The 110,882-nt window shown below is 52.6% G+C and overlaps 4 protein-coding genes and 1 long non-coding RNA gene across 13 annotated transcripts; 2 read left to right on the top strand and 3 right to left on the bottom strand.

Annotated features, from left to right (window-relative positions):
- Nucleotides 1–700: 700 nt before the first annotated feature.
- SYCN (syncollin) lies at nt 701–1,159 on the top strand. Its single transcript, XM_081510713.1, has one exon. It carries the CDS (start codon nt 701–703, stop codon nt 1,157–1,159), a length of 459 nt encoding a protein of 152 aa, XP_081366839.1.
- Nucleotides 1,160–3,645: 2,486 nt separating this feature from the next.
- NCCRP1 (NCCRP1, F-box associated domain containing) lies at nt 3,646–7,458 on the bottom strand. The gene is made up of 6 exons (XM_081510714.1): nt 7,167–7,458; nt 6,140–6,202; nt 6,000–6,051; nt 5,091–5,186; nt 4,362–4,500; nt 3,646–4,228 (listed from the first exon to the last, which is right to left on the bottom strand). Exons 1-6 carry the CDS (start codon nt 7,456–7,458, stop codon nt 4,088–4,090), a joined length of 783 nt encoding a protein of 260 aa, XP_081366840.1. The 3' UTR covers nt 3,646–4,087.
- A 14,904-nt stretch (nt 7,459–22,362) lies between these two features.
- PAK4 (p21 (RAC1) activated kinase 4) lies at nt 22,363–71,539 on the bottom strand. 8 transcript variants are annotated; one of them, XM_081517291.1, is made up of 12 exons: nt 71,406–71,539; nt 58,356–58,488; nt 38,584–38,694; nt 33,852–33,925; nt 31,984–32,241; nt 28,871–29,332; nt 28,250–28,687; nt 27,045–27,178; nt 26,727–26,853; nt 25,485–25,610; nt 24,062–24,196; nt 22,363–23,365 (listed from the first exon to the last, which is right to left on the bottom strand). In XM_081517291.1, exons 5-12 carry the CDS (start codon nt 32,185–32,187, stop codon nt 23,210–23,212), a joined length of 1,782 nt encoding a protein of 593 aa, XP_081373417.1. In that variant the 5' UTR covers nt 32,188–32,241; nt 33,852–33,925; nt 38,584–38,694; nt 58,356–58,488; nt 71,406–71,539; the 3' UTR covers nt 22,363–23,209. The 8 variants fall into 8 exon arrangements, with proteins under 8 accessions (XP_081373417.1, XP_081373418.1, XP_081373415.1 ...); XM_081517292.1 differs by lacking the exon at nt 71,406–71,539 and adding an exon at nt 60,814–60,849; XM_081517289.1 differs by lacking the exon at nt 58,356–58,488.
- Nucleotides 71,540–71,746: 207 nt separating this feature from the next.
- On the top strand, nt 71,747–83,352 carry LOC145515870 (uncharacterized). The gene is made up of 4 exons (XR_014061078.1): nt 71,747–72,088; nt 80,467–80,594; nt 81,227–81,391; nt 82,657–83,352. It is a non-coding gene; the product is annotated as an uncharacterized LOC145515870 (long non-coding RNA).
- Nucleotides 83,353–85,006: 1,654 nt separating this feature from the next.
- ACP7 (acid phosphatase 7, tartrate resistant (putative)) lies at nt 85,007–98,423 on the bottom strand. 2 transcript variants are annotated; one of them, XM_081517296.1, is made up of 12 exons: nt 98,303–98,423; nt 94,168–94,368; nt 93,684–93,866; nt 92,431–92,554; nt 92,140–92,202; nt 91,924–92,038; nt 91,721–91,828; nt 91,579–91,636; nt 91,420–91,487; nt 91,226–91,297; nt 86,816–86,953; nt 85,007–85,380 (listed from the first exon to the last, which is right to left on the bottom strand). In XM_081517296.1, the coding sequence occupies exons 1-12, from the start codon at nt 98,421–98,423 to the stop codon at nt 85,315–85,317; spliced, it is 1,317 nt and encodes a 438-aa protein (XP_081373422.1). In that variant the 3' UTR covers nt 85,007–85,314. The 2 variants fall into 2 exon arrangements, with proteins under 2 accessions (XP_081373422.1, XP_081373423.1); XM_081517297.1 differs by lacking the exon at nt 98,303–98,423 and adding an exon at nt 97,826–98,002.
- Nucleotides 98,424–110,882: the final 12,459 nt, after the last annotated feature.

A 110,882-nucleotide genomic window follows, 5' to 3' on the forward strand; every position in this document is an offset into this window, starting at 1 on the left:
CACACCATTGTAGTAATCTGGTTCATTAAGATCTTTTTTATACAGTTCTTCCCTGTATTCTTTCCATCTTTATATATAATAGCTACTAATTCTGTGCTGTCCCAAGTGTTGCAAATTTTTCCCCAAGCCTTTTGTATATTACCTTGAAATGATTTTCGTTCTGCAATTATGTCTAGCTAATTTCTCAATCTTGCCCTGGAAAATCTGCTCCTGGGGAGGTGGGGGCGACTCCCTTCTCATCTCCTCCCTCCCCTCTCTCCCTTCCCCTCCAGGGTCTGTCTCTCCTTATCTCCAGCTTTTCCTTTCCCAAGGACCTGCCTGGGGGGAAGGGTAGTGCCCAGCACGGAGGCCAAGCTCCCCTCCCCCTCTTTGGGCCTCTCCCTATTTGGAAGGGGGGTAGGTTGTCCATTCGATGTCAATTTTTAAGAGCTCCTCCCCCCTATAACTATTAACCCTATGCTACCCTCTGTATTCTAAGCCACAGGTCCTCTCATTTGCTGCATTCCGTCTTAAGCGGCTGAGTTTTATGCAAATGAAGTCCGTCCTGTATGCAGCGGTTGTGGGTTCTGATGTAGGTTGGGAAGTCTCCCTGCTCCCGGGCGCCCTCGCCTTCCCTCCCCAAGTCCTTATCTCGCAGCTTTTCGCTTCCCACGGGTCGGGGGCATAAAAGGGAGTTGGGGCTCGGCCCCGCAGCGTCACTATGTCCCCGCTGTGCCCACTGCTGCTGACCCTGGCCCTGGTGGCCGTCCCCGGCGTCCGAGGCGCCTGCCCGGCGTCCGCCGACCTGAAGAACGCCGACGGGACGCGCACCTGCGCCAAGCTCTACGACAAGAGCGACCCTTACTACGACAACTGCTGCGCCGGCGCCGTGCTCTCCTTGGAGTCGGGCGCCGATCTGCCCTACCTGCCCTCGGACTGGACGAACGTCATCTCCTCGATCGTGGTGGGCCAGCGCTGCGAGCTCACCGTGTGGTCCCGTAGCGGCAAGGAGGGCAAGTCGCGAAAGTTCTCGGCCGGTAGCTACCCGCGCCTGGAGGAGTACCGCCGCGGCCTCTTCGGGGACTGGTCCAACGCCATCTCCTCGGTCTACTGCAGGTGCCCGCCCGCCGGCCCCACCACCCAGACCCCAGAGCCTCTGACCCAAACTGAGCGTCCTTAGAACCAGTTTCCGAGGTCCCCCTTCTCCTCCCCCACGCCCCCTTCCCCAAGCCCATGCCTCTTGGATCTCCCAGACCCAACTCTGAGATTCCCAAGGCAATCCAGTCTTCATTCTGGGAGCTCCCCCTCCCACCTTCCTGAATCGCTCACTTGCCTACCCACCAGGCAGCTGCGCTCTTCTCGGGGAGGGTAGACCATCTCTGGTGTCCTGGAGCCTAGCCTGGTGATGGGAAGCCATCAACCCCCCCACTTTGAAGCCCCCAGAACCAAAGCTAGTCCTTCCCCACCCACCTAGATCATCAGATCCCAGGACTCTCAGACCCAACTCTGGGGCTCCCAGACCCAACTCTGGGGCTCCCAGATTCTAAACCTGACCCAGACCTCAAGACCCCAGATCTAATTCCAGGAATACCCTATCTAGCCCTCACGCTCCACTCTCCTAGGTCCTCTACATCAGCCTTGGCCCCAGAAACTGGTTCCAGTGCCCCCATTAAGGTTCTGAAGCCTCCAGGCCCAGCTTTGGAGGCCCCTGAGCCCACCCTGGACTCACATATCCAAACTCACAGACCCCGCAGCCCTAGATCTAGCCAGGGCACCCTCTAAAACCACCCACCTGCCCCTCTACCCCCAAGAACTCCAAGAACCCCCAGCCCCAAACTCCCAGGCCAGGATGGCTAGACCCTGAACTTGGAGCCCAGCCCCAGCCCCCAACCCCATCTCAGGCTTCTAGAATCCCTCCTACCATAAATCTCGGAGGCCCTGGCACCCCTTGGCAATAATTTTCGATTCTGTTGCAGTTGCAAGTGATACCTTACGAGATCACTCATCTCCAGCCCTCACAAAGTGCTGAGCCCCTCACCTGGCCTTGTCCATGGGGTCTGCTGAAGTCTGTAAGACCCAGGAGAACAGATCTTTCTGCCCGCCCTCATCTTGCCTTCCCTGTAATACAGCCCTTATGAAGCTACCCCTGTCTGCCATTTGCTTGTGTCTGGGCCCCAGGTCCACACAGATGTGGGGTCGGGAATGGAGGAGGGAGCAGGGTGGTAAGGGCTGAGTCAGCCCATACCTGAAACAGTATCTGCTGTGGATGGGGACACATGCATAGATCCTGTGGGGGCACACGCACGGATTTAGGTGTGCACACATATGCACATACCCATAGGGCATCTGCGTGACAAGTAATGGTACTGCTGGCTGATTTTTTTAAAATATTTATTTATTTTGTTTGGCTGTACCAGGTCATGGGCTTTCCAGGTGGTGCAGTAGTAAAGAATCTGCCTGCCAATGCAGGAGATGCAAGAGACTGGTTCAATCCCTGGGTCGGGAAGATCCACTGGAGTAGGAATTGGCAACCCACCCCAGTATTCTTGCCTGGAAAATTCCATGGACAGAGGAACCTGGAGGGCTATAGTTCACAGGGTTGCAAAGAGTTGGACATGATTCAACATGCACGCTGGGTCTTAGGTGTGGCATGTGGGGTCTAGTTCCCTGAACTAGGATGAAACCTGGGCCTCCTACGGTGGGAGCTCAGAGTCTTAGCCACAGGACTACCAGAGAAGTCACACTGCTGGCTGATTGTTAAACATTGAAATGCTTTCCACACTTTTTGGTGGATAGCCATTTTCTGAATCCCCCCCTCCCCATACCAGGTGTTCAGGCCTGCCAGGGACATCAAGACTTTCTCAGGATTCATACGTAGGAGGGTAAGAGGCCTTCAAGGACTCTGCCCCATGTAGGTCCAGGGTCTGTTTTGTGATCTGCCCATAGCCCAGGACTCAGGGGTTATGAAATACTTTTAAGCCCCCAGGCTCCAATACATGGAGAACACTTTCATTCTAATTTGCATATTTCTGAAAATTCAAATTTGCGATTTACTACTCCTAAGGATGGAGAAGGCAATGGCACCCCACTCCAGTACTCTTGCTTGGAATATCCCATGGACGGAGGAGCCTGGTAGGCTACAGTCCATGGGGTCATTAAGAGGCGGACACAACTGAGCGACTTCACTTTCACTTGTCCCTTTCCTGCGCTGGAGAAGGAAATGGCAACCCACTCCAGTATTCTTGCCTGGAGAATCCCAGGGATGATGGAGCCTGGTGGGCTGCCGTCTGTGGGGTCGCACAGAGTCGGACACAACTGAAGCGACTTAGCAGCAGCACTCCTAAGGATAAGGACCCCTGTGAGTACCTGGGTTTGAGGGCTCTGGAGGAGTAAAAGAGCAATGAAGGGTCTTGGGAGGAGGAGAAGTAGAAGGACAGCTCTGGGGGATGATAACATGGGATTGGAGGGAGGAAGGAAATCTGGGGACATTCTGAGAGTTAAGAGACACGGGAGAAGAGGGAGGTAAGTAGAGTTGCTATGAGGCCATAAATTTGGAACATAAGAGATCAGAGGTCAAGGGAGGCGCTAGAGATCAAGGATTAGAGGATGTGCAAGTGGGAAATGAACTCGATGAAGTTCTAAGGAGCAAACACCAGGGAAACAGCATTCCTTGGGCACGTGTATTGTGTATTTATTCATTCAGTCAACAAAGGTTTATTGAGCCCCTATTGTCTTGTCAAGCACTGACTCAGGAAGAAGTGGCCACTGCCCTCATGCAGAGAGTGCAGCAAAGGTGCCAGCGAGACAGACATTCAAAGATGTGTGAAGATGTCAGCTGAGAAGCCAAGGGCCAGGCAGGATTACAGGGCATAGGAGGTAGTATGTAGTCCAGGAGCAGCCAAGGGGACAGGAGGGTATAAAGGGAGAAAGCGGGGTGCTCAGGGAACATGGTGGAGCTTAAGGGTCAGGAGGTTCTAAGGCTTAGGGAGCTGCTAGGGGATCAGAGAGATGCTAAGATATCGGAAGTGATGAGGGAATGAGAAGTCGCTGAGGGCTTGGTATCTTGTATCATCATATAAGAGGTCAGGAGGGGCCCAGGGTCAGCCAGTCACTCCCTGAATTGCACAGACACAGAAGAGTCGGTCACCCTAGTCCGCCGCAGCCCGCCACGCTCCATCCGGTTCTTGGTCTTGTGCAGGAAGTGGACAAAGCGGACGCCGGGGCCGTACTGGCGGAATACGTGGGACACCTGGGGCAGCACCAGGGTCAGGAAGAAGTTCTTATTAGGGACCCATAAACCCTGCTCTCCTCCCTCCTCCCTCTGTGAGGTCTTGGGACACGAAAGCATGTATGGGGGTGGTGGCCAGGGTAGGGCGTCTCACCTGGATCCAGCGGCCGGGAGGGCCTCTCCCGGAGGTGCGGGGGGCCACATGGTGCTGGGCGATGACTGTGCTGCGGTCAGCCGCCAGCAGCCATACGTGCAGCTCATACACACATGCGTCCAGTCGGCTGTCCTCGAACCTGGGATGGGGGACTGGCCTTCAGCTGCCACCACAGCCCCCACTCCTGGTATGGTTGTCATTCCACACACACACCCATTGGCACCCACTATGTGCACCGGGGCTGGGTGCTGCTTGTGACACAGCAGTAACCAAGACAACCCCACGCCCTGCTCTCATGGAATTAATAATGGTCCAGTGGGGAAGGTGGACATGTTATTAGGAAGGGACAGCCAGGCATGGTCAGAGCTGGGATAGGGGACATTCGGGGTACTGGAGCATAATGCATCTGACCCAGCTTGGGAGTGGTCAGGGAAGGCTCCCCGTGGCCTGAGTTCAATCCCTGGTTGAGGAACTGAGATCTCTCAAGCTGTGAGACGCAGCCAAATAAAGGGGGGAATCCATCTCAAGAAAAGAGGGTAACCAACATCCGGTGAAGAAAGAAGAGGCTCTGGGCTGGAACATTTCAAGAACAGAAAGATTCAGAGCAAAAGGGCCAGAGATATGGAAAGGGCTGGGTCGCGCAGTGGCAGGAGGGTCTCAGGGAGCACGAGGTGAGGCATGCGCTTTGGGGAGGCCGGCTGGGCAGGTGGGCGGGGCGGAGGCGCGTACCAGTCCATGACCGTGATACGTGGCTGCTCATCATCCAGTAGCTCCTCCCACAAGCCCTCGGCCAGAAGGTCCACGCACTGCTGCTTCACTGTCCAGCTGTGAGAGAGGGCACGGGGGGGGGAGGGCTGCCATCTGCTGACATTCTCCCAGGTCAGCCAGGCCCCCAGAAGCGGGACACCCTGATCATCGCACCCTCCTAAAGACGTCAAGGGCGCTGGCCTATGGGGGCTGAGCACCCACTCAGCACCTCACAGTCTCGGTTCCTATGAGCTTCTCTGAGGGCGATGCATCCTGAACCCTGTTGCAGATGGGGAAACCGCGATGCACACAGGGAAGTGACTTATCAAGATCGAGCAGCAAAGAAGTGGCAGAGTTGAACCCAAGTGCCTGTGACTCGGAGCCCCTGAGTTGCGGCATCCCACCCACTATGCAGAAAGGGGCCCGGTTTAAAGGCAGACAGCTGGTGGCCTGGGTGGCTCTCCCATTCCCACAGAAAGAGGCTGCTAGGCTTCCCTGGGGGCTCAGGCGGTAAAGAATCCACCCGCAATGCCGGAGACCCGGGTTGGATCCCTGCGTCAGGAAGATCCCCTGGAGAAGGGAATGGCAACCCATTCCAGTATTCCTGCCTGGAGAATTCCATGAACAGAGGAGCCTCATGGGCTACTGTCCGTGTGGTCGCAAAGAGTTGGATGCGAACTGAGTGACTAGGCACGGCATGGAACACCTACTATGTGCAAGCTAGCCAGACACTATGCCATGTGTTTTATGGGCATGCTCGTATGCCTCATCCTGTTTACAGAGCAGGAGACAATTTGGCCCAGATTGGTAAAGACAGCTTTTCCAGGTCCCACAGAGAGGGAGGCCGGAAGAGGGAATCAAATGCAGGCCACGTGTGTCCCAGACACTCACCTGAGGTTCTGCTGGAGTTTCTCAGTCCTGATGTGCCAGCCGCGGAAATTGCCTGGCGGGTGGAGGAGCAAAGGATTAGAACGTGCCAGTTCTCCAGGGCCACACCCTCCTCAGCTTGGGGCTAGCCACCCGGCGCTTACCCAGAGCCTCCAGGGGTTGCTGGGTGGGACCAGTAGGGGGCGCTGGCTCATAAATGTTGATGCCTGAAACGGGCAGGGAAGCGGAGCCTCAGGAGGGCTGAAGCTGCCCCCCTTCCTGCAGGCTCCCCACTCCCTGCCCTCTGGACTCTGCTGGAAGGACGGGAATCAGTGCCCCGCCTGCCAGCCCAGCCCAGCCATGCAGCGGGGAGTGAGTCAGGGCCCTGGGAGAGCTCTGAGAATGTCTTGGGGTTCAGAGGACCAGTGCTCGGAGGGGGAGGGCGTTGTGTCGAGAGGGGAGGAACAGGGAGAAAGAGAGAGAGGAACCAAGAAAAAGAGCGAGAATATGGGAGGACGGAGATAGCTCCGGGAGATAGTGAAGGACAGGGAAGCCTGGCGTGCTGCAGTCCATGGGGTCGCAAAGAGTCGGAATGACTGAGCGACTGAACGGTAACATGGGAGGAGGGAGGGGGAGATACAAGGTGAGACAGACCCTGTGAGAGACAGACGGAGACACAAGATGTAGAAAGAGACAGAGATGCAAGTGAGACAAAGACACGGGAGACAGAGTGGAACGCTGAGAGAGAAAGGGACAGAGAAGGAGGTGCTTGCATGCATGGCTGCTCGGTCGCTCAGGCGTGTCAGATTCTTTGCGACCCCATGGACTGGAGCCCGCTAGGCTCCTCGGTCCATGGGACTCTCCAGGCAAGAATACTGGAGTGGGTTGCCATGCCCTCCTCCAGGGGATCTTCCCGACCCAGGGATCGAACCTGCGTCTCCTGCATTTCCTACAGTGCAGGCGGGTTCTTTACCGCTGTGCCACCCGGGAAGCCACAGAAAAGGATGCAGAGGAATAAAAATACAGAGGGAGACGTCAAGAGACAGAGACGGAGAAACAGAGTGAGAGAGGCAAGGAAACGGACGAAGAGAAGACGAGACCGACGGTCTAGGTGAGCGAGCCCAGGGGAAGGGGACGGAGGCGGGGCGGCCTCCCGGCTGCTCCAGCCTCGCGCGGACCACGACCCCGCACCTTCGGGGTTGGGCGAGCGCAGCAGGTTGCGGTAGAGCGGACGCCGCAGGAAGAGCAGCTTCCAGGTGAGGCGCGGGGGCAGCTCCAGGCTCCCGCCCGGCGGCGCCCACTCGTGCAGCAGCAGCTGCCGCGCGTGGGCCTCGGTTGGCGACTCGGGCGCGGGGAGCCCGGGGGTCTCGGGGGCCGCGGGCGAAGGCGGCGACGGGGGCGGGGGCGGAGACGCCGGCTCCTGGGGGCTCGCGGGTTGCTCCATCCTGCCGCCGAGCTCCGGTCCTTCCCGTACCTCCTCCATCGCTCGGGTCTGGGTGACTGTCCCGGCTCCTCCGCAGGGTTCGGGGTGAACCCGGGGCGGGAGAGGGCGGAGCGCCTCGGCTGGCCTTTAAGTAGAGGGGTGTGTTGGGGGATGGATCCAGGCCCCCAGGCCCTCCTCCCTCGGGCTCAGGAGCCCAGGTCCCAGCCCCTCCTTCTCCCAGCCCGCAGGAGTCCGGGTCCTAGCCCTGCTGTGTTTCCCAAGCCTCCTGCTCCAGATTCCCCAGACATCAGCCCCGGAGAGGGGTGTGATCAAGGCGCTAATGCCAGGGCTCGGCTCTCTAATGAGGCCCATCCACCTCGTTAACATCCCGCGTGGCTGCAGGAGAGCTTAATTAATGAAGCCCCCCTCTCCCCCCTGCAACCTCCCCGTCAGCTGGGCATGCCGTAAGGGGTGGGGGTGGGAGGGGAGGTGGGAGGGGAGCCCCGCCTCTGCTTGTTCCTCCTCTGCCCTCACTTGGGACACAACCTTGGGACCTGATATTTCTTGTCCCGGAAGCATAGTGGGATGGGGTGGGGGACAGAGAGAGACCCAGAGAGACCCGGAGTCACAGAGATGGGGGACCCGAGGGAGACACTGAGATGGTGTCAGAAAGGGAGGTAGTAACCCCTCCTGGCTATCGGGGTGCCTTGCATCTCTTCCTGGGGTTGGGGCAGGCGGTGCAGGCTGGCCAAACCTCCTCCCTGGGAGGTCATAGGGAGTTTGGAGTCAGGGCTGGAGCAATGGCGGGGGCAGGAGGTCGGGGTGCGGAGGAAGTGGGGTGGTGGAGGAACCTGTAGGGCCAGATGCCCATGGCCACATCCTGCCCTTGCCACATCCCACAGCCCGCCCAGGTAAGCACAGGCTCAGTCCCACATAAGTTTCCAGTAACAAGCGCCAAGGTGAGCACTTTCTGCTGGCTAGATGTTGTCCTAAGGTCTTACAAGTTCATTTCATCCGCTAACAATGTAGGTGCTACTATTACGGGCATTTTATATGTAAAGAAAAGATAATAGTGAATGTGTGTGGAGTTGCATGCCAGCCACATGCAACCCAGCATCCAACTTGCACACCAACTCTGAGTAGGGAGCTGTTGTTACCCCAATTCACAGATGAGAAAACAGAGGGCTCCCTCACAGGCCTGGTCCCATACTGCCCCAGATAACCCCATATGCTTCCAGCCCCAGATTCCCGCAAGATGCTGACAGACACATTCTGCAGACATACAGAGTGGAGCTCACACCCAAATGATGCTGCTCATGTAATTAATGCCTATGTGCCAGGCATTGTTCTAAATTCTTTAGGTGGAGTAATTAATTCAATCTCCATATCTTCCATAGGAAATAGGTACTATTGTTATACCCGTTTTGTAGAAGAGGAGACTTCCACAAAAGTAGAAGTCTCCATAACTGAGAGTAGAAGTCTCAGTTACTGAGACTCAGAGAGGTCTAGTAATTCATCCAAGGTTGCACAGCTGGTACGAGGCAAATTGGACACAGAGTCTCATGTGATACACAGGGATACAGATTCAAATTGCCCCCAGAGACAGTGGATCACACAGAAACAGATAGAAGAACATAGTTGCATTTATTGAGTGTCTGCCTTTAACTCATTAAATCTTACAACAACCCTGGGAGGTGGGTCCGGGTAATAGTTCCTTCACTGACTGACTGGAGAAGTGAGAGGCAAGAGAGGTGAAGTGACCTATCCTGGGAAAGCTGGGAATTAGCCAGGGCCCTGGGGGGAGGAAGGACCCACAGAAGGGGACAAACTAACTTATGTGCAGTATCCCTGCTCACCCAGAAGTCCTCAAGAGGTTTCCAAATACTCGCAGAACCCATGATACATGCATAACTGGAGACACTCCCACCACCACTGCAAGCACACAGACCCACACCCATGCCTGGCTCCCTGCCCGCCTGTCTTCATCGGAGGAGGAGGAGGAAAGGACAGAGTCAGGAGGAGGAATGTCTGTCTAGTGGAGTCAGAGCTGTCCCCAGGTCAGAATCCAGGTCAGGGAGTGGCTCAGAGCCAGAAACCAAAAAAAAGGCAGGAAATCTGTAGAATGAGGATCAACACTCCTCCTCTGTGTGCCCCCCTTCTGCCATGGTGTCCACATTATCTCACTCCTGAGGTCCTCAGCCCCTTCTCTTACACACACACACACACACACACACACACACACACACACACACAAGGGCACAGTCAAAGGGGTCTTATGAGAGGTTAAACACAAGCAGTCACTCCCCTGCTTAAACCTGCCATGGCTCCCCAGTGCCCTCAGGAGAAAAATCCCAGCTCTCTGCCAGCATTTGAGGCCCTGGATATCTGGTCCTTGTTCTCTCCCATCTCAGAGATTTTGCTCAGAAAGTTCTTTCTACCCAGAATGCCCTTCTCTCTCACCCATATCCTCATACCACCTGATCCCCAAACTTTAGTGCTCACTAGATTCACCCAGGGAGCTTATTTAAACATGTATTTTCAGACTTCCCTGGCAGTCCAGTGGTTAAGATTCTGCACTTTCAATGCAGAGGGCATGGGTTCGATCCCTGGTCAGGGAACTAAGATCCCACAAGCCTCATGGCATGGCCAAAAGAAAAAAAAAATGTGTATTTTCAAACCTTACGCCCAGGAGTCTAATTCAGTCCCTGTGGACTCCAGAATCTGAAATTTTAGAAACATCTACCCCATCACCCCATACCATGAGGTATATTTTTACTTAAATCTGAGCAATCCAGGAGCCACACAGAGCCAAGTGTCTTTCAACATTAGATCTCCAGTGTCTCCTTTCTTTACCTTCTGATCAGCAAAGGTCCCAGTGTGGGGACTCAAGCTCTGAAACAGTGATCTAGAATCAAAGAAAGCAGGTTGGTGGTTGCCTGGGCTGTAGGGCAGAGGGGTGGCCTTTCTGGGGTGAGAAAAAAGCTTTATCTTAATTGTGGTGGTAGTTATATGGGAGTACACATTTGCCAAAATTCATCAAACTGTATCTTTAGAATGGGTGTGTGTGGGGGGCGACTTCCCTGGTGGTCCAATTGTTAGGAATCCGCCTGCCAATGCAGGGGACATGGGTTCCATCCCTGGTCTGAGAAGATCCCACATGCCTAGGAGCAGCTAAGCCTAAGCACCACAAATACTGAGTCTGTGCTCTAGAGATGCTGCTCCGCAACAAGAGAAGCCACTGCACTGAAAAGCCTGAGCACTGCAACAATTTCCCCTGCTTGCCACAACTAGAGAGAGCCTAAGCGCAGCAATGAAGACCCAGTACAACTGAAAGAAAGAAAGGGTTTAGGGACTTCCCTGGTGGTCCAGTGGTTAAAACTTCATGCTGCAATGCAGGGGGCAAAGGTTCGATCCCTGGTTGGGGAACTAAGATCCTGCATTCAGCCAAAAATAATAATAATAAAATTAAAAAAAAATTAATGGGTGTATTTTCTTGTATGTAAATTATATCCCAGTAAGAAAAAAAGCCAAAAGGTTACAGCAATCCTGATGTACAGACAAGGAAATAGCAACAAGACTCCCCCTCCTCTCCCTTGGTTGCTCAGTCACGTCTGACTGTTTGCGAACCCATGGACTGTAACCCTCCAGGCTCCTCTGTCTATGGAATCTCCCAGGCAAGAATACTGGAGTGGGTTGCCGTTTCCATCTCCAGGGGATCTTCCTGACCCAGGGATCAAACCCGTGTCTCTTGTGTCTCCTGCATTGGCAGGCAGATTCTTTACCACTAGTCACAAGTCTATTGGGTGAAAAAGGCAAGATGTAGAATAGTGGACCGCATAGGCTACTACCTTTTATTCTTTCAATACTTATTAAACATCCACCGTGGCCAAGCCTTCTGTGTTGGTGATATAATGGTGGAAGAACAGATTCCTATCTCCATGCAGCTTCCTTGTGGGAGGAGGGATGGACTTCAGCAATTTAAGAATTTTTCTTTCTTTCTTTTTTTTATTGGCCGAGTCATTGGGCTTGTGGGACCTTAGTTTCCTGACCAGGGATTGAACCTGCACCCTCAGCAATGTAAGCATGGGGTCCTAACCACTGAACCACAGAGAATTCCCTCAATAAGTAACTAATTAATGAACAGCACTAAATGCTTTGATGGTGAAAAAAGGTTGTAATGACAGGGAAAAGAGTGGGTAGGAAGCCCGTTTTAGCTGGGGTGGTCAGGGAGGGCTTCTTGGAGGAGGTGACATTTGAGCAAAGACCCAAAAAGGAGGCAACAGCAAGTATAAAGGCCCTTAGGAAGGACCAGGAGTGATGGGTTTGGGGAACAGGAGGGAGGCCAGTGTGGCTGGAATGGAGGGAGCACAGGGGAGATGAGATCAGATAAAACATTGTAGGGGCAGCTCTGTAGGATTTATCTAAGTGTAATAAATTCACAGTGAAACTATGGGGAAAGTTTCAGCTGGGAAGTGATGAACTGATCTCTAGCTGAGTGAGGGCAGAAGGGTGCAGGGAAACAATAAGGAAGCAGCTGGGGGTGGACAGGACCAGAGTGGTGCCGTGGAGTGACTGATGGATCGAGGACAGATTGAATATCTTTGTTGATTTGACAGAGAGGAAAGGCTTGATTGCCCTTGAGGGTTGAGCAATGGGCAGAAGAAGGTGGTACCATTTGCAGAGAGGGGAAGATGAGGCCAGAACAGAGCTGACGGTGAGGAGGAAGCAGGAAGCAGTATTCTATCTCAGATGTCAGTTATTGCTGTTGCTTAGTCACTAAGTCACGTCTGACTCTATTATAACCCTATGACCTGTAGCCCACCAGGCTTCTCTGTCATTGGGATTTCCCAGGCAAGAATACTGGAGTGGGTTGCTGTACAAACCCATGTCTCCTGTATTGGTAGAAGGATTCTTTACCACTGAGCCACCTGGGAAGCCCCAGATGTCAGTACTGGACATCTAAAGGGGCAACATTGGGGGTAGGGGCAGCTGGATGTACAAGGCAGAGTTCAAAGACAGATATCAGGGCTGAGACGCAAGTCTGAGAGGCATCACCATGTCAACACCTGAGGAACAGAATGAGATGATAAAAACAACAACAATAATAGCAATAATGGAGCAGTTACTGTGTGCCTGGCACTATGTGCTCTATGTCTATTAAATCAAATGCACCCTGTAAGGTAGGTATTATCATTAAACCATCTTTACAGATGAAGAAACTGAGGCACAGAGAGGTGAAGGGTCTTACCCAAGATCACACAGCCGGAAAGTAGCAGAGCTAGGATTTGAAACTCTGCTGTCTGGCCCCAGAGTCTGCATCCCCTGCAAGGGTGGCCTAAGTCAGGGGCCAAGCTCCTCATGCATCTTGATCCTTCTTCTCACCAGCCATCTGGTGAGTCATCTCTGCTCTCCTGAAATCCTTCCCGGCTCCCCAGACTCTCCCCTCTCCCAGATTCCAGTTTGCAGCCCCGTTTCTAAGTCATCGAGTTGGTCCCAGTTTACCTCATCCCCATCTCTGTCCCTTTCGTTACATCCCAGCATCTCTGAATTCCACACATAAGAAGATTCTGAGTTCTCAGAAATGGTCAGGGGGCAGCTTGGGTGGGCTCTGTCTTCTGCCCCAGGTGGGAAGTTGAGCTGGAGTCTGCTGCTCTGTTTGCCCCATCAAACAGTCGATTCATCTCTTAGGGCTGCCGCAGCAAATTAGCACACGTGTGGTGGCTTAAAAAACAGATTTATTCTCTAATGGTTCTAGAAGCCAAAAATCTGAAATCAAGTTGGCAGGCAGCAACCCCTCAGAGGGTCTAGGAAGGATGCCTTCCTCGCCTCTCCCAGCTCCCAGTGGCACCAGCATTCCTTGGCTTGTGGTCAAATCACTCCAGTCTCTACCTCCATGGTCACATGGCCTTCCTTCGCTCTCATTTCCTTATGTATCACTGTTTAAAAAAAAAAATTACTTGTTTGGCTGCATTGGGTCTTAGTGGCAGCACAGGAGCTCTTCAGTTGTGGCGCAGGCTCCGGAGTCTGTGGGCCCAGTGGTTGTGGGGCTCAGTTGCTCTGCGGCATGCGGGATCCTAGTTCCCCAACCAAGGATGGAACCCATGGTCCCTTCGGTGTAACTGTGGAGTCTCCACCACTGGACCTCTAGCGAAGCCCCCCTCCTCCAGTTTCTGATTCGGTGGTTCTGGGGTGGACCCAAGAGGTGATGCTGTGCTGCTGGTCTGGGATCCTGCACTGAGAACCACTGTCCTAGTGCTGAGGAGCAGCAGGCTGCCTGAGTTCAGCAGTCCTCATCCTTACCCTGTGTGTTCTTGGGCAAAGGACTTTCCTTCTTTCCAAAGCTTAGCTTCTCATCTGTAAAATGGGTCTATCTATCTCCTCCCTACAGTGCTGTGTGAGGTGGTCCATGCTTTCCTGCTCACCCCCGTGAGTCCCGTAATTTTGCTGGTCCTTGACCTGCCAACTTCCTTCCCACCTCAGGACCCTTGCATATGCCTCATCTTCTGCCTACAAGGCCTTCCACTCCATGCCTCCGCTGATGACTTCCTCTCCATTCAAGCGTCATTTCTTCATAAGGCACACACCCCTCTTCCTTTATTCTATCTAACAATGCATCTCAGTGATTGTTCCCTATTCATTCATATAACGCAACTTGGGCCTCCCCCACCAGGTCAATTTCCTACCCCCTGCTCTCCTCTGTCACCACACCCCGTTCTTTCTTTCTTGAACTTCGTGTGGTCTTTAAATACCTATGAGTATGTGGGTATGTTCACTTGATCGTGAACTGTGTCACCCGGTGAGAATGTCAACCTCACCAGGGCAGGGCCTTGGGTGGGGGTTCGTTTGTTATTTGTCCCCAGCTCAGGGTTGACACAGTCTGGTTGCTCTGTTTGTTGAGCAGGGAGGGCAAGAAGGCCGGGTCCCCAACAGGAGGACAAGGCTCTGTCTAGCCCAGAAGCCACATCCAACCTGCCTCAGTCTAGCTTCCCATGACTCCTGATGAAAAACCAGTATCACCCCCAGGAGTGCCAACTTGGCCCAGAGTCCAATCCTGCTGGTACAGAGAAAGAAAGGGTGGGGGGCGGGCACCAGGCTTGGATGAGCAGATGGTGGCTTCTCCACCAGGGCTGCAGAGGATGGGAGAGCCCAGCCAGGTCAAGAGAGGCATGAGGGTGGGAGAAAAGTGTACTAGGTTGGGTACCACATCCCAGGCAATAAACCACTGGGCTCTGAGATGGGGATATCTGTTGAGCCAGCTTCACCTTGTAGGGGGTGACAGAGAGGCAGGATGAGTTGGGAGATAACAGGAGGGAAAACAAGATGGGATGGAGGGAGACAAAGAGGAAGAGAAGGGAAGCTGGTAAGGAGAAAAACAAAGAGACAGAGAGATGAAGACGGAGACAGAAGGAAAGAGCGGCAGAGAAATCTAGAGAGGCTGAAGCAGAGAGACAGACAGCAGAGATGCTTATGGAGACTGGAATGGAGTTGACCAGATCCAGGGAAGGATCCAGAAGGTCAGAGATATCCAGAAGGCATCACCTGGGGGCAGCGGGCAGGTGGGAGTCCAGGGGCAGGCAGGGGAGGGGGCAAGATAAATTTGCCAGATAGAAAGGACGTGCAAGGTCTCTCCTGTGGCATCGCTTAGGGCAGCAAACCACTGCAAGCTTCCTGAACGTCCATCAACAGAGGCTGTTTCAGTGAAGCCACCTCATGCAAAGAGTTGACTCATTGGAAAAGACCCTAATGCTAGGAAGGATTGGGGGCAGGAGGAGAAGGGGACGACGAGGATGAGATGGTTGGATGGCATCACTGACTCGATGGACATGGGTTTGGGTAAACTCTGGGAGTTGGTGATGGACAGGAAGGCCTGGCGTGCTGTGATTCATGGGGTCGCAAAGAGTCGGACATGACTGAGCGACTGAACTGAACTGAACTGAAGGTTCATATGCACCATGGAATACTACTGAGCCATTAACATGGGCAAGGTTGCTTATGTACCCCACCTGGAACCGACCACCAGAATAGATCGTTAGGTCGCAATAGAGCAAGGTGTAGAAAGATGTGAACATTATGCGAACGTTTGTGCAAAGTAGAACATGCACCAGTATATGCATGTAGGTATTTCTAGGTTCATGCATACATTTCTGGAAGGAGATGCAAGAAACTTGTCTCAGTGGCTAACTCAGGGGATGGGGACCCGGGGGCGGGGCACGCGGAGGAAGGAAGGTTGACTTTGCAATTTAGTCCCTTTGGAATCTTTTATATTTGGTACCATGGGCTTCTGTTACCTGTTCAAATACTCAATACGATTAAATGGCAGAATAAGAAAGATAGAGATGGAAAGTTGGGGGTAAAGGTGTAGAGAAGAAAGGGAGAGGGGAAGAAAGGAAGAGAGAATTTAATTCTGCCTAACTCAGTGGTCCCCAGACTTCTGCAGATACCTTTGGTCAACCTGGAAAAGACTGTGAGCTGTCCCCAATCCCTAAACCACAGGTCACGACCCTGTTTGCTGCCCCATCTTGTCCCCTGCCCTGGCCCAACACCTCTCAGTGTTTTTCAAGAGCAGCCATCTCTCTTCTGGAGTCTCTTTTTTTGGGGTCTGGCCTAGTTTGGTTGACTGCAGCCCCAGAAGACAGAGGCTGACCCTTTCCTTCTCAGACCTGTGGTCCCTCAGGTGCAGTAGTGAGAGATTCTCAGTCTTCAGGAGGCTGTGGCATGGTGATGGCTTTGAACCCTGCCTTGACCACTTTCTTGCTGTGTGGCCTCAGGCTGGTGACTCAGAGTCTCTGTTCCACAGCGTCCCAGCTGTAAAACAGGACAAGGAAGGTACTTCCTCAGAGGGCTGCTAGGAAGGTTGGTGAGCCTGGAGAGTTAGTCGCTCAGTTGTATCCGACTCTTTGCGACCCCAAGGACTATAGCCCACCTGGCTCCTCTGTCCGTGGAATTCTCCAGGCAAGAATACTGGAATGGGTTGCCATTCCCTTCTCCAGCGGGTCTTCCTGACCCAGGGATCAAACCTGGATCTCCTTTAATGCAGGTGGATTCTTTACTGCCTGAGCCACTGGGGAAGCCCTTGGATGACTGGGGTTGCCATAATGAATTGTCACACACTGGGTGGCTTGAAACAGCATAAATGTATTCTCTCATGGTTCTGGAACCAGAGAGTCTGAAATCAAGGTGTCAGCAAGGACTTGCTCCCTCTGGAGCTTTAGAGGGAGATTTTTTTTTTTGCTTCTTTCAGCTTCCAGAGGCTGCTGGTGTGGTTTTACTCATGGCCATAGGACTCGAATCTCTGCCTGTCTTCACAAGGCCTTCATGGGTGTCTCAAATTTCCTTGTTTTTTTCCTATAAGAACATTTGTCACTGGTTTTAGGGCCCACCCAGATAAGCCAGAAAGATCTCACATCAAGGTCCTTAATCATATCTCAAAGACCCCTTTTCCAAATAAGGTCACACTTAGAGGTTCCATGGGGATGTATCTGTTTTTTTTCTTTTTGGAGATGGTGGGGGAAGAGGGGAACACTATTCAAGCCTCTACAGGGTTAAATGAGGTAACACTAGGAACTCAGCAAAGTGCCGGACACGGTAAGGTTTTGATGAATGCTAACTATTCCCTCGATTTTGCTTGGCCCACATGATACTGTTAAATGTTTTTAATTAGTGGCCTACCTTTGAGATTTAAGGACTTTCACATGAATGTGGGGATTTCTTGAGGAAAATCAGAACATTTGGCATCATCAGACCAAATTTCCGCAAGGCTATGGAGCCCTGAGAAGTCACCGACCTTCAAAGGGACCTGTGTGTGACCACTTCCTCCCCCTGCCCCATGTCACTTGTCTGGTCCTGGGGTGTCAGAGTCAGAGCGTCCTGGAGCAGATCTGTCCTGCTCACTGTTGCAGCCTCTCTGTCCAGCCTGAGGCCTGGCTCAGAAAGTCAATGAGGGTGTCCTTGGTGGCTCAGTGGTAAAAAATCCGCTGCTAATGCAGGAGACAGGGGTTCGATCCCTAGTCCGGGAAGATCCCACATGCCAAGGAGCAACTAAGCCCACGTGCCCCAACTATTGAGCCTGTGCCCTAGAGCCCGGCAGCCACAACTACTGAAGCCCATGGGCCCTAGAGCTCATGCTCTGCAGCAAGAGAAGCCACCACAATGAGAAGCCTGCACACCGCAACTGGAGAGTAGCCCCCATTCAATGCAACTAGAGAAAAGTCAGGGCAGCAAGAAAAACCCAGCATAGCCATAAATAAATAAACAAAATTTTTTTTAAAAAAGAAGAAAGCCAGTGAGGGACTCATGGCTTTAGGCCTGGCCCTTGTAGGCCATGTGACTTCAGTCTCCTCATCTGTGAAATGGGGGAAGGTGTGGGATGATTCCTTGGCCCTTCCCCTTGTGGGACATGGCGGGAGGCAGGCATAAGGTTTGAAGTCAACAATGACTTACTGCAGTAGATAAACTGCCATTCTCATTCCTGGCTGCATGTTAGAATCTCCTGGATAATTCTCATTTTAAATACCTGTAACCAGACCCCAACCCACACCAAAGGGGGTTGCCCTTTGCTTACAAAACAGACCTTCATCGTGGACTTCAAGGCCTTTATTCCTCCCAAGGCCCCTCTCTTGTTCTTTCATTCCTTCTTTTATGTCCCTCCTTTTCCCATTCTTCTCATGGGAGTTATTCTATTGTGTGAACGAGTCTCTTTTTTGGTCTTCGGAAATGTTGCTGTTTAGTCGTGTCCAACTCTTTTGCGATCCCATGGACTTTAGCCCACCAGGCTCCTCTGTGCGTGGAATTTCCCAGGCAGGAATACTGGAGTGAGTTGCCATATCCTTCTTCAGGGGATCTTCCTGACCCAGGGATCAAACCCGAGTCTCCTGCATTGGCAGACGGGTTTGTTACCACTGAGCCACTTGGGAAGCCAGGATTATTTTATATCCACAATTTTTGATTTGCAGACTTGGTTGGCTTGGCTTGTTCCTATGGGCACAGGTGGGCCCTGGCTCCTGATGACGTCACAGGAACCTTGCCTTGTGCCCTCAGCTCCCACATAAATACTGCTGCCGTGAACATCCTTGGGCATACCCCCTCATGGTCCCAAGAGAGAATTTCTTTGGGAAGTCACCCAAGAGTGGAATTGTTGGGAGATTCGTACTTGCAGCATTTCATTTGACTAAGCCAGACATTAATTTTTCCCAGATTCGTAGTGTTAAAATTTGCTTTTTTTTTAAACAATTAAATGTTTATTATTAATTTATTTGTGGCACTGGATCTTAGTTGCAGCGCTCGAGATCTGTCTTCATTACAGCACACATGATCTTTAGTTGTGGCAAGCGGGCTCTTGTTTCTGTTGCGGCATGCAAAGTTACTTGCGGCATGTGGGATATATTAACAGTTCACTGACCTGGACCCCCTGCATTCTGAGCTTGGAGTCTTAGCTACTGGCCCACCAAGGGAGTCCCTGGAATTTGTGTTTCTCTGATTACTAATGAGTCTGAACACCTGTGCACATCCTTGTTGGTGCTTGGATTATTTTTTCCTAGTTGCTTGTTTATACCATTGTGTATGCCCATTCCTCTGTAAGGAATGCTCTTTTTCTTGTTTAAAAAAAATATATCTTAAAATTTTAGGGTTTGCAAATATTTTCTCCCATTCTGAAACCCAGTACATTTGCCCATTATGTCCTTCCTTGAACAAAATAAATTTTGGCATAATCAAACTGATATTTTTTCCTTCTTAATTTATTCCTTTGGGGTTTTCAGAAGTCCTTCTCTGCCCCTAGGTTATCAATTATTTTCCTCCATCAACTTTATAGTTGACCTTTCATGGTGATGTTTAATCCAGCTAGAGAAACACTGTCTGAAAAATTGAGGTAATAGTTTTCACATCTCTAATGTGTAATTCTCAGCCGCTGGCCAGAAGGAACAACTGAACATGTGAAATGTGGGTAGTGCAACAGAGAGACTAAATACTTAATTTTATTTCATTTTAATTTAAAAGTAAAGAAGCACATGTTAACAGCGGCTAATACCCTGCACAGTACCGATCTCAGGTTCCCTTGTGTTGTATTTGGTAAGGAGTCAGTTTGTTTTTTTTTTCATAAGATGACCCAATTTCCTCAACACTGTTATCAAACAATCTATTTCACCCCCACCCCCATCCATTTGCTCTTGCGTACACTCGGGTCTGCCTCTGCGTTCTCTGGGGTGAAGCCTGGCCCATCTAGTGAACAGCAAGATCTTGTAGTGACAGGTTTTAGACGCACAGCCGCTCAGAATAAAGACTACATTTCCCAACCTCCTTTGCTGCTGGGCGTGGCCGTGTAACTAACTCAGACCAAAGAGGCCACGTGGAAATCTTTGGATCACGTCCTTAAAGGGAAGGCGCGTGCCCTCCTATTCACGTGGGAGGGGCCGCAATCCTAGGATGGAGGAGCCGCAAGGTGGAAGGAGGCTGGGACCCTGCTGACTGAGCAGGGCTGCGTCCCACGCTCCTTGGCCTTTTCCCGAGAGCAACTGTGGATCTCAGTGGTTCTCAAACTTGAGTGGGCATCCGCGTCCCCTGGAAGGCTTGTTAAAATACAAATTGCTGGCGCCACCCAGAGTCTCTGATTCAGCTTGGCGTGGGGCCTAGCAATTTGCATTTCCAGCAAGTTCCGAGGGATGGTGCTGGTCCAGGAGCCACACTTTGAGAACCACCGGTCCGACTTGTTTCAATCACTCATTTTGGGCCGGTGTAAACACATCTCCGACCCACAGGTGAGTACATCCCTGACTTCCCTTCCTGCGCGCCTGCAGTTCAGACCGGCACCCCAGAGCGCCCCCTGCTGCAGCAGAGGTAACGTTCACTCGGTGCCTGGTCAGTAACATGTGGACAGAGGGAGTCCTCCAGGCCACGTGGCTGGGAGGGACGTGTCCGCTGCTGCTCTGCCCCACTTGCGCTTCTAAGAGCTCCCTTGTTCTGTAGAGGCGGGAAGCCTTAAAACTCCTCGTAGAACTCCCTTGCCAGTGGACATCAGTGAGGTCCTGGCGGTAGGAGGCACTGGAGTGGGAGCAGAGGGCAGATTGGGGAGAGCAACTCCGTTCCAGCCACGGCTGACGCATTCTGGGTTTCTGGTCGTACCACTTGACTCCTTTATTACTCCAGCCTCCAGGAGGCGGTGGCCTCCCGCCTTTAATGACTGCTGGCTGGGTCACTGGCTCCAGTGGTAAAGAATCTGCCTGCAATGCAGGAGATGCAGGTTCAATCTCTGGGTTGGGAAGATCCTCTGGAGGAGGAAATGGCAACCTGCTCCAGTATTCTTGTACAGACAATCCCATGGATAGAGGGGCCTGGCGGGCTACAGTCCATGGGGTCACAAAGAGTGACCCAATGGAGCAACTGACCACTGCACAGCTGGATCCTCTGGCTCCTCCAGTCTTCCCAGTGCCTTGGTAACCAACCCCCTGGGTTAAGCCCTGACCCTCCCTGCTCCCAGACCCCATTGGAAACAACTGGAGAGGCTGACTGATACCCTGGGGACCCTGTCTGTGTGGTATCTGGAGGGAGGTCTGGAGGAGATGCCCTCACACCACCCAAGGCCCTTCTTGAAACAGCAGTGATGGTGACTGATGGTGACAATAATAGTGGAGTCTCCATGGAACCATGCAGAGCTGCCCCCACCACGCAATGGATGGGCAAGTGATTCCCGTCCCCAAACCTAGAGCCCTCTGGGTATCCCGTGAGCTCATCACACAGGAGGACCTTGAGGAAGACAGCCATCTTCTCTCCACTGGCCTTATCTGGCTCTCGGCTCACGGGCGTAGCAGCCTCTGCCAACGAGCCGGGAGCTATCTTCTTTTTCTATTTTCTGCAACAACTTGTATAAGGTGGGAATTACCTGATCCATCTGTTGGGTGGACTTCATTTGTAAAAGCACTCCACTTTGAAGGGGTGTGTGTGTGTGTGTGTGTGTGTGTTGTCAGGGGGTGGGTGTGGAGGGTGTATTTCAGTCTTTTCTTGTGCTCTGTTTCTCCCCACACCAATTTTGGCATATATATATATTTCCCCCCCCCCCCACAAAAATTTATCCATTTCACCCAGGCCGCAAACACACTCATACATAGCAGTAGTTGGCTGTACTGCTGTTTGAAGTCTCTATGTCTGTCTATCATGCATGTGTTCAGCCAGGCGGTCAAGAAACAGAGCCCTGATTCTTGGGGGACTCAGGGCCTATGGAGAGGGGTGCCAAGGGGGCAGGTGCTGACAGTGGGGGCGAGACAGGACTAAGCCGGATTCTCTGGGTCTTCACACACTTTCTACCCACACGCCAGCTTGAGGTCCCTGGTGCCACCGACGCCTGGAGGCCTCTGGGTGGGGGGGTTCCCTTCTTGCTCTCCCAGGTGCCGGAGAGGATGTGCACAAAGCCCACCCCAGCCTGGTGCAGTCACTGCCCAGAATGCAGAAGCAGCAGTGTCACCTGTTGGCCGGCTTTTCTCCTGAGACCCAGGCTCAGCCCCCACGTCCCCAGCCTCAGCCTGGAGGGAAGGACTCAGCCAATGGAGTGTTTCTGAGGCTGGCAGCCCCAGGTCCCTCCGTTGTAGCCGATCCCCCCAAAGCCCATCTGCCTGCTGACCAGTTTCCTAACGTCAGCTCCCAAGGATCAGTTCTCCACTGAACGCACTCCACCCAACCTTTATGTTTGCAGAAAATCGCAGACACGGCAAGCTGATCATCTTGGCATGTGGACTGGTAAACTGGCTGCCTTTCCAGGCCTGGGGTCGTTAATCCGGTCCCCATGAGAAGGCGCGTTACTGGCTGCTGGGCTGGAACTCCTCCGCCCTGCTCCTTGCCAGAGACATGGCCCTGGCCCATAGTGGGGCTGGAATCCTGGGGTCAGCCAAGCCTCCCCCACGCCTAGAGCCCCGCCCCACCAGCAGGCCTGGACCTGCCTGGGTCGGGGGAAAGCTCTACACACACTGTAGACACACAAAACAAGAAAATGTTTTAATTGTAAAACTAACTTGAGGGAGGGGAGGGCGGGGCTGCCCTGAGGGGCCAGGAACCTGATTCTTCAAGCAGTGGTTCTGTCCCCAGAGCTACCCCGCGGGCCGAGGACCGTCTGTCCCCAGATGGGGGCTAGAGTGTTATAAAATGACAATATAAATAGACTTCTAGAAAAGAGGAGGCTGTCCAGGTGCAGTAGTCACGTTCTGCAGAGGCTGGGGGTGGGTGGGAAGCCCCGCCCCCTGGATCCCAGGTCCAGCCACACAGAGGGGTGCGGGGCGAGGGAAAAGGCCACTCTTCAGACATTCATGATCGACCCCTGCAATGGCTCGGGGGGAGGGGCTACGTGTCAGGTGAGGTCTCAGACACCCCCACTTGCAGGCTGGAGGACACCGGAACTGGACCTTCCACAAGCACATGCGCGCGCACACACACACACACACACACACACGCACACGCACACGCACACCTTTCGTAGTGTTGTCTCCACCCCCGGCGGACCCCACGGCAGATTTCCAGTGATGGGAGGCCGCCTGCCCTTCCTGGAGACAGGAAAACCCTGACGACGGGCCTGTCCCGGAGGGTGGGGGTGGGGGTGGGGTCTTAGGAGCCTCACTTGCTCCCACGAGTCCCTGTGTTTCTTTCAAAATCACAAAATCAAAACCGGAGTTCAGTAGTAGGGTCCCGCACACCCCCTGGCAAGGAGGGCGGCGCCACACGGAGTGTCTCCGGGGCTGGGAGGAGCGGGGGCCGGCCCCCCCACTGGCCTCTGGCCGGGCAAGGGTGACCCAGGGGGGGCTCTTTGGTTCAGGGGTGGGGGTGGCACCGGGCCTCATCGAGTGCGGTTCTGACGCATGAGGGGCACGATGCTGGCGGGCGGGCCCGCTTTGGCCAGGAACGGGTGTTTGAGCAGCTCGGCCGCTGTGGCCCGCTGGGCTGGGTCACGCACCAGCAGGCGGTCCAGGAAGCCCTTCAGGGACGGTGACACCTGTCGGGAGGGGGGCGAGAGGGTTGGTGAGCAGTTCCACTGCTCACGTGCCGTCAGGCCCCCGGTTTCCTCCTGCCCAATGGGCCGATGGCCGTTACTGCCCAGGGAGGGGCAGAGAGGCCCTCAGCATCTACAGCTTGGCCCCAGGGGCTCACTGCCTCCCCACTTTCACGATTCAGCAGGAGCTGGCAACAGCTGGGCCCTGGAGGCACCCCTTTCACACCAGGCAATTTCCCCACCAGGAAGGCCCCCCTGCTGGACCTCGCAGCGGTGCGTGCCAGCCAGCCTGAGCACAAGCTCTGAGGAGCTGAGGGCAGAGTCCACACAGACATGCGAGGCCTGGGGGACGTGGGAGTGACTCGGCACGCAGTAAGCACCACCCCAGAGCCATCGAGTCCTGCCCACACCCAAAGCTCTCCTTGGGTCCCGGCTGGGTGGTGCCCCCCATGTGGTGCCCTCCCCCGTGCGGTGCCCCCCCGCCGTGCGGTGCCCCCCGTGTGGTGCCCTCCCCTGTGTGGTGCCCCCCCGTGGGTGGTGCCCCCCCGTGTGGTGCCCTCCCCCGTGTGGTGCCCCCCTGTGTGGTGCCCCCCCGTGTGGTGCCCCCCCATAGGTGGTGCCCTCCCGTGTGGTGCACCCCATAGGTGGTGCCCCCCCGTGCGGTGCCCCCTACGCCCGCCGCCTGCGGGAGGGGCCCACCTTGTGCAGGTTCTTCAGTCGGGGTGGCAGGTTGTCCCGGATCATCTTCATGGCTTTGAGGGGTGGCTCATTGAAGTAAGGGGGCTCCCCATCCACCATCTCGATCACCATCACCCCCAGAGACCAGATGTCCACCTGTGGTGGGGGCAGGGCAGCAGGGCGAGGCTGTGTGGGTGTGGCCAGTGCTCGGGGGACACCCACAGACAGGTGGTCCTGGTTCCACCTTTGCCTCTTCACTCTGGAGTGTTGAGGCCCGAACACTGATACCCAGCCTGCCAGACGCTATGCACTCCTCACCTAGGGAACCCTCTGAAGGTTCTGCCCACCCTGCATCCATCCCCTTCTTTCTGCTACCCCCTCCCCCGCCCCTGGATTCCTCTGGAGAACCCCCTCCTTGCTACCGCAGTCCATGGTGCATGACCAAGCTGCCTTAACCAGCAGAGTGTGGAAACAGTAATTGGTTCAGGAATGGACACGTGACCCAAGCTGAGCCAATCACAGTCGACCCTGAGACTTTAAACAAGATAGTCAGGAAAACGGTGCTCGCAGGCAGGGAGACATGTCCTGGAGCTGCCAGGGTCATTTCTGCTCCGATGGGGGCAGCACCTGCCTGAGTGAGGACTACACGGGGACAATCAGAGCCGAGAGGGACACTGCACACAGACAGCTGGGCATGAAGCCTGCGCCCCTGCCGAACTTTACAGTCCTAGGGACCCACAGTTTTCCACTTTGCTAAATCGATCTTGAGAAGGTTTTGTCACAGGCAGTCCTGGTGGAGATGGTCCCTCAGAATCTCCTACCAGCCTCCCCTCCCAAGGTGACCCCACTCCTGCCTGCAGTTCCCCAAGCTACGCTTCCACGGGCACCCTGGCCAGGCACTGGGTCAAGTCTTATTGACTGACTGTCTTCAGAGCCACAGGCCATAGCTGGAAGACCTCAGGGCCAGGCAGGGAATGGCAGGGAGTGAAGCAGGTCAGTGTAGGCAACACAGATGGGTGGGGGCTGTGACCAAGATGAAGGTTCCCCTGCTCCTCGACACCTGACTGTTGCCATGAGGGAATGTGGTCTCCTTATGTCCAGATCACTTGGCTTTCCAACAGGGGATCAAATTCAGACTCACGCAAGAGCTCTTTTTTAAAAAATGCTTGCAAGAGCATCTTCAGAGCGTATTAGCCAGTTTGAAGCTTCTGCCCCAGGCTGGCAGGTAGGGCCGGGGCAGCTTCTGCCCAGCCTCTTGTTCCCGTTGCCAAGCACTGGCTCTGAACTAGCACCCAGGTGGTGAGGAGTGCATGCAGGCAAGTCTACTTCTCTCCTCAAACTATCCTTGGCGACCAAGCCCCCTCACCCCAATGCTCCGGCTGTTCTGGACTGCAACAGCGTAAACCAGTGCTGATAGCAGGGCGACTGGCTGCCTCTGGCTCACCTCTGGCCCATAGGGCAGGCGGGAGATGAGCTCCGGGGCCATCCAGTAGGGCGTGCCCACCAGGGACTTCCTCCGTGGCACCTCCTTGCTCACCTGGGCGCAGAACCCGAAGTCTGACAGCTTCACCTGGAGCAGAGTGCAGAAGCGGGGGTCAGAGGTGCCGGCGGGGCAGTGAGCAGAGGCAGTCACCTGTTTAATTCCTCAGCCTCCAACACACTAGGTTTCTACATGCCACCCAGAGGTTTGAGCCTGACCTCGGTGGAACTCTGCCATCTCCTGGCTGGGGCCCTCAGCTGTATCAGCTGCCCGAGATCACACATCTGCCTCCTTGACAGGGTCTGTGCTGCGGCTCCTTGGGGAGGCAGCCCGAGTCCCATGGGGAGGCAGCCCGAGTCCCATGGGTACCAGAGGCTGGGCAGGGATTCGAACCGGGGCTGGCTCCCAATGCTGTGCCCTGGGCCCTGGCTTCCCGGCAGGAGGCATGTCTTTAGTTGGCAGGGGGTGAGATGGATGCTGCCTGTCCCTCTGCAACAACCACCTCCCCAGAGGATTTACACCTTCTTGGGAACTATGGGCCCTATTCAGACTTCTGAGGATGTCAATGGACCCTCCAGAGAGCATGCTCACACAGTGAACAGAACATACAGTTCTGTGCTCACCCGTGTCCCCCAAACATGTCTGTAGAATCTTCAGGTGTTCATGACCCCAACCGAGACTCCCTGGGAAGCAAAGCCTTCCCCCAACCCCCCGCCCCTATGAACTGGTTTAACTTTCCTGGGGGAGGGCAGGCAGATCACCAACCAGAATCTGGTGAAAGTCAAGGGCCCCCTCCCCTTGAAAAATCACATCTACTCTTGGAATATGAATGCAGGTTCCAGGACCATGAGGCTCATCCATGGACTACAAATTCGGAGCTTCGGTCCAGAAGACGAGACCAAGAGTCCATGGCCCAGTCCTGGACGCCAGGCCAGGAGCAGGTTCTCATGTGGCTGAGCGCTGTGGTTGGCCACCCAGAGGCAGTCTCCTCTCTCTGGGTCCAGGGCTAGACTCCAGTTCTCAGCGGCTGGGGCTGATGATGGCAGAGCTGCCCACTCACCTGACCCCTGACTCTGGACTGATGCATGAGGAAGGAATACACGTACTGCTCCTCAAGGGACTGAACTGGGGGTTGGGCCCACCCTACCCACAGCGGGAGAGCTGGGCAGAGGCCGGGGGAGGCCAAACCACCCCACCACTGCTCACCCTGCCGTCGTGGGTCAGCAGGATGGAGTCGCTCTTGATGTCCCGGTGGATGACCCCCTGGGCGTGGAGCACGGACAGGGCCTGCAGCACGGCCAGGCACACGGCTGCGATCTGCTCCTCGTTCATCCTGGGAGGGCAGGGCAGGTGGGGGGCGGGGAGTGAGGGGGGCAGACAGGGCCCCACCCTGGAGGTGTGATGGGGACAGTGTGTTGGTTCTGAGATGTGGCCCCACCCCAAGGGGTCTGGAGGGGAGCAGTCCTGTCATGGGAGAGGTCTGGGGGCACTCTGGGGACCCTGCATCCAGCTGCCCAGCTGTACCTGGTGTGCGTGACGATGTCGGTGAGGGCACCTCCCTCCAGGAATTCCATCACCACCCAGAGCTCGTCCCCGACCAGGTAGCTGTTGTACATCTCCACCACGTTCTCATGCTGGTAGTCCCTCATGATCACCACCTGCATATGGGAGGCAGGGTGGGCACCGTGGAGGGAGGACCACCAGCCCCTGCCACCAGAGCCCTCCCGCTCGCCCTGGGTGGGGGCCCTGCCAAACTGCAGGTCCAGTTCCACCCATCACTCCTGCTCATTAGGGTCCAGTCCAGGGACTGTCCTCCCATGGCCGAAGCCAAGAGACCTAGAAGGCAGTGAGGGGCCTGACATCTGTATTCTATTCCGGGGTGCTCCCACCCCATGCACACCTCACACTTTTGATGCTGATCCCTCCCCAGCCCTGAGTGGGTCTGCGAGTGGCCCTGATGGCCATGCTGGCACTGGGAGAGGGCGCTGGGACGAGAGCGTCTAAGCACAGGACTGAGACCAGAAGGACAAGCAGGCAGCTCAGACACAAGGCGGGGGTGGGGGTTAGATTCCAGGGGCAGGAAGGCCTAGCAAGGCAAAGCCTGGAGGTGGGGGACATGACACTCACTGTGCAGCTCCAGCAGGCCAGTGCATGGGGGAAGGGCGACAGGCTCAGGCCTGAGGGGCTGGGGTGGGAGCGGGGAGGTTCAGGGCCCCGGCCTGGGGACAGGGGTGGTGGGGCCTCTCTTGAGATGGGGAACCAGGAGAGGCAGGTGTGGGGTCAACATTGTGGGGCCAGTATGGGACTTGGTGGTGAGAGGCTTGGAAGGCACACAGAGGGTCAATGGGGCTCGGGGCCTGGCCAGAACAGGACGGCATGGCAGTGGGTATCGTGGGGACAGAGGAGACAGCTTGGGGAGGCGTGAGGAGCAAGGACAGGAGCTGGGCTCAGAACCCACGCCTGGCAAACCCCAGCCCCATAGGGCCTCTCCCAGTTCTCAGCCCTGTGTGCTCTCCAAACCGTGGGGTGGGGGAGCCCAGGGAGGAGTGGGACAGCTGGGGGGGGTACCGGTGGGGAGGCGGGGAGCCCCGGGAGGAATGGGGCAGGTGGGGGAGTCCTGGGGGAAGCAGGGGAGCCCTGGGAGGAGCTGGGGGCTCTGGGAGGAGTGGCGGGACAGGGGAGTCCTGGGGGGAGCAGGGAGCCCTAGGGGGACGGGGCGGCAGGCCCACCTCATTGAAGAGCAGCTCCCGCCGCTGCTGCTTGCGCAGGTCCATCTTCTTGACGGCCACCAGCCTGCCGGAGCTGCGCACGGTGGCAATGCACACAATTCCAGTGGAGCCCTCGCCGATCTTGATGAAGTTGTCCAGGTAGGAGCGGGGGTCGCCGGGGTCCACCACCAGCTGCAGGGCAGCCCGGAACTGCTCGTGGGACACTCGCTGGGGTTCCCGCTGTGGTGAGCGGGGACCGGGGGGCCCGGGGGCTGGGGGCACGGCAGGGGTGGCGAGGGCGCGGGCTGGAGGGGCCAGCTGGGGCTCAGAGGCGTGGGGGCCCAGCACTCCAGGGCTGGGGGTGCCGTGGGCTCGGGCAGGGGGCCGGGAGGAGGAAGACTGGGGGATGGCCAGGCCCCCCACCGATGGCCCATTGGGGGCCATGTTGTGAGGCTCCCCCTGCAACAGAAAAGAGAGGCGGCTGTCAGGGGAGGGGCTGGGGGACAGGGACCCAGGCTGCGGGACAGACACATGGCGATCAAGATGGAGATGGACAGTGGGCTGGGGGCGGGCTGGAGTTGGTGGGTGGGAACAGGGTGGGCAAGGTGACGGTCAGGGGTCCTGGGGTGGGGGAGTGGTTACCTGGGTGCCCCGGGACGGGTGGTCCGTGTCGGCCCGCGGGTACGTGTTAAAGGGCCGGCCAGCCGCCACTTTCGCCCCGCTGGCTAGACTGGCGGGTTGGTGGGGGGTGCCGACGTCAGGCCCAGAGAGGGGGCGCTTGTCCCGGGAGGACTCCTGGGGCCCTCCCGAGCCCTCCCTGGAAGACTTGGGCCTCTTGTCCGGCCCCGCCCGCCGCCTGTCACCACTGCCGCCACCCGCCTCGCCGTGACCGGCCCCCCGGCCTTGGCCGCCCGCCTTCTCTGGGCCCCCTCTGGCCATGGCGGCCTGCTCCGCAGGCATCCCGTTTTCCTGGCGGGCACGGGCGGGTGGCGGCGGGCTGTCTCTCCGCAGGGAGTTGGAGCGCGTCACCGACATGTTCTCGAACTCGTCGAGCAGCAGCGTGAGGGCCCCATCCTTGGCACCTTTGCTGCCCCGCACGATGGTCTGGGGTCCAGGGCAATGGCAGGGTGGGGGCCGGGCAAGGAGGAGGGGGACACAGGACGTGCATCCAACACAGGTGGACAGGACAACACAACACACACACAGAGACAAGACAGAGACGGAATGAAGAAATGCCATGGGGTGATGGTGGGGCTGGGAGGGCGGGGGCGGCCCGGGGAGGCCCCCACAGCCCCTCCCCCAGCACCGAGCCTTGCGTGGCAGGAGGGGAGCTGCCCCCCCCACCCCGGGGCAGGTTGTTGCCCCCAGGCTGGGAGCATCGGTTCCCAGGATGCCCCTCTGAGAAGCACCCCCTGCCTTCTCCTTGTTCTTCAGGCTTGGGGGGGGAGGGGCGGTCCCTGCCCTACGGGGTGGAGGAGGAGGGCAGAGGCCACACCAGCCCATAATAAGCCCTGGAAAGCTGCAAATTACAGGATGCGGGAGCCAGGGCCCGGCTGGGCACTTCCTTGCCTGCAGCCTGGCAGGGCTGTGAGCCCCAAACAAGCTCTCTGTTGCCATGGAGGCTGAGGGTGGGAAAGGTAAAGGTCTGGGCCCAGAGCAGAGGGCAGGAGTGCCCGACGGCCGGTGCGGGTGAGTGCGAACGGAAAGTGTGTCCCAGGCGCACCCTGCCTGCCATGGCCACTACCCTGATCCAGGTCACTGCCTCCAGGGCTCCCCCTAGGGGCCCTCACCCACCAGCTCGAGGCACACAGGGCCTCTTAACTGCTCCTCAAACACACCAGACATACCCCAACCTCAGGCACTGACTGCTCATTCTGCCTGGAATACCTTCACCCTCGTCTGCCCGGGGCTCCCCTCCTCAGTGCACGCCCCCCTTCAGATCTCTGCTGCAGACCCTCCTTGACTTCCTGTGGTCTAAAACGCCAGCCTCGAACCCTCCCTATTCCTCTCTCTTGCCTTCCTTGTCTCTAGAGCACTTAGAACCAGCGGACGTGAAGCATGTGTCCAGCTGTCCGTGGCCTGCTCCCTTGGTGCAGTGCTCGTGAGGGTGGCCACTGTTTCTTCCTGGCTGCATCTAAGGCCTAGAACAGTGGCTGGTATGCAGAAGGTCCTCAATAAATACCTGCTGAGCCCATGAGTGAGTGAGTGAGGCCGGCAGGCTGCGTAGGGGCTGCCGGAGCAGAGCACAGGCCCCAGTCCTGTGCATCAGTCACTGGCAGGCAGGGCCATGGGCTGCCAGACATCCTGAGGCCAGCACTGCCTCAAATGTGCAGAAAACTCGAACCCCACAAAACCCACCGACAGGCCACCGTGCCCTGTGGGCCAGCCCCCGCCCCCTGCCTCTCCTGGGCCCTGGCTGCTAGTAGGGCAGCCTGGTCTTGCCCCAGGGGCCCAGTGAAACAAGGGAGACAGACACCTGCTCAGGCTCTGGTGCTGAAATAAGAGGTCAGGAATCCCTGGGGGTTGGGGAGGATTTTTAGGAAGTGCCTGAATGAGGGCATAACCAGCAGGCATGCAGCCACAGGGCCTGGCAGGGGGTGGAACCACAGTAGGCCAGGTGGGGCCAGCGGGCCCAGAAGAGCCAGCACCCTGCCTGCGCAGGCGGCTGCCCCTCCAGTGGCCCCAGCTGATTCATCAGAAGGCAGAAACAGAGACTTGGATGTAAAGTCTTGATTTTCCAGGCAGTGGCAAAGAATTCAAAGTATCCCAAGCCCCCCGCCTGGGGCGCACAAACACCTCAGTGGGAGACCCTGGAGGAGAGGTCTGCCTGGGGCTCCTCCCGCCAGGCTGGGCTGGGCACGGCACCCAGGGCACCAGTGAGGATGAGTCAGCTCTGGGCCTGCTGACTGGCCCACCCTACCCCACCCCCACCCCTCGGAACAACCCGGGCTGCCCTTCCTGGTTTCCACTGCCCTTCGGGTAAAGTCTGTGCTCTGAGGCCAGCTTCGCAGGCTGCGGGGACCACACCCTCTGCCCCCGGACCAGCCTCACCACAGGCCACGCCCGGGGGGCCAAGACCATGGAGACAGGAATGGGGTTAAGAGCACGGGCCTTGGAAACGGACCTCGATTCAAATCCCAGCTCGGCACGTTTGCTTAAGATGGCAGGGAAAAAAATGAAATCCACCCCCCTCCCCGCCCCCAGTGCTTCATGTGGCTTTCCTCCATGACAAGCCCTGGCTCTCCACCATCCGCCTGAATGACTCCGCCGTGTCCTCAGCCCTCAGGGCTCAGCTCAGGTGACCCTGACTCCAGGAAGCTGGCCTGGACCTCGGGGCTGGGTCAGGTGGCCCCTCGGGCCTCTCCTGGCCCAGCCCTGACCACTGGGGCAGTCTCCACGTGGGGACTGGTCCGTCCCTCCGCCTGTGATGGGAGGCCTGGCAAGACCCAGGGTGGGTTTGTGGTACTGGGGACAGGAGCACAGGGCTCAGGACAGATGCCCTGGGGCCGGCGCGAGGGGCCGTCAGAGGGCCAAGGTCAGCGTGGGCTTCTCAGGAAGGGAAGGTGGGTTGGCGTTGGTGCCAGGTGAGGGATTAGTGGTGGATGGGTGAGTGAAAGGTGAGGATGGGGGTGGGGGGGGTTGGGGTGTGTCTGTTTGGTGGTCAGCAAGGGAGGGTCAAGTGTGGGGCTGAGGGCTAGGGTCACCCCACGGGGGTCAGCGCAGGTCAGGAGAGGCAGTGGCGGGCGCCAGCATACCTTGGGGGCCCCAGGCTGGATGGAGGTGATGCAGGCAGGGTCGATGAGGGGCTTGGGCCGGCGAGCCGACTCCTCGATCAGGCTCTGCCACTGGCGGGGCAGCCCCGTGAACTTCTGCTCATGCTGGTCGAATCCCGTGTGCACACGGTGCTCGAAGTTAGACGGCGCCGAGATCTCAACCCGTTTCTTCTTCTTCCCGAACATGGTGCCAGGCTCTCCGCGTGGAGAGAGTGCAGACTGGGGCTCCTGACGGCAGGCCTGCGGAAGGGGGCGGCTCGCCAGAACCTGCTGCTTCTCCTCCATCCTCCATTCCTCTCTGGTCTCGCCACTCCCCCACCCTTCCCACAGCCTGTCCCCCACCTGCAGCCTGAGGGACCCTGTGAACACTCGAGTCAGGCCCCTGGCTCAGAGCCCACTAGTGGCCGCACTTCACTCGGGGGAAAAAGGCGAGCACCCCCCGTGGAGGACTTCTCTGCTCTCAGCTCTTCCTCTGGCTCACACTGGCTTCTGAACCGCAGGGCCTCTGCCATGGTGGTTCCCTCTGTGGGGACTGATGCCTGACTCCTGCCCACTTCAGGGGCCAGTCACTGGTGACTCTTCTCCTGAACATGCCCCAGGCCCCCTGTCCTCCCATCCCATCTCACAGCATGTTTAACTGCTGGAAACTGTGCTGCTCATTCTTATGTTTGGGCTTCCCTGGTGGCTCAGATGGTAAAGAATCTGCCTGCAATGCAGGAGACCTGGGTTTGATCCCCGGGTCAGGCAGATGCCTTGGAGAAGGGAATGGTAACCCGCCCCAGTGTACCTGCCTAGAGAATTCCATGGACAGAGGAGCCTGGCCAGCTACAGTCCATGGGGTCACAAAGAATTGAACTCGACTGAGCGACTAACATACACAGTGTTGTGTCTACAGTTCAGTGTTTACAACTCCCATCACGACTCTCAGTGCCATGGGCCTGGTCTCATCTGCCCAATTTCCTGGTGTCCCACCCCCCCGTCCCAGCCCCACGCCCAACACACAGTATGTGCTCCGTGACCAGTGCCTAAGGCCTGCCACCTCTGTGCCTGCTTTCTCAGCCTGGACTGTGGGCTAGAAGCAGCACATACCTCTGGTTACTTGTTCAACACACAGTTACCAAGCCCCTGTCCAATGCGTGACTCCTAGGCAGCCTCACTAATATACTCCCACTTTACTGATGAGGAGACTGAGGCTTGGAGGAGGTAAGTTCCTCACAGAGTGGGGCAAGACCCACTTCATGAAGGATCCCAATAGACCAAACTGTCCCTGTCTTTAGGGCCTGTTGGTCTCCAGGCTGGTACTCACAACAGTACTGGCACAGCGGCAGTAAATGCTCAATGAAAGTGAAAGTTGCTCAGTCCAACTCTTTGTGACCCCCATGGACTGTAGCCCGCCAGGCTCCTCTGTCCATGTAATTCTCCAGGCAAGAATACTGGAGTGGGTAGCCATGCCCTTCTCCAGGGGGTCTTCCTGAACCTGTGAAAGCTGAATTTAAAAACCAAAGGGGCTGAAGGGGACATGCAGAATGGTGGTGTCCCACAGTGGGGACCAGAGACATGACGGGCAGGGAAACTAGATGGCCAGCGTGCAAATCTCTCTCTGCCACCTACTGTGTGACCCTGGGCAAGTGACTTAGCTTGTCTGTGCCTCGGCTTGACCCCCGTGGGGCTGCTGGGAGGATTAACAAGTTAATTAATGAGCAGGGTTCGGTGCAGGGCACGGAGGGAGGGCCAGCCAGTCGGCGTTTGCTCTTCTGATGATGAGGGTGACTCCCAGCTGTGTCAGGGGCCCAGGTGCTGCCCCCCTCCCAACCCTGGTCCCACACACGTGCCCCTGGAGCCCCACAGACCTGCTTTGTTGCTGGCTGTGCTAGAAGTGCCCTTGGGCGGGTGATGTCTCCTCTTGGGGCTTCAGGTTACTCATCTGTAAAGTGGGAAGAAAACATCCTTTGCTTACTCATCCATCCATCCATCAGCAACTCACTTCTTTGTGCCCAGCCTTGTGCTAGTTGGTGTGAAGGATACAGTGATGACCGAGACAGCTTCTGATGGCCCACAGTGGTTGGGGCTGGAGTCACAGAATGCCAGACCCAGCCTAGAGGGATGGCAGGGTAGGGATACGGGAGGCTTCCCAGAAAAGGGCTCGTATGAACTAAGACCCGAAGGACAAGGGGAAGTGCGCTGGGTGGGGATTTCTATCTGGCTCAGGGCTGGCTCCTCAGCACCTGGCACAGTGCCGGGCGCGGGGTCGGCCCCAGCACAGTGAGTCTTGTGACCCGGTGAGGACGCTCGTGAGCGGATCTGCGATGCGGCCCCGGCAGCCCCTGGTCGTCCTCCCAGCTTCTTTCCCGCGGGAGCAGGGCATGAGGGCGGAGAGGCTGCCAACCCCAGCCCAGAGGTGGGACCGTAGGTGAGCAGCCGTCCAGGAGAACCGGTTTGGTGGCGGGAGCCCAGTGGGAGGCGGGTGGGGACCCAAGCAGCCAACCTGTCTCAACTGGCCTGGGCCTCCTGGCCAGCAGGTGGCCAGAGCCAGGGCTCTGCCAGGGGAACAGACCTGGCCAGGGTAGGGGGGACCCTCTGCCTCAGCCCCTTCTCTACCCCCACCAAGCTGGGAGCCCCTTCAGTGCGGCTCCCCCATTCCAGCCCCCAGAACACTGTCCATTCCACCCTCCCAGGCCTCAGGGACCCTGACCGACCCCGTTCTCCCTCCAGCTTCTCTGCCCTCGCCTCCCTTGCAGCTCCAGCTCCTCTCCTCGCCCCTACACCCCGATTCTCCCCCTTCTGCCCAGATGTGCGCCCCCCTCACCCGCCCACCCTGGTCCCACTGCCTCCTCACTGTCTGCCCTCGTCTGGCCTCAGGCCCAGCCTCACTCCTCACCTTGGCCTCTCTCACTCTGCCTGACCATCCCCGCTCCCCAGCCCATGGCCTGCGGGCTCCAAGTCAGCTCCGAGCCCTCTGTAGGACAGGATTAGCCGCGTGACCCCTCACTAAACCCGGGAGAGGGAGGAGCTTAGGATCCAGACGGGGTGGGCAGAAGGCAGCCTGTTAGAGGGGGCAGCCAACCCAGGATGCTCACCCATGAGCCCCCAGGCCACCTAGCCCCCGCCCCCCACGGCGGGTGACTGCAGAGGATGGGGAGAGAGGGGCACACCTCCGGATATTTGCCTGGGGCCACCCCTTCCCTCTGGGCACTGCTCAGAGGGCAGGACAAACAGAGGAACTGGCCGTGTTTATAGTGGCCAGGCAGGAGCCCCACCCCGGGGCAGCTCTGAGCACTGCTGGCTCCCCTGACCCCTCCATCAGTCCCCAAGCTCCTGACAATACAGGGGCCACAGAGGGGAGGGAAAGGAGCTGCTCCCTCATGTGAAGGGAGGGACCTGGCCAGGAGCAGCGTGGCGTCAAGGAGTGGGCACTGGGTTCCCAGGCAAGCCCAGAACTCAGGAGTTAGACAGCCCAGGGCCTGGAGGCTGGCTCTGCTGGGAGGCTGAGCCAACCCACGGTGGAAGCACTCCACGTGGCCCCAGGCCAGCAGCTCTGTGCCTCAGTTTCCTCTTCTGTTAGAAGAGGACCGAGACAGTACCCGCTTCCAGGAGTTCTTGCAAGCAGCCACAGAGAACCCAGCACGATGGCCTGGCCCCAGGGCCAGTGCACACAACAAGGGAGCAGGCGGTAAAGGCCAGTCACCATAACAGCAGCATGGGTCCTGCCCGGCCCCTCTGCAAGCACTCGACCCAGAATCTGCACGCCCGACCCCAGAGGAAGGGGCCAACTTGGGCCTTGTGTTACAGACAAGGAAGATGAGGCACAGAGAGGGCACCCGCTGGCACAGGTCACACACAGCTTGGGAAGCAGAGTGGCCTCAAGACACTAGGCTGGTCTAACCTGAGTCCAGGCCCCGCCTGTTCTCGGAATGACAGCAGCCCCATCCTTGGAGACACGTGTGTGCCCAGGCCTGATCTGTGTCTAATTGCATTCCACCCTCGCCCCTAACCTGTGAGACAGGCATGCCCATCATCCCCAATTCACAGGTGGGAAGACTGAGGCCCAGAGAGGGGAACCCTAGGATTTGAATCCGGGCAGTTGGAGACTCGCCTGTCCTGTGGTTGTGCTTTGGTGTCATTATCGTCATCAACTCCAAGGCTGTCCCTCGTCTCTGTCCACACCTGGACATTGCTTTTTCTCTCCTGCCCTGACCTTTCCTGGCAGAGAGGTTCCCTCCTCCTCCGACCTGCCCAGGCCCCCAGAGGTAGGTGGGAGGCGACACAAAGTGGGGACCCACCACTGCCACCCTCCATCCCCTAGGGCTCCTCCCTTGCCTATTCCACAGGCCTTCAGCATGTCTGTCTGCAGCAAGAAAGCAGTGCTGGCCACCAAACGTGGTTTACTGCGGCTCAGCCCCAGGACTCGCACTACCACCTCCACCACCGTGGGGGACCCTGAGCCCGCACAGACGCCGACGCTGAGCTCACTGCCTCGCCGGGACTTCCGTGGAGTGGCTGACCTCACTCCCATCGTGCAGATGTGGAAACTGAGGCTCACAAAGGTGAAACCTCTCACTAAAATCACCAAGCAGAGGTGGGCGTGGAAGACAGTTGCTCCACCGCAGTCAATATCCTTAAACTCTGGCCTGTGGCCCACGAGGTCTTGCACGATCGGCCGGTCAGCTCTCCTCCCACAGGCCCCCTCGCCCCCTCTGGCCCAGCCACCTCGGCCTCTTCACTGTTCTTCACACCCTGGACATGCCCCGCTTCAGGGCCTTTGTTCTGGCAGTTGGCCCCCCACCAACTCTCTTCTCACTGATCTCCACATAGCTCTCTCCCTCCCTCTCTGTCTCGGCCCAAGTCTATGCATGAATGTCCCTGTTCCTGTCTTCACACCTTCAGTGCCCTCCCTGCTTTATTTTTCCCCACTGCACTCAACATGTAACTCTGTGTGTGTGGATGATTCTTCGGTGTCTGCTTCTCCTACGAGAATGTCAGCTCCCCCAGGGCAGCAGGGCCTAACCTCTGTCGAGCTCCCCCCTGTACCCCAATGCCTATGACGGCGTGGCAGGTACTCAGGAACATCTGGTGAATGAACACATTCACCTGAACCTGCTGCGCGGCCCCCTGCTCAGACACCTCAGGCTCCGCCCAGGCTCTCTCTGGCGGAGAAAGGCCTGGAACCCAGAGGCGGAGGGTGAATCCGTGAGCCCAGCGACGTGGAACACAGGAGGACAGGGTGCAGCCTGCAGCCAGCGACCTGGGCAGAGATGCCTCTGAAGCTCACTGTTTGCTCCCCCAATGCAGACATATGTTGACCCTACTCTAAAATGTTTATTTCAATTAAAAAAAAACAAAAACTTGTGAATGATTTCACATGTGGGATGGGCAGTTTCCGACCTGTCCGAGCAAAACCTTCCCATTTTCCAGTCACCCCCTGTGCTCACAGGTTCTGCACGCTGACCTTCCGTGAGAAAAAAATGGCACCACGCTGCGGCTCCCCGCACCAAGGAAATGAGTGCCCGTGGAGGAGCCAGGTCCGCGAGTGTGACTGCGCGCTCGGGAGTGCGTGTGTACATGTGTGTGTGTGCAGACCTCCTTTCCTCCTGCCCTGCCTGCAGCCCTGAATAAAACTGCCCCCACCCCGCAGGGCAGTGGAGGGTGCTCACTCGGCCAGGGCCCCGGGGCCCGAGCGGAGGGCGCGGCGGGGGCCACAGCCGCCCTTTCCTAGTCACTGAAGTGAAACTAGAGCAGGAAGCGGGCGATGGAGAAGTGCTCACCGGCCCCCTCACCCTTCTGCCATCATCTGCACCCACTCACTCCAGAAGCCCCCCTGGCTGCCTGCCTCCCTGGACTGTGCTCTGACGCTGGAGAGGGGTCTGGCTCACCTTGGCAGCCCTGGCAGGCTCTCACAGCCCCCCTGAAACCCCAGACCATTCCCCCTCACACCTCTGCTCAGCTCTTGCTGCCCATCCACGTGCCCGCCCCCCTATTCTCCTCCTGCCTAGTCCTTGCAGGGAATCCTCAAGTACCCTGTCCCCAGACCCCGCTTCAAGCTTTGGGACTGACATGTGCCCAAGCTCTCTCCTTGGCAGACACCTGCTCTCCCCACAAAGGGCCCATCACACCCATCTATTCCATCATCCTTGTCGGGTGAGAGCTGAGCTCTGCCAGGCCCAGGGCAGGGCCCACAGCAGAGGCCAGGAGAGCCAGGGATGTCTCTGCCCTTGCCAAGCTCACATTCGAGGGGACAGGAGACAGCTCACGGTGAGATACACCAGAAAGCCAGCTAGTGAGTCAGATGGTGAGTGCTGAGAAGAAAAAGAGCAGGGGTCAGCTGGGTGTGGAGGGTGAAGGGAGGTGGGGATCTTCAGTGAAGCGGTCAGAGAGGGCCTCGCAGAGGAGGTGACACCAGAGCAGGGTGGGGAGAGGAGTGGGAACCTGGGGGAGGAGGACCCCGGCCGCGAGAACAGCCAGCGCAAAGGTCTGGAGGCCGCAATGTGCTTGAGGGCCAAAGAGCAGAGCAGAGGCCGAGTGGCCGGGGAGGCGCGGGGGGCATGCGGTGAGGGAGGAGGACCACGGGGAGGACTCAGATCTTACCTGAGTGAGATGGAGCCGCAGGAAGGCTGTGAGCAGGGCAGGGGCAGGGAGGCCCAGAGGAGGAGGACATGTGAGGCCAGCAGAGAAGAGGGTGGACGGGACATGTGGGGCCTGTGGAGGCGGGAGGGAGGGCAGGCTCTGGGCGCGCTGGAGAGGTCAAGGGGGCGGGAGGCTTCGGTCTGGTCTTGCCTATCGCCGCATCCCCCCAGAGCCTGGCACCCGGTCCGTTCCTCCCAGCCCTCAGCATCACCTAACGTGTTACATGGTCACGATTGTGTCAGTTGTCTCCCCGCTAAGTCAGTGGCTCGGCGTGGGCGGGAACCATGTTATAGCTGGGTCCCAGTAACAGGGTTCTGCCCGGTGTGGTTACTGGGTAGGTGGAGGGGACACATGAGTTTCAGTGCTGACTCTGGCCACGGTGAACCCTCCGGGCGGTTCCTGGGTGTGTGGGTGGAGAAGCCTCTCCTCTCCTGTTTCCCAAACTAGGAAACTGAGGCCCAGAGACGGGAAGTCCCTGCCAGGACTGCCCAGCACAGGGGCACAAAAGTGTCTGCTCTGCCCCCCCCGGAGAAGACCTGTCGCTGCCCCCTTAGCCTCCTGCCTCCCAGTAACCCTGGCTCCTGCCAAAGCTCCTGCTCCAGATGCAGGACCTAGGGGTTTATGGGACGAGAACACGCACAAGAGACAACTCAGCCTCCGATGACCAGGACCAAGATCAGAAAGGCCGCATGGTTAGGAGGGAATCTGAAGAAAGGTTAAACAAAACCCTCCACCCGGATGAGACTCCCCACTGGGACTGAGCAGGCCCCGCCCACCCCGGGGCCTCACCTCCTCCCGACACTTTGCCCCAACCACCAGAGCCCCTCCTTTCCAGTCCTGGACACAAGGAGCTTGCTCCAGCCTCAGGGCCTCGGTACCCACTGCCGCACAGCTCACCCTTTCTTGATCTTCAGGTCTTAGTGCAAACACATTCCCTGACCCCCTGACAAAATTTGCACCCCATCTTTATACTTCTCCGTGGCATTTATTACCATCTGCCATTTTATACACCCACTGACCATAGGTCCTGCCTCCTTCCCCTCCCCCCAGCAGAGGAGCAGTGGCTCCCCAAGAACAGGGGCCTTTGTCTGTCTTGTTCTTGCTGCACCCCTGGCAGCTAGAGCAGGGCCTGGCACACAGCAGGTACCGGTAACAGCTGTGCTGTGACTGAATGACGCCACTGCCATGGTGATGAGGCTGGACCCCCGGAGGAGCAGGGCAGAGGGTTAGACAGGAGTCCCCAAGCCCTGTCCACACTGCCTGGAAGTCTGACCTTGACGCCTGCAAAGGAACTGGGCCTCTTTAGAGTTGGAGTCTGGCTATTTAGCAAATAACCTGGTGTTTGTTCTGAACACAAGAGGTGCCAGGCTGTGAGCCCACTACCCCAGGCCCTCCCACCACACAGCCTACGCGTGGAATTTGAGCAAGTGGCAGTAAATCTCGGCCAGAGGCACATCACACAGGGGGTATGCCACCAGAGACCTGTGAGCCCCCACGATGGGTGAAATCCCACAAAAAGACACAGATCCGGGGCCACCCTGGCCTGGGGGAGCAGGACCTAGAGTTGGCCCTGCGGGGAGCGAGGGGCAGCCTGCTCTCCGTGTTCTGGCCACACCGCAGGCCTCTGCCGACAAGGACTCCGAGGGCAGCTGGTGAGGAAGAGCAGACACCCAGGCTCGTGGCCGCTCTACCACCGTCAAGCTATGGGCCGAGAGCTCGTGACTCTGGGCCTCCGTGTCCTTGTCTGCAAACTGAGGGTCATGACGGTCCCTCTCTCCCCGGAGGGTGTTTGAATGATCGAAAGAGATGACCTGGCAAAGCGTTCAGAACAGTGCCTGGAGCCAAGTGGGTCCTCACTACTCCAGGCTGACTGCGGTTATTAGCGCTGCTGTTGCTTCCCAGCGAATAAACGAACAGAGGAAGGAAAGGATCCCCAGACCAGGGTCCCCCCAAGCAAATGTGCCAGTCCTACTGTCTCTGTTAAGACTTTTCTTCTCCAGGGCTGGGATGGGGGAGCGTAATGGCTCCTTCTCTGACCGCTTCACTGAAGATCCCCCCCATTATGTTCTGAGGGCGGGTCTTCCTCTCCCGCTAGACCCTGTCCCCACCAGAGGACAGGCCCTGGGGCCATCTCAGCCACCCTGCCCTGCACAGGTTGGGGCACAGCTCAGAGAATGTGGCTGAATGAAGAGACGGTGCTTCCTTTACCCTGCGGTGCTCCGAGCCCCCCGGGAGGCCAGGCAGCTCCTGTGGCAGCACCAGGCCTGGCCCCCTGCCCCCCGCCCCCTGGCCAGACTCCACAGGGCACAGAGGGCACTGCTGGAGCCCCTCAGCCCCCCGAGGAGGGGAATGGATGCCATAACAAGGCTCAGAGTGTGGGCGAGCCCCCAGAGACTGGGGAAATCAGATTGAGACTTCATTCATTCCTCCCCTGAGGTGGGGCAGGAAGGAGGGAGGGAGTGGGAGGCAGAAAAGAGGCTCCAGAGGCCTCCCTGGCCCCCCTAACCTAAGTCCTTCCCCCTTCCCACACAGACACCCCCCCCCCAAGGTGCAGAGCACACAAAGTCGCGCCACAGTGCGCAGACACTGACACAGACACGCAGTCCAGGCGTCCAGCCACACACTCAGACCACAGGAACACACACTCTGGTCACACGGAAAAGGCCCTGAGAAGGGACAGCAGGAGCCTGGGCGCAGGAAGGGCCAGCCCGCCCTGAGCCTCAGCTCCTGCCTCGGGAACGCAGGCCCAGCAAGTGGCCAGAGCCAACTGTGCGGTGTCCGAGTGGGAGAAGGTGGGGAGCAGTCTTAAGAGGGGCCTGGCTCAGAGGAAGCCCTGAGAACAGAGGGTCGCAACACTGGGGGCCCATGGTCGGGACCCCAAGAAGTTAAGGACCCAGAAGCCCCTCCACAAACAGTGTAAAGAGCCACACACCCCAAAGATGCAAGGGCTCCGGAAAGACCTGGAGACGCATACAAGGATCCTGGGGGAAGCCAATGACACAAACATAGACTTCAGCCGCCACCTACAAACACACTCACACGCGTGCACACACACAATCCCAGACACTCTGTGAAGGCTGGACTCACCTAGGAAGGCAGACCCCAAGACCCCACCCACCCAGGAGCCCTCCTGATACACAGGGAGACCACGGGATCCACACACAGTGGGTAACGACCCAGGCATACACGTCACCAAGACCTAGGCATACACACCACCAAGACCCAGGCATACACACCACCAAGACCCAGGCATACACACCACCAAGTCTGTGGTCATGCAGTGACCCCTCGGAACCATCCCCATGCAAACCAGACCCCAAGAACACGCTCCCACAGAGATGCTTGGGTGTGTGTGGGTGTGTGTGTGTGGGTGTGTGTGTGTGTAGGGGGAACCTGTGCTCTGTGTGTGTGTGTGTGTGTAGGGGGAACCTGTGCTGTGTGTGTGTGTGTATGTGTGTAGGGGGAACCTGTGGTGTGTGTGTGTGTGTGCGTGCGTGCGTGCGTGCGTGCGTGCGTGCGTGTGTGTGTGTGTGTGTGTGTGTGTAGGGGGAACCTGTGCTAAGACCTGGGCTAAGTCCCAGCAGACAGACACCTGCCATCTCCGATGTAGAAACACACACTGGAAACACACACGGCGACCCCGCCCCTAGCCCTGAGGAAGGTGTGGCCCCTCGCTAGCATGTGCTCAGGTGACTGCCCTCCCCCACACCCAGACAGCCCTCCCCCTCCTCCCCGAGGCCGGGGCCAGCTCACCTCCACCATCCTTGGCCCTCCCTCGGGCCTGGGCTGCCCGCAGTGGGGCAGGCCAGCAGACAGGGGGTCCCAGCTGAAACCGAGCAGGGAGCAGGGATCAAGGGGTTCCCCTGGCCCACCGAGGAGAGCCGCCTGGGCTCTGTGCCCCAGCCGCCCTGGCAGTGGCTGGCAACTCGGCCCTGCCCTGGCAGGAGTTGAGCTTGGCTGTGGCTCTAACCCCCAGGAGGGGGAGGGGGGAGGGCGGGGCGGAGGGAGGCAGGGCTGAGCCTGGAAAGCCTGGGCCACGTGGCCCACAACTGTCCCCGTGGAGGGGAGGGGACCCAACCACTGTCTTGCTCCGGCAGGGTCGGTCTCCCACCACACACGCACGCCCCCGTCTCACACCCAGACCAGGCGAGGTGCCAGGGGAGCAGTGGCTACACAGCCCGGGACTGCGCGTCTGAGAGCGGCTGCCGGGCCAGTCAGGTGTGGAACACAGGCCAGGGCTGTGGTGCGGGACAGAGCGACCGGGCATAAGCAGTCTCTCTGATGGGGAGGATGGCGGGAGATCTGGAGCTTGCTGTGTCCCTTGACACCCAGGTTGCGATTCTAGCAAGAGCTCCAGAGGGCACAGTGACTGGGGCGCTCCTGCTCTGCCCCCCTTGCCCATCAGGATGAACTTGAGACTTGCAGGCTCACCAGGGGAGATCACAGTGAAACCCCTCGCCCCCATTGCCGTGTCTAGGTGTGAGGCGGGGCTGGAAGACCATGATGGCAATGGGGAGAGAGAAAGGTGGAGAGGGCAGGGACTTCTGTGTGCCATGCTGGCTGGCTGGCCAGGATGTAATTAACCCTTCTGAAAATAAGTGGCCTGACTTTCCAGAGAACTTCCTCTGGGCAGGGGCCTGCTCTTAGCACGCATGAAGTCCTTTTAGCTCACCACTGCCCTAAATGGGCGGGTACTTTATCAGGCCATTTTATCACGTGGACCAGGAGGCCTGACTGGCTTGGAAATCCCATCTACCCCTTCCGTCCACCACCTGCTCACTAAGCCAGGGGCTTCCAGCTGAGCCTGGGACCGCCACAGGGCAGGTCTCAGGGCCCCCTCCCCCGGCAGAGTGTAGCACCTGTCAGGCAGCCACCCAGACAGGAGCCAAATGGGGCGGGTCCCCAAACCGGATAGGCTGGTTTGGGCTCTGGTGAGGGAGGCGGTCAGGACTGGGTAGGTCTGACCAGCCAGGGAATCTAGGTCCCACGGGAAGGAACGGGGAGGGGGGGAGGAAGGAGGGGGCACCCCTCCTCCAAAAGGAAGCCTCACTGGAGACAAGGGGTCCTCCTAGGGACAGGCCTTGGGGGCAAGGAGAGGTCCGTTCAAGAACCTCTCACAGGGACTTCCCTGGTGGTCCGGTGGTTAAGACTCCGTGCTCCCAACGCAGGAGGGCACTGGTTCGATTCCTGGTCAGGGAACTAGAGACCGCATGTCGAAACTAAGAGCCTGCATGCCACAGCTAAATACCCGGCACAGCCAAAGGGAGGGAAAAAAAAGAATCTCTCACACCAGAAAAGATCTTCATAATAAAAGTTTTAAAACACACTCTAAGAGATAGACTAAACTAACAAACCCCCATAAGATCTATCACTCAGATTCTCAACTATCAAGTTCTGCCATATTTAGGTTTCATCTCTCCCCTCCCTTTCTTTCCTTTCTCTCTATCTCAGTCTCTGTCTCTTTATAATATGGAACATAGTTCAAAAGCCAGTGGCACCGAAGGGTAAACTCTGACAGGTCGGCGCACTCCTGCTTTGTCCCAGCTCAGCCGTGGAGTCACCTCTACTAGAGATTCTATTGTTTTCTGAGAGCCTATGCGTACCTGTGTGTGTGTGTATGTGCACATATGCACGTGCACACACAGACGCTTTCGCACTTAAAAAAAAAAACAATCATAAATGGCAGCACACCACACACACAACTGCACTTTGCTTTTCTCAAGACCGTTCCTTGGTTCCTCTGCGCCGCAGGCACCAGGAGGCGTTTGGCAGCGTCCAGAGGAGGTGAAGACAAGCTGGGGACCTGGCAAGTGCTCTCCCGGATCCACCCTCAGGGACACACACAGAGAGGTGCACACGGCACAGTCAGAATTGACGAGAGCCTGGAAACAACACAAATGCTCACCCACATCAGGTGGATAATGAACTGTGTGATCCACTAGCCCCACACAAGAGTACACGACGGTGAGAACGAGTGACCCACAGCTACGTGTGGATGGATATCAAAAATGATACTAAACAGAAGCAGCAAAACAAAACCCAACACATCTTAGGACTTTGTTCAGAAATAGTTCAAAACCAGGTAAAATGAAATATGCTCCTTAGGGATGCACACAGAGGGGGCAAAACCAAAGAGAAAAGGGAGGGAGCAACTGCCTCAAAAGTCAGGGAAGGGACTGCCTCCAGGGGCCGGGCGGGGGGGGGGGGGCTGGCACCATCTGTTACTTCAACTGAAGGAAGGGGTTACGTGGGTCTTCCCCTTAAAGTAATTAGTCATACTGTACATTTCTACCTTATGCACTTTCCACATGTAGGCTAATTGTGATTTTAAATGAAAAAAATAGACGTGTCTAATGATCTTTCCAGGCTTCCATCTCTGCACAGCACAGTCCTGCTGCTTTAGCAGCTGCGTGGAAGGGCCATGATGCCTTGAGCCAGTCCCCATGGGGCCAGGTCAGTGGCTTCCAGTCATTTGCTCTTACACATGGTGCAGCAGTGAAAACTGTGGGCAAAAGTCACTTCACAGGTGTGCCAGCATGTCTGTGGGCCATGTGCCTACCAGGAGGACTGCCAGGCAAAGCACAGCACTGCCAAGCTGCCGCTCTCAGCCCTTCCCTTGGCCTCATGCCCAGGGCGCTGTCACACCCTCCCATCTTCCCCATTCAGACAGGTGAAGTCTGGTCCCTCTTGGCTTTGTTTTCATTCGACTTTTGGTACTTAGTAATTGCCGGCTTCCCAGATGGCTCAGCACCTGGGAAGAATCTGCCTGCCAATGCAGGAGACTCGGGTTCAATCCCTGAGTTGGGAAGATCCCCTGGAGAAGGAAATGGCAACCTACTCCAGTATTCTTGCCTGGGATATCCCATGGATAGAAGAGGCTGGTAGACTACAGTTCACGGGGTCACAAAGAGTCAGACACAATTTAGCGACTGAGCATGAATGCACTTAGTAATTGCGCATCCTTTTAAATTTGTAAAAGTCACCAGAACTCCTTTTCTGCTAACAGTCTCTTCAAAGCCTTTGCCTCCTACATGCTGCATGACATAGACAAAAATGAACAAAAAAAAAAAGGTTGATTTTGGAACTTCCCTGGAGTCCAGTGGTTAAGACTCTGCAATTCCACTACAGGGGGTTCAATCCCTGGTTGGGGAACTAAATTTCCACATGCCACACAGCGTGGCCAAAAAAAAAAAAAAAAAAAGCCTTTGCCTATTTTTCTGTGAGAGTCAAGACCTTTGTAAACCTACCCCAGCTCTTCCCCCCTCTCCAGCCTCATCTCTCCACCACCATCCCCAGTCATGGGTTCCATGTCGCATTCATGTATTTTGTCAACAGAAATAGAACACGTGTCCACCATGTACCGTCCAGGCTGGGCCAGGGGTGCAGCATGGTCCCTGCCCCCTGGGGCTTACAGTCCAGGATCACCCAGTGAAATGTGAAATTCCAGCTGAGAAGGGTGGCTGGAGGCATGAGAGCACAGTGGAGCCGGGCTGGAGCAGGGCAGAAGCCAGGCCACCAGGGGAGGTGGCGGAGCCCAGGCAAGCGCTGAGGATGGCCTGCATCTGGAAGACATAACTCTGGCTGCCGTGTCTGAGGATGGGATGAAGGGGGCCTGAGTGGATGCGGGGACAGGTGACAAGACTGAAGCACTGCTCCGGGCAACTGGTGAAGGCGGCCACGGCCGGGCATGGAGGGAGGGCCCCAGACCAGAGGCGTGTCTGCCCACAACATGCAACTCCTGTTGATGAGTCAGATGTGGGGGCCGAGGGCAAGGCAGGAGCCAAGGGTGACTCTGAAAGTTGGTAAGTCACACTGCCGTCTTTCACACAAGGGTGTGCCAGAGGAGATCCAAAAATGCCAGGCTCCAGAACTACTCAATTGTGAAAGAGATGAATAAAGCCTGAAGGCTCACTTTCACTGATAGTAAGGCCTGGGGTACAACCACAGTAATCAAGACAGTGGGGAAAAACACAGAGGTCAGTGAGTGGAACAGAGAATCCAGACAAAGACCCAAACAAATACACCCAACTGGTTTTTAAAACACTGATTTTTTTTTCATTGTGGTGAAATATACCTTGTCTGTTCTTCAGGTGCTAAGTCGTGTCCGACTCTTTGTGACCCCATGGACTGCAGCACGCCAGGCTTTCCTGTCCTTCACTATTCCCCAGAGTCTGCTCAAACTCATGTCTGTTCAGTTGGTGATGCCATCCAACCAGCTCATCCTCTGTCACTCCCCTCTCCTCCTGCCTTCAATCTTTCCCAGCATTAGCATCTTTTCCGATGAGTCGGCTCTTCGAATCAGGTGGCCAAAGTATTGGAGCTTCAGCTTCAGCATCAGTCCTTCCAATGAATATTCAGGATTGATTTCCTTTAGGATTAAGTGGTTTGATCTCCTTACAGTCCAAGGGACTCTCAAGAATCTTCTCCAGCACCACAATTTGAAAGCATCAATTCTTCGATGGTCCAACTCTCACATCTATATATGACTAGCAGATAAACCACAGCTTTGACTATATGGACCTGCGTCAGCAAAGTGGTCTCTCTGCTTTTTAATATGCTGTCTAGGTTTATCATAGCTTTCTTTCCAAGAAGCAAGCGTCTTCTAATTTCATGGCTGCAGTCATTGCCCGCAGTGATTTTGGAGCCCAAGACAATAAAATCTATCACTGTTTCCACTTTTCCCCATCTATTTGCCCTGAAGTGATGGACCAGATGCCATGATTTTAGTTATTTGAATGCTGAGTTTTAAGCCAGCTTTTTCACTCTCCTCTCTCACCGTTATCAAGAGGCTCTTAAATTCCTCTTCGCTTTCTCCCATTAGAGTGGTATCATCTGCATATCTGAGGCTGTTGATATTTCTCCCAGCAATCTTGATTCCAGCTTGTGATTCATCCAGCCTGGCATTTTGCACGATGTTATATATAAGTTAAACAAGCAGGGTAACAATATACAGCCCTGTCGTACTCCTTTTTCAATTTTGAACCAGTCCATTGTTCCATGTCCAGTTCTAACTGTTGCTTCTTGACCCACATACAGGTTTCTCAGGAGACAAGTATGGTGGTCTGGTATTCCCATCTCTTTAAGAATTTTCCCGTTTGTTGTGATCCACAGAGTCAAAGGCTTTAGTGTAGTCAATGAAGCAGAAGTAGATGTTTTTCTGCAATCCCCTTGCTTTCTCTATGATCCAAGGGCTTCCCTGGTGGCTTAGACAGTAAAGAATCCACCCACAATGTGGGAGATCTGGGTTCGATCCCTGAGTTGGGAAGATCCCATGGAGGAGGGCATGGCAACCCACTCAAGTATTCTTGCCTGAAGAATCCCCATGGACAGAGGAGCCTGGTGGGCTATAGTCCGTGGGGTCACAAAGAGTTGGACACGACTGAGCGACTAAGCACATACATACTCTCTGATCCAATGGATGTTGGCAATTTGATCTCTGGTTCCTCTGCCTTTTCTAAACCCAGCTTGTACATCTGGAATTTCTCGGTTCACACACTGCTGAAGCCTAGCTTGAAGGATTTTGAGTGTTACCTTGCTAGCATGTGAAATGAGCACAATTGTATGGTAGTTGAACATTCTTTGACATTGCCCCTCTTTGGGATTGGACTGAAAACTGAACTTTTCCAATCCTGTGGCCACTACTGAGTTTTCCAAATTTGCTGACATATTGAGTGCAGCACTTTAACAGCATCATCTTTTAGGATCTGAAATAGCTCAGCTGGAATTCCATAACCTCCACTAGCTTTGTTTGTAGTAGTACTTCCTATAAGGTCCACCTGACTTCACACTCTAGGATGTCTGGCTCTGGGTAAGTGACTATCATGGTTATCCAGGTCATTAAGATCTTTTCTGTATAGTTCTTCTGTGTATTCTTGCCACCTCTTCTTAATATCTTCTGCTTCTGTTAGGTCCATACTGTTTCTGTCATTTATTGTGCCTATCTTTGCAAGAAATGCTCCTGTGGTATCTAATTTTTTTGAAGAGATCTCTGGTTTTTCCTATTGTATTGTTTTCCTCTATTTCTTTGCAGTGATCACTGAGAAGGCTTTCTTATGTCTCCTTGCTATTCTCTGGAACTCTACATTCAGTTGGGTATATCTTTCCCTTTTTCCTTTGCTTTTAGCTTCTCTTCTTTTTTCAGTTATTTGTAAGGCCTCCCCAGACAACAACTTTGCCTTCTTGCATTTCTTTTTCTTGGGGATGGTTTTGGTCACTGCCGCCTATACAGTATACTGTATAGTCACTATACACTGACTTCCCTGGTAGCTCAGACGGTAAAGAATCTGCCTGCAATGCAGGAGACCCGGGTTTGATCCCTGGGTCAGGAAGATCCCCTGGAGAAGAAAATGGTTACCCACTCCACTATTCTTGCCCAGAGAATACCATGGACAGAGGAGCCTGGCTGGCTACAGTCTCTAGGGTCGCAAAGAGTCAGACATGACGGAGTTACTATTACGTATCTATCTATGATTTTAACCAACCTTAATCCTAAAGTGTAAACTACAGTGGCATTGAATACATTCACAGTGTTGTATAACCACCACCATGACTCATGCTCCAAACTTTTTCATCATGCCCAGCAAAGACCCTGTACCCATGAATGCTAGCTCACCACTCCCTCCTTCCCCCCAGCTCCTGGTAACCCCTATTCTACTTTCTTTCTCTATGAATTTGCCTGTTCTATATGGAATATATAAGTGGAATCTTACAATATCTTTCCTATGTGTGGCTTATTTCACTAAGCATAATGTTTCAAGGTCCATCCATTTCATATGCATGTAAACCCCATTCTTTTTTTTATGGCTGAATAATATTCCATTGGATATATACACCAAATTTTGTTTATCCATTCATCTGCTGGACACCTGGATTGTTTCCACCTTTAAGCTATTGTGAATAAAGCAACTATGAACATTAAAGTGAACAAATATCTATTCAAGTCTCTGCTTTCAATTCTTTGGATATGTACCTAGGAGTTGAATTGCTGGGTCATATGGTACTTCTATATTTAACCTTTTGAGAAATGACCAAACGGTTTCTCACAGCAGCTGCACCATTTTGCATCTCCAATAGCAATCCATGAGGGCTCCAATTTCTCTATCTCTTCACCAACACATTAGTTTTCTTTCTTTTTTTTTTTTTTTTAGATAATAGCCATCCTGGTAGGTGTGAAGCTATATCTCACTGTTGTAACTTATTTTTGACAAAGAACTATTAGCAATTCAATGCAGGAAAGATAGCATTTTCAACAAGCAGTACTGGAACAATGGGACATCCATATGCTAAAAAAATGAACCTTCATCTGAACTTCGCACTTACACAAACCTTAACAAAACTTTTAGAAAACAAACCAACACATCTTCAAGATCTAGGGCTAAGCACAGACTTCTTAGACTGGATACCAAAAGTGTGTGTTAGTGTGTCAGTCGCTCAGCCGTGCCCGACTCTCTGTGACCCCATGGACTGCAGCCCACCAGGCTCCTCTGTCCATGAGATTTTCCAGGCAAGGATACTAGAGTGGGTTGCCATCTCCTCCAGGATACCAAAAGCATGACCCATAAAAGGAAAAATTAATAAAGTAGACCTCATCAAAATTAAAAACTTGTGGTGGATTTCCCTGGTGGTCCAGTGGTTAAGAATCTGCCTTCCAATGAAGGGGCTGCTGCTGCTGCTGCTAAGTCGCATTAGTCGTGTCCGACTCTGTGCGACCCCACAGACGGCAGCCCACCAGGCTCCACTGTCCGTGAGATTCTCCAGGCAAGAACACTGGAGTGGGTTGCCGTTTCCTTCTCCAATGCATGAAAGTGAAAAGTGAAAGTGAAGTCGCTCAGTCGTGTCCAACTCTTCGCGACCCCTTGGACTGCAGCCTACCAGGCTCCTCTGTCCAAGGGATTTTCCAGGCAAGAGTACTGGAGTGGGTTGCCATTGCCTTCTCCGTCCAATGAAGGGGACATGGGTTCAATCCCTGGTTGGGGAACTACGATACTATATGCTGTGGGGCAACTAAGCCTGCACACCACAGATAGAGGCCACACGTCACAACTACTGAGCCTCGCGCTCTAAAGCCTATGCTTTACTATGAGAAGCTGCAAGTAGAGAAGCCCCTAGTCTAAGGCCATACCACCCTGAACGCACCCGATCTCGTCTGGTCTCAGAAGCTAAGCAGGGTCGGGCCTGGTTAGTACTTGGATGGGAGAAGCCCCTGTGTCCCATACTAGAGAAAAGCCTGTGTGCTTCAGTGAAGACCCAGAGCAGCCAAAATTAAAAAAATAATAACAAAATTGTTTTTAAAAAATTAAGAACTTCTGGTCTGCAAAATCCATGTAAAGAATATAAAAAGTAACAGATTGGGGGAAAATATTTGCAAACCACATACCTGACAAAGGACTAATATTTTGAAGATACAAAGGATTCTCAATGCTCAACAGTAAAAAACCCAAACAATCCAATTAGCAAATGGGCAGAAGACATGAAGATGATTCACCAGAGAGGATACACAGATGGCAGATAGGCTCATGAAAGGATGTCTGACAGCATTAGCCATTAGAGAAATGCAAATTAAAGCCACAGAGAATTATCATTACATGCTTATTAGAATAACTAAAATAAAAAATAGTGATAACACCAAATGCTGGCAAGGATGCAGAGAAATTGATTACTCATTCACTGCTGGTGAGGATGTAAAGTTGTACAGCCATCCTGAAAAATAGTTTGGCAGTTTCTTTAAACACGCATCCACCTACATACCAGCAGCTGCACTTCTGGGTATTTGTTCCAGAAAAAACGAAAATTTACATTCACACAAAAACCTGTATGAGATTGTTAACAGCAGCTTCATTTCTAATAGCCAAAAACTGGAAACACCCCAGATGTCCCTCAGTGGTGAATGGTTCAATAAACTATGACACATCCACTACTCAGCAAGAAAAAGGAACGAACTATTGACACAGGCAACAACCTGGATGAATCTCCAGAGAATTATGCTGAGTGAAAAAAATGCCAACACCCAAAGGTTACATACAGTACGATCTTATTTACATAACACTGTTGAAATGACAGAATTATAAAAATGGGAAACAAATAGATGAATGGCTGCCTGGAGTGAGGGGCAGAGCAGGGAAGGGATGTGGCTATAAAAAGGACATGGGGGGATCCTTGTGATGGAGTGTTCTCCATCCTGACTGCATCTATGACAACATCCTGGCTGTGATCTTGTACTGATTCTAATTTTGCAAAATGTTACTATTGGAGGGAGCTGGCGAAACGGTACAGGGGCTCTCCCTGTGTTATTCCTTACACCTCTAGATTAAAGCACAATCATCTCAAAATGAAAAGCTTCATGAAAAATACTAATGCTGTCGTTCAGTCTCTAAATCATGTCTGACTCTTTGCGACACCATGGACTGCAGCATGCCAGGCTTCCCTATCCTTCATCATTTCCCAGAGTTTGCTCAAACTCATGTCCATTGAGTCAGTGATGCCATCCAACCATCTCATCCTCTGTCGCCCCCTTCTCTTGCCCTCAGTCTTTCCCAGCAACAGGATCTTTTCCAATGAGTTGGCTCTTCACATCAGCTGGCCAAAGTATTGGAGCTTCAGCTTCAGCATTCAATCCTTCCAATGAATATTCAGGGTTGATTTCCTTTAGAATTGACTGGTTTGATCTCCTTGCTGTCTAAGGGACTCTCAAGAAGTCTTCTCCAGCAACACAGTTCAAAAGCATCAATTCTTCAGCACTCAGCCTTCTTTATGGTCCAACTCTCACATCCATACACGACTACTAATAATTTATTAAAAATCCCAGACCCTTTCCCACCTTCGAACATGCTATTCATTTTCCTTGGAACACACAGGCTTCTACACACTGACTCCTCTTACAGCACTCAGCTCAGATGTCTCCTCCTCCAGGAAGCCTTCCCTGATTTCCCAGGCTGGAGTCAGGGCTTGTCTCAGTCCTTGGGGCTTCCCCCACCAAAGCCATGACACTGGGGCCTGTGCTTTCCTCAAGGTCACTCCGGGGCTATCACTGCCTGGTGCCGTGCCTGTTTCTATCACTGGACATGAGGGCAGGGTCTTGGTGGGGAGACAGGTCAGAGGAGGAGCGCAGTGATATCTACAAAGTGCAAGAGTGAGTGGCCCTGACAATACCGACAGCTAACACTTGCTAAGAGATTTCTATGTGCTAGATCTGTTTTGAGAGCCTTACATGGATAAAATAACCTTTATAACAATCCCATTTTACAAATATGGAAACTGAGGCCACTGGGGGTGGTGGTGAAGGAGGGATGAGGGAGGAGCTATGAGCCCAAGGTCACCCAGCTAGCAGGTCGCAGAGCTGGGAAGCAAACCCATGCCTCCAGATCAGAGCTTTTGATAGGATCTCTACCCACAAGGTTTCTCCAGGAAAGGCTGGATGAGACCAGCTGAAGCGGGAAGCCAAGGGGCAGGGAGACAGGAGACGAGACCCTGCTGCCTCCTCCCTAGTCCCCAGCCCATTCTCACATGGGGGGGCCCTCACCCTCCTCCATGGAAGGCCCCTTCTACAGAACTGACACACCCAGAATGGTACCAGAACCCCCTTCCCACCTAACAGGCATCCGGCAAGGCCTCTTCCATGTCAAGGGCCTGTAACTGAATCCCATTTATCAACCCGGGAAGCCAGCAGTGCCCTCCATGGAGAGGAGTGCCCACCTTCGGTGGACGTGTGCCTGCCTGTGTGCCAAGTCTCTTCAGTCGTGTCTGACTCTTTTGTGACCCCATGAACTGCAGCCGGCCAGGCTCCTCTGCCCATGGGATTCTCCAGGCAGGAATACCGGAATGGGTTGCCATGCCCTCCTCCAGGGGATCTTCCCAGCCCAGGGATCGAACCTGCAGTCTCTTATGTCTCATGCAGTGGTGTCACACCCAGGAGTGGGGCGGGGGAGGGGGGAGGGTATCAAGCTGGGAGGAGCCCCCAAGCGCCCTCCTGCAGCTCCCCCAGGGCAGGGCTGCTTTCATCTGGCCATGGGGAGGGGCTTCCCTCTGACACAGGCTGGGGAGCATTCCTACTGGCAGGCAACCTCATCGCTCCACTAGAAAAGTCTCCAGAGCACAATACTGAGAGCAAGCTGCAGCTGAGCAGGGAACCAGTTACACCCAGTTTTCAAACCTGCAGCACCACGATCCAATATGGGATACTGTTCAGGGAAGCAACAAGGAATCACAGTGAGGCTGGGGTACCTGCGGGAGGGGACCCCAGGGACACTAACCATGGCAAGTGGTTGGGCACTTAGTTGGGCAACAGGCCCAAGGGAGGCCATCAGGTGGCTCTCTGATCTCTTGAAGGCAACTAAGATCTTTCATAATTCACAAACAGAGAGGCAACGATTGAAAGGAAGAAAAGAGGGTAGAATTTATTTGATAATGCTAGGAGGAGCACATGAAGGAGGGGGCTTCCAGGGTGCTGGCAGTGCTGGTCTTCTTGATCTGGGTGGTCCTTAGAAGGGCATGTGCTTTATAATGACTCACTAGACTGAACAGGGAGGTTCTATACAGTTTTCTGTACACGTGTCATATTTTATACTCTGGTGCAGAAAACACGAGTGGTAGCAATTCTGAGAGCTGGAAGCTTCCTCCATACCTGCAGGTGTCCACACAGAGTCTCTTCTGCTCTCTCTCTCCATCTGTCTCTAACACACACACACACACACACACACTCACACTCACACACACTCTCTCTCTCTCTCTCCCTCCAAGACTATAACTGGTCCTATGATCAGAGCAGTGGCTTCCTTGGTCCCTTGCAACTCTCGGCTTGTTTCCTGCAAGGGAGACAAAGGCCTGGAAGCAGCCAGACTCAGGCTCGGCCCTAACACCCAGTTCTCCCCACGTCCCCAGCACTCTTGTGTCCTGCCTGGATGACACTCCCCACGGAGCCTTTCTGGCAATGGGGACAGATCCATCCATGGTGTCCCTGCCCTGGGTGCCACAGCCAGTCATCCAGAGTGGAAGGAGTTAGTTAAGATGTGGTCGAGTCCCCAGGGTAGAGACAGCCCTGGCTGGCTCACCTGTGCCCTGGACTGGAGACAAGGGATACCAGCAAGGCCAGCTGCAAAGTCTTATGTATGTGGGCACCACCGTAGTGCAAAACAAGGCAGTGAGCAGGGTGCTGGGAACACCCCGATGCTGCAGAGGAGGAAAGTGAGGCTCCGAGAGGGGAAGGGCCAGCCCAAGGTCACACAGCATGTATGAGAACCAGGATTCCCTGTCTGAAGTCAGAAAGAGAAAAACAAATATTGTATATTGACACGTATATGTGGAATCTAGAAAGATGGTACTGATGAGCCTATTTGCAGGGCAAGGGAGACACAGACATTGAGAACAGATTTGGGGACACAGTGGGGGAAGGACAGGGTGTGATGAATTGACAGAGTGGCACAGAAACATATACATCAGCATATGTAAAACAGATAAACAGCGGGAATTTGCTGTACGACACAGGGAGCTCACACCAGTGCTCTGTGACAACCTAGAGGGCTGGGATGGGGTGGGAGGTTCAAGAGGGAAGGGACATATGTATACCTATGACTGATTCATGTTATGTATGGTAGAAACCAGGGCTTCCCTGGTGGCTCAGATGGTCAAGAATCTACCTACAATGCAGGAGACCCCAGTTCCCCGGGTCAGGAAGATCCCCCTGGAGAAGGGAATGGCAACCCACTCCAGTATTCTTGCCTGGAGAATCCCATGGACAGAGGAGCCTGGCAGGCTATAGTCCATGGGGTTGCAAAGAGTCGGACATGACTGAGCGACTAACACACACACACACATAGCAGAAACCAACACAATATTGTAAAGCAATTATTCTTCAATTAAAAATAAATTAAAAAAGCAAAAAGAACCAGGATTCCATGGCAGGTCTGACCCAGGCCAGAGTCCACTCACTTAACCATGTTTACGCTCTCATTGGGTCACACACTCAACAATTCTTGATTGTACATCCAGTGTATGCCAGGCATTGTGTTAGGCACGGGGGACACAGTGAAGAAGACAAGACAGTCCCTCCTTCCCGGAGATGACATGCTAGTGAGTGAGGGAGATAAGATAACATAAAAGTAAACAGAAAAGTACATGACAAGTGGGAGGGGGACAGAGCAGGGTGTGTGTGGCGGGGACAGGGTGTCTAGGGGGGTGGGTGTCCCTGAGCAGGAGCAGGGAAGTGAGGGAGCCACATGGGGAACCTAGGGAAATGCTTTCAGGGTAGAAGGAACCACACCTGCCAAGGCCTGAGGATGAAGCCTGCCTGGCACGTTCCAGAATGCCTGAGGCTGGCCCAGGAGGCCTGTGTGGCAGGAAAGGAGGGAGGGTGAGGGGAGAGTGGCGGGGCTGAGGTCAAAGAGAGTCTACACTAAATGCAGAAGAAGAGCCGCTCTCGGAGCCCAGACCCCCTGACCACGGCCCACCCGGAGGTGCAGTTGCCCTACCACCATCATGTTAAGGAGGAGGAAGCAGGTGGGAGGGTGGGAAAGCTTTCCGGGGGGCCGAGCTGGCCAAGAGCCCCTAAAGATAAGCACGAGGGCAGGGTGAAGAATGAGGGTGGGGGTGAGGGACGGCTCTCAGCTAGGGGCCTCTGGTCCCAGAAGAGCAGGAGCCCAAAGCTATGGTTCATGAAGAAGGCTCACTGGAAGCCAGGGGCTCACACACAGCCCTTTGCTCCCAGACCCCGGTTGTTCTGAACCTCAGGCCTTCAGTTCCCTCCTGCCCCATTCTGCTGTACTACGTACCAGCCTTACTAAGAGCAACTTAGGAATTTCCATTTCAATTCACTCACTTGCAAAAAAAAAAAAAAGAAATTACTTTAAAATAGTCACCCAGACACGAAGGTTGGCCTGATGTTCCTACAGAGCACCATCTATGAAGCAACGGAACCCAAATCCAATCACGCCTCTAGACCTGAGGCCCAACATACAGGAAGCCAGGGGACAGAGGAACATGTGAAATGACACCACAAGGCTGCCTCGGTGAGCTCCGGACCGTGGGAAACTCCAGAGGAAAGAGGATCAGGGTTTTCGATAGATCAGTGAGCCAATCAGCGGGCACAGGAAAGAGCCTACAGACGACAGAAGACTTCAGGGGCCTGTCGACCAAACACAGAGCAGACCTTGTCCGGATGCCAAGTCAAACACACACATTGGAAAAACGATGACAAGACAATTGGGGAAATGAAAGGCTATTAAGGAAGTATTGGTTCTTTTTCTCCTGTGACCATGGTATCATGTGTGTGTGGGTGTGTTTAAAGACTCCTTATCTCTTATATGCAAAAAATGTGAGATATTTATGGCTGCAGTATACAATGTTTAAGAACTGCCTCCAAAGAATCAGGGAGGTGGGGGTGGGGTACAGATGAAAAAGCCCTGTGGTTAACTGCTGAAGCTGGGGAGGGGGCCGTGGGGAGGGCGGCAGGCCATTGTTCAGAAGATCTTGTGGACATTTCCATCATACAGAGGTTTTAAACGTTTTGCAAAAGGGAATGTGACCTAGTCAGAACAGTGAAGAATTCATGGGTCACTCACCCCGTGAACCTTAATTACTAAATCCAAACACGCATCCAGCCTCTAATAACTGTAACAGACATCGCGGCAGTAGTAACTATAATGACATGATGATGGCAGACCTGGGCTGAGAGTCGCTCTAAACGGGAACCAGTGCAGAGACACCCGGAGCTCAGGGCCTGGCGCCAGGTCACAGAGGAGGCTGGGGAGCCGGGTGAGGCCAGCAGGGAAGCTGGATGCCCAGTCCTTGCCCGGAGAGGGTTGGGGAGAGGAGGCCAGGGAGCCCTTGGGGAGTGGGGGCACACAGGGGCTCTGGACTCTCAGCTCCCCTCATTCCCATCAAATGAATCATAACAGCTCCTGCGATGCAATAGTCACACCTGAGCACAAATCTTTCCTAAAATTAAGCCATCAGCCACCCCTTTGGAGCCTGAAATGGTAACTGGCAACAGATGACAACATCAGATTTAGGGGCCCACAGGATTTGGGGGTCCACCAGCCTGGGCACTCCTCCCTGCAAGGTTGCAGGGCCAGCCCCAGGACCCCGGGCCCCCCGAGCAGCAGGGGGATGCATGCCCTGCCCCCACCCCCTTCCCTTCCAGGTGCCATGAGCAGCCAGGGCGGCTGGCGTGCGGGGACACCAGCACCCAACCTCATCCTGGGTCTGCAGAAACCATTTCCCTTCTGTGGCTTCGGCAGAATCCTGCCTGCAAACAGAGAAGCCAGGGAAGCCTCTGCAGGGGAGTGGGGGGAGCAGAAACTGAGGGAGAGAAGGAGAGGAGAGACAAGAGGCAGAGACTCAGGGAGAGAAAGACAGGAGGAGGGAGGGGGCAGTCAGCTGCCCAGACAGGGGCTGGCGGGCCCAGGGGTGAAGACAGGACAGCGACAGCGGTGCGCGGCCAGGCCCCGACGCCTCCTCCGGGCCTCAGCTCCCTTGTCAGTAATGTGGGAATTACAGTCATATCTTCCTCTAGTGAGGCTGTGGGGGTGACATGACTTAATCACGCCATGTCAGAAGCCTAGAAAAGTGTCCAAACATTGCGAAAGCTAATATGTGATTTCTACCGTTTCTGTAAGCCAGTGGCTCTCATCTCAGTTCAGAATCACACTACAGTCGCCCAGGGAGCTTAAAAAAAAAACCAAAAAACACAAAACCCAATGCTCAGGCCCCACAGCCACAGATTCAGATTCAAGTGGTCTGACCTTTTGTTGTTTAGCCGCTCAGTGGTGTCCGACTCTTTGCGACCCCATGGACTGCAGCGCGCCAGGCCTCCCTGTCCTTCACCATCTCCGGGAGTTGGCTCAGACTCATGTCCACTGAGTCACTGATGTACACCTGTACCAGGTAATCCTAATGAGCATGGGATGTGGGCGGTGGGGGGAGCGTGGACACAGAGTCCCAGGACTGAGTCCTCAAGGGGGTGGTATAAAGTGAGACAGACTGACGGGGGCGGGGTAGGGGGTGGAAGGGAAAAGGAGAGGGAGGGGCAGGGAACGCCGCCCAGGAGGCCCCTCTCTGCCTGCCCACCCTCCCCCACCTTGGCCACTGGGAGTCTGGGGCCGGCTGAGGAATGCGAGGAATGAAGCCAGGCCTGGCACGGCCATCCCCAGGTCCCCTCCCCCTTCACAAACTGCCAAGAGCCCATCCTTGGTCAGGTCACCGGCCAGGCTGTCAACCGCCCCCTGCTCCCCCAAGGCCTTGGCAACCGCTCAGTCCTCCGGGCCTGAAGCCCACTCCCAGCCTTCTCCTCGGGGCGCCTGTCCTGAGCCCCTTTCTCCTCTTGGGTCCCCCATGACCCCAGTGCTGGACCACAGGACGCAGCCCAGGCGTGGAGCACTTATCGGCGGCGGGGTGAGTGATGCTGACAGCGGCATGTGGTGGGCAGAGTTTATCACCTGCTCTGGAGGCAGGAGTGGCCTGAGAAGGCTGCCCAGAGGTGGTGACCTTTAGCCCAAGACCCAGAGAATAACTGAGGTGAGAGCAGTAAACAAAGACCAGTGAGGCTGAAGCGCAGGAGGCAAGCAGAGAGGGTCAGGGCCTAGCCCACCAGAGGCGGGATTGTCCCTGGCAATGGGGACCACGGAAGGGTTTGGAGCCGGGAAGGGACGCACTCGGACCTCAACCATAGGCATCGGCTGCCCTGCACCTGGTTCCCTCGCTGGGCTGGAGAACCGGGACGGCCTCCTGGGGGTCCTCAGCTTTCCCCACATCCTGCCACCACCCTGGGGTAGGGGCCGGGCCCTGGCTCCCCCCGGCCATGCTGTGAGGAGACCCCAGCGAGCTGCTTCCTGCATCCCTGAGCCTGTTTCCTGATAATTAAACCGTAAGCTGATTAGTCAAGGAAAACCTTTAATTAGCCCTTGAAATCATTCAGGAAAATTACAACCTCCTCTCCAGGCAGCCTGCCCGCCCTCTGCCAGGGCCCAGGGGCGGTGCCTGGGAGGAAGCAGAGCACGGGGAAGCCAGGCTCCTGCCTCTGCTCTGAGGGCCTCACCCAGCCAGGCCGAGCCCAGGGAGCAAGAGGCCGCGCGGGAGAGGCGGCCACGGGCTCCCCCCTGCCATGTCACCAAGTGCCTGGAATAAACCCAGCAAGAGGTGGGCAAGGCCCAGCTGGAGAAGCATGACCCTCTGCTGACAGACATCGGAGGAGACCTAAATAAATCGAGAGACAGACCACGTTCATGGACTGGGAGACTCAACGTCATGTCTGTTTGTGGGGCACGAGGCTTGTCTCATATCTAAGTGGCGTTATAAAAAGTCAACTGGCCGAGACACTTGGGAAGAAGGACGCGTGCGTGGGAGGGCTTGCTCTCCACGCCATCAAGACTTGTTATCAACTACTGGGACTTCCCTGGTGGCCCAGTAACTAGGACTCCACTCTCCCAATGCAGGGGGCCCAGGTTCGATCCCTGGGCAGGGACCTGGATCCCACGTGCTGCAACTGAAGATCCTGCCTGCTGCTACAGAGGCTGAAGATCTCTTGCGCCACAACTAAGACCCAGCATGGCCAATTAAATAAAAATATCAAGAAAAAAGACAACTATATGAATTAGGATAGTGGGGTATTGACGCAGGAATAGGCAAACTTATGCACAGGAAAGAATGAGAGCACCCAGAAACAGACCCACTGATAGAGACATGAATGTATGACCCAGGTGGCAGAGGGGAAACCACGGCCTGTTGTCATAATGGTATATGGATGACTGGGGATCCAAGTGGAAAATGTGAAACTGGGTGACTACCTCACACCATACACATGCGTGTGAGCGCACACACACACAAATTCCAGAACAAAGAGAGACTAAAGTGAAAAGTAGAACTATAAAACTATAAAGGAAGTGGGTGATAAATCTGACTACAGTAAAATTAAGAGCTTCATCAAAAGACACAATTTAAAGCAAGTGAAAAGACAGGCCACCGAATGAGAGGAGGTAAGGAGGACCATCTTAGAAACACAGGTTCTTGTCCAGACTCTAAGACTTAACCCACAGAAATTCAAAATGAAAATGCAGACAGCCCAGAGGAGAAAGAGGCAAGCGGCTGGAATGGGCCCATCACAGAGGGGTGCTCCAGATGTTCACAGAAAGGCTGCTCTGGCCCCGGGAGGAGATACCACCACGTCAGCTCAGCAGCAGTGGGCAGGATGGGCCCAGCACTCACCACTGGCGCTGCTCTCACCTCCCTCATCTCTGAAATGGGTCGAATCCTTCCGGGAAGGACTGAGCAGAAGCAGAGTGGGAGTTCTGTACAGGCACTGGGCCTGGCACGTGCAAACCCTCAATTAGTTCTCCCTACTAATCAGCCCCAGGAATAAGGACTCCCCAGGCTCAAGGTCATTTCAGGCCTTCTCCTGCCTCCAAGGTGGAGCTAGGATGTGTCAGGGGTGTGGCCAGAAGGCTGAGAGTCCAAGAGACAGGCTCCAACTGTAGCAACTGGGTTTGTTTATCAGCACAGTGTCCCTGGAAGCCACAAAGGGCCAGGCGCTCCTGAGTATTTGTTGGAAAAAAGATAATAAACCAATCACATTCCTATTTCTCTGCCAGGCCTGAGGATGTGTGTGTTAGGAGCAGAACTTCAGATATGCCCTGGGACACCCAGAGGAGCCGCGGTTCTAGAGAGGGAGAAACTGGGGCCCAGAGAGGCCCAAGCGGATGTCAGATTCAGTTCCAGAGCAGACAGAACCAAATGCCAGTCTTGTTTCAGTTTCTCAAAGGTGCCTTGCACTCTCCTGCCTAGGACATCTGCACAGGCAGCTCCCTCAGCCTCGAAACCATGACCCTCCACCTCCCCGAGTTCATCCTTCAAGTGGCAATTCCTCCTCAGGAAAGCCTGCTCTGTAATTCTCACCTGCGGGGAACTACCCCTTGCCTAACATACACCCTGGAAACGACGTACTCCACTTATTACAATCTCTCATTCTTTCATTCAGCCCACCAGTGCTTAGGGAGCGACCAGTAAAAGTCAAGCCCTGAGGATACAGCAAGGGACACAGTAAGCCCCTGTCCCGTACCCCCATGAAGCTAGGTAATGGGGCTGGGTGGGTGAGGAGGACACTAACCAACACACCCAGGCACACTGGCACAGTAATGACGGTGAGTGGCCCAGGGAAACCAAGCAGGGGAAGGTGGGGAGAGAGTGACAACGCTCCTGGAGACCTTGGAGGGGGCGCTGAACAAGGAGCCTGAGGCAGGACTCGGCCTGGAATGTTCCAGCGACAGGGCAGTAGGAGATGAGTGACGGCGAGCTGGGAAGCTGGGCCAGGATCTTGTGGGACCTTGAAGGCTGTTCCCCAAAAGAGATGAAGCCAGGGAAGGGGTCCCCCGCAGGATAGGGACAGGATCTGACTCAGGTTCCCTCCGGCTGAGCGTGGAGACCGACTGTGGGACAGTGGTGGCGGGGGGGGTGGCTGCCCCCACGGTCGAGGCTGGAGTTGAGGGTGGCTGGAACTAGGGGGTGACAACAAAGAGTGGGAGGCCCTGGGTTCTTATCTGAAGGTGCAAGAGCAGGCTTTCTGGACATCCTGGATGTGGAGAAAGAGGCCAAGAGGAGTCAAGATGACATGAGATTCCCAGCCCCACCAGGAGGGTGGATGGGGCACCCGTGAACGAGGCAGGGCCGCCGGGAGAAGATGGGATCTGGTGTCTGGTCTATTTTCCGTGTCTCTGTGTCACTCTTGGTCAATATAGAGTCCCCTGCCAGACCGAGCCCAGTGAGGGAGCCTGTTACGATCACTGTGGGTCTCAAGAGAAGAGCCAGCATGGACAGGAACCCCGGGGAGGAGCAAAAGACAAGAGGACTCATCTTGGCGATAAGAAGCTTCTGCAGGAGATGAGAATATAAAATGTTCCAAGGTCAATTACAGAGTCTGACAGGCCCCCTGTTGGGGAGGGAGGCTGTGCAGCTGCTGCAGGGCGAGGGCGCGGTCACCCCTGCTCGGGACGGCTGCGTGGCGGGGTCTGCTAAAGGTGCCGAGACACAACCACCCCCCCCCCACCCAAGCACTGCACTCTGGATGTGATCCCTGGGGAAGTGTGGGCACAGACATCCTGGTAGACATGTTCAAAGAGCACGTTCACACCCGGGCAGTGGGAGAAGAGAAGTTAAGTGATGGTTAGAACACTGCACGGCGAACAAACCACTCACACCCGTGACCACAGGGATGCGCCTCACAGACTAAGGATGAGAGAGACCAGACGAGGGCATGCTGGAGGAGTCCGTTCATGTGAAGTGCCCGAGCAGGCAAGGTGGCAGGCTAGGACTCGGGATGCACACCTGGTAAAACCGCCAGACAAGCAGGGAGCTGGTGACCCCCAAAGTCAGGGAGATGGCCGCTCCTGGGGTTGTGGTCAACAGGGAGGCCCTGGGGTGGGGTGTTCTCAGTCTCCGCCTAGGTGTGGGGAAATGCTGCTCACCTTATAATTACCTGTTAGACTGACATGTGCACTGATGCATTTTTCTTTAGGTATGTTAAGCTTCACAATTATTAAAGGTTGAAAAAGAGGTGGAATTATCAAGGTACCTAAAACACACACACACAGCGACCTGGGGCCAGGCTTCCGCTGAAGACTGGGAGGAGGGAGAAGGGGGCTGTGGACGCGCTGGAGGCAGCAGAGGAGGGGTCCCTAGGGAGAAAGCAAGCACCAGAGAGAGAGAGAGCGCGCGCGCGCACGCGCCTGCGCTTAGGGCTTGTGTGTGTGGGGGTGTCCTCACCTGGGGGACGGCGGGAGCCTGGCCCTCTCTCGCTGTCCTACTTCCTCCCATTCCCAGCACTGAGAGAGGAGGGGCGGGGGAGGGGAGGCCGCCCAGGCCGCTTCCCGTAGGGTGGGAGTGGCTGAAACCCGCTGGGGGAAGCCAGCCCGAAACTGCCACACAATGCCGCTTTATCAGGAGTTTCCAGGGCTGGGCTGGGGCTGGCGGAGGGGAACAGGGGGCAGGGAGGGAGGCTCTCTCCGTGGGGCCCCTGCCTAGTGCCCCCACCTGCCAAGGTGTGCCCTCCAAGCTCCGCTGCAGCCAGCCCTGAGTGGGAGTGGGGCAGACAGGGCGGGAGGGACAGCCTTCTAACCCCTCGGCTCAGTGAAGGGGGCGCCTCAGGGAGTGCCCCCCAGTGGTCAGGAGCCCCGGGCCAAACCCCAGCCCTGCTGACTCTGTGACACCAGGCTGGTCTCCCGGGATCTCAATTTCCTCCTCTTAAAAGGGAGAGAAGAAGGACATGTACGGGGTTTTCCTGATAGCTCAGTTGGTAAAGAATCTGTCTGCAACCTGGGTCGGGAAGGTCCGCTGGAGAAGGGATAGGCTACCCACTCCAGTATTCTTGGTCTTCTCCTGTCGCTCAGCTGGTAAAGAATCTGCCTGCAATGTGGGAGGGCTGGGTTCGATCCCTGGGTTGGGAAGATACCCTGAAGAAGGGAAAGGCTACCCACTCCAGTATTCTGGCCTGGAGAATTCCATAGACTGTATAGTCCATGGGGTCATAAAGAGTCGGACACGAATGAGTGACTTTCACTCACTTCTCTCAAGAACATGTACACCTAGGACTTCTCTGGTGGTCCAGGGGTTAAGACTCCGAGCTTCCACTGCAGGGGGTGCAAGCTTGGGTCCCCCGTCAGGGAACTTAAGATCCCACATGCCACTCATCCCACATGCCACTCAGCGCAGCCAAAACAAAAAATAACAACCCCCCCCCCCGAATATCTACATCTTGGCGTTGCTAGGAGGATGGGATAAGTTCATTTACTCAAAACACGCAGAATGGTACCTGCTAATACCAATAACATAGAGAAATACTATGAGGACTAATACTAGCAGCTAACAGTCTTTGAACATTGACTATGCATTCTGCCTGATAAGTAGACATCTATATCCTCAGAACAACCCTATAAAGGAGGTATCGTTATCCCCATTTTACAGATGAGGACACGGAGGCACAGAGAGGTGAAGTGACTTATCTGGGATCACACAGCCAAGAGTGGTGAACTTGGTTCCAGAGTCAGTGCCCTCGATTTCCACTACATCAGACAGGTTAAGAGCTCCGGGCTGGAGAGGGCAGACCTGGGTTCGAGTCCCACATCTGCCTCTCACACGCTGTAGGGTGTCCAGCCTATGGCTCAGGTTCTTCTTTTTAGGGAAAGCAAAATATCACACAGAGACAAGAAAGGAAGTCCAAATGGCTTTCAACAAAGACGCTCCCCTTTGCTCATGTTAAAATCAGAACCACAGTAAGGACCACTCAGCACCTGTCTGACTGGCCGAGGTCAAAGCATCCGATGACGTGGGTGAGCATGGGAGGAGACAGACCCTGGCGCACTTGGACACTGGGGGTGGGGGTGGGAACAGGCACGGGCTCTCGGCCGACCGGGACACTACCGCAGGGCTACCAGGCACACATCTCAGACCCCGAGCACCTCCAGAGGTGTGCACAGCTCACACGCATGTGCAGGAAGACATCACACCATGGAGACTGCCCTAGCCGTAGAAAGCACAAGGAAGCCCCTGACCTCCTGACACAGAACTTAAGAGTGAAAAGTGCAAAGAGCAGGACAGAATACAAACGTGAAAAGTGAGCAAAACAAAAGTGGGAGAGAACATGTGCAGGAACAAATGTCCAGGAAAGAAAAGAGACCGGAACAAGCTGTCTCTGGGGAGGGGCCGACCACCGGGGTGGGAGAGAGACCTACGGCTGCACACCCTTCTGTGCTGGGAGCGGTTTCTCAACTGTGAACAGATCATATATGCAGCTGGGGCAAAAATGGGCCTTCTGAAAATTAAAATGCAGGAAAAGAGAAATGAGGTTCATAACACCCCTTCCTCAGGGCTCCGGGCTGAGCTGCTGAGAGATGCTTATAAAGCACACATCTAGCTCTTAGCACTTGGGAGTTGGGGGCTCGCGCAGTGTCCTGAGGGGCTGGGAGCAGGTGAAGAGGAGGCTGAGCCCAGAGGGGGGCACATCCGATAAGCTTACTGTGTGCCCGGCAACATGCAAGCACATCGACATCTGTCTCCTCCAACCCACCCAATAGCTCATTTAACAGCTGAGGAGGGCATCCCCGGTGGCTCAGCTGTAAAGAACCCGCTTGCGATGCAGGAGATGCAAGAGATGTGGGTTCCATTCCTGGGTCGGCAAGATCCCCTGGAGAAGGAAACGGCAACCCACTCCAGTATTCTTGCCTGGAGAATCCCATGGACAGAAGAGCCTGGCGGGCTACAGTCCATGAGACCTCAAAGAGACAGGGCTGAAGCAACAGCATGAGCACCATGTGAGGAAGGAGAGGCCCAGGGCAGCTCTGCCTTTTCCCCAGGGGTCCCCGCTAGGGGGTTGGGCTGTGGGATGTGCAGAATGCATGGCCCTGGCAGGGAAGCTGCCATTGCTCCGAGGATGGCAGCAGAGCACCTGGCACCCTGGGGAAGGGCAGGGTGGGACCAGAGGGCCCTGTGACACCAGCAGCGGTGAGTGGTGGCTTCTGATACATCTGCCGTAGCTGGCTCCCCCGGGACCTGGGAAAGCTCCCCTTCTGGCCCTCCTTGCCTCCCCCGCAACCTTCCTGTGGGCCAGGGCAGCTGTGAGACAATAAGCCCCAGCCCCGGATGGGTGGCTGGGCCGGGAAGGGTCCCATTTCCCTGGCCGTGACTTGGAAGGAGACTGCTTCCTGCTGGCAGCATCTGTGGCCGCCTGGCTGGGGTGATGGGAGAAACAGCTGCTGGGGACACCCCGACCGGTGTCTGGCCAGGAAGTCTGGCTCACTGGGAGCCAGCAGGACAAGGAGGGGTGATGCAGGGGACCAGAAGGGGAAGGAGCTGTGGGAGGTCCTGAGGGAGGCGTGGACCCAGGGCTCAGAAACTACCCAGGCTGCCCCCTAAAGAGTTTCTGTCCAAACAGGAACCTGAGTTAGGAACAGGAAGTAGCCTGCTCTTATCAAAACCACTTCCAAATCACTGGAGGGCCACTGTGAAAACAAGCAGTGATTCTGGAGCCCGGAGGCCTGGAGTTCAAGTCCTGCCTCTGCCACCTGCCTGCTGTGTGACCCCAGGCAGGTGACACACCTCTCTGGGTCTCAATTCTCTCATCTCTAAATGGTGTTAATAACCATACCTATGGGCTTCCCAGGTGGCGCAGCGGTAAAGAACCCACCTGCCAATGCAGGAGATGAAGAGACATGGGTTTGATCCCTGGGTCGGGAAGATCCCCTGGAGGAGGAAATGGCAACCTGCTCCAGTATTCTTGCCTGGGGAATTCCACGGAAAGAGGAACCTGGTGGGCTACAGTCCATGGGACTCCGAGGAGTCAGACACGACTGAGCAAATACACCCATACACAGCGGTACCTACCCGTAGGTTGCTGTGAAGATCAAATGGGTTCATACCGGTAAAGGACTTGGAATCTTGGCCAGCACTCCGGACCCTCCTCCATCTCCACAAGCCTCATGCTAACCACCCTCCCCGGCATGGACCATCCCTCTCACTCCCCCGCCCTCCCTGATCTGTTCCCCACATGGCAACCTGAGCGATCTTTATAAAAGGGAAAGCAGATGTTGCTTAAAGCCCTGCGATGACTCCCATCACACACAGAAAGAAATCCACACTCCTTGTCTCAGCCCGTCGACCCCTGCTGTATCCTATCTGCCAGACCTCCCCACGTCCTTGGCCTCGCTGCTGACTCTGCCACACTGGCCTCCTTGGTGGGACCCGAACATCCCAAGCTCCTTTGGACCTCGGGGCCTTCGTACTTTCTGTACCCACTACCTGCTCTGTTCTTCCCAGCTCTTCCTAGGCCTGGCTCCCTCTTGTCAGTCATGTATCTCCCTTCTCCAGAAAGCCCTCGCTGGCTCCCCAGGCGGAGTGAGGAGCCGCTTCCGGGTTCCTTCAGTTCCTACCCCGTCCCAGCCCTGACCATTCTGCTTGAGGATCCCTACCCAGCCTGACCACTCTGGGCCGTCACTGTCTGGGGCCAGGTCTGTCTCCTTCACGGTCCTGTGACCCCTGAGGGCAGGGCTTTAACTGTGTTGGTCACCACGGCGACCGATGAGCAGTGTAACACACACACACACAGTGTAACCAGGTTTTGCTTGTCCCCTTCCGAGTGACACTTCCTTTCTCTTTGCCTCCTCCCTGAGGAGGTTTAAGTAAGTATATTTCCCTTCCCAAATGCTAGCTAGCCCTGGGAGATGGTTTCCTAAGGAGAGGCGGGTCAACGTTTCGGCCACTGTCCTGGATGCCCTGGAGGGCAAAGGTCAAAGCCCTCCCCGGACTGCCTTCTCCTCTGGGTGTGGGGGTTCAACAGGTGTCAGACCCCAGCTAAGCCCGTCACATGAACCATACCCTCGTCTGCAACCAGACCTGGGAAGGGGTGCAGGTGGCGTAAAACCCACCACCTCATGGCTGAGTAAACTCTCAGCAAGGACTGAAAGCTTGCCCGAAGCAGCATGGAGCAGAGGGAACCCTCAGGCACTGCTGGAAGCACGCTGGTACGAATGCTGAGAGAGTAATTTGGAAGGTCCAGCGTTTCCACTGTGAGGCATATGCCCAAGAGAGACTCTGGCTGCGGTACACAAGGAAACACGCTCTAGAACATTCACGGCAGCACTGTTTGTTACAGTCTCAACAGGAACCACCTGAACGGCCACCAAAAGGAGAATGGGTAACTCTGGTGCGGCACCATCACAAAAAGAAATACACAAAGGGGAAATGAACAACCTGCTCTAGATCGACATTCGTCCACACACAGAAACACTGACGCAGAGAAGCAGCAGCAGGCTGTTTCCCGTGGTACCTGTGAAACAGTGGACAACCCTGGCTGGGCATTACAACCATGTGCTGAGGCTAGCCCCGCCCCAGACCAAGGGCACCCAGGCCAGAGTCTGGGACGGGGCAGGGGGCTAGGGCAGCAGCGTCTGGAAAGCTCTCCAAGTGACTGCAGCGTGGAGCCAGGGTTGAGAGCTATTGCTCTGTCGTTTGCGAATCCCTCCGAGGGTGGTAACAGTAGGAAAATCTGCGATGGAAGGCTGGACGCCAAATCCAGCCCCGTGGCTACCATCAGGAAGGCGGGGCAGAGAACAGGGGCCTGTAACTGTATCCACGGTCCCAGGCTGGACGCTGGAAGCGTGGGTGTTTTGCTATATTGAAGCTCTACTCTTTCCACTAGTCCAAAATGTATCATAAGAACAAAACTGGCAAACAAGACATCACTTGCCCAAGGTCCCATGGCTGGTAAGTGACGGGGAGGGAACCTGAATGTGGGTGTCCAGCGCCAAATCCCTATCCAGCGCCAAAGTTCTCCCTTTAAATGTGCAGAGCCCTGAGATGCCGAGCGAGCTGCCACTGCGAGGACTGGTAGGGCTCTCTGGCCACGTGCCCACCCGGTGACCCTGCCAGAGCAAGCCAGGAGGCAGGTGGAGAGGGCCTGACCACCACCTCCGAGGCCTTCCCCAGGCAGCAGTAGCAGCAACAGCCTGAAGACTAGTGCTGACACAACACCTCCCATGCGCCAGGCCTCGGGCCACGCTCTTCATGCTCCACAACCTCACAGCAGGTCTGAGGTAGCCACTATCATTACGCCCATTTTGCACAGGGGGAAACTGAGGCCCAGAAAGTTAAGCGACTTGCCCATGATCACACAGCCTGTGAGTGACGGGGCTGGGTGTGAGCCAGGCATCCTTGTCCCAGCGTCCACTCTCTGAACCACTCCCTAGTACTGCCTTGGAGCTCCACACACACGGGGTGGCCACTCACCCGCCTCTGCTCCACTGCCTGCCCCACTCCGAGCCGGGAACCCTAGGGGTCTCACTCAGGCTCCAAGCTACCCATAAGCCCCCAATTCTGCACCCCTGACCTCCACTCACACCTTTCCTTCTGCTTGGCACACCCTTTCCCATTCCTCCTACCCATCCGTCAGGGGACTTTCCAAGTCTCCAGCCGAGGCTGGGGCCCCGGGCTGGGGCACTGTCCTCATCCCCGAGCATGTTTTCGCAGGCCACATTACCCTGGGCAAGATGTAGTCATGTCTCACTGGCTAGGGGTCTGGTCCGTCTGCTCCCACCAAGGGTCACCGAGAGCCCCTGGGGGCCAGGGGCTCCCCTCTGTCCTGTCCACTGCTGCAGACCCAGCACCACGCCCAACATTCAATCGCCACCAACCCTGGGGGGATTCAGGGAAAGAACATGGGAAAATTCCTGCCTGTGAGGGGCCCACCTTCTAGCAGGAGGCAAATCAACTGCGCTCAGATAAATAAGTTAAGGACAGAGTGAAGGGCTGGCAGAGAACAATAGTGAGATAAAAAGTGTCTGGGGATAGGGTGGTCCCGGTCACGCTGTGAGCAACTGGAGAGTGAGAGGGTACAGAGCAGAGAAGGGATTCCAGGCAGAGGGAACAGGAAGGTCAAAGACCTGGAGACAGGCACGAGCCTACAGAGCTGAAGAACAGCAAACAGGCCAGCGTGGTTGGACCTCCTGGAGGGATGGGGAGAGCAGCAGAGAAAGAGGTGGGAGCGACTGAGGACCATGATGAGAGGTTGCGGTTTTAAGTACAGAGAACACCCAACTTTGTACAGAGTACCACCCAAGGACACCCTCCCTAGCCAGGAGCCTGCCAGACTCACTTGGACTCTGGGCCACCCACAAACACCGCATCCCATAAGCCCAGGGGAAACCTCTCCTCCCAGATCACACCCTTCCATGGAGGCCAAAGAGACAATCTATTCCTGCCCAAGGAGTGGCCCAGCCTTGCCCAGCTCCCTGCTTCCAGGAACAGACCTCCGGCAATTTACACTGAGGCCAGAGCTCTGGAATTATTCAGATCCAGCAGGGAATCTTCCTCCATTACTTAGCAGAAGCTCTCCGTGCCTCACTTCTCTTGGCTGTAAAGTGGGTCTATCCAGATTGTGGTATAGTAAGACTAGGCACACCAGGTGCTGAGTAGAGACTCAGCACTCATTAAGTATTAACCAACATAATGAGCATTTGAGAGTCAGTAAAGCATAGAACTCTGAGCCCAGGACTCCAGAGTTCAAATCTCAGCTGCAAAACTAACTCATTAGGCGGCCCTGGGCAAAACACTAAGCCTCTTAATAATGGCACCAAGCCATTTACAGGTTGTGGTCAGGATTAAATACATGGAAAGCTTCAGAACAGAGCCTGACACACAGAAAGTGCTTTATGAGTGTTTGCCATTCTTTTCATTATCTGGGGGAGGAGGGGTTCCTTCTCCCCCATCAGAAAGCACCTTTGACCTCTTTCTTGAGTGTCCTATCCCTCCCCTCCAGCAATATGCCCCATTTGGGTTTTAACTTTTGACCGTTGGGACCATCATCTGTGATCTTTCTCCAATTTGGTCACGTTCCACCTTTGATCCCATAAAGATGCCCCCCAAGCCAAATCTCATTCATTTGCTTCACTGGCTGCTGCCTTAAATCTCCAATCCGGCGCCCCCATGGCTGTGACCTCTCACCCTCGTGGGCACATCCTCCCATCAAATTATTCATTTTGACCCCCCTCTTTTTGACATTCACCCCGTCGCCCCTTCAATGAGCTCCCGCTTCAAACTTTGAATTTTGCGCCCCCCTCGCCACGCCCCCTTCGTTAGTTTGACCTCTAACCTCTTCTACAACTCCCTCCCGCTCAGCGTTGACCCGCGACCCCCTGGACGCGACCCTTCCCTCCACAAGTGAACTTTGACCCCAGCGGCCCCGCCCCCTACTCGCGTAAACGCTCTCCCACCGCGTTGCCCAGCGTACACCAACCCCCTGGCCAGACAGCTTATCCTACCGGCTCGGCACCGCAGTCACTCGCGGCCTGGCCGCTCGGCCCAGAACTCGGCGCCCTCCCGCTGCCCTCAGCTCTCTGGCGCCGCCGCCGCCACGGCCACTGCCGCCGCCATGTTGAGTCCCCAACGAACATCCGGGGCTTTCCCCCCCTCACCGCCCACCAGTCCCCATAGCAACGGGGCTGACCCGGCGGGGGGCAGGGCCGGCTCAGGGGCGGAGCTGGACGCGGGGCAGCGCTCGCTCCAGCCTCTGATTGGTGCATGTTGTCCAATCGGAGAGCTTCGGACGGAAAATGCCAAGCCGGGATTGGAAAATTTGGAAAGGCTGGCTCCCAGCCCACTTGGATTCTTAAAGGGGAAAATGACTCTTCTCTTGTAACTGCATCCCACCTTCCACCCAAAGGAATTAGGGAGTGGAAGCCAGTGGTGGGTAATAATGGCCAGAAACGGCTCTGAAGCATGTACTATGTGTCAGACACCCCGCCAAGTGAAATTTCTTGCTGAATGCTCAGTACAACCGTATTGTATATTAATGCCCATTTTATAGATAAATTGAGGTTCAGAGGGGACAAACTAGCTGCTTGGGGATCGCAGAAAGTAAATAATGAATTTTGAACGACGTCTGTCACTCTGAGCCCGAGAACTTCACCCTGAACCAAAACACTGCTTGATCTTAATCTTTTTGGTAAGTTTTTTGTTTTTAGCAGGCATTTGTAAAAAAAAGAAAAAAAAAAAACGGTAACTAAACTAAACTCGAATATCTTTTTCTATAATTTCACTCACTGGGTTCTAGCCAATGAGTTTGTGTGTGTGTGTTAGTGTCTCAGTCGTGTCCGACTGCGACTCCATGGACTGTAACCTGCCAGGCTTCTCTGTCCATGTAATTCTCCAGGCAAGAATAATGGAGTGGGTTGCCAGTCCCTTTTCTAGGGGCTCTTCCCAACCCAGCCATCGAACCCGGGTCTCAGGCACTGCATGCAGTTTCTTTGTTGTCTGAGCCTCCAGGGAAGCCCAGTCAATGGGTTTGCTCTCCCCCTCCCCACAGAAAACTCAGGTGCTCTCCCACTTCAAGGTCATTACATTGACTATTCCTTTTTTCTGAAATAGACTTCCCCCAGGTACCCTCATTTCAAAATGGGGAAAATCAATATGGTAATGCATGCAAGGTGCTTGCTGATACGGAATTTAGTAAACACTAGGAGAAGGCAATGGCACCCCACTCCAGATCTCTTGCCTGGAAAATTCCATGGATGGAGGAGCCTGGTAGGCTACAGTCCATGGGGTTGCTAAGAGTCGGACACGACAGAGTGACTTCACTTTCACTTTTCCCTTTCATGCACTGGAGAAGGGAATGGCAACCCACTCCAATATTCTTGCCTGGAGAATCCCAGGGACGGCGGAACCTAGTGGGCTGCTGTCTATGGGGTCGCACAGAGTTGGACACAACTGAAGTGACTTAGCAGCAGCAATGCATATGGGGTTTCCCAAGAGACACCAATGGTAAAGAACCTTCCTGACAGCGCAGAAGACATGAGAGACATGGGTTTAATCCCTGGGTTGGGAAGATCCCATATTCATTTGGGATTGCCTGGTGGCTGAGACAGTAAAGAATCTGCCTGCAATGAAGGAGACCTGAGTTCCATCCCTGGGTCAGGAAGATCCCCTGGAGGAGGAAATGGCAGCCCACTCCAGTATTCTTGCCTGGAGAATTCCATGGGCTGAGGAGCCTGGCAGGCTACAGTTCATGGGGTTGCGAAGAGTCAGACACGACTGAGTGACTAACACACTAACACTTAACACAGTACCCTCATGACTTCTTCCTCCCTTCTCTCCTTCAAGGTTTACTCTAATGTCACCTTATCAGGGGAACTGTTCCAGCCCACCCTGACTAATGCAACAAACACCCATCTTACATGCTACTAAACTCCTTACCTTATCTGCTTTTATTTTCTGTTGCTCAGATCACCTTCTAACATACTATCTAATACACAGAATTAGCTAATCGTAGTTATCGTTTTTTTGGTCATCTGCCTCTCTGGCATGTCTCTCCACGAGAACATAGAGTTTTGTTTTGTTCACTGTGCATGCCTATTTGTTGAATGGATGGTTGGATGAGTTGTAAATCCACCTCTGCAGAAGTACTCTTAAATGTTTAGTGCATATCCCTTGCCCCAGCACAGTGTCTTACACAGTAGGCATTTAATTAATATCTGCAAAAGCAGTGAATGAATGATGCATAATTTCTTTTTTTTCTCTGTACTTTCAGTGTGCGTGCTCAGTCATGTCCAACTCTTTGCGACCCTACAGACCGTAGCCTGCCAGGCTCCTTTGTCCATGGGATTCTCTAGGCAAGAATACTGGAGTGAGTGGGTTGCCATTTTCCTTCTCCAGGGGATCTTCCAGACTCAAGGATCAAACCCTTGTCTCCTGCATCTCCTGGCAGGTGTATTCTTTACCACTGAACCACCTGGGAAGCCCTGTACATTCATCTACCTTTTAAAACAGAATCAGTAAAAAAAAAAGTAGATAAATAAAATAAAAAATGAAACAGAATCAGAAACAAATTTATAAATAATTTTGCATCTTTTTAAAACAAGACTATAAATACCGCTAGTATCTTTCCATGTCATTAAATATTCTTCTAGAACATTTGTTTTAATGGCTGTATAAAATGCCATTCTGTCAATGAACTCTAATTCGTTTGAACCACTCATTGAACATCTAAACTGTAATAAATAATTTGCTATTATAAATACCCCCCCCCAAATCCAAGCAGCTAAAATATTTGTGCACATCTCTAATTATTTCCTTTGAATAGATCAGCACAAATGGAACTGCTGGGTCAAAGGAAATGTACATCTTTAAGATATAATAATAGCAACAGTTCCCATGCCTGAAACTTTCTATGCACCATGCACAGTGCTAAGCTGTGTAATTTAAACAGCAGGGACTGTGATTATCCCTGCTTTGCAGAGGAAACTGAGGCTTAGGGAAGTAACTTCATTTGCTCAAGATCACACACCGGGCTCATCTCCAGCTTTTAACTCCTAGGCAAGGCTCTCGCTAACTGCCCTCTGCTGCCTCCGTACGGCCTGGGGCACACATTGCAAGTTCTGCTGTAGTTCGATTCAGTTCAGTCGCTCAGCCGTGTCTGACTCTTTGCGACCCCGTGGACTACAGCATGCCGGGCTTCCCTGTCCTTCACCATCTCCCAGAGTTTGCTCAGCTTCATGTCCATTGAGTTGGTGATGCCATCCAACCATCTCATCCTCTGTCGTCTCCTTCTCCTCCTGCCTTCAATCTTTCCCAGCAACAGGGTCTTTTTCAATGAGTTGGCTCTTCACATCAGGTGGCCAAAGTATTGGAACCTCAGCTTTAACATCAGTCTTTCCAATGAATATTCAGGATTGATTTCCTTTAGGATTGACTGGTTTGATCTCCTTGCTATCCAAGGGATTCTCAAGAGACATCTCCAACACACAATTGGAAAGCATCAATTCTTTGGCCTCTTGATGAAAGTGAACGAGGAGCGTGAAAAAGTTGGCTTAAAACTCGATATTCAGAAACTAACATCATGGCATACAGTCCCATCACTTCATGGCAAATAGATAAGGAAAAAATGGAAACAGTGAGAGACTTTATTTTGGGGGCCTCCAGAATCACTGCAGATGGTGACTGCAGCCATGAAATTAAAAGATGCTTGCTCCTTGGGAGAAAAGATATGACCAACCCAGACAGCATATTAAAAAGCAGAGACATTACTTTGCCAAAAATGTCCATGTAGTCAAAGCTATGGTTTTTCTAGTAGTCATGTATGGATGTGAGTTGGACTATAAGGAAAGCTGAGCACTGAAGAACTGATGCTTCTGAACTGTGGTGTTGGAGAAGACTCTTGAGAGTCCCTTGGACTGCAAGGAGATCCAACCAGTCCATCATAAAGGAAATTAGTCCTGAATATTCATTGGTAGGACTGATGCTGAAGCTGAAACTCTAATACTTTCGCCATCTGACTCATTGAAAAAGACCCTCATGCTGGGAAAGATTGAAGGCAGGAAGAGAAGAGGACGACAGAGGATGAGATAGTTGGATGGCATCACCGACTCAATGGACCTGAGTTTGAGCAAGCTCCGGGAGTTGGTGATGGACAGGGAGGCCTGACGTGCTGCAGTCCATGGGGTCACAAATAGTCGGACATGACTGAGTGACTGAACTGAATTCTTCAGCACTCAGCCTTGTTTATGGTCCAACTCTCACATCTGTATACATAACTACTGGAAAAATTATAGCTTTGACTATGCGGATCTTTGTCGGCAAAGTGATGTTTCTACTTTTTAATACACTGTATAGCTTTGTCATAACTTTTCTTCCAAGGAACAAGCGTCTTTTATTTATGGCTGCAGTCACCATCCACAGTGATTTTGGAGCACAAGAAAATCAAGTCTGTCACTGTTTCCATTGTTTTCCTCATCTATTTTCCATGAAGTGATGGGACTGGATGCCATGATCTTAGTGTTTTTGAATGTTGAGTTTTCCATCCAATTCACACTTCCACCAGCACTCAGAGGGAATACCCTCTTTAAAGTATCCTTGCCAGCATTAAACATTCTTGTTCTTCTGCTCTTTTGAAATCTTTATGCCTTACCGGGTCTCCATGTTTAAAATACCAAGTACTGGAAATTCCCTGGCGGTTCAATGGTTAGGACTCTGTGCTTCCAGTGCATGGGGCCCAAGTTCCATCCAAACCCTGGTCGAGGAACTAAGATCCTGCAAGCCAAAAAAAAAAGCAAGTCTGGTAGCTGAGATGATGGCACTTTATTCAGGTCACAGTGATGGGAGGATGGCTAGGTGCAACCTTTGCCTTTTTAAAATAAAATTTATTTTGTAATGGACCATAGTTGGTTTGGGCTTCCCTGGTGGCTCAGATGGTAAAGAATCCACCTGCCATGTGGGAGACCTGGATTCGATCCCTGGGTTAGGAAGATCCCCTGGAGGAGGGCATAGCAACCCACTCTGGTATTCTTGCCTGGAGAATCCCCATGGACGGAGGAGTCTGGTGGGCTACAGTCCATGGGGTTGCAGAGAGTCGGACACAACTGAGCAACTAAGAACAGAAGAGCACAGAATAGTTGGTTTACAATGTTGTGTTAGTTTCAGGTATACAGCAAACTGATTCAGTTATACATATATCTAGTCTTTGCCTCTTTAATGTCCTGCCACACTGAAGACTGTCAGGTTCTAGAACCCATATGTGGGGAAGCCCTCTTACAACTTAGTTGGGGATCCCATTAGCAATCAGAGCCCTGGAACAAGCCCAGTGGCTGATCTACTCCAAGGGTTTCCCCAGGATGGGCAATCAGGTTTCCCTACTTCAGTGCCCTCAGAGGGGAAACCAGACCCCACAGAGCTTTCAGTAGAGAACTTCCTGGAGGGGTTAGTGAGGAGGTGATCCTCCAATAGATGAAAACAGATGAGAAGAGTGAGGCAGATTTAGCCTCATAAAAGTGATAAATTTCAGTACTTCAAAGGAAAAAGATCAGTGACAATATATAGATGGAAAACAAAGCTTTCTGCCCTTTATATATAAAGAAACTTTACTTATTTGTATTTGCATTTACAAATCAATAAGGTGAATATACAACAGAAAAGTAAGCAAAGAATGTGAACAAAAATTTGAAAATACAGACAATAAGGAAAAACGGAATTGGTGAATAAGAAATTAATAAGATGGATATCAGACTCTTAAAAAGATCTTTTTTGGTCTCTCACAAAAATATTTATTTAATATTATAATCAATGCTGGTGAGAATATAAGATAACAACCACTCTCATACCCCACATGTAGGACTATGATCCTGGACAGGTTTTGACAAGATTCATCCAGAGGCTTAACAAGTGGTAAAGAACCTGCCTGCCAATGCAAGAGATGCGGGTTCAATCCCTGGGTCGGGAAGATCCCCTGGAGAAAGAAATGGCAACCCACTCCAGTATTCTTGCCAGGAGAATCCCATGGATAGAGGAGCCTGGTAGGCTACAGTCCACGGGGTCACAGAAGAGTCAGAGACAACTTAGTGACTACACAACGACAAACAGCAATTTTACTTCTAGGAGTTATTAAAGGAAAATACATATACAAATATGCAAAGGTGTATAGGTGAAGATATTCGTCTTTAGTGTTATTTTAGAAAGAATTTGGAGGGAATCCCCTGGCCATGGAGTGATTAGGACTCCGTGCTTTCACTGACAAGGGTTCACTCCCTGGTTGGGGAGCTAAGATACCACAAGCCACAAGGTTAAAAGCCATGCTGCTTCCCTGGTAGCTCAGCTGGTAAAGAATCCGCCTGCAATGCAGGAAACCCCGGTTCAATTCCTCTGTCGGGAAGATCCCCTGGAGAAGGGATAGGCTACCCACTCCAGTCTTATTGGGCTTCCCTTGTGGCTCAGCTGGTAAAGAATCTGCCTGCAATGTGGGAGACCTGGGTTTGATCCCTGGGTTGGGAAGATCCCCTGGAGAAGGGAATGGCTATCCACTCCAGTATTCTTGCCTGGAAAATTCCATGGACTGTCTAGTTCATGGGGTCGCAAAGAGTTGGACATGACTGAGTGACTTTCACTGAGGTTAAAAAAAGGAATTTTTTAATCATCATTTTAACAATATTTATTTTTATTTATGTATTTGCCTGCACCTGAGTGTGGGATGCAGCATCTTTGACCCTTGTTTTGGCATGGGGTATCTATAGTTAGAGCCTGTGATCTCTCAGTTGTGGTGTGGGTGATCTAGTTCCTTGGCCAAGGGTTGAACCTGGGTCCCCTGCATTGGGAGCTCAGACTCTTAGCCATTAAACCACCAGGGAAGTCCCTCACTATTGTTTGTTAATTGTTGATGTATCATACGTACTGAACAATTCCCCTATTCTTGCACATTTAAGTTGCTTCTAGTTTTTTTCACTGCTTGCTATGCCAGATGCCCTGTAGACTCTTAATCATCTTCTCTAATCCTCACCACATAGCTGTAGGATGGGATCCTTAGCCCCTCTTAACAGGCTTAGGAAACTAGACATGGAGGTAGGGTAGGAAGTGGGACAAAGTTCCACCACTTGTAAGCAGCTTTGGTGGAATTTTAGACAGGAAGTCTGACTTCAAAGCTGATGCTCTTCAAGATGGCTCAAATTCATTCAGTAAATATATTCATTGCCATCTGCATGCCAAGCATAATGATAACTGAAAACACTTATGGAGAATTATTTGTATAGCTGGCCCTGTGCTAAACCCTTCACATATACTACTTCATTTAATCCCCACAATAACCCTATGCACTATTGCTATTTTCTTTCTACAAGCGTGCAAAGTGAAGCACAGAGAGGTTAAGTAACTTCTCCAAAGTCACACAGGCAGCCTTGTGGCAGGATCTAGGCTCCTAACCATTTTTCGTCTTTTTCAGAGAACAAATGCTTGAGAGATAGATAATAAACCCATGAACAACTAAATAATAAACATAAAATAAGATGCTGGGTAGAGCTCAAAATATGTCACAAGTTGCATCTAGACAGCCACAAAAGATTGCAAAAGACACAGGTCCCCGTGATCCCACTCCTAGATGTTTATCAAGAGAAGTGAAAACATGTATTCACACAATGACTTGTGCAAGAATGTTCAGAGCAGTTTTCATCATCACCCCGAACTGGGAACAATCCCAAACATCCGTCAACTGGTCAACAGATAAATACGCTGCAATACATTCATTCATTCCATAGAACATAGATGTACTGTGTGCTTCAGCAACGAAAAGAAAGGAATTCATGATAAGGAGGACATTTGGACGAACTGCAAATGTATCAGTCTGGGTGAAAACAGCCAGCCTCAAAAGATACTACAGTCCTCTCTCCAGATCCGTGGGTGGTTGATTCTGGGACCCCTGGGGATCCCCAAATCTGTGGATGTTCAAGTCCCTTGTATAAAACGGTGTAGTATTCGCTTTATAACCTACACACATTCTCCTGTGTGTATACCTTATTTTAAAAATTCTATTTAGAACTCTTTGTGACCCCATGGACTGAGGCCCACTAGGCTCCTCTGTCCATGGGATTTCCCAGGCAAGAGTACTGGAGTGGCTTGCCATTTCCTCCTCCAGGACATCTTCCTGACCCAGGGATCGAAACTGTCTCCTGCATTACTGGGGGGTTCTTTACCACTGAGCCATCTGGGAAACTATATTTAGGCTGCACTGCGTCTTAGTTGTGGCATGCGGGATCTGGTCCCCCAACTAGGGTTTGAACCTGGGCCTCTTGCATGGAGAGAGTGGAGTCTCGGCCACTGGAGCACTAGGGTAGTCCCCTGGTATGTCTACTTTAAATCATTCTTGGATTACTTGTAGTACCTGATACAATATAAATACTATGTAAATAGTTGTAAATGCTATCAATAGCTGCCAGGATCCAGCAAATTCAAGGGTTGCTTTTTGGAACTTTCTGGAATTTTTTTTCCACATATTTTCCATCCATGGTTGGTTGAATTGAAGGATGCAGGACTGTAGCCAACTGTGTACAGTTCCATTCAGAGCATTCGAGGAAAAGCAAATCTAATCTACAGCGACAAAGAGCAGATGAGTTGTTGCCTGAAGCTGAGAGAGAGAGGGAAGCATTAACTGCAGTTATGGGGGACCCTTTGGGGTGCAGAAATGTTCTGATTCTTGATTTTGATGGTGGTTTCATGGGAATACACATCTGTCAAAACTCATCATGATGGGAGGAGACCTATGGCTGATTCATGGTGGTGTTTGGCAGAAACTAACACAATACTGTAGAACAATTATCCTCCAATTAAAAATAAATAAATTTAATTATTAAAAAACTCGTGGCTGTTTCTCAAACACACAGGTTCAGTCCTGCCTTGGGGCCTTTGCAGCTGCTGGTCCCTCTGCCTGGATCACTCTTCCAGGTCTTTACTTTGACCCACTCCCTGTCCTTTGGCTCAAATGTCACCTCTTCAGAGAGGCCTTCCCTGGACACCACATCTAAAGCATGCTTTCCATTCCCACACTTTAATTTCAGTGTATTTTCTTTACAGTGCTGATCACCATCTGGAACTATCCTGTGATGGCATTTTGGTTTTCATGATTTCCTTTCTACACCCCTCCCCCCAGAAGAAGTCAGGCTTCACAAGGGCCACCACCGTGTCTCCAGCACGTGATCATAGTAGGTGCATAGTTGTTTTTGGTTTTGTTCTTGTTTTTGTTTTTTTGGCTATGCCATGTGGCATGCGGAACTTCCCTGCCCAGGGACTGAACTCCCGCCCTCTGCATTGCAAGTGTGGAGTCCTTACTACTGGACCACCAGCGAAGTCTTGCATGGCTCTTGCAGTCCACAGAAACCATGTCTGGCTGATTTAAGCAATGCGGGACTTTATTAATTTAAATATTTGTTAATGACTGAATCTAGAGACCTGCAGCTTCCTCCTTCTAATCTCTCCATAGTGGCCCCGCCCCCCACAACCAGACATCCCAGGAGCTTCCCAGGCCCTGATGCCCTTTTTGGGAGCACTCACGGCCCCCTTCCCATTCAACCTCCCTACACCTCCCTCCCTGCCCCCACCTGCCAGGCAGGCATCTGGCAGGTAGCTTGAGCCTTGCTCAAGCTTTGCCTCCTTGAAGCCTCAGGGTCTCCGGCTTGCAACCTGTCACTTCCTGTGTGGGTCACATGTCACAGATGTTGCAATGAGCCCTACGTGCCTTGTCTCCTACGTACCCAGCCATGGCAGCCCCTAGGGCTGAGCAACTATCTGATTCACTGAAATCACTATCATTTCTGTCATTCACCTGCTCCCTCAGCATCAGGTGCTGCGATTGAATTTTACCTGTATTTTTCCTGCCTGCCTTCCTTCCTTCAACCAATGTTTGTTGAGCAACTACCATGAATCAGGTGCGGAGGCTACAGGGGTGAACAGAACCAGCAGAAAACCCTGCACCCTGGAAGCTCACATTCTGAAAGAGGAGGTAAAGAATAAATGATTAGGGACTTACTTAGGCCTAGGTTTGATTCCTGGTCAGGGAACAAGATAGACATACCACAACTAAGACCCAGAACAGAAAAATAGATAAATAGATATTTTTTAAAAAGAAGAATAAATGATTAAACATCTGTCCATATAGTAGGTCACAATGTCCAAGTGCTCTGAAGGAAAATAAAGCAGGGAGAGTTCTCTAATGGCCTAGTGGTTAGGACTCCAGGTTTTCACTGCTGTGGCTGGGTTCAATTCCTGGTCAGGGAACTGAGATCTCACAAGTTGCTTGGTGTGGCCAAAAAAGAAAGAAAGAAAAGAAAGCAGGGAAAGGGGATGGGAGGAGGGGGCTGAGGATGCTGGTTTTGACAAGGTGGTCCAAGAGGGACCAAAAGGGTGAGATTAGAGAAGAGACCTGAAGGAGGGCAGGGGTGGAGCCATGCAGACCCCTGGGGGCAGCCTCCCAGGGAGAGGAACGAGCAGCGCAAATGTGGGAGGGTAGCCTGGTATATTTGAGGCCAGCTTCCCAGGTGGCGCTCATGGCAAAGAACTCGCCTGCCAGTTCAGGAGACGGAAGAGACACAGATTTGATCCCTGGGCCGGGAAGATCCCCTGGAGGAGGGCAGGGCAACCCACTCCAGTATTCTTGTCGGAGAATCCTGTGACAGAGGAGCCTGGTGGGCTATGGCCCATAGCGTCGCAAAGAGTCAGACATGACTGAAGGGACTTAGCATGCATGCATGCCCGGGGCTGGAGCAGAGTGGGCAAGGGGTGATGGTGGGAGATGAGGACAAGGAGGTGACGGCAGTAGGTTGAGTAGGGTGGGCCATGGGGAGGGCTCTGGCTCCCCAACTCCAGTGACCACAGGTATATATGTAGGAAACAGACTATGGAGTGAGGATGGCGGGGGTGGAGAAGTGGGGGAGACCAGGCAGGAGGTGGGGGGCAAGGTGACAGGACAAGGGTGGGAGGAAAAAATGAATTGTAGATAGATTTTAAAAGTCAAAGCCAGGGGATTTCCCTGGTGGTCCAATGGTGAAGACGCTATGCTTCCAATGTGGGGGTGCGTGGGTTTAATCCCTGGTTGGGGAAGTAAGATCCCACATGTTGATCGGTCAGAAAAAAAAAAAAAAGCCCACAGCATTTACTACCTAATGAAACCTGGGATGAGAGAAAAAGAGGAGTCAGACAGCACCAAGGCTTTCAACCTCATTTAATCCCAAGGACACGCCACAAAGTACGATCATCCTTTTGTTACAGGTGAAGAAACAGAGGTTCAGAGAGGACTGGCGATTCCACACCCCACAGGACATGGCAAAACAGAGATTCTAACCCAGTTTCTGCCTGGTGGTCAGTGCCAGGCCAACAGAACGTGCCAGAGCCACATGGACATCAACTCAGTCTTCGGCCACAGCGAGCAATGAATGACTCCCCCACTGGTCACTTGATGGGCTTGGTGCATCCCTCAGTGGCGTTCTCTTGCTGCTTGTCATCCGTGTTGTGTAACCATATTTCCCTGCTAGCCCTCGGGCTCCCAAAGGATCTTACTGGGCTGATTCATCTCTGACCCTGGCATTGCCTGGCTGGAGCCTGACACGTGGCAGCCTTCATTAAGGCACAAGTATTTATTAACCTCAAGAACTTGTCTAGTGCTGGGCTGGGCTGGAGTGAGCCCTGAGCTTTGCCCTCGTGGGGAGACAAACCCGCCCCCAGACAGTGACAGTCCAGACTGGGCAGGGCCCCCCCTCAGCCTGAGAAGGGGTCTGGGAGGAATTGGTGGAGGTGAGTGTGGAGGTAAGGGACCCAGGAATGAACAAGATGGCCTTGGTCTCCACCCTCACAGACCGCCCCCAGCCCAGTGAGGCAAACTGACAATGAACAAGGTAACCAATCAATTGATGAGAGAATAGCAGAATGCTGAGTGCTGGACATGAAGTAAAAACAGGTTGAGACAGAGTGTGACCGTGACTCCTTTAGCTGGGGTTGTCGGGGAAGACTGACCCCAGAGGCTGAGCAGATGCAGCCCCAAATGAGTGGAGGGAGAGCACTCACAGGATGAAGAGCCAGTGCATAGGGCCAAGGCCGACAGTGAGAGAGAGCTTGCGGTGCTCAAGAAAATGCAGGAGGGAATTCCCTGGCCGTCCAGGGGTTAAGACTCCATACTTCCACTGCCCAGGGTGCGGGTTCTATCCCTGGTTAGGGAACTAAGGCCTTCCCTGGTGGCTCAACAGTAAATAATCCACCTGCCAATACAGGAGATAGGGGTTCGATCCCTGGGTGGGGAAGATCCCCTGGAGAAGGAAATGGCAACCCACTCCAGTATTCTTGCCTGGGAAATCCCATGGACAGAGGAGCCTGGCGGGCTAGTCCATGGGGTTGCAAAAGAGTCAGACATGACTTAGCAACTAAACGACAACAACAAGGAACTAAGATCCCACATGCCATGCAGCCAACAAGTAAAAACTAAAATAAAGATAAATAAATAGAGCCAAGATATTAAAAAAACAAAACTGCAAAGAGCCTTGGGCAGAGTGGGTGCTGGGTGGGAAAAAGATCTGAGGAGGCTGAAACTGTACAACACAATGGATGAAGCGATGTGCTGTCAGCCTGCATAGCTAGGAACTCACTGGCTTCACTCAGGAGAGCCCTCAGCCCTGAAGCCAGAGCCCAGCCTTTGCCTAGGACTTCTGGAGTCAGATTCTGCCCATCACCAGCTCAGAACCCTCCTGCGGCTCCACGTCACTCAGGATAAAGGACAGAGTCCGCCTTGTGACCCACAGTGTCCCGTGTGATCTGCCCTTGTCACTTCTCTGTTCTCATCCCTACTCTTCCTCTTACTCTGGCTCCATCACATTGGCCTCTCCACTGATGCTCTGATGTGTTTCTGCCCCAGGGCCTTTGCACTGGCTATTCCTCTGCCTGGACTGCTCTGCCCGTGTGACTCCTTCAGATCTAAATATCACCCTCTCAGTGAGGTCTCCCTGACCATCCTCGTGAAAATTGCCACTCTCCCCTCCCGTGACTTTCCATCCCCCTTCCTGCCTTTGCTGTGTGCTTGATCACCATTTACCCTGTTACGTGTTTTACTTATTTATTGTGCTTGCTGTCTGATACCCTGGATAGAATTTCAGCTCCATGAGGGCAGACATCTCTGTGCCGTTCACAGCATGGAGAACAGGACCTGGCACATAATAGGCGCTCAATAAATAACAATTGACTACACAAAAGGAAGAAGGGAAACAGAGGGAGGGGGAAAATTTTTAAAGGGAGGAAAACCGCAGGTCCGTGAGCTCCTAAGCTTGTCAGCTGTCCCAGCTGGCAGTTTGGAGTGTTAATGCTTGCCCGCTTCCAGGATAACTCGGTGGCAGACTGGGAGACTGAGGCATGGACCACACTGGCTAGCTTCCCTTGGGCTATTGGAGCCAGGCCCCTGATTGGCACAGAGGGCCTGCCTGGACGAGAAGGTTGCCAGCGCCACCTGCTGGACAGTGGTGTCATGACAGCTGTGCCCACCCTGCTGACTTGGGGCTGGTAAGGGCCTTTGCTAGGCGGGCAGAAGAGGAGACAGCCCAGAGGTGGCCATCACCAGCAGAAGTTCAGAGTCCAGGGAGACACAGACATAAGCCTCTTTATTCCCGAGGCCCTCTGGACATGCCGCCCAGTCAGTGCTATGCAGGAGGGCAGGGTGGTGCCACCCACGACCTGTCTTGCTTCACTCTGCCTGTACATACACCTGCTCTCCCAAACTGGCAGGCTGGGGCTCCCAGCTCTCTGGGAGGTGAGAGCTGCTCCAGCTCACTCAGGGCTGCATCCACCCTACATGGTGCTGAGGATGGCAGAGGAGCCCAGGTCCGCCCTGACTCCCCTCTAGGGCCTGGTAGTAAGGCCCAGTGTTCCTGATGAGAGCTGTCTCCATTCCTAGAGGTACAACATCCGGCCAACCAGGGGTCTCACCACCCAGACGTCATCCACAATCTTCCCATCCTGCAAGGGACAAAAAAAAAAAAGGAGAAGGAAATGAGGGCTGAAAGCCCAGATTCTGGAGCCAAGTGGCCTGGGTTCAAATCCCAGCTCTGTCGCTGATAAGCTGTGTGACCTTGAACAAGTGGCTAGACCTCTCCAAGCCTCAGTTTTCCTCATCTGGAAAGTGAGGATGATAGTACTAGTACACACATCATATATACCCTGTCTGACAGGGTAGTTCTCATAGATACCGTGAGAATTAAGTGAGGTATTTGGAAAAGGCTTAAAAGCGAGCCTGGCACAAGGCAAGGGCTGGGTAAGTGTAGGCTGTTACTATTACAGCACAAACCCCAGAGTGAGACAAAACTCACTTTATATTCCAGCAAAGCCACCCTCTGTCGCCTCCAGCACGTGATCCAATTCTGAGCCTGACTTCCATATTCTATTGGGTTTGGGTTGGCCAGAAAGTTCGTTTGTGGTTTTCATTATGATGTTTAGAAAAAGCCCAAATGAACTTTTTGGCCAACCCAATAAAAAGTGGGGAGAACTGAATAGATAATACACACAAGCGCCGGCCCCTGTATGGACCACAATAAATGGTAGCTATTTATTGTAAAAAGAATATGGTCTTTGTGGTCGTATCTCAGCTCTGCAACCTCTGGCTGTGCAATCCTGGGAAAATTACTTGCCCTCTCTGAACCTCTGTTCTCTTAGCTGTAAAATGGAAAGAAAATGTGCCCCATAGTATTATTGTGTTAATTAAAGGGACTAAATATAAGGCATTGAGCTCAGGGTCTGGTGCACAATAGGTGTTCAATCAATCATAGTTATTAGTGCTATTTTAAAACTACAATGGCAAAAATACAGAAAGGTGAGCCATAATTATATGGGTCCATCTAAGCTTAAGCCATGGGGCTTCCTAGGTGGCCCAAGTGGTAAAGTTTTCACTTGCTAATGCAGGAGGCACAAGAGACTTGGGTTTGATCCCTGGGTCAGGAAGGTCCCCCTGAAGTAGGAAATGGTAACCCACTCTAGTATTCTTGCCTGGGAAACCCCATGGGCAGAGGAGCCTGGCGGGCTACAGTCCGTGGGGTTGCACACACATCATATTGGTTTCCCTCTGCGTGCCTCCCACCACCTACTTTTTTCTTCCCCTGCTTCATGTTGATAAATCCCTTTAGAACTGACCATGTTTTAGAAACTATTCTGAGCACTTTCTATATAATAAGTCATTCAACCCTCATTCAGTCCTCTGGGGCAGAAACTATTAACATCCCCATTTTGCAGATGGGAAAATTGTGGCTCAGAGTTGCTTGAGGTTATCCAGCTGGTAAGTAACAGAGGCAAGATTTGAACCCATGATCTCCAGCTCTCAAGTCCACTTTTTAAACCACTTGACTCCAGAACGCACTGGGCTTGCTATCTCGGGCAAGTGATCGGGACACTGCTCACTGACCTGGTCATCAGACACCTGTTGGATGTGGACATGGGTCCCGTTGAGGACGTGCAGCCGTGTGTACCCATACTCTTTCACACGCAGGGCGCTCCAGGGTCGTGGCAAGAGGGTAAAGGGGGTGAGCAGCTCCTCACAGCCCTGCTGGAAAGAGTCATTTAGCCTCAGGGCTGGAGCAGGTGAAGTACCCACCGGGGAGCAGAAAAGACCTGCCAGGTGGGATCCTGCCACCCCCAGGGAAGACAAAGATGGTTAAGACTTGACCTTGGTAACGCACACAATTGAGTGTTTTGACCCAGCCAGGCTTTCTGTGCCCCGAGTCTTGGACTTAGAGAACAGTGCGTGGTTGTACAAGACTGTCCACTGAAACATTTTCTGTAAAAGCTCTGAGCTGGAAGTCAGCCAAATGCCCATCAGTAAGAGTCAGTTAGATAAATTAGAGCGTAGCCATCACAGAGAGGGGCAGTATAGAAAGATGGCCAAGATGTATTGTTAAGGGGAAAATGCAATTCACAGAATGGAAGAAATCTGTGGCTTTCAACCCTCACTGCACAGTAGACCCTCCAAGAAAGCTTTTAAAATCATCATTGCCTGGAAGAGAGGAAGTGTTTATCCTTGCAGTAGAAAACTAGGTGATGTTAGCAGGAAGGATGAGGAGCTTAAAAAAAAAAGAAAAATCACCACGTTGCAGCCATCTCTGTAATAACTGGTGGAAGCAAGAACCATCAGTGGATGTTCAAAGCAGCGGTGAAAGTATGAGGAATAGCAGGCTATTTGCATAGTAGCTCCGGGAGACACTTGTTAACTTTAAAGGGGAAAACCTAAGTATGGTGCAGGAGATGTGTAAACTGAGGCTTAAAGGGATACCACATGCTTCCTCATAGGATACACTGAAAAGAACAGAGTATTGGGGACTTCCCTGCTGGTCCAGCGGTTAAGAATCTGCCTGGCAATGCAGGGGATGTAGGTTTGATCCCTGGTCAGGAAACTAAGACCCCTCCATGCCGCAAAGCAACTGAGCCCACACATCACAACTAGAGACTCAGTATGTAACAAAAGATCCCACGTGATGCAATGAAGATCCGACTGCAGCAACTAAGATCCAATGCGGCCAAATAAGTAAATATTAAAACAGACACACACAGGCAAAACCAGTATCACTTTTGTGCATTCTTATAAAAAATGTGTAACTTCAATCTAATCAAACCCATACTGAGAGTCTGCCAAACAACATTGCTGTGCTCTTCAAATTTTTTGAAGTCTTGAAGTATGCAGAAAGAGGGGGAAATGTTTCTGATTAAAGGAAGGGAGCGAGACAAGACACAAAAGTAAAATGTATGATCTTAAACTAGATCCTGGACCAGAAAAAAAAGTCTTTAAAGGACATGTATGGGACAGTTGGCTAAATTTGAATAACATTGGATGATGGTATATTATCGATTGTTAACTACTTGACTCTATTATACTGTACTGATGTAAGAGAATGTCCTCATTTTTTTAGGAAACACAGATGGAAGGATAAAGGGGCATCATTTCTGCAACTGAACTCTTCATTGGATCTGAAAATGATAGTAAAACTGTGCACACACAAACACACATGCACACGCATGTCGAGAGAGACACAGAGACAGAAACAGCGATTGAAACAAGCATGGTTAAATGTTCACAATGCCAAGGCCGAGGCCTCAGCTTCTGATGTTTGTCCTCGGGTTGGGCCAGGGCATCAAAGATTTAAAACCTCCTCAGGTAATTCTAACGTGCATCAAGGCTGAGAACTGCTAGAGTATGAAGGATGATCCAAGATGTTTTTAAAAAGTGGGTGATGGGACTTCCCTGGTGGTCCAATGCTTAAGAATTTGCCTCCCATTGCAGGGAATGTGGGTTCGATCCCTGGTCAGGGAACTAAGAGCCCACATACTGTGGGGCAACTAAGGCCATCTGACACAACTAGGGAAGCCTAGGCACTGCAACTAGAAAAAGCTTCCACGCTACAATGTTGAGCAACACCCCTCCCCCCATGCACTGCAACAAAAATCCAGTGTAGCCAAAAAAAATGAAGAGTGGGTGATGTAGTAATACATCTCTATTGAGACGCTGACTAATTTGCATACACAGAAAATATTCTCAAATGCCATCCAAGAGACGTAACCATTGAGAGTGGGACTCGGTGGTGAAGAACTTGCCTGCCACTGCAGGAGACATAAAAGACATGGCTTCGGTCCTTGGGTCTGGAAGATCCCCTGGAGGAGGGCATGGCAACCCACTCCAGTATTCTTGCCTGGAGAATCCCTGTGGACGGAGGAGCCTGGCGGGCTACAGTCCATGGGGTCGCAAAGAGTCGGACACCACTTAAGTGACTTAGCAAGAAGGATGTGGATGGTTTCATCTCCTGTCCTCTGTACTGTCTGAATTTTTATCATGAGAAGTTCTTCCTTGGATCTCACTAATTTGTTGTTGCTTAGTCACCCAGTCGTGTCCAACTCTTTACAACCCCATGAAATGCAGCACACCAGGCCTCCCTGTCCCTCACCATCTCCCGAAGTTTGCCCAAGTTCGTGTCCATTGCATCGCTGATGCCATACAGCCATCTCATCCCCTGATGCCCTCCTCACCTTCTGCCCTCAATCTTTCCCAGCATCAGGGACTTTTCCAATGAATTGGCTGTTGGCATCGGATGACCAAAATACTGGAGCTTCAGCTTCAGCATCAGTCCTTCCTACGAGTATTCAGGGCTGATTTCCCTTAAGATTGACAGGTTTGATCTCCTTGCAGTCCAAGAGACTCTCAGGAGTCTTCTCCAGGACCACAGTTTGACGGCATCAATTCTTTGGTGCTCCACCTTCTTTATGGTCCAACTCTCACAGCCATATGTGACCACTGGGAAGACCACTAATTTGTAAAATCAGCTTAAAAAATAAGCCCTCACTTCTTGCGGAAATGATTGATTCCAAGGCTGCTGGGGGTAGGAGTGGAGGAGACACAAGATGGTCCTGGAGCACCCTGTTGTGCCAAAAAGTAAGAAAGAGCCCACAAAATAACAGGGACACTTTGAAAGGATGCGGGACCTGATCTGAAGAGCTCCCAGTGGCCAGAGTAAGAGCATGTACACAGCAGCATCAGTAGCAGGAGAACTGGATTATAACCCACAGGAGGAAATAATTCCCCATGAGTCCACACTGGTGCAAACGCATAACTAACCAACCAACCAAATGGGGCAGAAGGGACAACTCTTCCTCACAGGAGGTTGCTAATTCATAAATCAGGGAGGAACGAGGGAAATAGACGATTCCCAGCCAAACGCCCCAGTGATCGCTGTTGCAGGCAAGGCCCACTGATGGATTCAAATATCAGTAAGTGGAGACTTCCCTGGTGGTCCAGTGGCTAAGACTCTGAGCTCCCAATGCAGGGATCCTGAGTTTGATCCCTGGTTGGGGAACTAGATTCACATGCCGCAACCAAGAGCTCAAATGCCTCAACTAAAATTTCCAAGTGCTGCAACGAAAAAAAGAAAAAGAAAAGAAAGATTCTATGTGTCGCGATTAAGACCTGGCACAGGCAAACAAATTTCAAAAAGAAAATGGTGGGCGAAAATTGGAGGAGAAACAACTTTTACAGGGTCTAAAAGCATCTCCCCCAAGATGTTTATCAGCCAAAAAGGGAAATACAGCAACTTGATGGTGTAAGAACCAGCAGACACATCCTTAAACAGCTGATTCAGAGAAACTCCTCCAGGGATGAGACGTTGTGAGAACCTGGACCCCTCGGTATGATGTGCTGAGGACACAACATCACTTGTGATTGTCTGGCCCCAAATGCATAACCTGCATCTCGGCATGAGAAAGTATCAGACAAACCCAGATCCAGGGGCATTCAGGAAAAAACAAACAAACAAACAACTGGCCAGAATGAAAGACAAGGGAAGATGGAGGAACAGTTACAGATGGGAGGAGACTAAGGAGACACAATGGAGAAGGAAATGGCAACCCATTCCAGTATTCTTGCCTGTAAAATTCCTGGTGGGCTACCGTCCATGGGGTCCCAAAGAGTTGGCTGCGACTGAGCACAAGAAGACACAATAACCAAATACAGTGGAGGATGAGCTGGTGCAATGTGAATAAAGTCTGGAGTCCAGTTACAAGGATAATAATAAACCCTCTGTCCTAGATCTGACCAGCAGACCTGGGCAAGCACCCCCTGCCCCTGCCACTTACTAAACCTGTGACTTTAAAGGAGTATTTTACTCCAAGCTTCTGTTTCTGCATCTGTGCAATGGGCACACTACTAGGTACATCTAACCCTCTAAGAGATACCAGCTGTATAAAGGAGGAGGCACCCAAGCTGGTACAGGTGCCACCCTCAATAGATCAGAGGTCAAAGGTGACATCCCACCCCACCCCACCCCACCCTGCTCACAGCGGATCCTGTGATGATGTGGACAGGGCCTCGAGGGTGGGTGTAGGGCATCTCTTGGCTGCCATTAAGCACCTGGAGAAGTGAGGAGGTGGAGAAGGTGTGTCACACCAGCCAGGCCCCCGGGGATCTGACTGAGGGGTCCACTGACACCACCAGCTCCATGGGTCTCAGCCCTCCCCGGGGGCCTCCCTCACCTGGTAGTTGTAAATCGGCCACAGGCGTTCATACGAGTGCTCATGGGCCCACAGCTGCAGGTCGACCCCTGAGACAAAGCAAGAGGGGTTCAGGCCTCTGAATCCAGGAGAGAAGGGAGACGGGGCCTGGAGAGTCCTGGGGTGGGGGGTGTCACTCACCATATTTGTAAAACAGATCCTCCAACCCATAGAACCTGCCACGGAGGCCTTTGCGTACCTAAGCAAGATGAGCAAGGAGGGGAGGGATGACTCAGGCCAACCCCCCCACCTGGATTTCAGCACCAGGTGAAGGGGTGCTCACCTTGCTTTCATGCCAGGTACAGTCATCCAAATCAGCATTGGAGCAGTACATGGGCCGGTGGCCCATGGTGATGATCCACGGCCGGACTGCCCGGTTCTTATTGGCTTTCTGCAGAGAAGGGTTCAGAGTGAGGGGCGGGGAGTGGGGTGGGGTGGTGGAAGAGGGGTGGAGAGGCACATCCCAGGGGGACATCCACAGGTTACCTGGAGGTCGCTCTCCAGCCAGTGAAACTGTCTCTCTACCAGGTGGCGGCCGTAATGGAGGAAGAAATATACCTCGGTAGAGAAGGAGATGATGTGTGCGGGTCCCAGATCCCAGCTGGAAGGGTCAAAGGGCAGGGGTCAGAGGTGAGGGTCTCCTCTGCAACCCCCATCCTTCAGGGGAGGGAGGCTGGTGTCCCTGCCCCCCCCCCGGATTACCTGTACCACAGGCCTTCAGTGTTCCCTGGCATGCTGAAGCGAGCTTTGTAGTTGGAGAAGTTGCTGGATAAAAGGAAGTAAAAGAGTAGGAGGGAGGGTCTGGGCGCCCACCTCCACCCCACCCCCCACTTCCCACCGTCAGGCCAAGCCTGGTTCCCAGCCCAGCCCTCATCTCCTCTCCTCTCACATCCATCAATGAGCTGCTGCAGTATGAGAGACTAAGGTGAGACACTAGGAAGGACTGGTTTTGTTGGCCAGGCCCTCGCCCACCCCAAAGCCCTCAGGCCTCACTAGCGTTCCTCGTGATTCCCAGGGCAGGTCATGTAGGGCAGGCTGGCGGCCACGGGTTCGATGAGTTTCATGAACCTGTCCCCGACACGCGCATTGTCCTGATCCATGTTGTAGGCAAAGTCTCCTGGGTGGGGGTGGGGAGGTGGGGGGTGGGGGGTGGAGGAGAGGATGAGGACCCAGACCCAGCTCTGCTGTCGTCAGAACTGAGACCTGGTTGATCAAGTCCTGGCTCCCCCTCCAGCTCAGACATCTTCAATCCCTACCTCACACCCAAGTTCATGTGCACTTGGAACTGTCTCCTTAGACTCTGGTCCCTGAAACGCCCGCAGGACCCAGGACCTCGCTGGTCTCCTGTGCCCCAGCACCCCAGCCCCCATCTCATCCCTTCCCAGAGTAATGACAACATTGAGACTGACATGGTCTGCTCTGGCACTGGTTTTGTACCAGGCAGGGTTTCCCAGATGCTTTACATGTTTGATCACCTGAATCTTCAAAACACCCTATGAGGTGGATGTTATTATCATCCCCGTTTCAGATGGGGAAACTGAGGCCCAGGAGGGTGGAGAGCTGACTCAAAGTCACAGAGCTGAGCTTAAGGATCCAGGAATCAAACCTCAGGAATCTGATTCCAGCGTCTACTACAGCTTTGAATCATAGCCCCAGTTTCCATCTCCCATCTGGTTCCTGGCTCTCAGATTACAGCAGAAATGAATCATGACAACCAACACTTATGTAGCACCTACAGCATGCCAGGCAATGTCGACTTATTTCATCATGGTGCATTCATGTTAAGTCGCTTCAGTCGTGTTTGACTCTTTGTGATCCCATGGACTGTAGCCCGCTAGGCTCCTCTGTCCATGGGATTCTCCAGGCAAGAATACTGGAGTGGGTTGCCATGCTCTTCTCCAGGGGAATCTTCCCGACCCAGGAATCGAACCCGTGTCTCTTACATCTCCTACATTGGCAGGCAGGTTCTTTACCACTAGCGCCCTCTGGGAAGTCCGTATCATCATCACAACAGCCGGACGAATCTAACCTAGTCCCAGCTCTTACAACAGTAATACAGAGGAGAAAAGCAATGCACGTTGCTCTAAGTGCCAGATTGATTTTAACCCGGGAGCCTGGTTAACCACGACATCATCTCCATGGCCAGTCTCTTCCCCTGTCCCTTTGGAACCACGCTGGCCCTGGCCCCCGTCCCCTCGCAGTCCTGGCATTACCTCCCACCCCATACCTAGCCGATGCCTCCTCACCCACATGAAGAACAGCGTCGTACATGCCCTGCTGGGTGTCCCGGTGCAGTCGGGGGAGGGCCCTCGGATTGTCGGCCCCCAGGTCCCCAAACACAGCCAGACGTGGGCTCCAGTGTGGCCCCTTCTTCAAGGCCCGGAAGCGGAAGCGACGGCTCCAGCCCTGAGCACTGCCACAGCGGTAAACTGAGAGGAGAGGAAAAGGTCACAGTCTGCCTGGGGTGCAGGGGGAGGGGGAAGCGCTCCAGGGTGTCTCCTTCACCCCCAACCATCTTCCACTGAATGGGTCTAACCCACGCCCCTTCTGACCACCTCACCCCAGGTCTCCAGCCTTCCATTTTCATCCCAGGGTCTCATACAATAGGCTTGCAGATAAGCAGAGAGGGTACCAGCCCACCTGAGCCACCTGCCAACAGTAGCTTTTAGCCCACATCCCACTCCTCCTCCCATTCGCCCTTCAACCCCTGGCCCCCAGGGCCCCGCTCACCATACTGGACCCCCGGCAGCAGCCCCTGCAGGGTGACTCGGTGTATGTAGAGCTTCCGCCGGAGAATGCCCCCATCCACAAAGGGGCTGAAGGTGCCCCGAGCCTGGAAGGGCAGCGGCCCAGAAGGCTGCAGCCCATACTGCACTTCAGAGGGCACTGGGACCCATGTGGTCCAGGTTACAGTCATGGAGCCTGGTTCATCTGGAGAGAGAGGCAAGGAGGTATGGCAGTGAGGCCTGGGCGGAGGTGGGGAGGGATGTTCAGAGAGTGAGAGGCTCTTGAACATTTACAAGTTAAGGACACAGGTTCTGGAGCTTCCCAAGTTCAATCCCTACTTCACCATTTCCAAGCTGTGCTTTCCTTGGGCAAGTCACTGCAGCTCTCTGAGCCTCAGTTTCCTTGTTGGTAAAATGGAATAATAATAGTATCTTCCCTATAGGGTTCTTTGAGGCTTAGATGAATAAATAAGAGGAAAGCACTTGAAACAGTGTCTGGTACAGTCAGGGTTACATGAGTGGATGGATATTATTATAAATGGTGTTACTTACTGTGTGCAGGCTTATGCCACATACTTTACACATGATACTGTTTAGGGGTTGTAAACTCAGATGTCTGGAGGCCAGTTAGGTAATATATATGGGAACAAGGCCAGCTATAAGGAGGAAGGCAGCAGGGAGAGGTGGAGTCTGTGGCCGAGCGTAGATCCTGCCCTGTCTCGGAGCGGAAGCCATTGTTCAGCTCTAGGGATGGCTGCCGTGCAAGAAGCGGGCTCGGTACCAGCCAGTCTGTCAACTTCTAGAGCAAATCTTTATACAATGGTTTTCATATCCCAAGAGCACATACAAACGTTTAAGTAATAGCTTCTAATTCTTGAATGTCAGCAACCAGGGACTTCCCTCATGGTCCAGTGGTTAAAACTCCCGCTTCCAATGCAGGGGCCATGGGTTCGAGGGTTTGATCCCTGGTGAGGAAACTAAGATTTCTCATGCCACACAGCAGGACCAAAAAAGTCAATTTGCAAACAAACAAAACCCATCAGCAACATAATCAAGGTTTTAAAAATACCATGTGGTGTGTGTGAACGCGTGCTCAGTCGCTTCAGTCGTGTCTAACTCATTACGACCCTACCGACTGTAGTCCACCAGGCTCCTCTACCCATGGGGTTCTCCAGGCAAGAATACTAGAGTGGGTTGCCATGCCCTTCTCTAGGGGATTTTCCAGACCCAGGGATTGAAATGGAGTCTCTCATGTCTCCTGCGTTGGCAGTCGGATTCTTTACCATTAGTGCCACCTGGGGAGCCCACCAGGCGGTTCTTTTTCCTGCAACGTGTGTACAAAAGGCACATGCACAGGTTATTCATGGCAGCACTGTTGCTAACTGCAAAATATCAGGAACCACAGACACGCCCATACATAGGAGCGTGATTTAAGGAACTATGTAACATCCGTACCAGGAAGCACTTCACAGCTGTCAGAAAGGAAGAGGATGAACTCTAGGATCCAGTATAGAATGACGTCCAGGACACAATGTTAAAAGAAACAACGTACACAAGAGTGTCTATATACTCTTCATGTAAGAGGGTGTAAGAAAGTACACAAGCATCTGCTCATTTATTTGTACAAGAAGAGTACACCAGAAACTGAACAGCTGGATTACTTACATGGGCTGGATGGGGAAGGGGTAGAAAAAAGAGGGGATGGGAATGGAGTCAAGATGCGGGTGTAGGGTGCTTCTCGAGTCTGTCTTTTTCTTAAAACCCTGAGTCCTAGAGCTACAGTCCTGCTTCATGTTTCCTTCACAGACGCCAAGAAATGAACAATGAAAGCCTTCCTAGGTTGTAGGGACGCTTCCCAAGTGTCGCTAGTGTTCCCTGCCAGTGCAGGAAACATAGAGGTAAGGGTTATATCCCTGGGTCAGGAAGAACCCCCTGGAGGAGGGCATGGCAACCCACCCCAGTATTCTCGTCTGGGAAATCCCATGGACGGAGGGGCCTGGCTGGCTACAGTCCAGAGCGTTGCAATGAGTCAGACACAACTGAAGTGACTTAGCACACACATAGGTTGTAGGGGAAAGTCAATACGGAATAGAAATACTAACAAGGGGCTGTAACTATATCAAAAAACAGGGGCCTCCCTGGCGGTCCAGTGGTTGAGAATCTGCCTTGAAATGCAGGGAACTCGGGTTTCATCTCTGGTCAGGGAACTAAGACCCCACACGCCGCGGAGCAACCACTTTATGCTTACTCTGCTGCTGCTGCTGCTGCTGCTAAGTCGCTTCAGTCGTGTCTGACTCTGTGCGACCCCATAGACGGCAGCCCACCAGGCTCTGCCGTCCCTAGGATTCTCCAGGCAGGAGTACTGGAGTGGGGTGCCATTGCCTTCTCCACATGCTTACTCTAGCACTGAACAAATGAGTGAGTCTATTGTAGACAGAGGGAGCTTGGTTTCTCAATGTTGGAAAAAGAAGTTATAAATGAGGAAAGAAGGCTAAAGTACACCCTTGTTGGTGGACTGAAATACTGTTGGTATTAGTAAGATCTCAGGGTATCTAAAATTAGTACAAAATTTACAGTTTGAAGACCAAATATGGCAGGCTCTTAAGCCAGCCTGCCTGGGTTCAAATCCCAGACTGTGTGACCTGAGGTGAGACTTTTCATTGCTTTGGGCCTCAGTTTACTCTTTCGTAAAATGGAACTAACAATAGTACCTACAGCTTAAGGTCAATAAGAGGTTAAATGAGTTTTCCATCTGAATCACTTCTAAGAGTATATTTGTTATTATTATCATTATTGTGTAGGCCAAACAAAGGACGGCTGTGATCTCACTGGGTTTTCACAGCAGCCCTATGGGGGTTTTATTTTTGTTCCATTTTACAGAGGCCTCCAGGCAAAGTGCCTTGTCCAAGTTTACTTATCCAGCAAATGCCAAAGCCATTTTATTCATGTAGTTTCAGATTCTCATTGCAACTAACCTTTAAGAAACTACCTTAAGATTTCCTAGTGATCCGGTAGTTTAGATTCCGCCAGCCAATGCAAGGGATGTGGGTTCAATCCCTGGTCCAGGAAGATTCCACATGCCACGTGGCACCTGACTGAAAGCCACAGCTTCTGAGCCCACATCCGCCCTAGAGCCCATGTTCCGAAACAAGAGAGTAGCCTCCTCACTGTGACTGGAGAAAAGCCTGAGCAGCAGCCAAGACCCAGCACAGCCAAATAAATAAACAAACAAATAAATAACTAAATAAATGAAACTACCCTAAAAGTGTCAAGGATCCAAAAAAAGAAGAAAAGTCTGAGAAACTGTCACAGATAGGGGAGGACATTAAAGTGACCTTAAATGATTTAATAAGTCAATGCCAATTTTCTCACTATATTGCTTTCCTTTTTTAAAGTGTAGTTACTTTTCATGAAAAATGTCATTTACCTTACTACTGAATAGGTTTACTATTGTTCATTTTTAATGATTGAATCAATATTTTTAAATGCCTCCATTTTAGTTTCTGATATGGCAACTATTATGGATATAACTCACATAAGCTACAGCTCTCTGAGGTTCTCATAAATTGTTTAGCTGTGCCAAAGCGTCCTGAGAACATGTGAGAACCACTGCCACCCGCCAAGTTCCCATCTGACACTTCACAGGTTAACATTTCACTTACTCTCCACTGGGAGGTCTCACTAATATTACCCCACTGTCCAGATGAGGAGGCTGAGGCCAGAGAGGTTAAGTCACTCGCCCAAGGTCACACGGCAGGTAAGCAACAAAGCTGGGGTTAGAACCCGGAAGTCTGGGTGCAGAGGGTCCAGAGTCTAGGGTCTTATTACCCCCTTGCACCTCCACCCCAAGATCAAGGACCAGGAGGTAGTTTTGTGACAACACAATGAGCAGTTACACAGTGAATAAGGACAACACCAGTCCTCCAAGGAGAACGCTTACTATAGGCTGAGAACCAGAATCATTTTCCCCACAGCCACATAGCCCACTGCTTATAATCCCCATTTAACAGATGTGGACAACTGAGGCTCGGGAAGACCCACCAGCCTAGTCTCCCATGGGAATCAGTGCGGAATACCTGAGCCCCCAAACCGACTGGTCCTCACTGGGAAATGCCAAGGGAGAGGTCACAGATACTTACCTGGGTAGGACAAGTGGACTTGCTCGGGGGCAGCGCTGGGAGGCTTTGGGGACCCCTGGACTTCCAAGAAGAAGAAGAGGAGCAGACAGCAGCAGGTCCAGCAGGAACGAAAGGAACACATGGTAGAAGGAAGGTGGGGAGCAGAGATGGGAAGGGGAAGGGTCCTGCAGGCATCAGCAGGAGGGGCTGAGAGGATGGGGGAAGGAGGAGGATCCTGACAGAGAGGGAGGGAGGCAGCAGGGATGGTAGGGAGGTCTTCACGGGGAGTGCTTATCCAGATGCTGGAGAGAAAACAAAAGCAAGCATCACTCACGACTGAGAGGCAAATACCCTCTGAGCCTCACTGAGTGCTAAGCACTTTGCATAGATGAACTTGTGGGAGCCCGACAACATTCCTGTGTGTGGTGGCCTCTGTGATCATCAGCCTCGTATCAAGGATGAGGAAGTTGAACAATGGAGTGATTCAATGGCATGCCTCAAGTGTGAGGGAGTGGAGACTGGAACCCAGGGGTCTTGGCTGCAGAACCCTTGCTCTTATCCATTGCTCACTCCCAGTGCAAGAAGTTTGGGAATGGGATTGGGGGCGGGGCTCTCAATGTAGGAGGTTGCCTTTGGCAACCCCATCCCCAGCATTCCACCCCGCCCTCAGAGACCTCATGGTCCTCTCCTCTATCCTGCAGCCTTCCATTTCCATCTTCGTGACCCTAACACCTCCACTCCATCCCCAGACCACCCAAGCATTTCATCTCACCTGGAGCAGCCTCATCCTCCCTCTCCCCATCTCAGCATCCCATCCTGCCTTTAGTGACCCCAATTTCTCCCTATTTCCTGGCCCCGCACTTGCATTCCCACCCTCCTTCTCCCCAGCCCTTCCCTTCCCGCTCCAGTTCGGATCTCCTGCTCGTGGAGGACCTGCCTGCCAGGGCAGAGGCAGATGGGGACTGTCAATCCGGGAACCAGGACCTGAGGCTGGGGATTCCCTCTGGGTCCCTGGCTCACCCTCTGGGACACCAGCTCCCAGCACGTGCGCGTCTCAGGGCACCAGTGCGACAGTGGTATTTATGAGCCATCCCACGCCCACAGCTGTCCCAGCCCCGGAAGAGCCTGCCTTCTCCAGGTGATGGCCTCCCCAGACAGCTGGGGCCCCGTGTCCCACTGGTCTGGCCGGTCCTAGGAGCCCCACACCCACACGCCACCCCCCCCAAGGGCGGAGCAAAGGAAGGGGACCCAGGAAGGTTTGGTAAACCACCACCGCCACCTCCAAGCTGCCCACCAGGTGAGCGCCCGGATCGGTAAGTCTGTGCTTGTCTCCAGGAGCCTCACTCCACAGCTGCGGAGCCCCCAGGGCACTGACACTGGTCCCCATCTCTCACCTTTCCGGATCCCGAGGTACCCAGGTGCGCAGACACCTTCACCCGCGACCTGGGTTGGGGTGGGGAGATTCCCCATCCCTTTCCCTCCTCGCGGGCTTTGTATTCTTGGCAGTTCCTTCCTCCTCCCTCTCTCTCCAAGCTTAGTTCATGGGTATGTTCCTTCTCAGCCGCCGCCCCCCTCATGCTGGAAACAGAAAATCAAAGTCCACCGAATGACAGTGCTGCTTCTGAGCTGTGTGATTTCGGCCGGTTACTCAATCTCGCTGGGACTTGGTTTTTTCGCCTGTGAAATGAGGGTGATAACAGTATAAACACTACGGGCTATCGTGAGGTTTAAAACAGTTGACACATGAAATTGCATGCTGAGAACAGGGCCTGTCCCAGAGTAAGGGCTGGATAAGAACCAGCTGTTATTTTTATGATTATTAATGTGTGAGTTCCAGAAATTGCCCTAGGAAGTAGGTGGAACTCTGCTTCCTTAGTGGCTCAGACAGTTAAGAATCTACTTGCAATGCAAGAGATCTGGATTTGATCCCTGGGTCAAGAAGATCCCCTTCAGGAGGGCATGGCAACCCACTCCAGTATTCTTGCCTGGCGAATCCCATGGACAGAGGAGCCTGGTAGGCTACAGTCCAGGGGGGCGGACAACTAAGCACTAACTAACTAGGTGGGAGACAGTGAGACTTCTCTCTGTAAAAGGTTTGTGACCTGTTTGAAGGTTGTGAGTGGCTTGCCACGATACCCTTGGATATTTTCCCAGAGCCTGGCTCAGACGGTAAAGAATCCACCTGCAATGTGGGAGACCTGAGTTTGATCCCTGGAGAAGGGCATGGCTACCCACTCCAGTATTCTTGCCTGGAGAATTCCATGGACAGAGGAGCCTGGCGGGCTACAGTCCATGGGGTCGCAAAGAGTCGGACATGATTGAGCGACTTTCATTCATTCATTTTCCCAGAGTATCAGGAAAAGTCAGAGGGTCCAGGTTTTCTTTGTTTCTTCTTGTCTGCCGACAAAATGACTCCACAATTTGGCTTTATAAATTCAAGCAGAGCTGTGTCTGCAGACTGGGGACACCAATTTCCTAGAACGTCACTGGGAACGTGGTTCAAGATGGGCTTTTGCACTGCTTGGATTTTTCTCCACCTCCTGGAGTCTCCATTACTAAAATGTAGAAAATGTAAAGAAAAAAAAAAAAAAAAAGCAGCCCTTTTAGTCAAACTCAAATAACCTCAAGACCCTGCTCACCCTCAGCAATTGTTTTTGCTTTTAATTTTTTGGCCGCTCAGCAGGGCCGGTGGGCCAATAGTTCCCCTACCCAGGGATCAAACCCTCCCCCTCTTCATTCAATGTGTGGAGTCCTATCCAGTAGACCACCAGGGAAATCCCACCCTTAGCAATTTTAACTTCCTCTCGAATGTGTGTGCTCAGTCATGTCTGACTCTTTGTGACTCCATGGAATGTAGCCCACCAGGCTTCTCAGTCCGTGGGATTTCCCAGGTGAAGAATACTGGAGCAGGTTACAATTTCCTCCTCCAATGGATCTTCCCAACCCAGGGATCAAGCCTGCATCTCTTTCGTCTCCTGCATTGGCGGGTGGGTTCTTTACCACTAGCACTACCTGAAGTTTTTTTGCTAAAGTCACCTGTGGTAGGCTGGTGAAGCTCTTCCCCGAGTCATGTTTTTACATGCATTAAAAAAAAAATACACAGGATACAAAGGAAATGGATGCTATTACACAGATGCAAGAAATTTTTTGTACGTGTGATACAGTAATATATGTACTTCTTTATCAATGCGTTAAACTTCAAGATCCAAAAACTATAGTAATTTAGAAGTTTTGTTGAGTGTATTGATCGTGTTTGAGTCTTGTGACGACTACAATAGGGACGACTATAATAGGGTGTGAAAACATCTGTAATTTCTTCTCATGACAAAGCCAAAAATCTGCTAAGTGTCCTGTGGCTGGCCCTTCCAATCCCCTACCATGGTAGAAGCACCTGGTAAATTTCAATTACAGCAGCAGTTCGTAAACTACCCTCTTAAAAATTATTGAGGACCCCAAAAGTTTTGGTATATATTGGATTATATCTATTAATATTTACCATGGAAGAAACCCTGAATATTTATTGGAAGGACTGGTGCTGAAGCTCCAATACTTTGGCCACCTGATGGCAAGAGCTGACTCACTAGAAAAGACCCTGATGCTGGGAAAGATCGAAGGCAGGAGGAGAAGGGGATGACAAAGGATGAGATGGTTGGATGGCATCACCAACTCAGTGGACAGGAACGTGATCACACTCTGGGAGATGGCAAGGGAAAGGGAAGCCTGGCAAACTGCCGTCCACGGAGTCGAAAAGAGTTGGACATGACTGAGCGACTGAACGACAACAATGTAAGAAAACAAAACTGAGAATTTTTTTCTTTTCTTTCCTTTTTTTTCTTCTTTTGGCCGTGTCTCAAGGATGGTGAGATCTTAGTTTCCCAAGCCGGGCTCTCTGTAGTGAAAGCACCGAGTCCTAACCATTGGACCTCCAGGGATTCCCAGAACTAGGAAGTTTCTGAAACTCAAGAATACACATGCATACATGTGACTAGCCATCACAGTGATGATGTCATCGAAGGTCAGGTAGCTTCTAAAGAGTGAAACACATCTTATGAAAATCGCTTTGTTCCCAAACCACATGCTGAGGATCATTGAGTTGCAGGGTTGTCAATGCAAAGTTGTTTTTCCAGTCCAAGTTCACGAAGCCCCTGAATTCCATCACTGAGTCAGGTTAAAAAGCCCCACTGGGGGGTTTCTCTGGTGGCTCAGTGGTGAGGAGTCCACCTGCCAATGCAGGAGACATAGGTTCAACCCCTGCTCTGGGAGGATCCCACAGGCCACGGAGCAACTAAGCCAGTGTGCCACAACTATTGAGCCTGTTTTCTAGATCCCATAAATCACAACTCCCGAGCCTACTTGCTGCAACCACTAAAGCCTGTGTACCCTTAGAGTCTGTGCTCTGCAACAAGAGAAGCCACTGCAATGAGAAACCCACACAGCGCAACCAAGACCCCAGCCAAAAAAGAGGAAAAAACAAACCCACTGGGGACTTCCTTGGTAGTCCAAAGGTTAGGACGCTGCACTTTGACCACTGGGGGCCTCAAGTTCCATCCCTGGTGGGGGAAATAAGATCCCACCAGCCGAGTGGCCAAAAAAGAAAAAAGCCCTACTGGAATTGTACCTTTTGGTCCCTCATGTAGCTGAAGAGTGGGTCATAGCTCACTTATAACCCCTTTGCTCTGTCCTGATCATATGCAGGCCTCTTGCCTACTCTCAGGACAGCCATAGAATTATTTCTAGTTTCTCTTTTTAGATACTTTTGTGTTTTTGAGAAATAGACTCCCATTTCCCTATTTCTTATTCTCTCCTTAGAGAGGATAATCTTGTGGTGAACAGAACATCTACTTTGGGGTGAGTTGGCCTGTGTTTAGGTCTAGCATTGACCAGCTTAGGGAAATTATTGAACCTCACCATGCCTCAGTTTCTCCATCTGTTAAATGGCGATACCAATAGTGGTCATCTTCGAGGGTTAAATCAGGTAATAAATATAAACTACTTAGAACAGTGCCCAGCACAGAGCAAGTGCCACACACATCCCTCCCAGTTACTTATTATACCCTAGACTTCCAGTCTGCCCAGTTTGTAAGGTAAGGCTATGACAAACCTACTTTTCAAAGTCATTTTTAATTATTTATCCTTCACCCCCACCCCCACAGGCTGCTGGGTGTGCCTGTGCCTGCTCAATAGGAATGATGGACTTGGCTCTCGAGAGAATAGTCTGGATTTCTTCCAGGGGAGGGTCACCTCTCCTTGAAGAGTGATCCGCCGGCTGGTACCCTCTAGGTGCCCGTAATAGGATGACTGTGGTGCTGCTCCCTGGGCCAGAGGTCAGGGGTGCAGCGGAACCTTCTACCTGAAGAGTCCTGCCATCCTGGATGTCAGTTAGGTGGCCCTGACCACAAGGTAGCCTGTCTCTGTCACTCATGGCCCTGCAGAAGTAGGTGAAGGGAAATGTTTGCCTCCATCCCCTTCCCTGGCAGACAACAGAAGTCTCTCAGTTAAAAAAACCATGTAAGTTTTCCTCATTGCAGCAGTGTGATCCACAATAAAGTGAAGTAACAAATTAAAAAGCAATCTTTTGCAATCTTTTATTGCAAAATATGACATAGAAAAGTACATGAAACATAAATGTTCCACTGAATGAATTATGACAAACACACTTGTGTAACCACCACCCAGGTGAGGAAACAAATCTTCCCAGGTTTCCACAAATTCCCTCCAGCCTCCTCCGGGGCATGGCTTTCTCCCTCCCCATGAAGGTACCCACTTCACTAACTTCTACCTGATTTAGGTTACCGCACCTAAGTATGTCTCCTCATGTCTCTTTCATTTTGCTTGCTTCCCACATGACATAAACAAACAGAACTATACACTGTGAACTCTTGTGTCTCTCTTTTTTCTCTCAACATTCAGTTTGGTTGCTCAGTCTTGTACAACTCTTTGTGACCCCATGGACTACAGCACGCCAGGCCTCCCTGTCCATCACCAACTCCCGGAGTCTACCCAAACCCATGTCCATTGAATCAGTGATGCCATCCAACCATCTCATCCTCTGTCGTCCCCTTCTCCTCCTGCCCCTAGTCCTGCCCCAGCATCAGGGTCTTTTCCAATGAGTCAGCTCCTCGCATCAGGTGGCCAAAGTATTGCAGTTTCAGCTCCAACATCAGTCCTTCCAATGAACACCCAGGACTGATCTCCTTTAGGATGGACTGGCTGGATCTCCTTGCAGTCCAAGGGACTCTCAAGAGTCTTCTCCAACACCACAGCTCAAAAGCATCAATTTTTCGGCTCTTAGCTTTCTTCACCATCCAACTCTCACATCCATACATGACTACTGGAAAAACCATAGCTTTGACTAGATGGACTTTTGTTGGCAAAGTTATGTCTCTGCTTTTTAATATGTTGTCTGTGTTGGTCACAGCTTTTCTTCCAAGGAGCAAGTGTCTTTTAATTTCATGGCTGCAGTCACCATCTGCAGTGATTTTGGAGCCCCCAAAAATAAAGTCTGTCACTGTTTCCATTGTTTCCCCATCTATTTGCCATGAAGTGATGGGACTGGATGCCATGATCTTAGTTTTTTGAATGCTGAGTTTTAAGCCAGCTCTCAACATTATGACTGTAGAATTCAGCCAGGTTAGGTCTATACATACAGTCCATTCCTTCTTGTGGTCAGTAGCATTCCATCCTGTGAATATTCCACAGTTTATTTATTTACTAACTGTAGATGCAAATTGGAGTTCTTTCCATTTTTTGTCTCTTACAAATAGTATTTGTTCTTAACATTCTAGTACATATTTTGTTCTAGTACATTTACAGTATATTGTGAATGTATATTGGAACATATTGTGAACATACACATTTCTCTTGTGTATGAATCCAGGAGTAGACTAGCTGGCTCATGGGAAAGAGAGATAGATAGACAGGCAGACAGAAAGATAGATAATAGATAGATACTACCAAAGAGTTTTCCAAAGTGGTTGTAATAATTTATTCTCCTCCCTCCAGATATGTTGGAGCATTTCCATTGTTCTGCATCCTCGCTAACACTTGGCCTTATCAGACATTTTGTTTTTAGCCATTCTGGTGGATCTGTAGTGGTAGCTCATAATAGTTTTAATTTGCATTTCCCTGATGAGCAATTAAAATTGAACATCTTTTCATTTGCATACTGGTCTTGTGGACATCCTTTATCTTGATGTGTTTGTTCATGTGTCTTGCACAATTTTCTATGGGTTGTTTGTTTTTAAAATGAATTTGCTCTTTATATATTCCGAACACCAGCCATTTGTTAGTTATATGTACTATGAACATCTCCTACTCTGGCTTGCCTTTTTATTTAATTTATTTTGTTAATTAGGTGTTTTGGTTTTTTGGGGGGCTGTGCTGGGTCTTAGTTGCGGCATGTGGGATCTAGTTCCTTGACCAGGAATTAAACCTGGGCCTACTGCATTGGGAGCATGAAGTCTTAACCACTGGACCACCTGAGAAATCACATCTTTTTACTCTCTCAATGGCATTTTTTAATGGACAGAAAGTCTTAACTTTAACACCATTTAATTTCTCAATCTTTTCTTTATGGATGTTTTTTATCCTATTAAAGCTATATCCCCATGTCTCTGAAACATATTGATATTCTCTTGTTATTTTCTAAAAGCCTTATCATTTGCATTACATTTAGGTTGACAATCTATCTGGAACTGATTTCTGTGTATGATGTGAGGTAGGGTTGTTAGTGTTTTTAAACTAATACACATGGCTAATAAAATAAAGATAAATGAGTCTGCTTTCTTAAGGGGACTTCTTTCTAAAATATTCTTTCCTTATGAAAGTAAATCATCTTATTACTGAAAAATAAGAAAGTAGAAAGAGCCAGAAAAGGATAATCAGCTTAGGGACCTGACAAACCTGAATTTGAATCCTGCTTTTGCCATTTCTTGGCTGGGTAACCTTGGACGAGTTCTACTCTTCTCTTAGTCTCACTGTCCTAATCTCTAAAATGGATTCAGCAATGGCTACTTCCTTTTTTAAGATTTTTTTTAATGTGGACCAGTTTTTAAATTTTTAATTGATTTTTAATTGGAGGATAATTGCTTTACAATATTGTTGGTTTCTGCCATACATCAGCATGAATCAGCCATAGGTAGACACATGTCCCCTCCTTCTTGAGCTTCCTTCCCACCTCCCACCCCCCACCCCCCTCCACCCCCTACATTGTCACAGAGCACCGGATATGAGCTCCCTGTGTCATACAGCAAATTCCCACTGGCTATCTATTTTACATATGGTAATGTATATGTTTCAGTGCTGTTCTCCCAATTCGTCCCATCTTCTCCTTCTCCCACTGTGTCCACAAGTCTGTTCACTAGGTCTGCGTTTCCACTGCTGCCCTGCATACAGGTTCATTAGTACCATTTTTCTAGATTGCATATTGTTGTTGTTCATTCCCCGAGTTGTGACCAACTCTTTGCAACCCCATGGACTGCAGTACGCCAGGCCTCCCTGTCCCTCACCATCTCCCAAAGTCTGCCCAAGTTTATGTCCATTGCATTGGTGATGCCATCCAGCCATCTCATCCTCTGACACCCTCTTCTCCTTCTGCCCTCAATCTTTCCCAGTATCAGTGACTTTTCCAATGAGTTGGTTGTTCGCATCAGGTGGCCAAAGTACTGGAGCTTCAGCTTCAGCATCAGTGCTTCCAATGAATATTCAGGATTGATTTCCCTCAGGATTGACTGGTTTGATCTTCTTGCTGTCCAGGGGACTGTCAGCAGTCTAGATTCCGTATGTATGTATTAATATATGATATTTGTTTTTCTCTTTCTGACTTACTTCACTTTGTATAATAGACTCAAGGTGCATGATGTAGACCGTTTTTAAAGTCTTTATTGAATGTATTAGAACATTGCTTCTGTTTCGTGGGTTTTTTTTTTTGGCCTTGAGCCATGTGGGGTCTTAGCTCCCCAAACAGGGATGGAACTCACACCCCCTACACTGAAAGGCAAAGTTTTAAGCACTGGACCACAAGAGAAGTCCCTGGCTACTTCCTAAGTGCTTGGAAAGATACAGCATGTAAAGCCTATAATACAGGGTGAGGCACAAAGAAAGAACTCAATTAATAGTAGCTGCAATGATTAACAAAGCATTTCATTTAACCACGCAGTGTTCATTTACCCTTAAGCTACTGCTGGTAATAGTGGGTGTCCCTCGTTGGAGCCTTTTTTCTTAGACATTGGATCTGGGTTGAATCACGATCATCTGACATACCAATGTTATTTTACTGGACTCTTCTAAACATTCTTTTATAATGACTGTGTGATATTTCGTTGTGTGGTGAAATTCACCTGTTCTGCAGAGAAGAGAAATGGCATTAATGGATGAAAAACCAGGTCTTTGGAGCCAGGTAGCCAGGGTTCAAACCCAACTTCCACATCCAGTAGCTCTCAGTCCTTTGGCTCTCTGTGCCTCAGTGTCCTCATCTGTAAAATGGGGATAACATATTGCATACTTGACATGTTTTTAGAGAATTGCTGAGAATTAGACCAGTGAGTAGCTGTAGTGAACTAAGAACAGTATCAAAAGCAGTGCTTGGTGTAAACAGAGTCCTCAAAAATCCTAACAGATATATTTCAGGATTTTGCAATTCATTATAAAAGATAAAGTAGACTGATGGAGATAGTTAGATGAATCAGTAGATGTGTAACAATAAAGCAGGAGTAGTAAAATGTTAATGGTAGAATCTAGGTGATGAATATGTGGGTTTCTTATAAAATTCTTTTATATTTTTTGTATGTTTGAAATGTTTCATAATAAATTTTGGGAAAGTACTTGAGGGAGATCCATGTAGCTATTGCTATTGATGATCTTGGTGAAAACAGAGCAGCAATTGCTAGGAGCACTGCTGTGTGCCAGGTGTGAAATAGCTCATTTTATGATCTGTAATGATTTGATACTCTGTAATGCAGACTCTAAGAGGCCCATTTTATAGATAGGAAAATTGAGGTTTGGCAAAGCTTAGCAACTCACTGTGTAGCCTTCAGGTCACTGACTTGGTGGGAGGCAGAGGAGGCATATGGGATCCAGAGGAGGTGATTGATGGAGGGACAGCTCCCTTCTAGGAGGATAGCATACTCTTCAGGGACAGAGACCCGGGCAGACAAGTCTTGGGGTCCCACCTGGGGAAGGATCCTTATTATCACAGCTGCCACATATTAATGGAGCACTCCCCATGTGCAGGCATCACACTGTTTTGCATAAACAATCTCATTGATACTGCACTCTGGTTATTAACCTCATTTTTAAATTTTTAATTTTCATTTTGGCTGTGTTGGGTCTTTGGCTTAGTTGCCCCGTGGCATATGGGGTCTTAGTTCCCCAGCCAAGGATCAAATCTGTGTCCCTGCATTGGAGGTGGATTCTTAACCACTGGACCACAAGGGAAGTCCTCTAGCCTCATTTAATAGATAGAGAAACTGAGGCTTAGAGAGATTGAACAATTTATCCAACATCATACAGCCTGTATATAGTCAAGCTGGGACTAAGACCCTGGTGTGTCTGATGTGGTAGCCTGGGACGTGAACGCTTTTAGGAGAGACTTTTCCCCAGTTAGGATATTCTCTATTGAGAAATACTGTCAGCGCCACCCTCATTTTTATCCAGAGTCTGCCCACTTCCCTCCCTTTCCCAGCAGCTACCCATCAGCTCCTTCCTGGACTGTCCTAGCAGCCCCATCTCTGGTCTCCATGCTTCTGTCCTGTCCCTGCTATCTTCCCCACATGCAACCACAGGGACCTTGTTAAGCCCTGAGCCAGGTCACGGTCCCCTCCTGCCCAGAGTCCTCCCTGTGGCCCATCCCCCACCATCTGCCCCAGTCGCCATTCTGTCCTCGTCTCCCGCTACTCACCCCGGCTCAGTCTCCTCCGGATACAGAGGCTTCTGTCCCATTCCTTGAGCACAACAGACACATTGTTACCTCAGGGCCTTTGCACCGGCTACTCTCTCTGCCTTGAACATTTTTTCGTGATGCCCACATGCTGGAAAAGACTGTTGAGAGTCCCTAGGACAGCAAGGAGATCAAACCAGTCAATCCTAAAGGAAATCAGCCCTGAATACTCATTGGAAGGACTGATGCTGAGGCTGAAGTGCCAATACTTTGGCCACCTGATGTGAAGAGCCAACTCATTGGAAAAGACCCTGATGCTGGGAAAGATTGAAGGCAGGAGGAGAAGGGGACAACAGAGGATGAGATGGTTGAATGGCATCATTGACTCAATGGACATGAGTTTGAGCAAACTCTGGGAGACAGTGAAGGACAGGGAAGCCTGGTATGTTGCAGTCCATGGGGTCGCAAAGAGTCGGACAGGACTGAGCAACTGAACAACAACAACATAACTCCCTCCCTCCTGCCTTCAGACTTTACCCAAATGTCGCCTTATCAATGAGGTTCTCCTTGACTTTCTGATGGAAAATAACAATCCACCTCCACACATCGCTCCGAATCCCCTAAGTCAGGGGTCTGAAGACTTTTGGTAAAGGTGGTTGTTGCTGTTTAGTCGCTCAGTCATGTCCGACTCTATTGCGACCCCATGCACTGTAACCCACCAGGCTCCCCTGTCCACGGGACTTCCCAGGCAAGAACACTGGAGTGGGTTGCCATTTTCTTCTCCAGGGGATCTTGCTGACCAAAGGATATAACCCGTGCCTCCTGTTTGGCAGGCAGATTCTTCACCACTGAGCCACCTGGGAAGATATTAAATACTTTAGGCTTCAGTAGCCATATGCTCTCTGTCATAGCTTCTCAACTCTGGTTATAAAACAAAAGCAATCACAGACAATATGCAACCGAATGAGCATGGCCATGTTGCAATAAAATTTTATTCATGGACATTGAAACATGAATTTCATGCAAATATTATATATCACAGGGACTTCCCTGGTGGTCCTGTGGTTAAGACTCCGAGCTTCCAATGCAGGGGGCACAAGTTCAAACTCTGACTGGAGAACTAAGATTAAGATCCCACATGCCATGAGCCACAACCAAAAAGAAAAACATTCTCTTAAAAAAAAAAAAAATTTAGTGGATTATATTTGATTTAAGTGTTGTGACAAAATATTGTCTTGATTTCATTTTCCCAAACATTAGTAGTTGTAGTGTTAGTCACTCAGTCGTGTCTGACTCCATGCAACCCCATGGACTGTAGCCCACCAGGCTCCCCTGTCCATGGGATTTCCCAGGCAAGAATACTGGAATGGGTTGCCATTTCCTTCTCCAGGGGATCTTCCTGACACAGGGATCAAACCTGGGTGTCCTGCATTGCAGGCAGATTCTTTACCTTCTAAGCCACATTAAAAGACGTAAAAACCATTATTAGCTTGGGAAGTGTACAAAAGCAAATGACAAGCTAGATTGTACTTGGGTGCTACAGTTTGCTGACCCCTGTCCTAAGCCCACCCTGCCCAATGTTTTCACATGGCATTCACCACCTTCTAACAGTCTATAATATTTACTTATGTGTTATGTTTATTGCCTAACTTCCCCGCTAGTCTGTCAGCTTCAAAAAGGCAGAGACTGGGGACTTCCCTGGTGGTCCAGTGGTTAAAAATCTGC

Source organism: Giraffa tippelskirchi, chromosome 7, assembly GCF_054371585.1.
Source record: "Giraffa tippelskirchi isolate mGirTip1 chromosome 7, T2T-mGirTip1v1.2.pri, whole genome shotgun sequence".
Taxonomy (NCBI): Eukaryota; Metazoa; Chordata; class Mammalia; order Artiodactyla; family Giraffidae; genus Giraffa; species Giraffa tippelskirchi.

What these genes read in the sequence shown, in the direction of transcription:
- SYCN (XM_081510713.1), top strand. Translation starts at nt 701, where the DNA reads ATGTCCCCGCTGTGCCCACTGCTGCTGACCCTGGCCCTGGTGGCCGTC.
- NCCRP1 (XM_081510714.1), bottom strand. Translation starts at nt 7,458, where the DNA reads ATGGAGGAGGTACGGGAAGGACCGGAGCTCGGCGGCAGGATGGAGCAA. An exon ending in AAACTCCAGCAGAACCTCAG is followed by an intron (nt 5,187 to 5,999) that starts GTGAGTGTCTGG and finishes CCTCTCTCACAG; the next exon opens with CTGGACAGTGAAGCAGCAGT. An exon ending in CTCCCGGCCGCTGGATCCAG is followed by an intron (nt 4,229 to 4,361) that starts GTGAGACGCCCT and finishes GTGCTGCCCCAG; the next exon opens with GTGTCCCACGTATTCCGCCA.
- PAK4 (XM_081517288.1), bottom strand. Translation starts at nt 32,187, where the DNA reads ATGTTCGGGAAGAAGAAGAAACGGGTTGAGATCTCGGCGCCGTCTAAC. An exon ending in TCCAGCCTGGGGCCCCCAAG is followed by an intron (nt 29,333 to 31,983) that starts GTATGCTGGCGC and finishes CCTGGACCCCAG; the next exon opens with ACCATCGTGCGGGGCAGCAA. An exon ending in GACTGAAGAACCTGCACAAG is followed by an intron (nt 23,366 to 24,061) that starts GTGGGCCCCTCC and finishes CCCTCCCGACAG; the next exon opens with GTGTCACCGTCCCTGAAGGG.
- ACP7 (XM_081517296.1), bottom strand. Translation starts at nt 98,423, where the DNA reads ATGTGTTCCTTTCGTTCCTGCTGGACCTGCTGCTGTCTGCTCCTCTTC. An exon ending in GGGAATCACGAGGAACGCTA is followed by an intron (nt 92,203 to 92,430) that starts GTGAGGCCTGAG and finishes CCTTTTATCCAG; the next exon opens with CAACTTCTCCAACTACAAAG. An exon ending in GGATCTGTTTTACAAATATG is followed by an intron (nt 91,488 to 91,578) that starts GTGAGTGACACC and finishes GCTTTGTCTCAG; the next exon opens with GGGTCGACCTGCAGCTGTGG.